This window comes from Neoarius graeffei, chromosome 8, assembly GCF_027579695.1.
Source record: "Neoarius graeffei isolate fNeoGra1 chromosome 8, fNeoGra1.pri, whole genome shotgun sequence".
Classification (NCBI taxonomy): domain Eukaryota; kingdom Metazoa; phylum Chordata; class Actinopteri; order Siluriformes; family Ariidae; genus Neoarius; species Neoarius graeffei.
The window spans coordinates 24,164,898-24,309,076 of NC_083576.1; the positions used below are offsets into that span (position 1 = coordinate 24,164,898).

At 41.6% G+C, this 144,179-nt stretch overlaps 4 protein-coding genes across 8 annotated transcripts; 2 read left to right on the forward strand and 2 right to left on the reverse strand.

Annotated features, from left to right (window-relative positions):
* Positions 1 to 3,546: 3,546 nt before the first annotated feature.
* znf185 (zinc finger protein 185 with LIM domain) lies at positions 3,547 to 49,583 on the forward strand. Of its 3 annotated transcripts, XM_060927481.1 has the most exons (31): positions 3,547 to 3,707; positions 5,438 to 5,488; positions 5,795 to 5,915; positions 6,027 to 6,131; positions 6,260 to 6,286; positions 6,381 to 6,437; positions 8,680 to 8,727; positions 8,863 to 8,943; positions 9,135 to 9,215; positions 9,489 to 9,548; positions 9,659 to 9,706; positions 12,220 to 12,318; positions 12,439 to 12,492; positions 13,312 to 13,419; positions 16,597 to 16,689; positions 23,825 to 23,893; positions 25,816 to 25,872; positions 27,117 to 27,200; positions 27,333 to 27,407; positions 28,834 to 28,890; positions 31,745 to 31,828; positions 31,938 to 31,997; positions 32,431 to 32,481; positions 32,583 to 32,618; positions 32,867 to 32,911; positions 33,180 to 33,248; positions 40,677 to 40,742; positions 40,834 to 40,896; positions 42,908 to 42,964; positions 43,255 to 43,360; positions 49,115 to 49,583. In XM_060927481.1, the coding sequence occupies exons 2-31, from the start codon at positions 5,479 to 5,481 to the stop codon at positions 49,211 to 49,213; spliced, it is 2,070 nt and encodes a 689-aa protein (XP_060783464.1). In that variant the 5' UTR covers positions 3,547 to 3,707; positions 5,438 to 5,478; the 3' UTR covers positions 49,214 to 49,583. The 3 variants fall into 3 exon arrangements, with proteins under 3 accessions (XP_060783464.1, XP_060783465.1, XP_060783466.1); XM_060927482.1 differs by lacking the exon at positions 6,381 to 6,437 and having other exon boundaries at positions 3,548 to 3,707; XM_060927483.1 differs by lacking the exons at positions 6,260 to 6,286; positions 6,381 to 6,437 and having other exon boundaries at positions 3,548 to 3,707.
* Positions 49,584 to 49,633: 50 nt separating this feature from the next.
* On the reverse strand, positions 49,634 to 67,366 carry fut11 (fucosyltransferase 11 (alpha (1,3) fucosyltransferase)). 2 transcript variants are annotated; one of them, XM_060927485.1, is made up of 4 exons: positions 67,247 to 67,366; positions 63,314 to 63,988; positions 58,270 to 58,892; positions 49,634 to 50,433 (listed from the first exon to the last, which is right to left on the reverse strand). In XM_060927485.1, the coding sequence occupies exons 2-4, from the start codon at positions 63,986 to 63,988 to the stop codon at positions 50,289 to 50,291; spliced, it is 1,443 nt and encodes a 480-aa protein (XP_060783468.1). In that variant the 5' UTR covers positions 67,247 to 67,366; the 3' UTR covers positions 49,634 to 50,288. The 2 variants fall into 2 exon arrangements, with proteins under 2 accessions (XP_060783468.1, XP_060783467.1); XM_060927484.1 differs by lacking the exon at positions 67,247 to 67,366 and adding an exon at positions 64,233 to 64,522.
* A 1,655-nt stretch (positions 67,367 to 69,021) lies between these two features.
* Positions 69,022 to 93,720, forward strand: rab9b (RAB9B, member RAS oncogene family). Of its 2 annotated transcripts, none has more exons than XM_060927487.1 (2): positions 69,022 to 69,282; positions 90,793 to 93,720. In XM_060927487.1, the coding sequence occupies exon 2, from the start codon at positions 90,822 to 90,824 to the stop codon at positions 91,437 to 91,439; it is 618 nt and encodes a 205-aa protein (XP_060783470.1). In that variant the 5' UTR covers positions 69,022 to 69,282; positions 90,793 to 90,821; the 3' UTR covers positions 91,440 to 93,720. The 2 variants fall into 2 exon arrangements, with proteins under 2 accessions (XP_060783470.1, XP_060783469.1); XM_060927486.1 differs by lacking the exon at positions 69,022 to 69,282 and adding an exon at positions 79,538 to 79,913.
* Positions 93,721 to 93,946: 226 nt separating this feature from the next.
* Positions 93,947 to 116,763, reverse strand: plp1a (proteolipid protein 1a). Its single transcript, XM_060926695.1, has 7 exons — positions 116,637 to 116,763; positions 104,206 to 104,392; positions 103,773 to 103,929; positions 103,358 to 103,526; positions 102,869 to 102,942; positions 102,650 to 102,715; positions 93,947 to 94,204 (listed from the first exon to the last, which is right to left on the reverse strand). The coding sequence occupies exons 1-7, from the start codon at positions 116,761 to 116,763 to the stop codon at positions 94,046 to 94,048; spliced, it is 939 nt and encodes a 312-aa protein (XP_060782678.1). The 3' UTR covers positions 93,947 to 94,045.
* Positions 116,764 to 144,179: the final 27,416 nt, after the last annotated feature.

Consider the following 144,179-nt stretch of genomic DNA (forward strand, 5'->3'; position numbering starts at 1 on the left):
GTACACCCTGGACAAGTCGCCAGGTCATCACAGGGCTGACACATAGACACAGACAACCATTCACACTCACATTCACACCTACGGTCAATTTAGAGTCATCAGTTAACCTAACCTGCATGTCTTTGGACTGTGGGGGAAACCGGAGCACCCGGAGGAAACCCACACGGACACGGGGAGAACATGCAAACTCCGCACAGAAAGGCCCTCGCCGGCCACGGGGCTCGAACCCGGACCTTCTTGCTGTGAGGCGACAGCGCTAACCACTACACCACCGTGCTGCCCACAACTCATTCATATTTTTATTAAAGGATTAAAAAGTGTAATTGCTGAAATGGTGATGCTTTCTATGAGGAGGCATTTTGAGAAGGAGTCTCCTGTGTCAGTGTTTGCCATGTCAGAAAGTTTAAAGTTACATTTTCACCTCATTTACAAAGTCTTCAGTTTCTTGGCATCATGGATAAGAACCTATGATCTTTGTTATTTTTTTACTTAATAGTTTCAAGAATGGAAAAAGAGAGCCTGATTGGGGAATAACTGTTTATAGTTGCTATAATGTATAAAGTGATAACAGGAGCTAAATTGTCTTGCAGATGTTCCACAGCATAGAATGCAAGTATTATATACAGATAAAAACTATAACGTGTTCTTCAATAAATAGAAATTTGTTATTGTTGGTAAATTACTGTGGCATAAGAACAATAAAACACTTTAGGACATGTTGTTGTTGATTATTTTCTTCTTACAGCATGTTTTATCATGTTTTATCCCTTCCTTAATATGGTAAAAAGCACATCATACCTTTTTCATACCTTTCCCAGTGATCCTATTCCTTTGACCAGTGCAGATGTGGAATCATGAAGTTGATGCTGTATATTTCCTTGAGGGAGCTTAATACACTCTACTTTTAATATGAGCAGTTGACATTTTGTTAGATATTTGTTCATAAAATATCTCATCTCATTATCTCTAGCCGCTTTATCCTGTTCTACAGGGTCGCAGGCAAGCTGGAGCCTATCCCAGCTGACTACGGGCGAAAGGCAGGGTACACCCTGGACAAGTCGCCAGGTCATCGCAGGGCTGACACATAGACACAGACAACCATTCACACTGACATTCACACCTACGGTCAATTTAGAGTCACCACTTAACCTAACCTGCATGTCTTTAGACTGTGGGGGAAACCGGAGCACCTGGAGGAAACCCATGGGGAGAACATGCAAACTCCACAGAGAAAGGCCCTCGCCGGCCACGGGGCTCGAACCCGGACCTTCTTGCTGTGAGGCGACAGCGCTAACCATTACACCACCGTGCCGCCTAAATAAAATATATAGTTGTCATATTTAAATAATATTGGCTGGCACTGAGTGGTGTATCAGATATATTCCATTCAGCTAGCGTGATATTGAATGAGTCATAGACGAGTTCAATATCATGCTAGCTGGATGGAATATATTTGATATACCACGAAAAAAAGCCAGCCAATATTATTGGCTCAGCCTTTGGCTGAAGCCTATAGAGGCACCTGTCTGTATATGTGTATGTTTAACCGAGTTTGAGCGTGTTTAAGAATGTAATTGGCATGCCAGCCTCAGGTAGCGATTCCACAGTTGCAGTGTTTCGCCACTGTGTACTGACTATATAAGTGCCATATTACACAACCTCAGTTCACGATGTAATCCTCTGTGGCCGAACTGTCTAGAGTGCTGTCCAGGAAAGGAACATATTTTACAATGTCTCTTTGAATCCTGGCATTGATGTATTTCTGAGTGGGCTATTTTTTTCTATTTATGTACCATAGCTTCTAACTCCCAATCAGACAAAGGCTGAGCTCAGACCTGCACAGATCTCTAGTTATTATTATACACGCACATTCCTTTTGGGCGTTCAACGCATCTTTTTCTTTCAAAATCTTCTGTATTTAACGAAGCAAACCTGGTGGCCATGTTTGTTTACAAATGGTCACAGTCGCTTGCTAGCGATGAAGTTTTACGTCTCATGTTGTCTTGACAACTATGCAATATCGTAACCCATATTCAATGCTCATTCTCCACTAGGTAGAGTGACGTAATACATGTAGGATAAGCAATATGCTAATGATATTGCATGCTATCAAACCAAATGAATGAAATGCGCTAGAAGGGAATAGAATACATGTTTTAATTCCATTGAAAAAGTGTCCTGTATGTATAATAATTCCTTTTATTTTTGCTGCTAACTGAAAAATCTTCTAAATATAGGAGTGGAAGTATTAAGATATGGGTCCGCTGTGTTTACACTACAGGCTGTGTATTAATTGCTTTTCATACCTCTTCTTATAGTTGACTGATTTACCTTGGGCCTCTGAGCAGGTTTTCTTTTTTTTTTTTTGGCAACTTGTCCAATTGCTGCTTCCTTGAAATACACTGAAAGATCTGAATCTTTCATGATAAATGAGGTTATAGAATGTTCAAGATGCTAGGGATGGGCAAATACTCTTCGTTTTCATGCCTGTATATGTGTGTCATAAGTGTTGCACAACACAGTACAGGTTCCTGGCCCACGCCCTCAGTCACAAAGTCATCAATCCTTTCACCTTGTTCACTGTCCTTGTTCATACCGTACATCACAATGTCCCTTTTGGCACTTGCACAGCTTTTCATGTTACACATTTCTGCCATTCCTCTTCTTGGAGTGGTTGTGGGGGGTGGGGGGTCATCAATGAGATACCTGACATTCTTGTAAATATTAATAGTTTATCAGCGGCCCAGGCTGTCTGACCTGTTTGAAGGTGGTAGGCCGAGCGAAACCCGCCTACTGTGTATCTGAGTGCCGACATCTTAATGAATTCCAGAAAGCTGCCTTTTGCCTTGAACTGGGAAAGAATTCAGTGCCATAAAGGTGTGTCTTCATTCTTGTAGTCACACCTCTTCTCTCAGTGTTGTGTTGCCACTGACAACTTAGTATGTTACACACTTGTACAACTTAGTGTGTAAATTTAACTGTTGTCACTTTTCTTTTGCGAGCCACTCAGCAGATCTTTCTGTCATAAATATGACAACTTGCATTCTAACTAGGGTTGCTGATTTACAGTTCTGCCAACAGTCTATCTATCAAACTATCTCCATATTGTGAGCATTAATTAGCATGTTGCTCTATTCCCATGTGGATGTGTCCTAATTAAGACGATGCACACTATGTGCAATGAGCTTAACAGAGCTCACTGGATTCCCACAGGAGCCAAAACTCTTCCTGAACCTGAATACTATTCTTGCAAAATATATATCTGTTATCTTGTTCTGAGTGGAATCTGTGTTATCTCTGTTGACTACCAACATGTGTATCACAATCACCTTTTTGATTTGATCTGAGCAGTGACAAATGTGTTTCACATGAAAAAAATAATCTAAAGTCGGTAAATAAACATTGCTCCTTTTCTTGTGTTCTACAGAACACACACGCATGCCCACACACACAAATATATATGCATACACATCCACACCCAGATTTTGGCGGCCAGGCTACTCAAACTGGCTGGGCTTGTCAGTTGTGCCAACGCCCGGATCTACTCTCTCCAGGAGACAGCTGTCAAACCTCCCTCAGTGTGTATGTGTACGTGTGCGGACTGACACGGAGCAGACAGTCTTGCTGTTAACTGCTTTGTCTCATTTATCAAGAGCTCCAAGTACATATTACTGGGCCAACTTTGGATGTGTGTTTTCTAAGATAAGGTAGGTTTGTGTTGATTATATGAGCGAGAATGAGATTTTTCAGCTAAAAAACTATGTAAATATTACTTAAATTTCAGAGTTCAATATAAAAGACCAGCTGAGCTGTCTAATACTTTCACCTTCCTCACTGGGACATATTTAAACATTATGAGGAATTTGTCATTTGGCTGAGTGCTTCTGTGTGGCTTTATTAACCATTACCCTTTTATTTATCGTTTTCCTGTCACTCCATCTTGTTTGATTAATGCCAACGTGATTAATACACTTTCTCATCTGTTGCCAGGGTTTTTATATCACAATGCTTGAACTTTCACCTCTGTTTACTGTAGAGATCTTTTTTTTTGTACAGGGCTATGGATAACTTGGTCTGTTGATGCTTGTAAAAGTCAGTGTAACTCCAGTGATTTGTGATAGTAGTTTAAGTTTTGGTTCACCAGGGTAACATTAGTGCAGACTTTAATGAACACAGAGCTCGTTAACAAGCCTTTAATGAGCATGTGGTGAAGGAACTAAAACCACTCAACTATGCAGTTCTGTAGGTCTAGGGAATATGAAGATATACAGTACTAGGCTAAAGTTTGGACACACATTTTAATTCAAAGGTTTTTGTTTATTTTTATTAATTAAAATACACTTCATGGCTTAAAGTAATGATGGATGTCGTTTCTCTTTACTTAGTTGAGCAGTTCTTGACATAATATGGATTACTACAGTTGTAGAATAGGGCTGTTTACTGTATTATTATGATTTACTATTTACCATTTGATCTCAAATGCATTAAAAAGGGCAATAAATTGCACTAATTAACTTTTGACGAGGCACAGCTGTTAATTGAAAAGCATTCTAGGTGACTACTTCATGAAGCTGGTTAAGATACTGCCAATAGTGTGCAAAGCGTCATCAAGGTAAACGCTGGCTACTTTGAAGAATCTAAAATCCGTCCATCCATTATCCATAGCCGCTTATCCTGTGCAGGGTCGCGGGCAAGCTGGAGCCTATCCCAGCTGACTATGGGTGAGAGGTGGTTTACACCCTGGACAAGTTGCCAGGTCATCACAGGGCTGGCACATAGAGACAAACAACCATTCACATTCACACCTATGGTCAGTTTAGAGCCACCAATGAACTATGAAAGATATATATGTATATATATTTTTACCACTTTTTTGTCTACCACATAATTCCTTACATGCTCCATTTGTTATTTCATAGTTTTGATATCTTCAGTATAATTCTACAATGTAGAAAATAGTCAAAATACAGAAAAACCTGTGAATGAGTACGGGTGTACAAACTTTTGACTGGTACTGTATGTTCTGTTAATGTAAAAACAGAAAGGAAAAAACCTAACAAGCTGATTTGTCATATTTAACTATAAAATAATGTAGAACGTGTGTGAATTTATGATAATTAAAATACATTTGGACCAAAATATAATTACCCCTCATAAACAGAATGCCACTTTTGAGAATTAATTAAAATATACTGTATATGAGAGAGCTTGTTGTGGGAAAGTGGAAGGACAGGCTCAATGGCATGGCTAAACAATGACTCAGGAATTCGGAACAGGTGTTAAAGAATGTATCAACATCCAGTAAACAACAAATGACAATTTCAAATCATGATCTTGATCATTTTTGATAGGATGAAATAACTGTTATTCATTGGCCTATCTTTGTTTATTAGCACATGTTAAACTGTGTTGTCCTCATCTTTTTTTTTCCACCCAGGCTTAACTAAAGACAAAATTTGGAAATAACAAGCTGAAACTATGACTACCGGTGAGCTACACCAATTTTTGATCTCTCACACAGTTTAATATGCATGTCCTTTGTAGAGGAGCTTTTTTTTGCCAAACCCAGAATAATAGCAACTAATGGGATCTTAATTAATGCTGATGTTTCTCCTTTATTCAAAATTGTACTGTATGAAACCAGAGTGTATTGACAATCAAAACCTGTTTTGTAACACATCACACAATAGTAATATCTCTAGTACATACATAACACACATAATTCACATTCTTCTTTTCACATCTCTTCTACTGGCAAGTGATAACTGGCTTGTACAATTGTTTGTGTGTGTAGAGGGAGACAGGCAATCTGTTTTGCGCACGACAAAGGTTCGTACTGCACTGAAAGGAGACAGCAGTTGGATTCAACGGTATAATCAGTCTGGACCAGAGGCGGAGGAGGAGCAAAAGCCATGGTGAGTTTGTGTGTGTGAGACAGAGAGAGAGAGAGAACAGATCAGACTTCATCAAAAATGTATTTAATTCATCAATACATCATGCATCACTTCTCAAACTATTAAATGAAGGATTGCAGAGGTACGTGCAAGTCGTCTCAACAGCGATGTCAGTGACCCCGTAGCTGATAACACACCTACTGAACAACAACCTCAAACTTCATCGAACACAGACAGGTGAGAGCCCATGCTTCAGATTTGCTACATACAGATTTAAGAGCTCTTGAGAATGTCCAGCCTGAGACTTAAGTTTTTGAAGTGACTTCAAAGTGACATTGATTGTCATGACTTTATCTTTTTAACAGTTCTAAAACATCTGGATACATAATCAGGTAAACCAGAACTTATAGTAGTTTCTTATGTCATACTAATGTATCTTTGGCAAAGGGCTTTGGGTTTGGGTTATGAACCATATTTATTTTGCAGGGGTGTTTTCACAAAGACGGACACCAAACCTGCCTCATCATCCACTAATGGCTACATGTACGCAAACTCCTTTTTAAGATTATCACTACCTCGACACTCTAATTTAGTTTAATACAAAAATTTGTGATAGATGTTTCGTTTATGAATTCTGCATTATTGAATCAGTAAAAACATTAAATTTCCAAACATTACTTCAATGTTCCAGAAAAAAAAAGTTTGTATGTGAGCAAGGAAAGACGCATATTACATTCCCTGAAATTGAGTCATACATGAGCTGATAGCTGACGAGGTGCGTAGCACTGAGTTGGCTATAAACCATGTACAATGAGATTGAATGGAATAACTGTTTTATTATATCCACATTAACTGGATTTTGAGAAACGGAGCATTTTTATTTTTTGCAAATTCGATAAAAACTTTATACAAAACGTCTGACAAAATAATTTCCACTTACTTAGACTTACTTACTTAGGGGCTCCTGTGTTTTAAGACGCATGAGGCGGCCAAGGTTGTCCAGCTGTTTTTGTCTGCGGCTAGCCGCAACACATCTCTCCATCCCTTGCCAAGTGACCGGAGGTCCCTCTCAACTGTCTGACACCAGTTCTTCTTTGGACGCCCCATCTGCTACTGCCCATGGGGGTTCCATTGGAGAACTTGGCTGGCAAGTCTTTCTGGCGGAAGTCTGACAACATGTCCCAGCCAGCTTAATTAGAGTGTCCTTACATTCCAGTATCCAATACATGAAACTGTTTTTGCAGACAGGACTCTGGTCTTCAGGGCACCAGCTTCCTTGATGAGGCTTTCACTGGTGTCTGTCCTGCTGTCTCCGGCTGGAGACGACTTTCGTCCAGACTGCTTTGAAGTTGACAACCTTTGAGCTGTTTTAGTAGCATGTTTTTTTTTTTTCCAGGAACAGGTTGCTAACCCGAAGCCCAACCACCTATTTATTATACAGACAGTATGTGGGGGATGTCTCTTTCCTAACTGCCAGCAGGTGGGCTTGCCACATTGTACCACGCTGGTGTGCTAGATGGAACTGATAATTGGTACTTCCCTGATGTCATAAGCCCCCCGAGGGTTACAGGTCTCCCATGCACCAGACCTGGGCAGACACCAGGTGGGAACAAGCTGTCACACCTTGACAAGGTTAGACAGTTCCTTGTCCTGGTGGGGTGAGGCCCCCAGGACCGTGACTGATTTCCACTTAGAATGTAAACAAACCAGTGAAATGACAGTAGCAATTTGTGGAAAATGCTATAATAATAATTCTTGAAAAATAAAAAAGATACGTTTTTATCATCAAATATTTTTATTCCATATTTTGTTGCTTTTTTGGGGGTTTTGTTTTCAAGTAGAGTTTTTATTTTGTCCTCGATTGGTTCAGCAACACGCTCTGCCATTTTGTTTTTCTCTACTCATGGTATATGAGCTGATAGCTTAGTAGTAGAGTAGCCAATCAGAGTGTGCAATTGCTCATATCCAGTGAATGTGGATAGAAGAATATACATTATACTTTCCAAACAAAAAATATAATGAAGACTGTCCTTGCAAAACCAGAAGCAATTTAAGATCTGCAGAGAAACTGAACTGTGGCAGATTCTCCAAGATACTCCAGCCAATTACCTTATAAAATGTACAAAGTGTATTTGAGATTGCGGATACATTTTTACGAAGGAACATGCTGTCCAGGAAATGACTTTGTTTAGTTGATTACAATTTTTTGCTCTTTAGTATATATAAAGTTATGTAGAAATGTTTAATTTCATTATTTCTGAAGGCATCTTTGCTTTTCAGCCCTTCTTTTCATGTGCCTAAGGCTTTTGCACAGGACAGTACTGTACATTCATCATAAAAACAGAACTGATCTAAAGAAACTCTCTATCTGGCACAGTGACGTGGCCATTCTGATGGCATCAGCCATCAAAGTCTCTAGGGAAGAATTACACTAGTGTTTTCCCGTTTCCTTCTACTGGATTATTATAGAGGTTTTCTCCTCTCAATCATTTACACACACACTCACACCTATGGGCAATTTAGAGTAGCCAGTTAACCTAACTGTATGTCTTCGGACTGTGGGAGAAACCGGAGGAAACCCACACACACGGGGAGAACATACAAACTCCATACAGAAAGGCCCCCATCAGCCACTGGGCTCGAACCCAGAACCTTCTTGCTGTGAGGTGACAGTGATAACCACTACACCACCGTGCTGCCAAAGAAAGTATAACGTTTATAAAATGGTAATTTATGATAAGTTGCGCTAACAAGGATTTTCCCCCCTGTTTTTACTCTGTTTCAGTGGAACATCTGGCTTCACCAAAAAGACCTCTGAAGGATACAAGAAAATGTAAGTGCTCGAAATTCATTAATTCATGCAAATAAAGGATTGAGGATTTGTGATGCAAGCCATATGGCTTCAAGCATATTGAAAAGCAGCATTTGGGCTTGTTTTAGTAAATTGCTCTTCTCATGTTGTTCTCAGAGCTCCTCACACGGTTCGCTCGAGCACTGAGAGAACAAAGCCATCCGAGCCATCACTCAGCACAGAAGAAATGGAGAAGAGGTGAGAGGAGCTTCAAACTGCACGTGCAGCTTTGTTTAAATAGATGTCATTGTTCACAGTGGTCCTGTTAATAAAAGGAGGCATGAACCTTACTGCCTGATATCATGTTTTTCCTTTCTCTGTGTGTGCGCGTGTGCGCGCGTGCGTGTGTGTGTGTGTGTGTGTGTGTGTGTGTGTGTGTGTGTGTACAGGACAGAGGCAGCCAGCAAAACACTGAACACCTCAGCAAGAAAGCAGAGATCATATGTGCTGTCAGCTGCAAAGAAATATGAGTATGTTTTGCTCCAGTTCTTTGAAAAGTAGTATGATGTTCCTCAAGCACCATTTTTGCCAAAAATCTTTCATCTAGGCATGGCATTTATTTTCACAGTACATTGCCTTTTAGACATGTAATTCACTGCCTTTTCTTTACAATAGTGGATCATAAATACAGGATTATAGATTTATCAAAAATATTCTCCTGATTTTTTTCACACTCCTTATCAATTTATATAATTTATTATTGTCAAAAAATCTATCTGTAAGGATTTTTTGTTGCTTTTAAGGTCAACTTCAGGAAATACAGACAGCTCTGCCTCACCAGCCACAGCTTTTGTTGCTAAAAGGTACAAAGTACATTTTGTGGCTTGGTCACATGTCTGAAAATCAGGGTTTGCTTTGTCACTGATGGCTTTGTTTTCCCTCCCTCCCTCTCTCTCTCTCTCTGTGTGTGTAGGGTAGTTATTACTGAGGAGGAAGACGGTGACTCTGCTCCTAAACAGAGGTAGACCTACCCTTGCAAAAAAGAAGTTTATTCAAGTGTGCTTCTAGTATACTTCTTTTAAACTAAAAATAAGAGAGTACGCTTTCAGTTTACTTTTTATTTACTTATCAGAGATATACTTAATAAAGTTATATATAAGTATACTTGGCTTATACTGAAAAGTATATAGAAAAGTCTAAGTATATTTAGCTTATACTTAAACTTTTGATCAAGATATACTTAACAAAAGTGTAATAAAGTATTAAAATATTTGTGCCTTATATTTAAGTGTGGCGGCACGGTGGTGTAGTGGTTAGCGCTGTCGCCTCACAGCAAGAAGGTCCTGGGTTCGAGCCCCGGGGCCGGCGAGGGCCCTCTGTGTGGAGTTTGCATGTTCTCCCCGTGTCCGCGTGGGTTTCCTCCGGGTGCTCCGGTTTCCCCCACAGTCCAAAGACATGCAGGTTAGGTTAACTGGTGACTCTAAATTGACTGTAGGTGTGAATGTGAGTGTGAATGGTTGTCTGTGTCTATGTGTCAGCCCTGTGATGACCTGGCGACTTGTCCAGGGTGTACCCCGCCTTTCGCCCGTAGTCAGCTGGGATAGGCTCCAGCTTGCCTGCGACCCTGTAGAAGGATAAAGCGGCTAGAGATAATGAGATGAGATGAGATGAGATAAGTATACTTGGCTTATACTGAAAAGTATATAGAAAAGTCTAAGTATATTTAGCTTATACTTAAACTTTTGATCAAGATATACTTAACAAAAGTGTAATAAAGTATTAAAATATTTGTGCCTTATATTTAAGTGTGGGCGGCACGGTGGTGTAGTGGTTAGCGCTGTCGCCTCACAGCAAGAAGGTCCTGGGTTCGAGCCCCAGGGCCGGCGAGGGCCTTTCTGTGTGGAGTTTGCATGTTCTCCCCGTGTCCGCGTGGGTTTTCTCCGGGTGCTCCGGTTTCCCCCACAGTCCAAAGACATGCAGGTTAGGTTAACTGGTGACTCTAAATTGACCGTAGGTGTGAATGGTTGTCTGTGTCTATGTGTCAGCCCTGTGATGACCTGGCGACTTGTCCAGGGTGTACCCCGCCTTTCGCCCGTAGTCAGCTGGGATAGGCTCCAGCTTGCCTGCGACCCTGTAGAAGGATAAAGCGGCTAGAGATAATGAGATGAGATGAGATATTTAAGTGTGGCGGCACGGTGGTGTAGTGGTTAGCGCTGTCGCCTCACAGCAAGAAGGTCCGGGTTCAAGCCCCGTGGCTGGCCTTTCTGTGCGGAGTTTGCATGTTTTCCCCGTGTCTGCGTTGGTTTCCTCCGGGTGCTCCGGTTTCCCCCACAGTCCAAAGACATGCAGGTTAGGTTAACTGGTGACTCTAAATTGACCGTAGGTGTGAATGTGAGTGTGAATGGTTGTCTGTGTCTATGTGTCAGCCCTGTGATGACCTGGCGACTTGTCCAGGGTGTACCCCGCCTTTCGCCCGTAGTCAGCTGGGATAGGCTCCAGCTTGCCTGCGACCCTGTAGAACAGGATAAAGCGGCTACAGATAATGAGATGAGATGTTTAAGTGTACTTGCCCTGTAGTTGTGCTTCAGCATTGTTGACTCTTAGGTATGTCTGTGGTTCCATTTGTTTTGTTTGTTTGTTTTTTATTTCTCCTGAGTGGGATAATTAAAATTTTTTTAAATTTATTTATTTTTCTTTAGAGCTTGGATGTCAATTTCGGTTGTCATTGCCATGTTTTTATACTTTGGCATTTAATACAATGTTGCTTTAAATTTTGATTTTTAAAGAAAATGAATATGTTCTTAATCCTGAGTATCTGTTATTATTTTGTGAATTCTTACCTTTATAACTTCATTGTAACTTAAGGTACAAAACACTTAAGTTGTCCACTGGTAGTGTGCATGAGGTAAGGGTTAGGGCTAGAAAACTAATAGTATACCTAGAAGGGTAATTGCCGTATACTTCAAAACTAAAAAGTGGACTAGATGTATATAACCAGTGACTAATAGTATATTTCAAATACGCTATAAAGTATACTTTTATAAACTAAAATGTGGACTAGAAGTGTGTAACAAGTAAACCAATAGTATATTTCCAGTGTACTATGAAGTATGCTTTTGTAAACTAAAGAGTGGACTACAAGTATAGAACTAGTAAACTATTAGTATATAGTTTACTTGTGGTATACTTGCAGGACAAAATAAAAAAAACAACAACTAGTTGTATACTCAAAGTTTACTGCTCTTAGACTTAAAGTATACTTTTTATAAACTAAAAGTGGGCCAATTTAGTCCCAAGAAGTATTAGATTAGTTTACTTACAAGTATATTCTAAGTACATTGATATCAGTATACTTGGTACACAAAAGTATACTTAAGGAAATATACTTTAACTTTACTTAAGTATACTTAATAAAATGAACTTGAAGTATACTTCTTTTTGATAAGTGTAATCATTTCAATCATTGCTCCTAAAATTAACCACACAGTTTATTTTTGGTAAACACCACTGAACCTTTGCCTTGTCGATCAACAGTGTGGAGATGAGTGTTGATGAGCCAATACCTCCAGAAGTCTCATCTGCAAAACCTGAATTGAAACCAAGAGTCAAACCAGAGCCCGCACCTAAACAAAGGTTTATTAAATGTATATTTAATATTACAATTGGAATAGACACTAATAATAATAAAATTTTATCTTGTGATATATTTCCATGATGGTCATACTTAATATTTTTTTAAATATGTTTTTATAGTGATACCCTCACTGCTCTCTCTGACACTTTGCTGACCACTCCAGAATCCACCAGGTACAAAAATGACATCTGGACTTCTCATCTAAGCTTCTGTTCCATTACAGTATTAATGCACCAGTGCTGATTTCTGTTCATGACACTGAAGTGAATGTAAGACCATTTGGCTCATATGCAGGTCCAGAATTTTTCACTTTTGATCATTTGAAAGGGAAATTTAATCAAATCCTAATAGGGGAGAGCGGGGAGACTTGTGATGGGAAGGCTGAAAAAGTGAATGCTGGCTAAAACAGAAAGGTGTCAGCATGAACTTTTTCAGCAGTTTGTGCTACAGTAACTCTTTTGTTGGATTGGACCATATGGGCTAGCCAAGTGCCCCATGCAAATCAATGATCCTGTTGCTGGTTCACTGGTTGTCCTTCCTTGGACCACTTTTAGTAGGTACTAACCACCGCATATCGGGAACACCCCATAAGATGTGCCATTTTGGAGATGCTCAGACCCAGTCATCTAGCTATCACAATTTGGCCGTTGTCAAAGTCGCTCAGATCCTTACACTTGCCCATTTTTCCTGCTTCCAACACATCAACTTCAAGAAATGACTGTTCTCTTGCTTAATATATTCCACCCCTTGACAGGTGCCATCATAACAACATAATCGATATAATTCACTTCACCTGTCATTGTTTTTAATTTTATGGCTGATCGGTGTAGATACAAAAACGAATCACTTGAATTCTACTGATAGAGACTGATAAAATGATCTGCCTCTGTCTCTTCCAATTTAGTTATATGTTACTTTAAATATATAAAATATGTTTGGATTCATGTATATTCTTTTAAGATATAACAATGTCTTTTATTTATTTGAAACAGTGTCAGTAATGATGAGACGATTACTCAGGCCACTTCTGTTGCTCCAGTTGCTGCTTTAAAGAAATCTGAAAAAACTGAGCCCGAGCCAGATTCCACTCCCACAGCAAGGTACATACATTATATTTCTTTTAGATTATAGATGAGTGACAAATAAAAGGAGAAATAATCCACAAGGTTTGCAATCATGGGATACAGATTCTACATGTCTCTGGAACTGTACTGGAGGAATCAATGAACAGTATTCTTCCTAAAGATATTCCCTCAGTTGATGCTTTGATGATGGTAGAGAACATTGTCTTGACTTTGTTCAATTTGGTTGAAGTCTAGGCTATAATATCTGATTTCCATCATTTTCATCATTCTCATCAGACCGTTCAACGAATCCTCATATCCTATAGATGTGTATGGGGTTATCCTGGTAGAGATCACGCCCATCAGGATAGAAAAGTTTCATTATAGGATGATCAGTCAGAATAACGCATTTTGCAGTGACTCTTCCCACTAAGAGGACAAGTGGTGCTTATACACCCCATAGGAAAACAGAGTTACTGTTTTTTTTTCATCTAATTGCTTACCCATTTTTATATAATATTAAATACATCAAAAGAAAGAAATTCGAAAGTCCTTCCCGCACCATATGGCGGTGCCGATCTCCTATTACATAGCTAGGGTTACAGTGGGAGGCAGGGGGTGGGGCAGGGGCTAGTCCTCTAGTAACCACGAGAGTTTGACTCTCCACTCGCATCTGTATTGCAACATGCCTTGCCAGACGGCAGTAGGTACCATTTTTATGATGGTCTTTGGTATGACCCAACCGTGAGTAGAACTCCCAATCTCCCAATCGAGAGGCGGACACGCTAACCACAAGGCCAACTTGCTGTTACGTATTAAATACATACAGTACATTAATTTTATTTTGTGGATTTGTAGCTGGGATGCAGGTACATGCATACACTGTATTTATAATATACAGTGGTGCTTGAAAGTTTGTGAACCCTTTAGAATTTTCTATATTTCTGCATAAATATGACCTAAAACATTATCAGATTTTCATACAAGTCCTAAAAGTAGATGAAGAGAACCCAGTTAAACAAATGAGACAAAAATATTCAACTTGGTCATTTATTTATTGAGGAAAATGATCCAATATTACATATCTGTGAGTGGCAAAAGTATGTGAACCTCTAGGATTATCAGTTAATTTGAAGGTGAAATTAGAGTCAGGTGTTTTCAATCAATGGGATGACAATCAGGTGTGAGTGGGCACCCTGTTTTATTTAAAGAACAGGGATCTATCAAAGTCTGATCTTCACAACACATGTTTGTGGAAGTGTATCATGGCATGAACAAAGGAGATTTCTGAGGACATCAGAAAAAGCGTTGTTGATGCTCATCAGGCTGGAAAAGGTTACAAAACCATCTCTAAAGAGTTTGGACTCCACCAATCCACAGTCAGACAGATTGTGTACAAATGGAGGAAATTCAAGACAAGACCATTGCTACCCTCCCTAGGAGTGGTCAACCAACAAAGATCACTCCAAGAGCAAGGCATGTAATAGTTGGCGAGGTCACAAAGGACCCCAGGGTAACTTCTAAGCAACTGAAGGCCTCTCTCACATTGGCTAATGTTAAAGTTCATGAGTCCACCATCAAGAGAACACTGAACAACAATGGTGTGCATGGCAGGGTTGCAAGGAGAAACCACTGCTCTCCAAAAAGAACATTGCTGCTCGTCTGCAGTTTGCTAAAGATCATGTGGACAAGCCAGAAGGCTATTGGAAAAAAGTTTTGGGGACGGATGAGACCAAAATAGAACTTTTTGGTTTAAATGAGAAGTGTTATGTTTGGAGAAAGGAAAACACTGCATTCCAGCATAAGAACCTTATCCCATCTGTGAAACATGGTGGTGGTAGTATCATGGTTTGGGCCTGTTTTGCTGCATCTGGGCCAGGACGGCTTGCCATCATTGATGGAACAATGAATTCTGAATTATACCAGTGAATTCAAAAGGAAAATGTCAGGACATCTGTCCATGAACTGAATCTCAAGAGAAGGTGGGTCATGCGGCAAGACAACAACCCTAAGCACACAAGTCGTTCTACCAAAGAATGGTCAAAGAAGAATAAAGTTAGTGTTTTGGAATGGCCAAGTCAATGTCCTGACCTTAATCCAATCAAAATGTTGTGGAAGGACCTGAAGCGAGCAGTTCATGTGAGGAAACCCACCAACATCCCAGAGTTGAAGCTGTTCTGTACGGAGGAATGGGCTAAAATTCCTCCAAGCCAGTGTGCAGGACTGATCAACAGTTACCGGAAACGTTTAGTTGCAGTTATTGCTGTACAAGGGGATCACACCAGATTCTGAAAGCAAAGGTTCACATACTTTTGTCACTCACAGATATGTAATATTGGATTATTTTCCTCAATAAATAAATGACCAAGTATAACATTTTTGTCTCATTTATTTAACTGGGTTCTCTTTATCTACTTTTAGGACTTGTGTGAAAATCTGATGATGTTTTAGGTCATATTTATGCAGAAATATAGAAAATTCTAAAGGCTTTGCAAATTTTCAAGCACCACTGTATTTAGCTGCAGGTACTATATATATAAACTTATTCATTTTTGACAACTGAACTTCCAGAAAATCTGATCACTTGTATCAATCAGTGATTGACAGTAAAGACCAAACGCAGATCAGTACACTGGTGATAATCCTAAAGACATGTTTAATCATTATCTTTATTACATATGATGACATCTTCATAAGTGGTGTAGTGGTTAGCGCTGTTGCCTCACAGCAAGAAGGTACTGGGTTCAAGCCCAGCGGCTGATGAGGGCCTTTCTGTGTAGAGTTTGCATGTTCTCCCTGTGTCTGCGTGAGTTTCCCCAACAGTCCAAAGACATGCAGGTTAGGCTCTAAATTGACTGTGAGTGTGAATGGTCGTTTTTCCTCTATGTGTTAGTCCTGCGATGACCTGGTGACTTGTCCAGCGTGTACCCCACCTCTTGCCCATAGTCAGCTGGGATAGGCTCCAGCTTGCCTGTGACCCTGTACAGGATAAGCGGCTACAGATAATGAATGGATGGATGGATGGACACTTTCATAGAGCAAATTGCATACTGTAAATTCAGAATGTGTATGTGTAACTCTCATGGTAATTGAACATGCCAGAAGATCCATTCAACAATCAGCGACATTAGTTGTGTAATCTCTGTCATGAATGCCATCCATGACTGCATACCTATGTGGATGTGTTCTGGAATGTTGTTGGTTTTTCTTTAGTACCACTGAACCAGTCGCTCCGGCCGTTCCAGCTGTAAAGGAAGTCCCATCCACAACTCCTGAACCCGAACCAGAGGCCACTTCTAACCTGAGGTTTGATACATTGAAATGATTAAAGATTACTACAGAGCAAGTGTAAATACATGTTAAGTAAATATAGTGTCAATTGGAATGTTTGTGTTCAGTTGCTCTACCCCTTTAACGTGGCTGATTTGACTTGGCAGCTAAGTAGAAAGTCCTCGTGAGTTAAATCCTGAACAAGTAAGCAAACATGAAATTCTGGATGAGAGTGAAAAGAGGAAGTAATGAAGACAACAAAGAAAGACAGTATAAATATGAAATAGAAGTAACATTTTGACACTCCTGGTGCTCCTTACACAAGGCTTTGCACTGTATTCCAAACAGCGAGGCTTTGTATTTTGAATGTAGGGTGTTCACGCCCCTTGTGCTTCACTGAGGCTTTCTACTTTGAATGTAGGATGCCCACATCCTTTGTGCAGCTCTTACACAAGGCTTCCCACGGTCAGTGAACCAGTCAGTGAAGCCTCTTCTTCAAATTTACAGAATGCTTTTTTTTTTCCCAGGAAGAATAACAGTGAGAAACAAGGATAAAGTAAACTAAGAACAAAGAGAGAAAAAGTATAGCAAATTAAAATGATGTAATAAAAGAAACCTGGACCGAATGCTCAGATTTTCAGAGCCAAATAAGCTAAAATGAGCTAAAGTTGGATCTTTCTCAATTAAAAAAAAAAAAACTCCAAAAACCCTATTATATCTGCTTTGTGCTACCTCACATCCTCCTGAGTCCTATTTAACCTTGTTTAACATTATAACACAGTGCTCTTGAATTCTCAAATCTGATTGATTAATTTTCCATAGCAGCAGCTCTGAAAATAGTTGACATAGATTTCTATGAATACATTATTGCTTCTATAGTAACAACATATTCAGGGATTTGTATGATGGATGTGTCACATAAACTGATGGAAAAAATGTAATTGTTCAGTGAGGATATGTTTATTTCTCTCTTTTTTTTCAAAGGAGTCTTCAGTGTTAGCACTTTGTAACAATCAGAGGCAAAGCTGTAACTTTAAGTTTTCTGACATGGAACAGTCTTTGCAGTTTTTAGAGACTTTTTAGATTTTTAAAAAACTTTTTAGAGCTTCTATAATGTAAACATTAACAGAAAATGGCCACAAACTTGTTTTGTGAACATTTTACAACATTGAATATAGCAATAATAGATAAATTAGAAGGGCACATGGTAGAGTGTATACTGTACCTCCGCCAAGCCACATATTATCACCATCAAAATCAAATCACTTGAACCTAGAATAATATTAAAGCTGTACTAAATACTAAAGCTACAAATTTCATCAAAATTCTTTTTTCATCACTACTTTTTGAGGTACGTTGAGAAAAGGCAAAAAAAAAAAAAAATCCTGTATCCACATCCAAGAACAAGAAGCCTTTATTTATCACAGACACTCAAGCACAGACTTAAGCACAGTGAAATGTTTCCTCTGCATTTAACCCATCTGAAGCAGTGAACACACACAAGTGAGTAATGAGCACACACACATACCTAGCTACAGCACCAGTGGCGGCTGGTAGTCTTTCAAACAGGGGAGGCTGGCCGGTTACGATATTTCCAGATTTTAAAAGAAAAAACATCAATTTTGCCCATACTCTTGCCACTGATCTGGCTGATTGTTGGCAGGGTCACAAACTGTGAAATAACAGGTTCTTTTGGCCCATTAGCCTACTGTCCAATATACATGATGGTGGTTTTGGGGGTCATATTTTAATATTTTATATTTTAAAATTGTGGCATGTGGCATGTTGTTTAAAAATTGATCATTATTGAAAGCAGCTCTTTGTCAAGAACCTCAGCAGTAACAGCAGAGTGTTCTGGAATAGGCACAAGCACTGACCTTGGGGAGCCAAACATAGAGCTGGGTGCCACACATTTCATTCAATGACACTTTCCCTATATTTTACTTATTTTGACTGAGAAATGTTTTATTGACAATTTTGATAACTCTTCACTTTTAATCCAGGTCTGTAGTGTGAAATGTTCTCGGCTGTGTTTTTGTTTAAAAATGTTTTCCAAATTGTAGCTGTATTTAATTCATATCCAGAAAAATATATATTCCAATATAATATACTCAGCATAAACATTTTAAATAGATTCTATATTTTTGGTCCATCCATGACATATTACTAAAGTAGCCTATTTACTGTTGTTGATGTGGGTCACTTGCTGTTAGCCAATTCACTTTCTCGTACCAGGAGAGCTGAAAGGAATGAGTATTATTCCCTACCTTTTTCACCAAGTCAATTTGAGGCATTGGTCTACCCTGCTCTTTAATTTTAATTTTTTCCTCGAAAGGAAGACTGGCAAATGGCTTCGCCAAAATTAAATCAGCAATGCTTGGCATCTGTGCGCAGCTTTCTTGCTAGCTGACTAGCCCCCTCAAGTTCAAGTTCAGTCACTCAAATAAACGAAATTTCTGGAACTAAGATAGCAAACTTGACAACACTATATTTACACTTTATTTACAATGAAAATATATACAAACTAAAAAAGCTGGTAGAAACCGTATGTAATGAATGAAATCGAAACGTAAGCCAATCTCTTACAATACACCACAGCACTTGTGAATCCGCATGGGACTGAACTGAGATTCACCGCTGCCTGTCTATATTTGAAACGAGCTGTCAATCAAAGAAAATATCCGTCCGCTTTCACCAATCACCAGTCTCCTCGCGGAAACTGCCATGTCCCTCCCACTGTGAGGCTCGGAGTCTGTGGGCGGGCATTTTCGCAGTATTTGTCCAACAATCGTCTTGCATTTTGAGATTGAAAAGCGCATAGCTCCCAAATGCCATTGAAGTCCACTGAGGCTGGGAGTCCGTGAGACTCCGTGGGCGGGCGTTTTCGCAGTATTTGTCCAATAATCGTCTTGCATTTTGAGATTGAAAAGCGCATAGCTGCCAAATGCCATTGAAGTCCACTGAGGCTGGTTTGCATCGCGCTGTCACGAGGGGGAAAAACTCATGCACACATTAGGCGAACTGGGGAAAGTTATAACGGAATGATTTCGCACTGTAGTTGGGTTGAGCACATATATTTCTATGATTCTGGATCTGAAATAGCAATGTTATAAGGTTGGCTATAACATAAGCCTAGCGCAATTCGACCTACACGATGTTCGTCATTTTTAGAGGAGGCTGAGCCTCCCTCATTGTCTTAGAGCAATCGCCCGTGTACAGCACCCAGGGACTTCCTCAAGGGCACTTCAGCCCAACCTTCAGGCTGCCCCATATTAACCTAACCGCATGTCTTTGGCCTGCGGAGGAAACCCGAGCACCCAGAGGAAACCCACGCAGACACGGGGAGAACATGCAAACTCCACACAGAAAGGCCCCCACTGGCCACTGGGCTCAAACGCATAACCTTCTTGCTGTGAGGCGACAGTGCTAACCACGACACCATCCTGCCGCTTACACCGTAGCTTCATTTGCATCAACATCCAATCAATTGTTCCGTTGCCCATGGCCCACCTTTCCTCAAAATTTCATCAAAAGCTGTTCAAAAAACTGCTTTTTGAGTTACGGTGAGAAAAGACAAAAAAAAAAAATGGAGGTGAAACGTTACCTCCTCCAACATAGTTAGTGGCGGTAATAAATATACAGTGTCTTGCAAAAGTATGTATTCATCCCCCTTGGTGTTTGTCCTGTTTTGACACATTACAAGCTGGAATTAAAATGGATTTTTGGGAGGTTAGCACCATCTGATTTACACAACATGCCTACAACTTTAAAGGTGAAAATTGTTGTTTTATTGTGACACAAACAATAATTAAGATGAAAAAAACCCCAGAAATCTGGAGTGTACATAGGTGTTCACCCTCCCCCAAATTCAACACTTTGTAGAGCCACCTTTTGCTCCAATTACAGCTGCAAGTCTCTTGGGGTATGTCTCTATTAACTTAGCACATCTAGCTACTGGGATTTTTGCCCATTCCTCAAGGTAGAACTGCTCCAACTCCTTCAAGTTAGATGGGTTGCGTTGGTGTACAGCGATCTTCAAGTTGTGTCACAGATTCTCAGTTGGATTGAGGCCTGGGCTTTGACTAGGCCATTCTAAGACATTTAAATGTTTCTCTTAAAACCACTCCAGTGTAGCTTTAGCAGTATGTTTAGGGTCATTGTCCCGCTGGAATGTAGACCTTCGTCCCAGTCTCAAACCTCTGGCTGACTCAAACAGGTTTTCCTCCAGAATTGTCTTGTATTCAGTGCCATCCATCTTTCCTTCAGTCCTGACAAGCTTTCCTGTCCCTGCAGATGAAAAATATCCCCACAGCATGATGCTGCCATCACCATGTTTCACTGTAGGAATGGTGTTTTCAGGGTGTTGGGTTTGCACCACACATGGCCTTTCCCATGATGGCCAAAAAGATTAATTTTAGTTTCATTTAACCAGAGAATCTTCTTCCATGTGTTTGGGGAGTCTGCCCAGTGGCGGCTGCTGGTTTTTAAAACAGGGGAAGCCCATTTTACGCATTCATCGTAAAACCTGTAGGCCGGATATCAAAGCATAGAAAGGTGTGCCCCATTAGCATAGTGAACTAGACAACCCTACCTAGTGGCAGAAAGTATTTTTGCTTGTACATTTCATGTTATAGTCTGGCTTGCCAGGCTAGTGCCTCATATCCTTAATCAAAAATATCAAACATCCAAAAATCACTGGCTATTCAATGAAGAGCCTTGAACATCATACCCTGATATGCAACACAGAGTCTTTAACACAACACCCAGCTGTGCAACACATCCTTGAACATCATCTGCAACACAGTCTGGAAATTCATAACCAGGTAGGCTATGCAACACACAGAACCTTGAATATCATACCCAGGTATAACCTATAACACAGAGCCCACCATTCTCTTAACATTACTGAACAATATACACACTTCAGATTCATGAACATGAACACTATTTATACACAAATTCTGCCCTCCGCTCCTTTTCCAGAAAATGGTCTGTGACCCTGTCATACCAGCTGGTTGTGCTTTCCAGAGACTTCACCAATTTCTGTTAGCAGCTAGCACTGCAGATCCCAATAAGGCTCAAGCTAGCCTACAACCAGATTGAACTACAAATGAAATAAACGAGTGAATTCACGAATGATCAAACTGATAGAATGGATGAAAGTTAATGGAGCACAACGAGTAATATTTACATTTATTTACAGAGTAATGTACAGAGACATCAATGAGAAGAAACGTTAAAAGAAATTCGGACAGCACTTTGGCACATGACTGCACTTTTTCGACATCCGCTAGGGACTGACTGATCATACTTCTGTGTTCCTCGCCGAAGTACCGCCCTCCTCATGTCTTTCAAACACTACCTCCAATAATCCTTTATCAGCCCGGCTTCTTGTCCCTCCCACTGTCTCGTTTAGTCCCAGAGAAGCCCGGCTTCCCTGGAAGTGATGATTTTGTTGATTTTAACCAATAACAACTAGCCGAAATTGGCTGTTCAGAGCCGTCTCGTAGACTGCAACGGATACCCGGCTGCCAGTCAGTGTTGCCAGATACTGCTGACGTTTTCCATCCCAAAATATGTTCAAAACCCGCCAAAATGCACTTAAAACCGCCCAATCTGGCAACACTGCTGCCAGTCCATAGAGCCCATTGAAATAAGAAAGGTTACAGCCTGGCAGCAAAGGTGATTCTCGTAGCGAACTGCAAGTTCGTCAGACATCACTCAAATAAGTTACAGGATAGTTATGAACATAAATACAATCTTGGGCATATATTATGTTATGCAAGTTATTGTTTTAATGAGAATTTAACGTCGTAGACGCCGCAGTTTGGGGAGAGAATTTTAGGGGAAGCTTGGCTTCCCTTGTTGTCTCTGAGAAATTGCCCCTGAGTCTGCCACATGCTGTTGGGCAAAATCCAAACGTGTTTTCTTAAGCAATGACTTTTTTTCTGGCCACTCTTCCATAAAGCCGCACTCTGTGGAGTGTCTGGCTTAAAGTGGTCCAATGGACAGATACTCCCATCTCCGCTGTGGATCTTTGCAGCTGCTTCAGTGTTATCTTTGGTATTTTTTGTTGCATCTCTGATTAATGCCCTCCTTGCCCGGTCTGTGAGTTTTGGTGGGCGGCCTTTTCTTGTCAGGTTTGTAGTGGTGACATATTCTTTCCATTTTGCTGTAATGGATTTAATGGTGCTCCCTGGGATATTCAAAGTTTGGGATATTTTTTATGACCCAACCCTGATCTATACTTCTCTACAACTTTGTCTCTGACCAGTTTGGAGTGCTCCTTGGTTTTTATGTTGCTTGCTTAGTAGTGTAGCAGAGTCAGGGTCCTTCCAGAACAGGTTGATTTATACAGACATCATGTGACAGATCATGCGACACTGTGAATGCACACAGGCGGATCTTAACCAAGTAATTATGTGATTTATTAAGTGAATTGGTTGGACCAGCTCTCATTTAGGGGTTTCATGTGAAAAGGGGTGAATACCTATGCACACTCCAGATTTCTGTTTTTTATCTTATTTACTGTTTGTGTCACAAAAAACAACAATTTGCACCTTTAAAGTTGTTGTGTAACTCGAATGGTGCTAATCTCCCAAAAATCCATTTTCATTCCAGCTTGTAATGCAACAAAACAGGACAAACACGAAGGGGGATGAATACTTTTACAAGACACTGTACAAATGTATTGCTTCAGGAATAAAACATGTTGTTGTTGCAAGGTGCATTATACTGTACAGTATATTCACCATGGACTACATTTATTAGTGCATGTGGTGTAGACCCATATCATTATTGTATTTTTATGCATCTATCTATCTATCTATCTATCTATCTATCTATCTATCTATCTATCTATCTATCTATCTATCTATCTATCTATCTATCTATCTATCTATCTATCAGGCATGAATTCTCACACTTATGTGTCCTTTCCTCCATGTACTTGTCAGGATTGCATACTTATTCATAACTCTTGTGACATTAAGAACAAAACGATCCTGTGTAGTGTTGTATTTGACAGCGTTAGTATGTGTTAGAGATTTCATTAAACAGATTAACACTAAGCTGCTAAGAGATTCACATTAATGAATTAATTAAAAGGTGTAGCTTGCTTTCTACTAATTTACTGACAATATCTTCTGTCTTCCTGCATCTCTTTACTCAGTATCAACTCAAAGCCAGTTGAGAAGACCAGCGTCTTGAATGATGATGCTCTTCTGGATCTGACTGAGAGGTCAGTGTGTTTTTCTCTATAAAAGCAAGTCAATATGTTATTTACCAGCTGGGAGGTCCGTATCATGAAATACAGTGACTGAGGTCTTGAAAGTACTGTTCAAGGCCCTCTGGCCGAGGTCGCGGTATTTCACCATATGGACCGACCTTACGCTGGTAAATAATATATTTATTTTTTTCTTTACCAAATTCTAACAGAAAACGAGAGCGCCCGAAAGGGAAAACCGAGCCGAGGCGAGCCACCATTTTGAATCCTCATTCACGGCTGTAATGCAAATTACTTCCTCCTCGGTATACAAGTGCACTTCCATGGCAGGAAAAAAAGCAACATTTTGCTGCCTATGTAGTCCCCTATTTATACAAAATTGAGTCATTCAGGATTCAGCCATGTTTTTGCTCGGCGTTAGCAAGTTACAGGTTTTTAGCTTTCTCCTGAAATGTTTTCTTTTATTTTGTCTTCCTCAGGGTAGTAAAACTCGCTTTCGCTGTGAACACTCGTTATCGCTATACATGCTGTAAAATTAATGATATTTTGAATCCTCATTCACGGCTGTAATACAAATGGCTTCCTCCTTGGTATACAAGTGCACTTCCATGGCAGGAAAAAAAGCAACATTTTACCGCCTATGTAGTCCCCTATTTATACAAAATTGAGTCATTCAGGATTCAGCCATGTTTTTCCTCAGCGTTAGCAACAGTTACAGGTTTTTAGCTTTCTCCTGAAATGTTTTATTTTATTTCTTCTTTCTCAAGGTAGTAAAACTCGCTTTCGCTGTGAACGCTGTCATTATCGCTATCCATGACGTAAAATTAATGCTATCATGCTGGCAAAAATTGATAAGATTTTTGATAAATTCTTATAAATAAATCTTATAAAAAAGATAAATGTTGACAAAAATTGCTACTATGTTTGTTGTTGTGAACGAGCGAGTCGCCAGAGGTCCATAACTGGGGTCCGTACTGTAGGATACGAACCCGCTCACCAGCCAATCAGAGCACAGGATTTGATGGAAACCGGACCGCGAAAAAAAAAAATGTTATTTACCAGATGGGAGGTCCGTATTGTGAAATACCGTGACCGAGGTCTTGAAAGTACTGACCGAGGCCACGGTATTTCACCATACGGACCGACCTTAAGCTGGTAAATAATTTTTTTATTTACCAAATTCTAACACAAAATGAGAGCACCTGAAAGGGAAAACCGAGCCGAGCTGCCATTTTGAATCCTCATTCACGGCTGTAATGCAAATGGCTTTCTCCTCGGTATACAAGTGCACTTCCATGGCAGGAAAAAAGCTACATTTTGCCGCCTATGTAGTCCCCTATTTATACAAAATTGAGTCATTCAGGATTCGGCCATGTTTTTGCTTGGCATTAGCAAGTTAGAGGTTTTTAGCTTTCTCCTGAAATGTTTTCTTTTATTTCTTCTTCCTCAGGGTAGTAAAACTCGCTTTCGCTGTGAAGACTGTCGTTATCGCCATCCATGATGTAAAATTAATGTTATTCTCCTGAGAAATGCTAAAATAAATGTTGACAAAAAATTGCTACTATGTTTGTTGTTGTGAACGAGCGAGTCGCCAGAGGTCCGTAACTGGGGTCCGTACCGGACCCGCTCGCCAGCCAATCAGAGCGCAAGATTTGATGGAAACTGGACTGCAAAAATAAAATAAAATAAACTGAATTAATCATCCAAACATTAATGGTGGTGCTGAATTTTTATAGACTGCTACAACATGCAACTTAAACATCTAGTATGGAGACTGTTCACAAAATAGCCACAAGAAGGCACTAGAGCTCCATTAATGCTCAGACTGGTGTAGGGTTGGCGCTCGAGTTCAAGCACATAGTGTTTCTTATGAACACTTTGTCTTGTGTTATCATGTGTCAGCTCATAAATTAACTTTCCAATTTTTTCACTTGAAGCACTCCACAGAATTTGCTGGATCCCGTCCCCATCCACACTGACCTGCTGGCAGGAGGGTAAGAGGCTTTGTGCTATTCACTACTTTCCCATTAACTCATACCTCTTGATTTTACTGCAATACAGCCATTAATGTATTTTATTTAAAAATCCTGAATATGTGTAACAGTCTGTAACCCTTCACATAGTGAAATTTGATTATTTTCTACCATATATGAGAGGTATATGGTAGAAAATATCCAAATAATTATGCATTATGAGTCTAGTTTACGTATAATTATGAAAACTAGACTCTTTCCTGTTTCTCTTTTGCATGTATGTCATCCACAATCAAAGGTCTACCATTTTAAAATGCTAGACATGTGACTCTTGAAAGTGAAAAGGAAGAAAAGTGGATTTTTCTTCGCCTTATATTTTGCTTTGGCACACCAAAAACTTGATCAAAGCCTGATATTCACTGCATGAGGAAATCACACTTATAGATTTATGACGCCCAACATGATTGTTACAGAAAGCATCAAGAAGATTTCCAGAATACACTATATGGCCAAAAATTTGTGGACACCTGGCCATAAACCCTAAATGTATTTGTTGAAAATTCCATTCCAGATTTAGTCCCTCTTTTTTTTCTTTTATAACTTCTACTCTTCTGGGAAGACTTTTCACTAGATTTTGGGGTGTGATTGTGGAGATTTGTGTTCATTCAGCCACAAGACCATTAGTTAGTCTTCCAGCTCATCCCAAAAGTGTTCTGTGAGGTTGAGGTCAGGGCTCTGTGCAGGCCACGTGAATTTGTCTCCAAACCATGTCTTCATGGAGCTTGATTTGTGCACAGGAGCACTGTCATTGTAGAACGGGTTTGGGGTTCTTAATTCCAGTGAAGGGAAATCTTAATACTTCACCATACAAAACTGTTCTATACAGGTACATGTATCCAACTTAGTAGCAATGGTTTGGGGAAGAACCACACATGGGTGTGTTGCTCAGGTGTCCACAGACTTTTGATCATATAGTGTATGTTATAAGCTAAAAAAATAGGCTGTCAGAATGGCAATTTTTTACTCTTTTTTTTTTTGGCTGTTTGCCAGAACCAAAGTGACATACAATAAGCTGTATAGCAGTTCAGAGTTCATGTTTGTGCTCCACTCCAGCTCCAAACATATCGGACACAAGTATTACTCATGATTGTGTAAAACTGTTTGAATTGGGATAGAGTAACAGTGTGGACCTTTGTGAGTGATTTAAGACACAATTATCTAAAATTATCTAAAATTCTGAGGTGAATCATTGGCTTTTTCTGCAGCTCCCTACCCAAGACAGAGAAGACTACAGGATCTCTGGATCTGCTTGCAGTTGATATTATCCCCATTGACACCAATACTGACAAGTAAGCAGGAATCTTTGTTGTTTTTGATGTATTTACCCAAGATGCTGGAGAAGTAACAGGAGAATAAAAGAGAAGTGTTTCAGTAATCTGCTCATCTCTATGATCTGCTCATCTCTATGATCTCCTCCTCAGACTAAGCACTGATAAAACAAACACCATAACTGAGATAACCCAAACTGTGGTGCAGACCGAGAAGGATGTAAAGAGGTACAGCCTATCTATCTATCTATCTATCTATCTATCTATCTATCTATCTATCTATCTATCTATCTATCTATCTCTCTCTCTCTCTCTCTCTCTCTCTCTCTCTCTCTCTCTCTCTCTCTTTCTTTCTTTCTTTCTAAATTCCGTCAAAGGCTTGCACAACATCTAACGTTTATCCAGAGTGATTTACAGAAGTGCTTTATATTCTCCATCAAAAACACATCCTCATGTTGGTACAAATGAGTCAGTGTGTAAGAAGACCATCAAGCTAAAACCCTGTTAGAGAGGAGTTCATACAATTAGTCAATGCAGGAAGAAATCAGTACCAGACAATTCTTTTTCATTAGTGCTTATTCAGGAGTTTAATGAAGAGGTATGTCTTCATTTGAAGACAATGACTCAGCTCTTCAGATAGCCAGGAGAGGCTCAACCCACCACTTGGGCACTAGTACAGTGAAGAGTCTTGATACATGTCTTACTTTTACCTTAAAGGATGACTGAAGGGAGCATGATACAGAGAAAGGTTATGTGTTGCAGAAACCTAAACTAAGGCCCTGTCCACACGGCAACGGATTCAGGTGAATCCGATAAAATTTTTTATCGTTTCGGCCTGGCGTCCACACGGCATCGGCGTTTTGGGTGCCCCAAAACGGTATTTTTTGAGAACGGTTTCCAGAGTGGAAAAATCTGGCAACGGCGCCGTTGCGAAGTCATCTGGATGAGTAGAATGGATTTGTTTACGATGACGTCACAACCACATGACTAGAACAAGCAGCACTCACTCATTCACGCCGGGTAGAAGAAGGGGTTTATGCGCATGCGTCCTACTTCTTCTATTGTTCTGGTGTCTCCGATGGGACCGTCTTACAGCGCACGTAGAGGTGTGGCATGTGTATTGCATCGTTTTCAGCAAGCGTTGCGTTGCCATATGTACCTGATATTTTACTGATCCGTTGCCCATGTGGACGCAATATTGTTTTTACCCACTAAAAAAAAAATCTCGTTGCCGTTGTCGTGTGGATGTAGCCTAAATCTATATGCAAAATCTTGTGTCCTAGTAAGTGAAAATAAGGGCAAATTTAGCAAATGTTTCTTTAATTTCAGATTGTTGTAAACCAACTATAAGATTATTCAGCTTGGTTTTAGAGGATTTAACTCATTTGTATGATTTATTATAGGAAATACCTTTGCTTCTTTCTGGAAATAAAATGATCTGCCAATAAAACATGACCATTTCAAACTTGAAGTAGGGTACTAGAAATCTATTTCATACTAATTCTCTGACACTGGTGAAGGGTTGCAGTACTATTTCTAGTCCAGACACACTTCTGTTTCTTATAACCACTTTGTCATGCATTACGGTATTATAATATTAACATGTTTTCATGTATATTCACATTCTCACTTCCTTTTTTCTTCCCACTGTAAGCACTCCACAGAGTTTGGAGGACCCCTTCCCCACCACCACTGACCTGCTGAAAGGAGGGTGAGAGACGATGTGCTATTCACTACTTCCTCAATAGATGACTTGCAACCACGTGATCAAAATGTGCTACATCATGAGCGTCCTCCATGATGGTGGATATACAAAGCAACTAGGATGGCAGCCGTTGAAAGCGTGTCTGTAAACAATGCTGAATTTTCTCAGCATTACCACGATTTGAACGGTCGAGTGAAGATTCGATACAAAGAGAAGATAGATATGTGTGGTTTTGACTCATATTATTTAAAACAGTCAGACTTTTCTGAAGATAGGACACTTCTATCGACCATCGAGTACCCAGATATCGTGTTCTATCTGATTAGGCTGCTGAAGAATCAAGTCCGACTTTGGATGAAACACAGCCCAATTTCTGAGTGGGTGCCCAGTCTGGATTGTTTCTATCGTATAATTTTGCTGGCACTCCTAGAAGCGAAATGGTAATACGTGTGTTAAAATTATAACAATGACTGAGTGAACCACAACAAGAGAACACTCATTTTATAGCAAAATTCTAGCAACACGAAATAAAATTCTTCCATGATATTAGCAAGAAAGCTTTTGAATCTCATCTGAGATAAAATGATTACTGCAAACACAAGCTGTTTTGGTTTTAGCCTCTGTTAGATCAGCCCTGCCGATGTTGTTCATCCGTGCTTGTGTCCTCTCCGTACGAAGCCTTAGAGGTTCCTCACTCTCTTTCCGAATCATGGATGAAATTCTAAAAAATCGGAACATGCCATGGTCACGTCGTATCATTAATGTCCTATCATACATCCTGATAGAGATACAGTGGATATAGAAAGTGTACACACTGTTAAAATCATAGGTTTTTCTGATGTAAAAAAATGAGACCATGATTAATTTCAAAACTTTTCCCACCTTTAATGTGACCTATAACCTGTACAATACAATTGAAAAACAAAAAGTTTTTAGGGGGGAAAACATAAAAAATAAAAAACATACAATAAGCTGGTTGCATAAGTGTGCACACCCTTAAACTAATACTTTGTTGAAGCACCTTTTGATTTAATTACAGCATTCAGTCTTTTTGGGTACACACTTGCCATCAATTAAGACGACTCTGATTGTTTTATCTGTAACCGCTTATCCCGTGTGGGGTCGCGGGGGGCAAGCTAGAGTCTATCCCAGCTGACCATGGGCGAGAGGCAGGGTACACCCTGGACAAGTTGCCAGCTCATCACAGGGCTGACATGACTCTGATTAACCCTGAATAAAGTTCAGACATTTACTCAGTTGCATCCTCCAGCAAAAACCATGGTTCGCAGAGAGCTTACAAAGCATCAGAAGGATCTCACTGTTGAAAGGTATCAGTCAGGAGAAGGGTACAAAAAAATTTCCACGGCATTAGATATACCATGGAGCACAGTGAAGACAGTCATCAAGAAGTGGAGAAAATATGGGACAACAGTGACATTACCGAGAACTGGACGTCCCTCCAAAATTGATGAAAAGACAAGATGAAAATTGGTCAGAGAGGCTGCCAAGAGGCCTACAGCAACACTGAAGGAGCTGCAGGAATTTCTGTCAAGTACTGGTTGTGTACTACATGTGACAACAATCTCCCGTATTCTCCATATGTCTGGACTATAAGGTACGGTCCAGGCCCGGCGAAATTTTGCAAAAAAAAAAAATACATCAACTCTCCCAAAAGCATGTGGGAAAATGTGTTATGGTCTGATGAAACCAAGGTTGAACTTTTTGGCCACAATTCCAAAAGGTATGTTTGGTGCAAAAACAACACTGCACATCACCAAAAGAACACCATACCCACAGTGAAGCATGGTGGTGGCAGCATCATGTTTTGGGGTTGTTTTTCTTCAGCTGGAACAGGGGCTTTAGTCAAGGTGGAGGGAATTATGAACAGTTCTAAATACCAGCCAATTTTGGCCCAAAACCTTCAGGTGCCTGCTAGAAAGCTGAAGATGAATTATCTTTCAGCATGACAGTGACCCCAAAAAAGTTTTGGAATGGCCCAGCCAGAGCCCAGACCTAAATCCAATTGAAAATCTGTGGGGTGACCTGAAGAGGGTTGTGCACAAGAGATGCCCTCACAATCTAACAGATTTGGAGCGCTTTTGCAAGGAAGAGTGGGCAAATATTGCCAAGTCTAGATGTGGCAGGCTGATAGACTCCTACCCAAAAAGATTGAATGCTGTAATTAAATCAAAAGGTGCTTCAACAAAGTATTAGTTTAAGGGTGTGCACACTTATGCAACCAGCTTATTGTATGTTTTTTATTTTTATGGTTTCCCCCCTAACAGATTTGTTTGTTTTCCAATTGAATTGTATAGGTAAGTCACATTAAAGGTGGGAAAAGTTTTGAAATTATTTATTGTGGTCTCAATTTTTTTTTTACACGAGAAAAACCTATTATTTTAACAGTGTGTACATTTTCTGTATCCACTGTATCTATCAGGATATATGATAGGACATTGAGTAGGCCCTGATTAGGTTTATGTCTATAAGAACATGTGTAAGCTTGATAACATCTACAGGAAACATGCACACTGATTCAGTAACTGGACGAGAAATGGCAGATTCATGAAGCATGGAGGAATTTATCATAACACTACAGTACTATAGTTATGCATTCTTATACCACATAAGCTTAGTGGACAATTTTTAGGTACACCTACAACAATTGGCTGTTTTGTCAGGAAATTTTTAGGGTATGTAATCATTGGCTGTAGCCCGTTGCTATCCAGTTCATTTACCAAACATGGTTTTCTCAGGTGTCCAAAGACTTTTGAACAGTACTGTATAACAGATGCACAGTGAATATATCTAATGTTTGTGTGGCATGATCATCTGAGCATATTACTGGCTATTTCCTCAGGTCTTTGCCTGAAACAGAGAAGACTACTGAATCTCTGGACCTACTGGCTGATGATATCATTCCCATTGACACCAACAAGGACAGGTGAGCATTATTGTTTTGTGTTTGATATATACTACAAGCTAAAAAAAAAAAGTGAGAGAGAATCAAAGTCTTGAATGTCATATTTGCATTTTTCTTATCTTCATTCTAGACTCAGCACAGACAAAACGCGGAGCAAAGTGGAGACAACGACAACTGTGATACAGACAAAGTCAGTCGTGAAGGAGTACAGCCCCATTTTCTCTTCATCATGATTTTTAATTATAGTTTTCAAATCTTGTTAACTGAACAAACATGAGCTCTCAATACAAAAGAACAAGTTATAATTCAGTGTCCGTCATGTTAATGTAATCCTTTAGCTAGTTTTCACCTGAAAGGATTTGCATTGTTTTAGGTATCGAGATTTTTTTTAAAAAACCAAAGTACTATCTAATAATGTAACATACTGAGCTAAGAACCATTTACACACAACAGAAAAGATCCAGTGGCATAGTGAGAGATGAGAGTGCATACTACAGGCAGCACAACCCACTCAGACTGAGTGGAGTCCCTATTAACAATCACATCAGAATTTAATTTGCATGTGCCAAAGCTTTTTCTCGCCTTTCAGCATGAAATCAGTGTGAAATTGATTTTTTTTTCAGCTCTGCTGATTCATTCGATCCGATTCCGAAAGTGAGAGAGTCCACAAAAAGGTAACGATTTAGGTTTAAAGGTGACAACACGGGCAATCATCTGTGTACACATCACACCTATTACAAATGCAACACCTTCTCTCTCTCTCTTTCCCTGGCAGCTCTGTAGAGTTGTTTGATCCTCTTCTGTCGGACAGGTACGTGTACAGACAGGATGCCTGAACATGCTGCTGAATGATGATTATGTCAAGACAGAATAATATGGATGAAAATAAAGGGCCAGATAAAGATTAAAATGTTTCAAAAAAACAACAACATGGCAGTTCAAGATAAAAATTTTAATCTGCTCATTATACCAACCAGAGCGTTAAAAATTAAAAAAAAGAAATAATTACAAGTAAATTACTACAATTGCAATATTTGAACTTTTAATGATCTCTTTCAGCAATAACGACGAACAGGACAAACTTACAGTCACATTTGAGCAGAAGTGAGTCAACCCTATTCCTTTCTCCCATTTCTTTCTTTTGCTTCAACACACTCCAATAGCCACTACTTTTATTATTAATGACCACACTTGGTTCTCTGACCTAGAACTGATTGTAGACTAGTGCAGTCTACAATAACAATAGCCAGTCTAGACTTTTCCAGTAGCCCTCTACTCTGCTGCTTCTTGGGCATCACCAATTTCCTTTCAGTATATACCAAAAAATGCATCTTTTTTTTGACAATGTTATTCATATGTCTTCTAAAACTAGGTCCTCTAAAACCAGCTCACCATGGGACAAATGGATGGTTCCCACTTTTGACACTGAAACAGAGGACAGGTAAACAGCACATCCTTACAGTCTTACTATTCACTGGTATTGTTGAAATAGTTATAACTGAAATTGCATTTACTAGTGTCGTGGAAGTCTGTACCTCAAAAAGAAGAAGCCTTTATTTGTTTCATGCACACTCAAGCACAGTGAAATTCATCCTCTGCATTTAACCCATCTGAAGCAGTGAACACACACATGCACGCACGCATACCCAGAGCAGTGGGTAGCCATACTACAGCACCCAGGGAGCAGTTGGGGGTTAGGTGCCTTGCTCAAGGGCACTTCAGCCCAGGGCCACCCCATGGTAACCTGACCGCATGTCTTTTTTTTTTTTTTTTAAGATTTTTTTGACTGCATGTCTTTGAACTGCGGGGAAACCAGAGCACCCTGAGAAAACCCACGCAAACGTGGGGAGAACATGCAAACTCCACACAGAAAGGCCCCCCTCAACCACTGGGCTCAAACCCAAAACCTTCTTGCTGTGAGGTGACAGTGCTAACCACTACACCACCATGCCACCCAAAAGTAGCCAAAAAATATTCATACGTGAAAGAAGTTGCCTTAAATGCTTTTATTGCACAGAAACAATGCAAGCGTGAGTGAATCCCGGGAGAACACTGAGGTCTAAGTTTTTAAGTCGGGCCCCTTTTTGGGAGACCCGCCCTAGGACCGCCCCAAAACAAAATGGGAGCTCCTATGAAATAATTGTAGAAGGACTTTCTTTGTTTGAAACACAGACTTCTGATTAGCTAAAATATATTTCCCGCTATTTTTCAAAAGAACAGTATTTACCATATGGCATTCTAAGGGTTTTACTACTTAATGACGAGTCTGTATTTGTCACGCAAAATGCCTTTACAATGATAATCAGTGGTGGGGAACACAAGATAATCATATATACATGAGGTCCTCTAAACTTTTAAACTCAAATTGTACTTAGGCTCAGCATAAGGAGCTTGATGTTAAAATACCTCCCAAGAATATCAATCATAAATTCATGCTAAATAATACAACAATTTCACCATGCTCTCAAAAAACAAACAAACAAACAAACAAACAAACAAACAAACAAACAAACAAACAAACAACAACAAAAAAACCCAAACAAAGAATTGTAGCAAGCTAAAACAGTTTGTGTGTGTGTCTGGGGGTGTGGGTGTATGTATGTGTGTGTGTCCCCAGTGTGTCACTGGAGGTATGAGACCCATAGAATATTGAAATGGGAGAGCAGTCTTTTTAACCTCGTCAACAGTAGATCAAAAAGATAACTGTGGCTACAGAGACAGAGATCTTCACACCTTTTGCTGCCTCCAGAGACAGAAAGTCTATGGGAATCCCAACACATTCTGAAAGGAGATACGCAGAACCTTTATTTTTAAATAAATTTCTGAGTGGATAGTACTGTATCTCCCTCCTTGACTCTTGTGTGCTGCATAAATGGGAATAAAAATATATATATTTTTGAGAGTTAAAATCGACTGCAAAGTTGGCATTCGAGCTGCCCCGCTGAGCCAGCTAGCCGAGTGTGTGACGTCACAGCAGGAACCGGTTGTAAGGCCAAGGCCTTTGACAGCTATAGACCAAAATCATATAAATAAAAATTTATGGTGAAAGTAAGAAATATCGTTACACTGTAAAAAATGATTTGTTGTTTTAACTTAAAGTTAGTGTCCGGGCTGCCTTAAAATTTTGAGCTCATTGAAATTAATATAGTAAGTTAACACAATGAGGTGAACAATTTAACTTACTATATGAATTTCAATGAACTCAAAATTTTAAGGCAGCCCGGACACTAACTTTAAGTTAAAACAACAAATCATTTTTTACTGTGTACTGACTTGCTCAACTAAGACTGATTTGACTTCAGTGATTGTGGGTTGACTCTCATTAAAACAAGATGGGTGTTATAACTTATGCAACATACATGTACATGCATGCATTTTCACTGATAAAACGTAAAAGGCTAATTAAATAATCAGATGAACTGAGACAATCACATTCTGAAGCAAATTAATCTTATACTGGTAACATAAACACACAAGTTACATGTATTAATCTAAATTCAGGTAAACAACGTGTTGTTTTTGTTGTTTTGTATCCAAATGAGAGTCGGAGCTTACCCGTCTGTGTTCTCGCTTCTTGAAGGCCGATCTTGTGGCCGATTGTTTTGAAACAATCTGACTTTCAGTTGTTCGTTCAGTTCTCCGTTCATTCACTTCTTCCACGTAAGGGCGAGATATTGCTGCTGAGGCAAGCATATCCAGCGGAGAAATCAGACAGCTGGTCCACTCATTCTCCATTTTCTCCATACTGAGTACTCCGCCATTACTACTAGGCTCAGGCAATTACTAAAACCTGGGACGGGACGTCACCGGTTTTAGCAACAACCGCGGGGAGGTCACGTCCCGTTCCGTCCTGGATTTTACCAACAACCCTCGGCTCACACTCCAAACTGGTGCAACTGAACTTACTTTCCTTTTTTTCAAATAAATAAATAAATAAATACTTGTAGTTTTATTTAATTGTTGATACTGCACCCTTTTTCAATGGCTTATAGCCAACGCTCCTCAACAGATCAGAGGTTTTGTACGAGTCTTCAGTAAAATGTGCAGAGCAGAGGAGAGACCACTTCGTAGGCGCCCAATGTGCCCGTGAACTTCTTGCAAAATGCGTCCAAATCTTTGCAGTTTGAACATTCTTGGGCCATGAATGCAACGTAAATCCACCTTCTGTCGTGTTGCTGCACCAGCCAGTAGCACATCTATGTGGCATGGCGATAAATTAGCTCTAAATGGAGCATTGGCGTTGCAGTCAGTTCTGTGTTTTAGTATAGTGGAAATAGCAATGAGACCGATAGCCTTCCTGCTGTGACGTTACGGACATCAAGGTCATTCACTCAGACCACTACCTATATGAATCACTTTAATCGTAAAAATTACTAGATTAGATTTATTGTTCACGCTTAAAACTATTCCTATGCCATTCTTGAGGTCTCAAGGCATTTATAAATGAAAGGGAGGCCATGGTTCTGTGTATCTCCTTGAAGCTTAAACCACAAGCTACTGACAAAATTCTCTCACACTAGCATTACATATTGCACAGGTCTTAAAGGAGCTGTTTAATGTATTTTGTTTTTACACTAAGCAGCTCTCTGCTGCTTGCAAGGTGAAATGTAATGACAGTGCAAACAATGGCACTGTCCTCCAACCAGCCAGATTGCAGGGACTTTTTTTTTTTCCTTTTTTACAGTTCTGTGACTGCCACAGATGACCGATTTGTTTTCTTATTATTGCCAGAGATTTTGATTTATTCATTGCAGTTGGATTGTAAAGAAAATGTCAACAAACATGACAAAAAATGGTTCTAAAATAAATTACCTATCCTGCCTTTAATAGCATTCAGTGTCAGGCTGAGTTTAGGTTTACTCAACCCTTGGTTAGATTTTGACAGTTGTGTTGTATTGTTTATGTGACCAGATCTTGGGCAGACTAACACTGGTGTGCATGCAAAGTTATTATTAAATATATACACGGCGGCACGGTGGTGTAGTGGTTAGCGCTGTCGCCTCACAGCAAGAAGGTCCGGGTTCGAGCCCCGTGGCCGGCGAGGGCCTTTCTGTGTGGAGTTTGCATGTTCTCCCCGTGTCTGCATGGGTTTTCTCCGGGTGCTCCGGTTTCCCCCACAGTCCAAAGACATGCAGGTTAGGTTAACTGGTGACTCTAAATTGACCGTAGGTGTGAATGTGAGTGTGAATGGTTGTCTGTGTCTATGTGTCAGCCCTGCGATGATCTGGCGACTTGTCCAGGGTGTACCCCGCCTTTCGCCCGTAGTCAGCTGGAATAGGCTCCAGCTTGCCTGCGACCCTGTAGAACAGGATAAAGCGGCTAGAGATGATGAGATGAAATATATACACTCACTGACCACTTTATTAGGAACACTTGCACACCTGGTCCTTCATGCAATTATCCAAACAGTCAATCATGTTGCAGCAGCACAATACAAATACAGGTCAAGAGTTTCAATTAATGTTTGTATTGAACAGGGACCATGTTTTTGCTGTTGGTGCCAGTATTTTAGAAACTGCTGATGTTCTGTTCACCTGGTCTTGTTTTATGTATTTATTTTTTCAAACCTCAACTGTCAGGTTTCTGTGAGCCTGTGCCCACTGTAGCCTCAGATTCTTGTTCTTAGCTGACAAGAGTCAAACCTGATCTGATTTTCTGCTGTTGTAGCTCATCCATTTCGAGGTTTGACATGTCGTGCATTCTCACATGCCTTCCTGCTCACCACAGATGTAAAGAGAGCTTATTTATTGGCAGCTCAAACCAGTATGGCTATCTGCCTCTGACCTTTCTCATCAAAAAGATCTTTCCGTTCACAGACCTGATGCTCGCTAGATTTTTTTTTTTTTTAAATACACCATTCTGTATAAACTCTTGTGACTGGGTGAGACTGTGGTGCATAAAAATCCCAGTAGTTCAGCAGTTTCTGAAATACTCAAGCCAGCACACGTAAACCAAGCATCAGCAACCAAATCACTGAGATCACATTTTTTCTACCCATTCTGATTATCTTCATGAGTTTATGCATTGCACTGCTACCACTTGATTAACTGATTGGATAATTGCATGAATTATGCAAGTGTACACTTAATAAAGTGGATAGCTAGTGAAAATGTTTTTATGTGATGCTATTCCATGAAAAAAACAATTTATCTGGGACTGCTTTATTTCTACTCTTATTATTTTTGATTGATTGAATTTAGGGCGGCACAGTGGTGTAGCGGTTAGCGCTGTCGCCTCACAGCAAGAAGGTCCGGGTTCGAGCCCCGTGGCCGGCGAGGGTCTTTCTGTGTGGAGTTTGCATCCCTGTGTCCGCGTGGGTTTCCTCCGGGTGCTCTGGTTTCCCCCACAGTCCAAAGACATGCAGGTTAGGTTAACTGGTGACTCTAAATTGACCGTAGGTGTGAATGTGAGTGTGAATGGTTGTCTGTGTCTGTGTGTCAGCCCTGTGATGACCTGGCGACTTGTCCAGGGTGTACCCTGCCTTTCGCCCGTAGTCAGTTGGGATAGGCTCCAGCTTGCCTGCGACCCTGTAGAACAGGATAAAGCAGCTAGAGATAATGAGATGATTGAATTTATTGAGGTAAAATAACATGCAAATCAGCTATACCGTACGTATATACACCACAACTGCAAAACACGAAACTAAACCAAGGATTACACAAAAAGTGTAAAATACACTTATTTCCATTGTGGTCCCACAGTAAAGTTTCAAGATGGCAGGAACAAGGTAAAAAACAGACTAAAATACTGACAAGGAAAATCGCTCATTAGCATATGACTAGGACATCAGCAGAAATATTACTAAGAATAATAGCATAAAAAGACAATTACGGATTATGTAAAAAGTGCTTTTTAACAGTCCTTTTAAAACACTGAAAGCTCTGTATTGACTGTATCTGAGGCGACAGACTATTCCACTGTTTCACAGCATTGAACAGGAAGTATTTTTGACCATGACTCTTGAACTTCGGGATCATTAAACTGTATTAGCTAAAACGAGTATCATAAGAATGTACATCAGCCACTCGAACAATATTGGATGTAAGATAAGGTGCAGAGAGACCATGTATAATTTTATAAATATGGTTCACACCAGGGCAGCATGGTGGTGTAGTGGTTAGCGCTGTCGCCTCACAGCAAGAAGGTCCGGGTTCGAGCCTCGTGGCCGACAAGGGCCTTTCTGTGTGGAGTTTGCATGTTCTCCCTATGTCCGCGTGGGTTTCCTCCGGGTGCTCCGGTTTCCCCCACAGTCCAAAGACATGCAGGTTAGGTTAACTGGTGACTCTAAATTGACTGTAGGTGTGAATGGTTGTCTGTGTCTATGTGTCAGCCCTGTGATGACCTGGCGACTTGTCCAGGGTGTACCCCGCCTTTTGCCCGTAGTCAGCTGGGATAGCCTCCAGCTTGCTTGCGACCCTGTAGAAAGAGGATAAAGCGGCTAGAGATGATGAGATGAGATGGTTCACACCAATGTGCCAGACTCTTTTCAACAGGGAGTCAACCCACTTTTTTGAAATCGGAAATATCCAAGCATGACCTAGGGGCCCAACACAAAATGGATCAGCTTATTTTGGCATACCTGAAGCTTGTCTTTAGTTCTTTTCTGTAAGGGATAATACCAAGAGGAACAGGCATAGTCAAAGTAATTTTGCACCAGAGCTGAAACCAGAGTATTTTAGAAATGTATTTTTACCTCTAACAAATTTGTTGGAGGAGGTTATGTTTTCACCTCTGTTTATTTGTTTGTTTGTGACTTTTCTCAATGTAACTCTAAAAGTGAAATTTGAGGAAAGGTGGGCTACAGGCCAAGGAACAATTGATTAGATTTTGTTGCAACTCTGAATATGTGGCTTGGCGGAGGTATGCACTCTACCAAGTGCCCTTCTGATTTATTTATATATTCATTAGGTTTTTTTTTTTGCATATTGTTTTAACTCTATACACCAGATATCAGCATGAGAACGTTTAAGTTGTTTTTTCCATGCCAACCAGCAAATTCCATCCATCCATTATCTGTAACCGCTTATCCTGTGCAGGGTCACAGGCAAGCTGGAGCCTATCCCAGCTGACTATGGGTGAGAGGCGGGGTACACCCTGGACAAGTGTCCAGATCATTGCAGGGCTGACACATAGAGACAAACAACCATTCACACTCAGATTCACACCTACGGTTAATTTAAAGCCACCAATTAGCCTAACTTGCATGTCTTTGGACTGTGGGGGAAACCGGAGCACCCGGAGGAACACGGGGCAGACACGGGGAGAACATGCAAACTCCACACAGAAAGGCCCCCATAGGCCACTGGGCTCGAACCCAGAACCTTCTTGCTGTGAGGTGACAATGCTAACCACTACACCACTGTGCTGCCACCAGCAAATTCCAGTATTCCTAAGTAACACAGTAATATAGTATCAATAGTAATTTTTATTTCTATTACTGGATAATGTGTTCTCCAGAATCCTTCTTCTTACATTAATACCACATTAATAGTCATTAATAATGAACTTTTGATCATTCTGATCATTTTCTTCAGATTATAATCCCAAAAAATGATTAATGATTAGATTTAGAATGTGTTAATAAACTGATTTTAGGGTAAATTCTTCACTTTCATGGTCAGATTCATATAGATGATCTAAACCTGCTGTGCTGAGACTTTACACAGCCAAGTATTTGCAAAATGGTTGAGAGTTTTCAGATTGACACATTAATCATCTTGCTATTTCCTTTTTAGAACAAAGGAAAAATAAAACTATAGAACAACCGAGCTAATATCATATTAAAAAATCAATGTAAAGCACAGAGCAATCCGTACATATTTAGATAATACATATGTAATATTATTATCTTGTATCTTATTTTGGACAGTAGTTACACCGTCTACACCAGAACAGAAGAAAACAGTATCCAGGAGCCGGACACTGAAGCTAAAAAGTAAGTAGTCGCATGACAGATTGCTAATTAAAGATAAATACGTAGGTCTGTATGGTCATTCTTCAATTCTTTTATTTTTCCTCCTTTTCAGGAATTTAGTCTATGTGAAATCGTATGTGAAATCATCTGACCTACCCAGATACAGCAGCAGCAGGTACGACAAGTGAGATCCTTGTATATTATATATGCAGCATATTTTCATTACAACTATCAATTTTAAACAATATTTTTTTAAATGGACACAATTCTTCTAATATGTTTGGAAATGCTCCTGATAGCAGGTGTGTGCTAATAAAAGATAGCTTGAATGTGCCAGGCTAATATTTGAAAAATATTAACATTCACAAACATCAGCTATGGCTTTCACTTTGGTTCACCTTCTTGTTCTAAAAGTTATGTGTAAATTTTAAACAATGATAAAACATTGTAATAACAAATTATTCTTTTGAAAATGATAGTTTTATATATATATGTGTGTGTGTGTGTGTGTGTGTGGGCGGGGGGGGGACGACACGACTTTTTAGTACTGTTTCCCTTTAATGAAAATTTCACACATCATATCCTAACTTATTATAACAAAACCCCGGAAACTGCTATTGTGTACTCACACAATGTTAAAGAAGCATAATAAGGCTTTCAGTTGCTGTTTAAAGTGTATGTAATGCCTTACTGTAATGTTTTAAAATAAATATATATCATTAGTAATGACCAAAATGAAATAACAAAGCAGGAGGAAAAATATTATTAATTATTTATTTTATTATCAAGCACAAAACTATCGATAAATCGCGGCGTCTGGATCCCAGAAAAAGGCAGCCTTGCCTCACGTCTCGCATGACGTCACACGTGGAACCCCAGTTATCTGGGTCATTTCCATTCATCTGACTCCATGCTTGTTTACTTGCTGAAATTGGATATTGTTGTTGGAATCTTACAAAAATAATGATGGGAAAGCGCTGAGTTGTGTTTGGATGTTCAAATCCATATGCAACTGGACATTCAGTTCACAAATTTCCGAGAAATGACACTAGTCTAAAGCGACAGTGGGTGAAGTTTGTGCAAACGAAGCGGGCAGATTTCGTGTCGCCTACTACTGATAAATCTGATTCATCAAGTGTTCACCACCACCAGAATGAACACATGGGAATTACTGGAGCAAAAAAAACCCATTTATTTAATAAATGATATTTGATCTGACATTTGGACAGTTCGTCGATTCCCCTATTATCACTCACACACACACACACACACACACACAGAGTGCACCAGACGCAGGATTATGAGCAACATTTACACGCTCATGATATTCCATCTTATGTTTGATGCACTTTAACAGGAAGAAAAATGTGCACGTGCAAACATCATTAACTATTAATTGAAACGTGTTAAATGCTCTCAGATTGCAATATTGCAAGACTTGATTTGTTTTCAGTGTTGTTCAGGAAGACATGATGAAAGATAACCACTGCGTTCTGCACATTCTATCTATCTATCTATCTATCTATCTATCTATCTATCTATCTATCTATCTATCTATCTATCTATCTATCTATCTATCTATCTATCCATCTATCTATCCACCCATCTCGCGCACGCTACAGGGGAAGACTGTCGTGAACTGGCAGTTTCTCATCTTGGGGGCTCAAAAAGATAACCATTTACTCCGGACTATCCTTTATAATCATCTGCCCCTTCATCCAACATCTAAAAATCCCAATCACTATCAGAATTCTCTCCAAAACGTGATTCCATATCGAGACTGGTCTAATCACTGCATGAATGAAATTGATACCTGGATTGTTACGTGTGCTGTCACTCACCCCTTTGGGATCTTCCGGTTCAGTCTCGGCAGATTCCATGAAAATCAGCTGATCTTATTGATTTTCCATCAATTTATGACCTTTTGGATCAGCTATGGTTCAAAAACACGTGGTCAGTCAACATAATGATTGTTGCTTTGTACAAGGAAAAAAGTGTGGTTTAGGGGCATTAGGCTGTAGAAATAAAGCAGGTCAATATATTGCTCTATTAATCATGGGAACACAGCAATTGTTGTGACAATTATGTTCATTACATTACTTGGTGCAATGGACTGAGTCATATAATGGTCTGGGAATAAAGCTATTATGTATGGAAAAGGCCAATCTCTGTGTTTTTACCCACAGTGACTATGATTATGTGACCTCGGATTCCAGCAGTTATGCATACAGCAGCCCCTCCAGGTAACTGTACATTAATGGAAATCACTCAAAGACTATGTTAGAATGGCAACAGAATTATTATGTTATTGTAAATAAAGTCTCTTGGGAGTAATTCATTGAGTAATTTATAAAACTGTTCTCAATACGCAATAAGATCATTACGCTAAGAATTTGTCAAACACTACTAAACGAAACAGCAGCAATACAGCTAATGTTGCAGCTAATGCCATATGAATTGCAATGATTGATTTTTATATTTACAATGATATTTTTTTCTTGTTTTGTTTTCCCCGTTTTTTCCATTGGCTCAGCACTGAAGGTATGACCACCTGCACATACTGTGGTGGTCTCGTTGGAAATGACTCCAAGATTACTATTGACCATCTGAACATCTCATGCCATCCTGAATGCTTCAAGGTACATTCTAGCGCGCACAACACACACACACACACACATACATTTTATATATATATATATATATATATATATATATATATATATATATATACACACACACACACACACACATGCATATATAAAATATATATATAAAATGTGTGTGTATGTATGTACAGTGCTCAACGTAAATGAGTCCACCCCCTTTGAAAAGTAACATTTTAAACAATATCTCAATGAACACAAACAATTTCCAAGATGTTGAAAAGGCAAAGTTTAATATAACATCTGTTTAACTTATAACGTGAAAGTAAGGTTAATAATATAACTTAGATGACACATTTTTCAGTTTTACTCAAATTAGGGTGGTGCAAAAATGAGTACACCCCACAACAAAAACTACTACATCTAGTACTTTGTATGGCCTCCATGATTTTTAATGACAGCTCCAAGTCTTCTAGGCATGGAATGAACAAGTTGGTGACATTTTGCAATATCAATCTTTTTCCATTCTTCAGCAATGACCTCTTTTAGTGACTGGATGCTGGATGGAGAGTGATGCTCAACTTGTCTCTTCAGAATTCCCCAAAGAAAATAATTTCTTTCCACCACAAAGGTGAAGGCTACAAGAAGATCAGCAAAGCTTTACTTATCATTCAGAATACTGTAGCAAAAGTGGTACAAAAATTTAAGAAAGATGGAACTGCAACCATCTCACAGAGACGTCCAGGTCGTCCACGGAAGTTAACACCTCGACAGGAGCGTCTTCTGATGAGAAGGGTTGAAGAAAATCGGCATGCAAGTTCACTGCAGTTATCTAAAGAAATAGAAAGCCAAACTGGGGTGACTATTTCCCGTGACACAATACGGCATACACTGCAGAGGAATGGTATGCATGGATGCTGTCCATGAAAGAAGCCTCTCCTAAAGCCCAGGCACAAAAAAGCCCACCTAGAGTTTGCCAGGGCCCATGCTGACAAAGATGAAGACTATGGGGACTCTATACTCTGGAGTGATGAGACCAAGATAAATGTTTTTGGAACTGATGGCTTGAAAACTGTATGGCGTCGCAAAGGTGAGGAATACAAAGAAAAATGCATGGTGCCTACAGTGAAACATGGTGGTGGCAGTGTCCTTATGTGGGGCTGCATGAGTGCTGCTGGTGTCGGGGAGCTGCATTTCATTGATGGCATCATGAATTCACAGATGTATTGCTCTATACTGAAAGAGAAGATGCTACCATCACTCCGTGCCCTTGGTCGTTGTGCACTTTTCCAACATGACTAAACACACATCTAAGGCCACTGTTGGATTTCTGAAGAAGAACAGGGTGAAAGTGATTCAGTGGCCAAGTATGTCTCCTGATCTGAACCCAATCGAACACCTATGGGGAATTCTGAAGAGATAAGTTGAGCATCACTCTCCATCCAGCATCCAGTCACTAAAAGAGGTCATTGTTGAAGAATGGAAAAAGATTGATGTTGCAAAGTGTCGCCAACTTGTTCATTCCATGCCTAGAAGACTTGGTGCTGTCATTAAAAATCATGGAGGCCATACAAAGTACTAGATGTAGTAGTTTTTGTTGTGGGGTGTACTCATTTTTGCACCACCCTAATTTGAGTAAAACTGAAAAATGTGTAATCTAAGTTTATATTATTAACCTTACTTTCACGTTATAAGTTAAACAGATGTTATATTAAACTTTGTCTTTTCAACATTTTGGAGATTGTGTTCATTGAGATATTGTTTAAAATGTTACTTTTCAAAGGGGGTGTACTCATTTACGCTGAGCACTGTATACAGACACAGTTGTGGTCAGAAGTTTACATACAGTGACATGAATGTCATGGCAATATTTGGGCTTTCAGTAATTTCTTTGACCTGTTCTTTTTCTGTGGCAGAATGTACACATATCTTTAATTAAAAAAAAAAACAAGAATTTGGTGCACAAGTTTTAATTTTCTTTGGCTTTTCTGAAATCAACACAGGGTCAAAATTATACGTACTAGTCTGGCTAACGCAACTTCAAAGCTCTGCGAGCATTGGTCTGGCAAAGATATTAAGCCCAACCGTTTCCCAAAGCGCGTGGTTGACCCGCCTCCCTGAAATGCCTCAGTTTGCTACTGGTCGAAGCCAGAAAAGGCTGTGACGAAGCTTAAACCAATCACATCACACTTTCCTCTGACGTATGTGACGCGATGGAAACTGCTTGAGTAACAGGAAGAAGATAAATACCTCCAGGGCTGCTCTTTGCTCCGTTTTCAATGAGAACTTCCCGTTGAATGCTTTCAATACAGCATCTACCGCTGTGTCAAAGGCTTGCCGCTGCTCCATGTTCGTAATGTTTCTAGTGAATAGTGAATGAAGCGCTTCCGGCATAGATTCTGTAAACAATCTATGGCTTCCGGTTGCAGTTCTACTACGTCACTGCCTTGAACACGTCTCTACCCAGGGCCGTTGGAGATGCTCAAAGTTGATTGGCTCCCGATTTTTCGGGAGCTTGGAAGAGCTGGAGATAGCTGCCTTGCCAGACTAAGTTCGCAACAGGCCCCCGTGTTGCGCCACACTTAGGATGGGCGGGTCCAGGCTAATATGTACAGGATAAAAAATATACATACAGCGCACTTAATATTTGGGTAAAATGTTTGTTCTCAAGAGTCACCTTGACCAAACATTTTTGTTTCCCGTGAACAAGCTCCTGGCATAATTCTGGTTGGATATTTCATGACTCTTCATGGTAGAATTGAGTTAAATTTGTTTTTGTTCTTGGCATGGATTTGACTTATAAGCATGGTCCATATGTTTTCAATAGGGTTGAAGTCAGGACTCATTTTAAGCTTAATGTTAGCCTGTTTTATCCTCCACAACCAGCTCTGATGCGTGTTTGGGTTCATTGTCTTGTTGTAAGTCCCAAGTCATGTTCAAGTTTCTGATGGTTTATGCTGAAGAATTCTGAGGTAGTCCTCCTTCTTCATTATTCCATCCACTTTGTACAATGAACCAGTTCCACTGGCAGCAAAACAGCCCCAGAACATGATGCTGCTACCACCACCACCAGCTGGTACAGTGTCTCTCTGTACATGGTCATTTTAGCCAAACAACTCAATCTTTGTCTCATCTGACCATACAGCTATCCTCCAGAAGGCTTTTTCTTTGTCCGTGTGGTCAGCTTCAAACTTCAGTTAGTTTAGCTTGAAGGTGTCAGTTTTGGAGCAGTTTTATTTCTTGGATAGCAGCCTCTTAGTCCATGGCGATTGGAACTGTAGACAGTGATCCATCAGCTTCCAGTTCATGGCAGGGCTGTGCCATGGTGGTTCCCAGGGTTGTTCCTGACCATCCAAACCAATTTCCTTTCAGCTGAGGGTGACAGTTTGGGTTTTCTTGAAGCAAAGTGGTTTGGCAAAGTGACTACACCTTACAATAACTTGGATACAATTGTTTGAAGTGATCTTGGAATTTGCAGTTGTTTAGAAATGGCTTCAAGAGACATTCCAGAGTTGTGTATATCTGTGATCCTCTTTCTCAGATCTGCACTGAGCTCCTTGGACTTTCCCATTTTACTGTGTGTTGGTCAATCCAATGAGTGCTGTAAACAAATCCTTTTTATGAAGGCACAGAGAAGCTACCAGCTGTATTCAATCATGATCACTAACAGGAAGTTAAGAGACCTCAGCCTTGGCAAGATAAGAAACATTTTGAAAGTTTCAGCACCTCTGAATTAATAATCTAATGCCGCTTTTCCACTACAAACGTGGCTGAGCCGTGCCGTGCTGAGTCGAGCTGAGTGGGGCTGTTGGAGTTGCATTTCGACTACAACCGCGCTGAACCGTGCTGACTGGAAGTGGGTGGACACATTGGGTGGAGTTAGCGAAAGTGGGTGGACGTCACGTGATGTCGTTAAGCAGTGCAAACAGTGACATCAGTGAGCTTTTAAGCGGTAGTCTCACGACCCAGATAGTAAACAATAAACATGGAGGACATGGAGTCGTTAGTGTTGCTGGTCTTGGTGCTGTGGCTTGTTGTCACCGACAACGCCAACAGATACTGGCAAGAGCGTATAGATGAGGTGAAGCGCATAAGGCTTCAGAAATTCTTGTAATTCGTAATTCTTCTTCTTCCGGGTTTGCGGTGTTTACAGATCCCAGCGTGCTCGCGGGGCGTGTGTGGGCATGTGAGGACACTCCTCCTCACCAATCAGTGCACAGGGGAGTGTCTGCTCACGCCCCCAGCCTCACTCAGCACGGTTTGGCTCGCTTCAGCCCCACTCCAAAACGGTGCGAGTTTTAGGGGCTAAGCAGGGCTGAAGCGAGCCGAGTCGTGCTGTTTTTTGGTAGTCGAAACGCGAGCCGTGTCGGGCTGAAGCGAGCTGAAAAAGGGTAGTGGAAAAGGGCCATAAGTGAGCGTATGTAAATTTTTGATGCTGTATGTATAATTTTGAGCCTGTGTTGATTTCAGAAAAGCCAAAGAAAATGAAAACTTGTGTGCCAAATTCTAGTGTTTTTTTAATTCAAGATGTATGCTGTACAGTCTTTCTGCCACAGAAAAAGGACAGTTCAAAGAAATTACTGAAAGCCCAAATATTGCCATGACAAGATATCCAAGATGACATTCATACCACTATGTAAACTTTTGACAATTTTTTTTTTTTGTGCGCGCGCGCGCGTGTGTAAAATGGACACGAGTGTTGTACTGGGAAATACACCACATGTATTTTTCATACAAGCTACATTCAGGATAGAGAGACCCAAAACCATGACATATTTTACAATGTCACTCGTGAGGAAATCAGTGAATTGTTTTAATAAATTTGGGTACTTTTTGTTTGTGAATGTATCTGTATAATAAAAAAAATTACACGTTGGCTTGAAGATATGAAGTTTATCTTCTCGTGTTGAAAAACTTGCATTTTTCACACAAAATACATTGTGGATCTGTGTGACATATTTCCTGATATTTCACTCTGATGATGTCACACCCAGTGTTTTCCCATTTACGCGACGTGTTGTTAAAATGGCAAACTGGTTCAAAATTAAAATTCTTTTGATTAATTAGCATATTTTTTGTGAATGTGTCCATATAATATTAAAAAAAACATTACATGGTGGTGCAAAGATATGAAGTTTATCTTCTTGCGTTCAAAAATATATCACTGTTTGCTTTGCTCACTCATATACATGTTCACCACTTGAAGACAAACTTCATATCTTTGCGCAACCATGTACTGTAATTCTCTCTCATATATATATATATATATATATATATATATGAGAGAGAGAAATATTCTTATACCACAATTTGCCAGTGATAACCATTATTTATTTATTAAACAACGTTGTCATACTTTTTAGCATTTATAGCAATACTTAAGGCTAGACAAGTTAGTTTCTATGATATATTGCGTTATAGCAGCTATAAACAGTCGTGTCCTGAAGACTCTCCCATGGTGGAAAATATACTGACCACTACCTTGCTCTGACACTAGAGCAAGGTAGTAAAGAGCAAGATATTAAACATCTACTTACAAAAAGCTTCATCAGATCAATACTTTTTCTCAATTTTTTAAAGCTATTTATTATTAGTCAGTAAGTCACTATATAAACCATAATGTGCACCTTTTGACCAATCAGGATAGATTAGACAACACTGTGGTATTTTTTTTTTTTTTTTTTAAAACCCTCATATGTACATTTTATATTTTGGCTGGTAACTATTAAATAAGCACAAGGCTTTGTTAATAAATTACAAGGACAATATGTTTATCTTTTTCTTCCACAGTGTGGTATCTGCAGTAAGCCAATGGGTGATTTCATCGACTGCATGTTTTTGCACCGTGGGACGGTTCACTGCGAGAGCTGTTATTCTAATGTTATTTAAGGTGGAGTTGTATGATGTGCTTTCTGCTTCGTTACTTGGCGAATGTTAGTAACCAATGTAAATCCTGAGACACTAGTTCTTCAGATTATCTCCTTGTCCTTTTTGACTCTCAGAACACAAGCGCTGTTTGAATTCATTAACATCCCTAAAACAGTTAAGATTCTTCTATGTCTGCTTATTGTGAAAAGTACCTTCAAAATCAGCATCGAGTGTGTTTGGTTGAGTGGGTTGTCACTTTTTCCTACAATTTACGAGCCTTACTTCATCTTTAAAATTGTAATATTACCAAAAAAGGTTTCCTTTGCTGTGTATTCTTCAGAGGATGAACATACTTCTTAAAGCTGTGAATAAATATCGGGTTTTAAAATGACTTGTATATGTTCACTTAAAGTTTTGTCACAAAACAACCACAAAAAAATATAAAAGTTTACTGAGCATCTTTTATTGTTGCTCTTTAGAAAGTGTAAAAAAAAAATAAAATAAATATTATATAGAATACTGATATCAGAATGTTTACATATGTGCACATTTAAAAGGCTAAAAATGCCTGGGAGACACAAAGCAACTTTCTGTTTGACAAGAACAGCAGCTGAATTTAAATGTCAAGTTCAGCATCCTGAACAATAAATTATTCATAAAGCATGTAAGGGTTTGTTCATAACAGCTACACTGGTAAACAGAGACAGAATGATCCTATTCATATGCAGATCATGTTCTAATATGTTTCCAAACTGATTGAAACAGCCCTCTGATAACACTGCAAAAAATATCAAAACAGAAACTAAGTCACCTACAGATGAAATGTACAAAATGTATTATGTTTACTGTTTACAAAATGACGTTTTGCTTCCTCTGGTTTTGGCCCTTAGCTAAATGACCCGTTAACAAGTCTAAAATGATTGCACTGCAAGTTGAGTTCAGTCCAATTGTTCTTTAGTGTGTGTGTGTTTTGTCTTTGGTATGAGTGTGTTTGGTAGAGTAAAAGTGGTCCTTCATTTAAAAAAAGAAAAAAGAAAAAAAAAATTCCCCATACACAAGCTCATGAGGAAATGTCCTTCCTTAGGGCGTGCACATGTCATTGGCCGCTCCTGGTCATAGCCATTCTGTGAATATGTTGCCATAGCAGTCCAGGGTCAGACTCGTTGTGATTTATCAGTGACACCAGTCCCTCCGCCTGGTCCAGACTCTGCCAGTAGTCCTGCGGCCACATCTGAAGCCAGCTGAACACCAACACACAATGGTCAGGATCACAGTATATACTTCTTTCCTTTTTTTTTAAAAAAAAAACAACGTTTTAGACCAATTCCAACAGTGCTCTTTATTAAGTGTGTTAATGCACATGTGCACAATCTCATCAGTCTGGACAGTTATCTGATTACTCAGGTAGTCATGTAAACATTTTTTAAAGATGGTTATGAATTTCAAGAAAACCTATGATTTAACTATTTAATATTAAATATCTAATCTAATACCGAATTATTTATCAGCACATGCATACTGCTAATCAGATTCCTATCATTTTTCTACATATGTATGTGTGGATATAGCAAAGGAGGAGGGAATTACAGTGGTGCTTGAAAGTTTGTGAACCCTTTAGAATTTTCTATATTTCTGCATAAATATGACCTAAACATCAGATTTCCACACAAAGTCCTAAAAGTAGATAAAGAGAACCCAGTTAAACAAAGAAGACAAAAATATTATACTTGGTCATTTATTTATTGAGGAAAGTGATGCAATATTACATATGTGAGTGGCAAAAGTATGTGAACCTCTAGGATTAGCAGTTAATTTGAAGGTGAAATTAGAGTCAGGTGTTTTCAATCAATGGGATGACAATCAGGTGCGAGTGGGCACCGTTTTATTTAAAGAACAGGGATCTATCAAAGTCTGATCTTCACAACACACGTTTGTGGAAGTGTATCATGGCACAAACAAAGGAGATTTCTGAGGACCTCAGAAAAAGCGTTGTTGATGTAGCCTGGCAAGCCAGACTAAATGTGAATATTTAGTCTGGTCTCGTTCGTAGACATTTCCGAAGGGTGTGGATAGGAACAACCCGTTGTCTTTCAAACTGTCTCTGTGCGTATAGGCCAACGCTCTGACCAATCAGCGCAACAGTGACTGTGACGTAGTCAGAGCAACAGAAAGCAGTGGGGGAGTAGCCTGGCAAGCCAGACTAAATGTGACAGCGAAACGTCCTTCATGAAAAGGAATGAGCGGCGAGCCTCTTCCTGCTCATGTTTCAACGAAAACTCCAAGTCTAATTCTTCTAAAACTGATTCCAAAGCGGAGTCAAACGAGCGCTGTTCAATAGCCGTAGCCATCTTTCCTGTTGTGCTTTCTCCAGCGTCGCGCAGCCTTGTTGTCACTCCTGCAAAAGCCTGCCCAAAGAATCCAAACAAAAACCTTGCGTTGTGATTGGCGGGCACGATTTGATGCCCGGGGTGTGTTGTTGATATGGCCCGAGGCTAGACCCACTCGTAGGCAAAAATATTTTTGGCCGCTAGGCGGGTGGGTCTAGTTTACTAGGCTATTGTTGATGCTCATCAGGCTGGAAAAGGTTACAAAACCATCTCTAAAGAGTTTGGATGCCACCAATCCACAGTCAGACAGATTGTGTACAAATGGAGGAAATTCAAGACCATTGTTACCCTCCCCAGGAGTGGTCAACCAACAAAGATCAGTCCAAGAGCAAGGCGTGTAATAGTCGGTGAGGTCACAAAGGACCCCAGGGTAACTTCTAAGCAACTGAAGGCCTCTCTCACATTGACTAATGTTCATGCTCATGAGTCCACCATCAGGAGAACACTGAACAACAATGGTGTGCATGGCAGGGTTGCAAGGAGAAAGCCACTGCTCTCCAAAAAGAACATTGCTTCTCATCTGCAGTTTGCTAAAGACCACATGGACAAGCCAGAAGGCTATTGGAAAAATGTTTTGTGGATGGAGGAGACCAAAAAATAGAACTTTTTGGTTTAAAATGAGAAGCATTATGTTTGGTGAAAGGAAAACACTGCATTCCAGCATAAGAACCTTATCCCATCTGTGAAACATGGTGGTGGTATCATGGTTTGGGCCTGTTTTGCTGCATCTGGGCCAGGATGGCTTGCCATCATTGATGGAACAATGAATTCTGAATTATACCAGCGAATTCTAAAGGAAAATTTCAGGATATCTGTCCATGAACTGAATCTCAAGAGAAGGTGCGTCATGCAGCAAGACAATGACCCTAAGCACACAAGTTGTTCTACCAAAGAATGGTTAAAGAAGAATAAAGTTAATGTTTTGGAATGGCCAAGTCAAAGTCCTGACCTTAATCCAATCGAAATGTTGTGGAAGGACCTGAAGCGAGCAGTTCATGTGAGGAAACCCACTAACATCCCAGAGTTAAAGCTGTTCTGTATGGAGGAACGGGCTAAAATTCCTCCAAGCCGGTGTGCAGTACTGATCAACAGTTACCGGAAACGTTTAGTTGCAGTTATTGCTGCACAAGGGGGTCACACCAGATACTGAAAGCAAAGGTTCACATACTTTTGCCACTCACAGATATGTAATATTGGATCATTTTCCTCAATAAATAAATGACCAAGTATAATATTTTTGTTTCATTTGTTTAACTGGATTCTCTTTATCTACTCTTAGGACTTGTGAAAATCTGATGTTGTTTTAGGTCATATTTATGCAGAAATATAGAAAATTCTAAAGGGTTCACAAACTTTCAGGCACCACTATATCTTGTCTCAATCTTGGGATCAAGCCAACAACAACTTAAAAGTACAGTCTAAAACCAGTCTGATGTAACTGTGGCAGAATGACCCCCCAAAAAAAATCAGGTTTTCTATCTAGAACATACAGTACTTTGATACCGCTCTATATAAATATTTCACCAAAATATTTTTGTTTTACTCTCAAAAACTTCCTAGCCCAATTCCAAAAGGTAGAATAGTTCCATAATATGTGTGGTGCAAAAAAAAAAAAAAGCACATGCCAAAAGAATACCATACTCAAGGTGAAGCATGGTGGTGGCATCATCATACTTTTTGGCTGCTGTTCTTTAACCAAAACTGGGACTTTTATCGAAGTGGATGGAAATCACAAATAGCTACAAATATCAGTCAATTTTAGTGCAAAACATTCAGCTGTTTTCTAGTAAGTTGAAGATGAAAAGGAATTTCCCTTTCAGCACAATAATGACCCAAAGCACACATCCAAATCAACTAAGGAATGGCGTAACCAAAAGATGATCAATGTTTTTGAAAGGCCTAGCCAGAGCCCAGACCTGAATCCACCTAAACATCTGTGTGGTGACCTGAAGCACCTGTTTGGGAAAATTTTGCCAAGACATGCCACAATGACAGACTCTTACTCAAAAAGACTGAGTGGTGTAATAAAATCCAAAAGGTGCTTCAACAAAATACTGTATTAGTTTAGGGGTGTGCACACTTAAGCAACTCCGTTATTACAAGTTGATTATTTTTCTCCCCTCCCCCCTCTTTATTTGTATACTTTGCTATTTCACATTAAAGATGAGAAAAGCTGACATGACATATCTTCATTTTATTTTATTTAGTTCACAAGAACCTGCCATTTTAAGAGAGGTGTATAGACTTTTTATTGACACTGTACATCACACATTGCAGTTTGCTGGCTAACTTGTTGCGAACAAAAGACAAACAGAGAGGCAGCCAGTGTACACACATTCTCGCCAACTGTGGAGCTTGAAAGCACGGATGTTGAAAATGACATTATTCGGAGCTCTGACTTCCCACTTCTGAGGCAAATCTAATGCAGCAGAACAATGCAGCTAAAAAAATGATCACTCTGCTCCAAGGTGTTTGAATCCAAATGTGCTTTCTATATGCAATAAACATCATGCATTGATCAAGATGTTGGTTATGTGCTAGAGTGAAACAAACCTAATAGGTCTAACAGATTCAGTTTGTAGATGGTCCAAATACCAGCTACAACTCACTTCTGTACTATTCACAAGAAGTCTGAGTGCAAGTCTGAAAACTATAGGAGTGCTGCAGTCTGTAGTGCGACAATCTGACCACGTGCTCTAACTCTACTAGAGATGAAAGTGGAGCAAAGAAAAAAAACCCTGAACTTTTGAAAGTCAAACTAAGGCTACATCCACATGACGAGATTTTTTTTTTTTTAAATATCGTGTCCACATGGGCAACGGATCAGTAAAATATCAGGTACATATGGCAACGCAACGCTTGCTGAAAACGATGCAATACACATGCCACACCTCTACGTGCGCTGTAAGACGGTCCCATCGGAGACACCAGAACAATAGAAGTAGGACGCATGCGCATAAACCCCTTCTTCTGTAGCATCAGCCACAAAGTTTTGATTATTAATCAGTAGCGTAAAATAGTATCTATTGTCTAAGACATTTATATTTCATATTAAAACGTCTATGTAAATTAATACATAGAAAGCCTGGCCAGGCGCTGAACGTTCTTCTGCCTTCACTTTAAGAGAAATTCAGGGCGAGCATGAGCCTAGGTTCTTCCCTGTCACTCATCCTGTCACTGTCACACGCACACACCTTCTCAGTCCCTATCCTATGGATATAGTCCCTTTAAATCACGTGCTCGTTTTTTGAATGGAGACGCGGAAAGAGGAATGAACGGGGATAGACGGAAGCCGGTGCGCCAATATTCTGATATCCTCCAGAATTCTTTAATGGTCCGGAATAAATTGAATGCTACACGTTGATGGATTACTTTGTTCTTCTACGCCCTTTTTGAGGAATGTATTGTCAGACTTAAACCAACATCTGAAGGTGTGAGATTGCTCCTTTTTTTTCCCCCATTTTTGCTGGCGGGATTGTTTTTGTTTTTGGAAAGCGCACGGGCGGTGTGCGGTTTTGGTTATACTGCTTCCGCAGTGTTTGGACTAAAGACTCTGCCCTAAGGGTTATTCTCTCACTCTCTCTCTCACACTTTGCACTAGAGCCCTGCATTCCCGCGGGCACAATGCGGGAGCGGTGATAAGCTGCAGTCCCGCTAACTAAAAACGTGTTTAAAATAAAATTTATAAATTATTAATTTATGTCTATCATATATAATTTGTGCTGGATATTTTATTTGGCATTAATAAAAACATTTTAAAGATGCCTAAATTTGCAGAGAGAGTCAGATTGCCATTGATCACCTTAACGGGCAATCCTTTGATCACTCTAATGACTTGCCGTTCACACCCAGCCTCCAGTGACCCACACTAACATGATGCCTCAATGACACCTTAGATGAGCTGGTCATCAGAATTCTGATTCTGATCCAGGAGAGGATAAATATCTCTCGTACGTTTCCGATTCCTTTCCTCTTCCGTGTTTGAGATCTCGGCACGGCATGTACTGGCCATTCCAGGTTCCAGCGCACCATCCGAGCATGCGTTCAGCATATGTGGTCGCATACTGGAGGAAAGGCGCAGTATGTTGAAGCCCTCAACAGTGAACAATTTGCTGTTTCTCCATAGCTGTTCAAAGAACCCGATAGCCTAAGCAATAGGCTTAGTTGTTTCGTTTACCTGCGTTTGATTTTCTCGTTTTTCTTATTCATATTCAAACAAGGTCAGCTATGTTATATTGAGTTTAACACTTGCACGGAGGCTCAAGCCCAAATAGTTTTAGAAATGTGCAACCATAGCCCTATAATGGCTACAGTAGCCTATACTGTCGATTTTTTGTTGTTGTAGGCTAAGACTGTGTTTTGTTATAACATTTATATATGCTATGCTTATAGGGTATGGCTGAACAATAAATATACCAAATTTCCACTTGGAATTACGTGCTCGCCTGTCTTTTTTTATTGTTTATTATTATTATTAGAGACACTGACGAAGGCAACAGCCGAAACGTTTGTCGTCTTCTTCTGCTAAAAACAACTGAAAAGAAATGTAACTAAAAGAATAAGTTCAAGAGTGCGATCCATCTCTCCTTTCACACTAATTATTCATAGGAGACGCACCACGGGAGAGCGCATACTTAAATGATTAGCCTACTTAAATAATTATTATTATTAGGTCTACATGTTGCCATTTCAACATTCCGAATTCAGAAACAAGGTAAATAATAACGAACGTGAGCTGTAGATATTTATGCTCAAATCCATTCAAAGTAGGGGGCGGGGCACCATCACGCTGTGTCAAGACAAGAACTTTCGTGAGAAATAACGCAAACGTCTGCATCATGCGGGATTTGCGGGCAGGAGCGGGACAAAATATGGCAGGCGGGAGCGGGACTGAAAATCATAATACTTTGCGGGAGCGGGACTGCACAATGCGGGCGCGGGCGGGACTGAAAAATCCGACCCGTGCAGACCTCTACTTTGCACCATTACACAATAAATATTCACAGTGAAAATATTTTGTAAGCGCGTTTCATGAACCAAGTTATAGGATTTGTTGACAACTCGCATGGAGTTCGTTACACTTCTACCCAAGCACTCACAGTCATGTGGTTGTGATGTCATCGTAAACAAATCCGTTCTACTCATCCAGACGACTTCGCAATGGCGCCGTTGCCAGATTTTTCCACTCTGGAACCCGTTCTCAAAAGATTTCGTTTTGGGGCACCCAAAACGCCGGTGCCGTGTGGACGCCAGGCCGAAACGATAAACAATTTTATCAGATTCACCTGAATCTGTTGCCGTGTGGACAGGGCCTAAGATATTTGGGGGGGGGGCAACGTCCCCCGAAAATATTTTAATAACACAACACGCAAAACCCTGCATTCTAGTGCATTTTAGTACTTATTTTCACTAAAACAAGTTATAACTTTTAAGCCTTTTTCTTTCATGTACATTAATGATTAACATGTCAAAAATATCAAATTTAATTCCCCGAGTTAGAGTAATTTTCAGGAGTGCATTTAGAAAACGCAGTGATTTTCCTGGCTACACAGTTCATTACTTTGGGGGGGGGAAAAAAAAAAAAAAAAAAAAACAGTTGAAGGTAAACTCAGCAAAATCCCAAAACAGTACTGTTAAAAAGTAAAGGTCTGTTAGAGTTTCTAAAGCTTCCAGGTTTCAATGTTGGGGACATTGAGCCTCGTTTAGCAATCTTTTAGTCGAGTTGTGCATTTGCATAAGCTAAAGTGAACTAAAAATTTCCAATTCATATTTATGCAAGTTGAAGCCAATTGTTTACATTAGTTCGTATTGTTTGTAAATTTAAACACCAATGAAAACCAAATTTCTCATGTAAATCAGGGGTGTAGGGTGTGTGTGTGCCACACACTGACTGGCAGCCTGAGTACATTATGTAACAAAAAATAATTACCATTGCTAGTTTTAGGCAGCTTAGAAACCAGCTCTTCCATTATTGCTGTTTCTTCCACGTTTTCTTGATGATGTGTTCTAGAAATGGCACTAAAACTTTGCTTTGAAACCACAAAATGCAACTTTGATGGGGGAAAAAAAAAAATTATATATGATAAATTGCTTACCTCTCCATGTCGAAAGGAGGAGGAAGGTTTTGCTTGTTTTGACATGGCGAATTATTAACACGAGAAAATACTCGTAATTCGCAACTAAAAAGACTGCAGCTACACTGGCAGCTTGAACATGCTTTCTAGTGCGATTCTGTTGCGCTTGCGCAGAACGGTGTTAGTCCTGTGCGCCTTAGCACGTGCACCTCAAGGCGCGCGCGCGCCTAACGAGCTCTGGCACGCGCGCCGTTAAAGAACACCTGTCTTTAATCAGTGAACCATGTTTGGGCTATTTAAGGACTACGCCCATGCAAGGACGATGTGAAGTATTATGCTGCGTCTAGGAACGCGAAAAATCTGAAAAATAAATTTCTCCATTCGGAAAACCGGAGATTTTCAAGAGTTTTGTCAAATATCTGGATTTCCGGGTATTTCGTAATTAGCGGAAAAAATCCGGAGGAATTTTCATGAAAATCTAAAAATCTGGAATTCCGGGAAAATCCGGAACACTTTCATGACTACTCTACCTTCCTAACAAGTTTGGGTATTTAAAAGAAAACAGCTTTTCCCTTAAGAATAAATGAAACGGAATGAAATAAAATAAAAACGTTACCTGTCGTTGGGGTCAATCTCCTCTATGGCTCCATACCCAGGGCTAGGAAGTGGACACCCCATGTGTGTGTTGCTGGCCATCTTTGGTTGGGGTGCTGGATATTTGTCAGGCTCTCGTTTGTGCCTCTTTGCTGCCATCAGTCGCTCATTCTCCCGGTCACACACAAAACATTCAAAGCCGTTCAGGTAATTGGGCTTACTCATGTCATTGATGCCCCACTCTCGGTTATGAAGGCCTTCCAGGAGGCGGAAATTGGTTATCTTACTAGGTGTCTTGTATTCCAAATAGTGCAAATACTTGGAGTCATCTTTATCCAAATCCATGATGAACTTGGCTAGCTCTTGAGGAGAGGCGAAATCATCTAACAAAATGGCAGAATGCTCATTCGGGAGCCAGTCAGCAACAGAGGATGAGCCTCTGTAGATGGGCACGCATCCCTGGTGCATGGGCCGCCACAGTTTCTCAGTCATATAATCGGGACACAGTCCATTCTCCAGGGCGAGGTGGAACTTGTAGCGGGCCACGAAGCTCATGAAGCGCTGGTCCTCACCTGTGGCTGTGCTAGTGTCTTCTAGATACTCAGGTAAGGGCTTGTTATTGAGACACTTTCCATAAGAGTCAACCTGTAAACACAGTTAAATGTTGATTCTTTTAGGAGAAAAAAAAAGTTAAAGCATATACACAGAACCATGGCCTCACTTTCGTTTATAAATGCCTTGAGACCTCAAGAATGGCACAGGAATAATTTTAAGTGTTAACAATAAATCTAATATAGTAATTTTTATGATTAAAGTGATTCATATAGGTCGCAATCTGAGTGAATGACCTTGATGTCCGTAACGTCACAGCAGGAAGTCTATCGGTCTCATCACCATTTCCGCTATACAAAAACACAGAGCTGACTGCAACTCCGATCCTCCATTTTGAGCTAATTTATCGCCATGCCACATAGATGTGTTTTTGGCTGGTGCAGGAACACGACAGAAGGTGGATTTACGTTGCATTCATGGCCCAAGAATGTTCAAACTGCAAAGATTTGGATGTGTTTTGCAATTTGTTCACGGGCACATTGGGCGCCTATGAAGTGGTCTTCTCCTCTGCTCTGCACATTTTACTGAAGACTCGTACGAGACCTCTGATCTGTTCAGGAGTGTTGGCTATAAGCCCGTATTGAAAGAGGGTGCAGTACCAACAATTAAAGAAAACTACAAGAAAAGGAAAATATTTATTTTATTTATTATTTTTTTTTAAAAAGGAAAGCAAGTTTAGTTGCACCAGTCCTCCCGGAGTGAGCCGAGGGTTGTTGCTGAAACCCGGGATGGAACGGGATGGGACATATCGCTTGGGCAGTGACCCTACTGCAGTTGTTGCTAAAACTGGTGACATCTCTTTCCATCCCGGGTTTTAGTAATTGCCTGAGCCCAGCAATAATAGCGGACTACACAGCATGAAAAGTGAATGATGCCCCTTTTCCACCAAGGCAGTTCCAGGGCTGGTTCGGGGCCAGTGCTTAGTTTGGAACCGGGTTTTCTGTTTCCACTGACAAGGAATTGGCTCTGGGGCCAGAAAAATCGGTTCCAGGCTAGCACCAACTCTCTGCTGGGCCAGAGGAAAGAACCGCTTACGTCAGCGGGGGGCGGAGTTGTTAAGACCAACAACAATATCAAGACCGCAAAAGATCGCCATTTTTAAGCGACGCGAAGCAGCAGCTGTACAAATGTGAAGTCATCCATTATTATTATTGTTGTTGCTGCTGCTTCTTCCATGTTGTTTTTGCTTCGATATTCGCGCCAAAGTTTATGCAAACGTAGCAACGTAATGACGTATACAACGACGTAACTGACGTATACAGCGACGTAATGACGTGTCTTCCCTTAGCACCGCGAGCTATGGAAAAGCAAACTGGTTCTCAGCTGGCTTGCAAGTTGAATGAGTTGTGAACCAGCACCAGCCCTGGCCCCGAACCAGCCCTGGAACTGATTTGGTGGAAAAGGGGTATGAGTGGAGCAGCCGTCTTATTTCTAAACTGGATATTGCTGCCATCTCTCCCTTACGTGGAAGAAGTGAATGAACGGAGAACTGAACGAACAACTGAAAGTCAGATTGTTTCAAAAACAATTGGCCTTCAAGAAGCGAGAACACAGACAGGTAAGCTCTGACTCTCATTTTGGATAAAACAAACAAACAAACAAACAAAAAAACTTGACATCACGTTGTTTACCTGCATTTAGATTAATACATGTAACTTGTATTGTGTATTTAAGTTACCGGTATAAGATTATTTAATTTGCTTCAGAATGTGATTGTCTCAGTTCATCTGATTATTTAATTAGCCTTTTACGTTTTATCAGTGAAAATGCATGCATGTACATGTATGTTGCATAAGTTTTAACACCTATCCTGTTTTAATGAGAGTCAACCCACAATCAATGAAGTCAAATCAGTCTTATGGCCCTTTTCCACTACCCTTTTTCAGCCCACTTCAGCTCACTTCAGCCCGACACGGCTCGCGTTTCGACTATCTCAGAACAGCACGACTCAGCTCGCTTCAGCCCTGCTCAGCCCCCAAAACTTGCACGGTTTTGGAGTAGGGCTGAAGCGAGCCAAACTGAGCTGAGTGAGGCTAGGGGCGTGAGGAGACACTCCCCGTGCACTGATTGGTGAGGAGGAGTGTCTTCACATGCCCACACGCCCCGCGAGCACACTGGGATCTGTAAACACCGTAAACCCGGAAGAAGAAGAATTACGAATTACGAGAATTATGAAGCCTTATGCGCCTCGCCTCATCTATACGCTCTTGCCAGTATCTGCTGGCGTTGTCGGTGACAACAAGCCACAGCACCAAGACCAGCAACACTAACGACTCCATGTCCTCCATGTTTATTGTTTACTATCCAGGTCGTGAGACTACCCACTTTCGCTAACTCCACCCAATGTGTCCACCCACTTCCAGCCAGCACGGTTCAGCGCGGTTGTAGTTGAAATGCAACTCCAACAGCCCCGCTCAGCACGACTCAGCCCGACTCAGCACGGCACGGCTCAGCCCTACTCAGCTGCGTTGGTAGTGGAAAAGCAGCATTAGTTGAGCAAGTCGGTAACGGTATTTCTTACTTTCACCATAAATTTTTATTTATATGATTTTGGTCTATAGCTGTCAAAGGCCTCGGCCTTAAAACCGGTTCCTGCTGTGACGTCACGCACTCAGGGCTGGCTGGCTCAGCGGGGCAGCTCGAATGCCAACTTTGCGGTTGATTTTAACTCTCAAAAATGTATATATTTTTATTCCCATTTACGCAGCATACAAGAGTCAAGCATGGAGATACTATCCACTCAGAAATGTATTTAAAAATAAAGGTTCTGCGTATCTCCTTTAAGAAGAGATAAAACGGTCACTTATGTTTGATGTGTAAAAAAAAAAAAAGTGTAGTATACAATGGGGTAAGAGCAGAGCTTCATGTGATCTTTGATTGCCTCTTTTTGTCAATTAACTAAATCAATTGCACTATTAATGAATTAGTGAAATAACTAAAAGTTAGTTAACTGGCTGTTGTTAAACAAGGGGTTTTATTGGCTCTAGTGCATTAATTCATGAAGTCCTATATGATTTAATTATATATTTAACAGTTATTCCAGAAAATCGAGTGAGTCGTACATGAGCTGACGAGGCGCGTAGCACCAAATCGTCTATAAGCCATGTATGATGAGTTTGAGTGGGATAACTGTTTCATTACATTCACTGGATTTTGAGAAACAGAGCATTTTTATTTTTAGCAAACTGGGCAGCACGGTGGTGTAGTGGTTAGCGTGGTTGCCTCACAGCAAGAAGGTTCTGGGTTCGAGCCCAGTGGCCTTTGGTTCTGTGTGGAGTTTGCATGTTCTCCCCATGTCTGTGTGGGTTTCCCCCACAGTTCAAAGACATGAGGTTAGGTTAACATGGAGCAGCCTTAGGCTGAGGTGCCCTTGAGCGAGGCACCTAACCCCCAGCTGCTCCCCACGCGCTGTAGCACAGCTGCCCACTGCTCTGGGCATGTGTGTGCTCACTGCTACAGATGGGTTAAATGCAGAGAGGAATTTCACAAGTGTATGTGTGATGAATAAAGAAGTTGTTCTAGTAGAGTAGCCAATCAGAGTGCTCAATTGCTCATATCCAGTGAATGTGGATATAAGAATAAGGGTTGCATGTAGTGCTGGCTTATGTATTCATTAATGCAAATCTTTGGTTTCATAGAAATTCATAATTTAAAAGATCCAAATAAAACAGTCAAAAAGATGAATGAATTAACATGACTAAAGGGTAGTTTTAATATGATTCAACAAGTTATAAAGTTGATGCAATACAAGTGTATAATTAAATAATATTGGCTGGCTTTTATTGTGGTATATCAGATATATTCCATTTAGCTAGCATGAGTCTGAATGAGTCGAAGATGAGTTCAATATCACGCTAACTGAATGGAATACATCTGATATACCACGAAAAAAGCCAGCCAATATTATTATACATACACATTCCTTTCGGGTGTTCAACACGTCTTTCTCTTTCAAAATTCTCTCAAAATCTTCTACATTTGACAAAGCAAACCTGGCAGACATTATTTGTTTACAAATTGTCACAGTCGCTCGCTAGTATGGAAGTTTTACGTCTCCGATGTGTGATGTCATGTCTTGACAACCATGCAATATTGTAAACCATATTCAATGCTCATTCTCCATTGGGTAGAATGATGTAATACATGTAGGATAAGCGATATGCTGACAATGTTGCATGCTATCAAACCAAGTGAATGAAATGCGCTAGAAGGTAATAGAATACGTTTTTATTCCATCAAATAAGTGTCCTGTATGTATAATAATAATAATAATAATATTATTATATAATTTTTCCAAAACTAGATGAATAATTGTGATTCATCATTATAATTTTCAGTATTATTGTCCAGTTCTAAAACCAATTCAACAGAGTTGAGTATGTGCAAATGCACCCATTGGAATAGAAGAAGGAATGAAAAGGGATACGCATCCGATTCAATCTCTAAATTACTACCTGAATGTACTTCATAAGCTCCTGGACATAGCGGTCGCGGTCTGAAGGCACATCGCAATGAGACTGCATGTACAACACTGGAGCCAGTCCAGCTTTTCTCCAGTGGTTCTTCTCCTCCAGAGAGACAGAGGGAGGCTGAAGCAGGTAGTTGATTGATGGCAGCCACTGCAGTGTGAGCGGATAGTCCGACTCCCTGCGGAAGGTTGCTGTGTAATTGAAGAGGCGGATTCCAGACCCATGTGACAGTATGTAGTTGTTCATTGGTGACTCCTCATGGAAGAGCGCCCAGGTCTGATGAGCAAGGCGGGGCAGTGGCGCCTCATATGCACGAAAATCTGTGCCATAAAAGATGATGGAGGCTGTGCGTCGGTGCAGCTGGACCTTGCGGTTTCGTGTCACCAGGCAGGAAGAGCGAGCACAGTCTACACGCTCTGTATCCCCTGGAAAGTGTGGGAACAGGCTGGCACTCCACCACAGCAGGATAGGCAGCTCCTTGTTGCTGCGGGTGTCTGTGTTGCCCGGGCCTCGGTAGGAGCTCACGCTAACAAACTCCATGTCCGTGAGAGCACTCTGGGGCTGGAAAGCACTCAGGTCTATTGGCTCTTGTCCTGCGCATGGCCGCACATACAGCTGCAAAAGCCACAAACAGAGCACAAGTTCGGCCTCAACAGCCATCTAAACAGGAAAGGAGGATACTGGATTAGTGCTGCGTCTCTGTCCATCTTATTTACTGGAGATGTTAATAAGAGCATGACTCTTTAGAGAGTAGAACAATGAAGATATAATACACTTTCACACTGCTATATACTGAAACACTTGTTTCAAAACCTGCAAAATGTATTGCTTCAGTTCATAACTGCTGGGTGTATGCTCTTGATAAATGAAGCAATGTGTGTTAAAGCATTTGCTGTATACGTACCTTTAGCAGACAAGAATTTATTCCTACCAGGATATGAAAGGACTTTGCTTTTGAACTTGCCATTGTTGCCAATATCTACAACTACTTATTATCTGAAGGAGTCTTCCCAGCACAGGTGAAACAAACCATTGCTGTTCCTGTTCCAAAGACCTGGCCTCTAAAAAAACATTCAAAATTATCTTTGACCAATTTCTCCGACTTCCCCCCAGCCAAAAGTTCTGGAAGACATCACACTTTACTCCATGTTGAAGTCTGTATTTCATAAACTTGACAGTAAGCAATTTTCTCTTGTTGGTAGATCAACTACAAAGGTATTAACCTTTTTTCCACATGTCCTCTTAGAGACATTAGATAGATGCTATGTTAAATTTTTGTTCTTTGACTTTACCAAGGGTTTTGACCTTGCGGATCATAGTATTTTACTTCGTGAGTTAGATAAGTTCAATATTAACCCCTTTCTTATTAGCTGGGTAGCCTCCTTTCTATACAACAGGTCCCAAATGGTTGAGATTGAGAATATACTTTCCCCTCCTCTAAGTTCTAATGGTGGAATACCACAGGGTACTAAGCTTGCCCCGCTTTTGTTCTGTATTCTTGTTAATGATCTATGCTCCAACACTCCCAATAGGATTATGTATGTTGATGTGTCAGTTTTTGAATTTATTCCCAGGTGTTCCTCCTCATATTTACAGTTTACAGTGAATGATGTGGAAAGATATGCTAGTGAAAGGGGTATGAAGTTAAATTAAAAATTTAAAGACATGCTTATTGACTTTTTACATTATAAACCTTGTGAACCAGGCCCTTCAATGATGGGCCCTGTACCTTTGGAACAAGTTCAGAGTTATACATTACTAGACGTACATATTTCTAATGATCTAATACGGAATGTTCATTGTAATTATATCATTAAAAAAGCCATCAAAAGATTATTCTTCATTAGACTGCTTAAGTTCTCCCTCCCTTGGATCTGGTTAAAGTCTATTGAGCAATCATTAGGTCCATTCTTTAATGTGTGTCCCCAGTCTGGGCTACCTTACCCAATTATCTTTCTGACTTGATTGAGTCAGTTGAAAAGAAAAGTTTATTTTATATATTCCCAGGTTCAAGTTATAAAGAAGCCTTACAGCTGTCTAAATTACCTACTCTCAGTGATCGATGTGAGGAATTATGTATTCAGTTTATGAAGAAGTGCAGTGGGGTCCCTCTCAAAGTGCCTTATTACCCCCTTTTGAATTCCATCAACCTTATAATTTTAGGTCAGGGGAATTTAGGGTAGTTGAAGTGGTGGCTAGAACTAAGTGCTTTAATGATTTTACTACCATCCACCACCAAAAACGCTTGTTGGTTAGGGCACAAGTTGATACTAAGACAAAGTAGATTAATATCACCTGACTTGAATTTCCCTATTTATTGCATTAACATTATTCATCATACGTACACTTGTGAAATTCCTCTCTGCATTTGAAGCAGTGAAAACACACATGCACACGCGTGAGCAACGAGCGCACGCCCCCCCAGAGCAGTGGGCAGCCATGCTACAGCACCCGGGGAGCAGCTGGGGGTTAGGTGCTTCGTTCAAGGGCATCTTAGCCTAAGGCTGCCCCATGTTAACCTAACCGCATGTCTTTGAACTGTGGGGGAAACTGGAGCACCCAGAGGAAACCCATGCAGACACAGGGAGAACATGCAAACTTCACACAGAAAGGTCCCCGTCAGCCACTGGGCTTGAACCCAGAACCTCCTTGCTGTGTGACAGTGCTAACTACTACACCACTGTGCTGCCCAATAATAATTCATTGTTATTGATTATAGATGTGTATTTTTGTATGTTGGATTGATTGCATCTTGCTGACATTCCTTGTAATTCAGCTGTTATTGCTAGAAGGAATAAATAAACTAATTGATGATACTTGATGGGGTGGCACAGTGGTTAGCACGGTCGCCTCACAGCAAGAAGGTTCTGGGTTCGAGCCCAGTGGCCGACAGGGGCCTTTCTGTGTGGAGTTTGCGTGGGTTTCCTCTGGGTGCTCCGGTTTCCCCCACAGTCCTAAGATTTGCAGGTTAGGTTAACTGGTGGCTCTAGATTGACAATAGGTGCAAATGTGAATTCTTGTTGGTCTCTATTTGTCAGCCCTACGATGATCTGGACACTTGGCCAGAGTGTGCCCATAGTCAGCTGGGATAGGCTCCAGCTTGCCCGCAACCCTGCACAGGATAAGCGGTTACGGATAATGGGTGGATGATAATTGATGAATCAGAAGATCATCTGATATAATTTTAATCCCAAAACTCAGAAACAAGGACTAGGCAAAATAATACTACTTTTCTTTTCAAATCTTTCCTCCACCTTTTACATGATAGAGCTAGGTGTCAAACCCCAACCCTCAAATCAGTTACCCACCTGTTAAGCAACATTCCAGTATTTCTATCAGTCACCATACACTCTGCTATTTTTAAAAAAAATATTTTTGAAAATCAAACAAACTCTGAAATGAGCTGTGTTTTTTTTTAATAAAATGACGTTCAATAATTTATTTTGTAGACGTACAAAATATATTTCAATTAAAATTATACAGCTAGACTACTATTATAATTAAATATAATGAACGTTCACAAGTTGTGTAACTGCAATACTACTGTTTTGGTGAAACAGTTTGTTAACTAACTTTTATATTGTGATACATTTTCTGTATTATATAAATCCACTTCAGTTATTCTGACAGTTGTGTGATATGATCATATGACCCACCCCTACAAGGAAACTTATGGTCTGGTCATCCAGCTGTAGTTAAAATAAGCCCTTAGGATAAAGATACCACTGACCACACAAACCTTTTTAAATCCCATTTCCATGATGTCAGTGTTAGGAACTGCAAGGAACAACAAAATGAACACTGCATGACTGTTCCATGAAATACACCTAGGAAAGAAGCAGAAGCTTCCCAACCCGTAAACTAACTAATCCCTGCATGTCAGGGAAACAAACACTGCCTCGTCATGTATCTTCTTACCTTTCTTTAACTAACTCGCATCAAGTTTCACCTCATTTGCTCCTCATATGTTGACAATCAAAAATAATACATTTTGGACACGAGCAAAATGGGGAAAAGATAGGACTCTCCAGGCTTCTCTTCTTCTTCAATGTTTTATGGCGATTTGCAAACCGACTTAAAGGTGCAGCGCCACCGACTGGACTGGAGTGTGGAACAGGCGCTCTTGGGAATTTTACATATAAACACACTTTTAGCTATTTCTGTTTCTTTTAGCAACTTGATAAAATGTCTGACTTTATGCTCTCCTTAATAAACCAGGTAATGTGAAATTATGTTTTACCGTTCTTAGTGATAGAAAAAGCTGATTTTTTTTTAGTTTGGAGTTTATTGCCATTTGCACAAATACACATTGGAATTCTTGAGTGTTTTCCACGAGTCAGCTTCATAGACATTATTATAAAAAAGGTCGATTACAAAAATACGAAACAACATACATTCTAAAAGTTTAAAAACAGTATAATACACAATTATAACAATAACAAATAAACAGTGAGGGAACTAGATAGAGCCATGTAAGGCTGTCATTGGTTATTTGAACCAAATTATGTGTGTATGTATATATGAGTGTTTAGTCTACGTCTAGTTCATATCTAGAGTGTTTATACTGTTTATATTGTCTGTTTAGTCTGTGTGTAGTTCTTATCTAGTGTTTACACTGTTTATATTGTCTGAGTGTTTAGTCTGTCTTGTTCTTATCTAGTGTTTATACTGTTTATTTATACTGTTTGAGTGTTTAGTCTGTGTCTAGTTCCTATCTAGAGTGTTTATACTGTTTATTTTTTTTCAATTATTCTATTTTTATTTATTGCATTGCCTGTTTGCACCGTGGGTCAGAGGACTGATATTTCATCTGTGCTGTATGTCGAGCATGTATAGCATATTTGACAATAAAGTTGACTTGACTTGAGTGAAACTGTATGCAAAAAAAAAAACTATCTGAAGCAGTATTGCACATATTGAGTATTACACAAATCGAGTGAGTATTGCACATTTTGGTTGAGGAGGTAGAAATAGAAGTTAGAAAATCCAGTTATATTTGCACATGGAGACATTATTTTTTTGGGGGGGGTGGCAGAAAAGAGTGATCAATGAGGTAATTAGCTGTCCAGAGTTTGAGTGGGTTATGGTAAGAGGTACTTCATTCCCTCCTTAATGTCCTGTACCACCAGCCTAACAGTAGAAGGAAAGAAGCTGTATACAAGCGGGCCCTGTGAGTGCTGATACTTCCAGGCCTGTGGTGTCTCAATGACTTTCTCTGCCGTTTTAATTACCCGCTGCAGCGATTTCCTCTCAGCCAGGGTGATACCACTGGTGAGAATGCTTTCAACAAGTCCTCTGTAGGCTTGGATGAGGGGCTGTTTAGTCATTTCTAAAGTCCGGCCTTCAGCAGTACAGATTTCTCTAATGTCCGTATTTCTTGTAGTGAAGTAGTACATGTTCTACAGTTTCTGGATTGCTACAGTGTTCACATTTTCCAGTATAATGTTTGCCCGTTATGTTTAAACGAAAGTTAAGCCCTGTATGTCCTATTCTTAAACAGGCGATCATGTTTTCTTCTCTCTGACTCCTGCCCCCGATCCTTCCAATATTAACCTGTCTTTGAATCTTAAGTCTCCTTGTTTCATTGCCATCCCAATACTCCTGCCAGGCTGACTTTGCATAGGTCTTTATATAAATGATATTGAAATCGTGTGAACGTGTGCGCTTTATCGCCATCTAGCGTTAAGGAGACACATCACAACGTAAAACAGAGACCTAAACAAGGGAAAATTAAAATAGAAAAAAAAAAGACAACATATACAAATGAATTGTAATTTAAGGCACTGTTATAGAAGCTCTTTGTTGTTGCTTTTTGTTCTATAAAGCTGTAATTTAGCACAATCCTATCAGCGCTGGTGGACTTTAGGACCAAGAGAAGACAGATGGTTGAGTGAAGGACACGCAGGCAGGAGCGCGACAAATCTCAGCAGCAGGGACGCGATATACATAATGAGGTAATTTCGAGAACGTTTCAGAAAAAAAAGTGAATAAACTCATAAGCTGACTCGTGTTTTTGTTGGGTTATGCAGGTTACCATTGTGGTTTAACATGTATAGGTTGAGTTCGTGTATAATTATGACTGCTTTATGTTGCACAACGTCCATAGTCCTTGCCGGTAATATAAACTGCAGTGGATGATGTGTTGTAGCTAGCTAAGATTAATGCTAACCAGCGGACTTTACGGTTTTATTAAACGAAAATGGTGTTAAAAAGAAAACACGTATAAAAACGATGATTTTAGTATGAGCTTTCTGAGAAAAGATCCTAGATAAAACGCTTAGAACAGTTTGAGCAAGTGCAAGCTAAAAACACTAGCTAAAAACACTGCTTGTCAGTGGTGTTTACGCATGCGCGAAGCTCATCTGTTTCCTGTTTCGTTCCCTTGTTCACTGACTCATTTACCCACGGCTCGGAGTTCTGTTTGCAGGTCTTAGTCTTAAAGTGAGGGAAATCAAACAAGCAATTACTGTCTTCGTTTCATGTAGCTTCTGACTGCTGTAGTGCAGTGTCAATAAAATCAGATTAATGTATTCAGTCTTCTCTTTCAGAGTTACTGACACAAAGTTTTTTTTTTTTTTTTTTTTAATCCCCAAACAGACCTGGATCAAATCCACCTATCCTTGACTTGCAAGTGACGTCAAAGCAAAATAGAAACCCGGATGTCGGCCATGTTGGTGGATATACAAATGCGGGGTCGAGAGACGTTCCATACGAAACAGTCACGTGTGCGGAACTCTGTTTTTTCACTGCTTTAAAGGAACAGTCCACCGTACTTCCATAATGAAATATGCTCTTATCTGAATTGAGACGAGCTGCTCCGTACCTCTCCGAGCTTTGCGCGACCTCCCAGTCAGTCAGACGCAGTCAGACGCGCTGTCACTCCTGTTAGCAATGTAGCTAGGCTCAGTATGACCGATGGTATTTTTTGGGGCTGTAGTTAGATGCAACCAAACTCTTCTGCGTTTTTCCTGTTTACATAGGTTTATATGACCAGTGATATGAAACAAGTTCAGTTACACAAATTGAAACGTAGCGATTTTCTATGCTATGGAAAGTCCGCACTATAATGACAGGCGTACTAACACCTTCTGCGCGCTTCGGCAGCGCATCAATGCGCTGCCGAAGCGCGCAGAAGGTGTTAGTACGCCTGGCATTATAGTGCGGACTTTCCATAGCATAGAAAATCGCTACGTTTCAATTTGTGTAACTGAACTTGTTTCATATCACTGGTCATATAAACCTATGTAAACAGGAAAAACGCAGAAGAGTTTGGTTGCATCTAACTACAGCCCCAAAAAATACCATCGGTCATACTGAGCCTAGCTACATTGCTAACAGGAGTGACAGCGCGTCTGACTGACTGGGAGGTCGCGCAAAGCTCGGAGAGGTACGGAGCAGCTCGTCTCAATTCAGATAAGAGCATATTTCATTATGGAAGTACGGTGGACTGTTCCTTTAAACTATGCCATATCTTTGTGCTCACAACAGTACTCGTGACCGTGGCACGTTCCGATTTTTTAGAATTCCGTCCGTGATTTGGAAAGAGAGCAAAGAAACGAAGGCTTAGTATGGAGAGGAGACGAGCACGGCTGAACAACATCGGCAGGGCTGATCTAATAGAGGCTAAAACCAAAATAGCTTGTGATTGCAGTAATTTTATCTCAGGTGAGATTCAAAAGCTTTCTGTATCATCATGGAAGAGTTTTATTTCGTGCTGCTAGAATTTTGCTATAAAATGAGCGTTGTTTGGTCGTGGATATAATTTTAACACGTGTATTACCATTTGGCTTCTAGGAGCTCCAGCAAAACTATAGAGGGCTACCGCGTGACGTCACCGTACCGCGAGATTTTGTTAGGGCGCCATATTGGAAGACCAAGTACATACAATATAAAACAAACTACGAGCGAGAGTGAAGTGACACAATGGCTGATAATTCTGGTTATGTGAGTACATTACCAGCTGCAGAAAGGGCACGGTATGTGGAGAAACTGGCTGTGATTGATGGGTTTGACCCATATGATAAGACTCGGGGCAAGGGAGAATGGAAACATAAGGAGGACCTGACACCAATTCTGCCATCTGTTTGCTACCCAGACATTGTAAACATTCAAATAATCAGTGCAGATTAAATGAAATTCTCCACTATCATGTTAAAAAATTATAGCACTTGACCACTATTGCAATCTGTATTCATGCTGTTATGGATTTTTTTTTAATTTCATAATTTATTTTTAATTTACTACTTATCTGTTTTTATTTATATATCTTTGAATTATTTGGACATGGGGGAAAAACTATATTTAAAATCCAAAGAGGGATGGAGGGAGGAAAATTACAACAAAAGAAAGAAATGAAATAACAAATGTGATAAAATTTAAGGATGTTTTTATTAAGTAAACATTTTAAAAAATGTTCTACAACACTAGCCTAGTGACTTACCAGTAACAAAATGGTCTGAACATATTCTGTACTGTTGTAGACTTGAAGTATTCAGATCTGCTCTGCATAAAGCAGCTAAATACTCTCTCTGTCTCCTGGCAGAAAGCTCCTTGGTTTGCTCCCCTTGTGTCTCAATCACAGCTGGTATTCTGAAGAAAGACTTCTTTTCACCTTTCCCATCAGCTTTGTTAGAACACCCTAACACAGCACAGAAGTTTACCATTGTAGGTTTTTGATGAACCAAGTGCCTCGTGGGTTCACATACCGCGCGCTGCCGTTATTTTCCCCCTAATCACGAGTTTGTTGGTCTTCCAATATGGCGCAGGGTTTGTTTACTTCCGGTTTCGGGTGACGTCAGTGCAAGGGGTCTATATGATAGAAACAATCCAGACCGCAATATCTGGGTCCTCGATGGTCGGTAGAAGCCTCTTATCTTCAGAAAAGTCTGACTCCACCACCCTCTTTTTTTTTTTTTTTTAAATAATATGGGTCAAAACCACACGTATCTATCGACTGTTTAAATCATGGCAATGCTGAGGAAATTCAGAATTGTTTACGTACACGCTTTCAGCGGCTGCCATATATCCACCATCATGGCGGACGCTCATGACGTAGCACATTTTGATCACGTGGTTGCAAGTCATACAAATCTATGTATGATTTTTACTGACAACTTTTGGGGAAAAATTATCCAAAAAAATTTTTTACTCCAAATACGCTTACTGTACATGCTTTGGGGCAGTCAACGATTTCCAAAAGTAAATAGTTTAAAATATGTGATCATATAGCACACATTTAGAACTAGCTACTACAGTTACTCAATCTTATGAGACAGATGTAAAAGAATATCCTCATTAATGCTACACTTATATAGTTTTATCCAACAACACAAAGCAATACAATAAAAAGTAATTTTGTTTACTTGTTCTTTCCATGTTTCCATGTGGAAACTGAGGTATCTGTGCCCAAATGCTGTTCACAGTGCTACTAGAAAATCTGTGAACGCTTTTTGTATTCCTGCATAAACTTGACCTGAATGTGATCAGATTTTCATCTAAATGCTAAAACTATATATAAAGAGAACCCAACTAAACAAATGATACAAAAACCATTCATATAGGTGTTTTTTTTTAAACATTTATTTATTGAGCAAAATTATCCAACATTAAATTTTAGGGAAAAAAAAGTATGTGAAACTTTGCTTTCAGTAACTGATATGACCACAACATTTCTATTGATTTAAGGTCTGGACTTTGACTGCACCATCTCATCTCATTATCTCTAGCCGCTTTATCCTGTTCTACAGGGTCGCAGGCAAGCTGGAGCCTATCCCAGCTGACTACGGGCGAAAGGCGGGGTACACCCTGGACAAGTCGCCAGGTCATTACAGGGCTGACACATAGATACAGACAACCATTCACACTCACATTCACACCTACGGTCAATTTAGAGTCACCAGTTAACCTAACCTGCATGTCTTTGGACTGTGGGGGAAACCGGAGCACCCGGAGGAAACCCACGCGGACACGGGGAGAACATGCAAACTCCGCACAGAAAGGCCCTCGCCGGCCACGGGGCTCGAACCCGGACCTTCTTGCTGTGAGGCGACGGTGCTAACCACTACACCACCGTGCTGTGCCGCCCCTGACTGCACCATTCCAAAAAAAAAGTTAAAATTCTTTTTTTTTCCTATTTGTTTTGTACTAGTGGATGTCAAACAATTAGAATATTATGAAAGTTTTTTTTGGTAATTTAATTCAAAAAGGTAAACTTTAATATATTCTGTATTTATTACATGTAAAGTGAAATATTTCAAGCCTTTTATGTTTTAATTTTGATTGACCTACAGCTCATGAAAAATCAGAACTCAAGTATCTCAAATTATTAGAATATTTCCTAAGATCAATCAAAAAAGGATTTACAATACAGAAATGTTCAAATTCTGAAAAGTATGTTCATTTATACACTCAATACGTGGTTGTGGCTCCTTTACCATGAATTACTGCATCAATGCGGTGTGGCATGGAGGTGATCAGCCTGTGGCACTGCTGAGGTGTTATTGAAGCCCAGGTTGCTTTGATAGTGGCCTTCAGCTCGTCTGTATTTTTGGGTTGGGTGTTTCTCATCTTCCTCTTAACAATACCCCATAGATTCTCCATGGGGTTCAGGTCAGGCAAGTTGGCTGGCCAGTCAAGCACAGTAATATCATGGTCAGCAAACTATTTGGTTGTAGTTTTGGCACTTTGAGCAGGCGCTAAGTCCTAAGGTGGAAAAGGAAATCGGCATCTCCATAGAGTTTGTCAGTAGGTTGAAGCATGAAGTGCTCTAAAATCTTCTGGTAGATGGCTGTGTTGACTTTGGACTTGATAAAACACAGTGGACCAACACCAGCAGATGACATGGCGCCCCAAATCATCACAGACTGTGGAAACTTCACACTGGATTTCAAACACCTTGGATTCTGTGCCTCTCCACTCTTCCTCCAGACTCTAGGACCTTGATTTCCAAATGAAATGCAAAATTTACTTTCATCCAAAAAAAGGCCTTTCGACCACTGAGCAACAGTCTGGTTCTTTCTCTTCTTAGCTCAGGTAAGATGCTTCTGACGTTGTCTCTGGTTCACAAGTGGCTTGATATTAGGAATTAGCGACAGTTGTAGCCCCTTTCCTGAAGACGTCTGTGCGTGGTGGCTCTTGATGCACTGACACCAGCCTCAGTCCCAAGTTCTTGAATTGGCTTTTCTTGACAGTCCTCTCAAGTCTGCGGTCATCCCTGTTGCTTGTGCACCTTTTCAGCAATGACTTTCTGTGGCTTACCCTCCTTGTGGAGGGTATCGATGATCGTCTTCTGGACAACTGTCAAGTCAGCAGTCTTCCCCATGATTGTGGCTGTGTGTACTGAACTTGACTGAGAGATGCACAGTATTTATACTGTTTTCCTCAAACTCAAAATGAAATACTCCTATTTTGAGATTTAATTTTTTTTTGCACTGTAGGCCATAATTATCAAAATTATAATAGAACAAGTGTTGCCAGGCAAAACAAACCTCGCCCGGTAGCACTTATGATGAATATGAAGGAAGATATTGCAAAAAAAGATTTTGACCTTGTGTGTGAACATACTTGGCCAATAAACATGGTTCTGATTTTCTGCTGCTCTCAGCCAATAAGAATACACTGCACTGCTTACTGCTCTCAGCTAATCAGAACACACCGTACTGGGCAATTTTTACACTCTTACATTCTTACAGCACGATGACACAGTGGGTACCGCCTCTATTGCCCCTTTTCCACCAAAGCAGTTCCAGGGCTGGTTTGGGGCCAGTGCTTAGTTTGGAACCGGGTTTTCTGTTTCCACTGACAAAGAACTGGCTCTGGGGCCAGAAAAAACAGTTCCAGGCTAGCACCAACTCTCTGCTGGGCCAAAGGAAAGAACCGCTTACGTCAGCGGGGGGGCGGAGTTGTTAAGACCAACAACAACAAGACCGCGAAAGATCGCCATTTTTAAGCGACGAGAAGCCGCAGCTGTACAAACGCGAAGTCATCCATTATTATTATTGTTGTTGTTGCTGCTGCTGCTGCTTCTTCCGTGTTGTTTTTGCTTCGATATTCGCACCAAGGTTAATGCAAACGTAGCGACGTAATGACGTATACAGCGACGTAATGACGTGGCTCCGCTTAGCACCGCGAGCTATGGAAAAGCAAACTGGTTCTCAGCTGGCTCGCAAGTTGAACGAGTTGTGAACCAGCACTGGCCCCGAACCAGCCCTGGAACTGATTTGGTGGAAAAGGGGTATATATGAAGCAGTAGCCACAAAAACCTTGACTGGATGACCCCCAAAATGTTGGAGGTTCTATTTGAGACCAATGCCCATCTATCCTGAAAGTTTCATGAAGATTGGTCCAGCTGTTTTCCCGTAATATCATTAACAAAAAAAAAAAAACAAACGAACAAACCCCACTGAAAACAATACCTTGTCCCCTGGTGGACTCTGTCCCAGGCAAGGTAAAAATGCTTTAAAACATTTCTTTACGTGTAATGAGTCTAGAATATTTAAATTTTTCACTTTCTTAAGTAACTGATGGAAAATATTGAACTTTTTCATGATATTCTAATTGTTTGAGATGCACTAGTAGACTTGTGTGCTTTAGGGTTATTGTCTTGCTGCATAACCCACTTAATGTTAAGTTGCAGTTCATGGACTGATACTAGTGCATCTCAAAAAATTAGAATATTGTGAAAAAGTTCAATATTTTCCATCAGTTATTTAAGAAAGTGAAAATGTTATATATTATAGATTCATTACACACAAACTAAAATGTTTCAAGCATTTTTCTATTTTAATTTTAATCAGTATGGCATACAGTACAAAAACATAAAAAAAAACATCTCAAAATATTAGAATATTTCATTTCGAGTTTGAGTAAAACAGTATGAACACAGTGTATCTCTAAGTCTAGTTCAGTACACACAACCACAGTCACGGGGAAGACTGCTGACTTGACTGTTCTCCAGAAGATGATCACTGATGCCCTCCACAAGGAGGGTAAGCCACAAAAGGTCATTGCTGAAAAGGGTGGCTGGAAAAGGTGCACAAGCAACAGGGATGGCCGCAGTCTTGAGAGGATTGTCAAGAAAAGTTGATTCAAGAACTTGGGATAGCTTCACAAGGAGTGGACTGAGGCTGGTGTCAGTGTATCAAGACCCATCACGAACAGACGTCTTCAAGAAAGGGGATACAAGTTTCGCATTCCTAATATCAAGCTACTCCTGAGCCAGAGACAATGTCAGAAGTGTCTTATCTGGGCTAAGGAGAGAAAGAAATGGACTGTTGCTCAGTGGTCCAAAGTCCTCTTTTCAGATGAAAGTACATTTTGCATTTAATTTGGAAATCATGGTTCTAGAGTCTGGAGGAAGAGTGGAGAGGCACAGAATCCAAGGTGTTTGAAGCCCAGTGTGAAGTTTCCACAGTCTGTGATGACTTGGGGTGCCATGTCATCTGCTCGTGTTGGTCCACTGTATTTTATCAAGTCCAAAGTCAACACAGCCATCTACCAGGAGATTTTAGAGCACTTCATGCTTCCACCTGCTGACGAGCTTTTTGGAGATGCTGATTTTCTTTTCCAGCAGGACTTAGCATCTACCCACAGTACCAAAACTACTACCAAATGGTTTGCTGACCATGATATTACTGTGTTTGATTGGCCAGCCAACTTGCCTGACCTGAACCCCATAGAGAATCTATGGGGTATTGTCATGAGGAAGATGAGAAACACTCGACCCAAAAATACAGATACGCTGAAGGCCACTATCAAAGCAACCTGGGCTTCAATAACACCTCAGCAGTGCCACAGACTGATCACCTCCATGCCACACCGCATTGATACAGTAATTCATGGTAAAGGAGCCCCAACCAAGTATTGAGTGTATAAATGAATATACTTTTCAGAAGTTGGACATTTCTGTATTGTAAATCCTTTTTTTGATTGATCTTAGGGAATATTCTAATAATTTGAGATACTGGATTTCTGATTTTCATGAGCTATAAGCCATAATCATCAAAATTAAAAAAGGCTTTAAATATTTCACTTTACATGTAATGAATATTGAATATATTAAAGTTTACCTTTTTGAATTAAATTATGAAAAAAAGGAACTTTTTTTCATGGTATTCTAATTTTTTGAGATGCACTAGTATATCCTGACATTCTCCTGTAGAATTTGTGCAATCCAGAATCCATTGGTCCATCAATAATGGCAAGCTGTCCTGGACCCAAGGCAGAAAAGCAGCCCCAAACCATGACCCTGCCACCCTCGTGTTTTATGGTTTAGAGGAGGATCTTATGTTGGAATGCAGTGTTTAGTTTTTGCTGACTATAATGCTTTTCATTTAAACCAAACAGTTCTATTTTGGATTCATCTGTCCACAGAACATTCTTCCAATAGGCTTCTGGCTTATCCATGTGGTTTTGTGCAAACTTCAGATGGGCAGCAGTGTTCTTTTTTTGGAGAGTAGTGGCTTCCTCCTTGCTATTTTGCCAGGCACACAGTTCTTGTTCAGTATTTTCCTGATGGTGGACTCATGAATATTGACATTACTCAATGCAAGAGTGGCCTGTAGTTATTTAGATGTTACCCTGGGGTTCTTTATGACTTCCTGTAACGTTATTCCCTGTGCCCTCGGACTAAATGTTGCTAGACGACCACTCCTTGGGACAGTAAAAGTGGTGCTGAATTTCCTCCATCACCTGCCTCAAGGCCTCTGCATGCTCTTGCGACAAGGCTTTCGCAGATAGCTTTTCGCAGACAGTTATAATTTATCGTTGAGCGGGGAGTAATAGGCGTGCGCGATGTTATTCACCGCCACAACGCAAGAGGGTGCGAAGTCACGAAATCGCTAGGAGTAGTTGGTGGGTGTGGTTAGTGGAGTGTTTATCCTCCGGTTACTTATAATGACTAGAACTGGAGTCGTATAGATGTACGTACTTCCTCACTTCCTCAATCAACCGCTCTTCGTGCTGCTCCATCTTCGCTCGTGTTTTTAAAAATGGCGGTCGTGAAAACAAACCAAACCGGGAAAGTAAGGAAGCGGAAGTGCGTGTGCAGCGGATGTAGAGTGGACCAATCAGAGCCCTCTTGTCTGCGACGCTGTCTGCGAGGCTTCTGCGGTGGTAACAATTTTTGGGAGGTGCGCGCAGAGCGTCTGCGAAGGTGGGGGGGGGGCTACGCAGACACCATCTGCGAGGACTGGGTTGTCAGCATAAATTGGCCTTCACAGTGGATTGGTGGAGGGTAAACTCTTCTGTAAATCATCTAAACTCTCATCTGATTGCCATCCCCTTGATTGAAACCCCTGATTTTAATTACCACTTTAAATTAACTTGTACTCCGACAGGTTCACATAATTTTTCTGACCGAGATGTTTTAAGATGGATCATTTTGCTCAATAAATAAATGTAAAAACTGTAATGCTTTGTTAAACTGGGTTTTCTTGATCTAGTTTTATGACTTAAAGGAAGATCTGATCACATTTGTGAAATGCACAATTAAAGGAGAACTGAAGTCATTTTTAAACTTGCTTTATTTCTTAATGTTATTCAATTAGGTTTTTGGTTTTAGTAACCTTATCTCGTGACTCGTATTGGCAGCTAATTGCAATTAAATATTATACTTATCTGCCTATTTGGTTTTTAGCCATGTTGAATTTAGTTCATTTGGTCCACGGCAGGCGTCACTTATCCACGCGATCTTCACAAGACTTGTGTAAGACTTCGAAACGTTAAGTGTCAGCACCGCCATTTTGAAAACTGTTTTCCAAATGAGATATTGCACAAAAACGAGTTTAAATGATGATTACAGCTTACTTTTTTCAAACTTTCCTGATTGCTATCAAAACAAACAAAGCTTCCGGCTTGATTACATCAGCGTTTGAAAGAGGGCGCACGCGTCTTTTGACAACGTTGGCAGATATTGGTAACTTTTGATTTCCGTTCTACGTTTTACTTTGTCCTGCGATGTCTCGCACAGGTCTCAACAAATCTTGTTTACGGCCGTTGCTTTGACTCGTATATTACATAGCATATTTCAAACACTCATAACTTGCTATAGCAGTGATTAAAATAGCTATCAAAAATGCATTCCTACATTTAATAAAATGAGAGAAATAGAATTTTGATGATGATAATTTGCCTTTAGTTCTCCTTTAAATAGGGTCCACAAACTTTCTAGTGGCACTGTATCCTTCAAAACAGTACCATCTCTGAAAGGAAAAATTGTCAATTTTGAGCTTACTTTACAAACTCATTTGAAGAATGAAATACATTTAGAATAAATGCATAATTGTATGGTTTCAATTCAACAAGTGCACTCAGACTTCCGTTATAAGTGAACTGATTTTCACTCCAGGTGTGGTGTGCAGAGGTGTTGATTTAAATGCTGAAACATTTCTTTTCCTCTCTTGCACCTTATACTCTGACATTCTGCTGTGAAATACAAACTCCTGTCATTAACCAATCTCTGCGTGTTCCTGAGGGAGGGAGTTTCCTTGTCCAAAGTCTGTATCATCCATGCAGAAAAACACACAAGAACAAGGCTGTTTAATTCACGGAACTTTCTTCAGCATGCTGGGTATCAATTTACAAGCAGGTTAGAGTTTTGTGAGTAATGCAGAATACAGCTGTGAGATATATATGTTTAATTTGATAGTATTAACTTTTTTTTTAAAAAATTTATCATTAAAGGACAGTTGATTATTTTTGTACATGTCTGCTTGAAATTTTGGGGTCAGAGGGAAGAGATAGCAGTGGGTGACACGGTGGTTAGCATTGTTGCCTCACAGCAAGTAGGTTCCAGGTTTGAACCTCACTGCTGACTGGGGCCTTTCTGTGTGGAGTTTGGATGTTCTCCCTGTGTCTGTGTGGGTTTCCTCTGGGTGCTCCAAAGTTTAAGTAAAAATAGTTACTTTGTTAGCATACTTCGTGCCCGTCCCAAGCCTAGATAGATTGGGGAGGGTTGCATCAGGAAGGGCATCCGGTGTAAAACCTATGCCAAATCAAATATGCAGATGAATCATTGTGGCAACCCCTAGTGGGAGCAGCTGAAAGAAGAAAAAGAAGGTAAGAGTTAGCAGTAAGGCAGCTGCTCAAAAATAATTAACAACCAATTGATTTATCAGTTAATTTGCCATAATGGTCTCAATCATTAGGAGAGTCTTGGGCTACGTTTACACTAGACCGTATCTGTCTCGTTTTCTTCGCGGATGCACTGTCTGTTTACATTAAACCGCCTGGAAATGCCTGGAAACGGGAATCCGCCAGCGTCCACGTATTCAATCCAGATCGTGTCTGATCCGGTGCTGTGTAAACATTCAAAATACGCGGATCCGCTGTGCTGAGCTCTAGCTGGCGTCTCATTGGACAACGTCACTGTGACATCCACCTTCCTGATTCGCTGGCGTTGGTCATGTGACGCGATTGCTGAAAAACGGCGCGGACTTCCGCCTTGTATCACCTTTCATTAAAGAGTATAAAAGTATGAAAATACTGCAAATACTGATGCAAATACTGCCCATTGTGTAGTTATGATTGTCTTTAGGCTTGCCATCCTTCCACTTGCAAGTAGTAAGTGATATGCACTGAGATCACACACACACAGCGGCTCAGTCCCGAATCGTGGCTTGTGCACTTCACTCGCGCGCTGTGTGAGCTGCGCAGGGCCGGAGTGCGCACCCTCCAGAGGGCACTCGCTGATCAGGGCGGAGTGATTTGGAGCGCAGGATGCCTGCGGAGCCGAGCGTATCCGCGTATTGGCGTTGCTGTGTGCACGGCTAACGGTTTTAGTGTAAACGCGAATCGTTTTAAGAACATTAATCTGATGATCCGCTGATTCGACATAATGTAAACGTAGCCTTATTGAGGAGACCATCCATTATCTATACCAGTGTTTCTCAACCAATGGGCCATGGCCCATTAGTGGGCTGCAAAAAAATTTTTTCAGGTTGAAGTAAAATAATAATAATAATAATAATTTATTATTTTTAATGTTTTTTTTTTTTTTAAACTCATAGTACAGTACAATTGCTGGGTTGCATCCGACATCACATCTGTCTCATTAAGCTACGGTCAGGCTTGTAGTACTCAAGTCCAGGACTCGGACTTGAGTCTGACTCGTGCCCTAATTTTAAAGCAGATATGCAGAACCTTTATTTTTTAAATACATTTCTGAGTGGATAGTATCTTCATCCTTGACTCTTGTATGCTGCATAAATGGGAATAAAAAAAATATATATATATATTTTTGATAGTTAAAATCGACCGCAAAGTTGGCATTCGAGCTGCTCCGCTGAGCCAGCCAGCCCTGAGTGCGTGACGTCACAGCAGGAACCGGTTTTAAAGCTGAGGCCTTTGACAGCTATAGACCAAAATCATATAAATAAAAATTTATGGTGAAAGTAAGAAATACCGTTACCGACTTGCTCAACTAAGACTGATTTGACTTCATTGATTGTGGGTTGACTCTCATTAAAACAGGATAGGTGTTATAACTTATGCAACATGCATGTACATGCATGTATTTTCACTGATAAAACGTAAAAGGCTAATTAAATAATCAGATGAACTGAGACAATCACATTCTGAAGCAAATTAAATAATCTTATAACGGTAACTTAAATACACAATACAAGTTACATGTATTAATCTAAATGCAGGTAAACAATGTGTTTTATATCCAAATGAGAGTCGGAGCTTACCCGTCTGTGTTCTCGCTTCTTGAAGGCCAATCTTGTGACTGGTTGTTTTGAAACAATCTGACTTTCAGTTGTTTGTTCAGTTCTCCATTCATTCGCTTCTTCCATGTAAGGGTGAGATGGCAGCAATATCCAGTGGAGAAATCAGACAGCTGGTCCACTCATTCTATATTTTGTCCATACGGAGTACTCCGCCATTACTGCTGGGCTCAGGCAATTACTAAAACCCGGGACGGAACCAGTGGCGGCTCCAGAGATTTTTCCTTAAGGTGGCAAAGGAGGGGCATAGGTTCCAGGAGGGGGGCATAGGTTGTCGATGCAGCAGTTTATGCAAATCAGAGAAGTCATTTTTACTTGCGCTCAAGAAAGACTCTGTAGGTGCAATTGGTAATTAAGTGATCAATCTCATTAAATTGAATCAGTCTCACTGAATCATACCATTGAATCATTCTCATTGAATCAGTCTCATTAATTAATACCATTAATTTTGGTGCTTAATAATAAATTATCAAACAGCTAAATTATGGTATATTCCAAATTATTATGATCACTTACCATATTACATAACTCGTATGCACCTTTGAATTCTTTGAGATTGGGTACTTCAAAGATATTGGAACACAAATAAACACACAGTTTCAATAATAATTGAATTTATTATAACAAAGATTAAAAAATGAATGTCAGCAGATATATACAGATAAACAAGCATCAATGGTGTGTGTGTGTGAGAGAGAGTGATTGGAATCTTATCTGAGGTACGTGTTTGTGTGTGTGTGTGTGTTATCTGAGGTGTGTGTGTGTGTGGTCATGACCACGTGTTTCTAAGTACAGCAAGAGAGTTAGCTTTGGTTGCTAATTGAGATGGGTTGGCCACGTGTGGAGACACAGATTAGCCTTGTGTCGCTAGCTAAGACAAAGGAATGCTAGCTAAGGTGTGTTTGTGTGTGTGGCCTAAGCAAAAGTTAGCATGGATTGCTAGCTAAGGTGTGTTTGTGGTAAACAAAAGGTTAGCCTAGCTTGCTAATGACAAAAGAATTAGCCGTGTGGCTAGCTAAGGAGGGTGTGTCACCACGTGGGGTTTGAGAACAAAGGATTTAGCTCTGGTTGCTAGCTAAGATGTGTTGGCCACGTGTGGAGACACAGATTAGCCTTGTGTTGCTAGCTAAGACAAAGGGGTGCTAGCTAAGGTGTGTTTGTGAGGCCTGTGGAGGAGGGCCGCCACGTGTTCCCTTGAGACAATACAATTAGCTCTGGATGCTAATGGGACAAAAGAATTAGGCTAATTTCACTAGCTTATAACAGTACTGAATCCATTGAAATCTTGATGAGGTCAAAATGTGTCATAAGGAAATTGAGGATGTTAGTAAGGAATAAAGAGAAGCATGCACAGCCTATCTATTAAACAATTGAGAGATTAAAACCAAAATAGAACAATCATCAATTCAACACGCTGCGTGTTTACAGTGTACACATTTAAACCGTTCCTGAGTTTAAATTCACACTACTTCAATAAAGCCAATTCCTGACTAGTTTTATGCCCAAATGCCAGTCTTGCTTCAGTCTCTCGCCCTTTTGTAGAAAGCAGAGAATTCTTGGAGAGGCTGAGACTTTCAGAGTTTCACCGTTGTGAAGGCCTCCGTGAGGCGCAGAGAATTTCTTGGTCCGACGCGTGGTCGCTCGTGATGAAAAGAGAGTCTCTGATCAGACAATGTGCACAGAGAATTAATTAGAAGGATCCAGTCGCTTCTAATTTTAAATTAACTGCTTGGGCTGCAGTCGTACGTACTTATAATGAATAAAACCGGTTGTAACTCAAGCTGAGTTTAAAAATCGCGCGATCTTAGAGTCTACCGTGGCCAAAGGTAAACAAAGAAATCACGTTAAATCATGGCTCTTGCAAGAAAGAGAAGACGTCTTATCTTGGGTGCTCGGCGGAGCGAGTGATCCTCCTTGTGTCCAGGCAGCTGGTCCAGACGGAAAGGGAAAGTATGGCGGATTTCTGCCTCCCTTATGGAGTTGTGGAGGAAGTGACGTAGATGATCCCGCCCCGGCGTGACGCAGGTCAACGCGGAAGCTGGTGATGGGAGTTGTAGTCTTTAAAGGGACTGTTGTAGTTCTTAAGGCCTCTGCATGCTCTTGCGACAAGGCTTTCGCAGATAGCTTTTCGCAGACAGTTGTAATTTATCGTTGAGCGGGGAGTAATAGGCGTGCGCGATGTTATTCACCGCCACAACGCAAGGGGGTGCGAAGTCGCTAGGAGTAGTTGGTGGGTGTGGTTAGTGGAGTGTTTATCCTCCGGTTACTTATAATGACTAGAACTTTTTTTTTTATAATGACTAGAACTGGAGTCGTATAGATGTACGTACTTCCTCAATCAACCGCTCTTCATGCTGCTCCATCTTCGCTCGTGTTTTTAAAAATGCCGGTCGTGAAAACAAACCAAACCGGGAAAGTAGGGAAGCGGAAGTGTGTGTGCAGCGGATGTAGAGTGGACCAACCAGAGCCCTCTTGTCTGCGACGCTGTCTGCGAGGCTTCTGCGGTGGTCACAATTTTTGGGAGGTGCGCGCAGAGCATCTGCGAAGGTGGGGTGGCTACGCAGACACTGTCTGCGACGCTATCTGCGAGGACTGGGTTGTCAGCATAAATTGGCCTTTAGATGGACTGCGTACCTACAACTCTCAATCAAGTCATCTTGTCAAATATGTATTGAGCTATTGTACTATCAAGGAAAACGGATTCAACCATCTAAACCATCTTTTCTGAAAGTATATTCCCAAGCAATGAATGGAACTATTCTGCCCTAGCGATGTATCAAAAAATAGACAGATAGCGAACAGTTTAGATTGTGGATCTTTACTGAAGACTTCAAACTTATACAGATGTGTTCATCCTCGATTTCCGTAAAACTAAAACAAATTAAGTACATCACTAAACTGAATAGCACACAGGCGAAAACGCGAGCTAGGCTGACCTGCTAGTAATGCTAACAGAACGTCTCTCTCTGGGTGAAACCATTTCAAAATTCCGGGGGTGGGGTGTGAAACAACACAAATAACGGTAGGTAGAGATGAGATGAGGGCTTAGTATCTCTGTAGATAGATAACTGAATTTCAAAAATGTGTTTTAATAAATAATTATTTTTAAAATAGGGGGGCAACTGGGGTGGCAAGACATTATTTTTACAGTGGCAACTGCCACCTTTTGCCACCCCTTAAAACTGTGCCTGGACGGAACGGGACGTCACCGGTTTTAGCAACAACCGCGGGGAGGTCACTGCCCGAGCGATATGTCCCGTCCTGTTCCGTCCCGGGTTTTAGCAACAACTCTCGGGTCACTGCGGGAGGACTGGTGCAACTGAACTTTCCTTTTAAAAAAATAAAATAAAATAACTACAAGAAAAGGAAAGTATTTTTCTTTAATTGTTGGTACTGCACCCTTTTTCAATACGGGCTTATAGCCAACACTCCTGAACAGATTAGAGGTTTCATACGAGTCTTAAATAAAATGTGCAGAGCAGAGGAGAGACCACTTCATAGGCACTCGATGTGCCTGTAAACTTCTCGCAAAATGCGTCCAAATCTTTGCAGTTTGAACATTCTTGGATGAATGCAATGTAAATCCACCTTCTGTCGTGTTGCTGGCGGGTGCAGCAACACACCTACATGGCATGGTGATAAATTAGCTCAAAATGGAGGATCAGAGTTGCAGTCAGCTCTGTGTTTTTAGTATAGCGGAAATGGCGATGAGACTGATAGACTTCCTGCTGTAAAGTTACGGACGTCAAGGTCATTTCACTCAGACCACTACCTATAGAAATCACTTTAATCGTAAAATTACGATATTAGATTTATTGTTAACACTTAAAACTATTCCTGTGCTATTCTTGAGGTCTCAAGGCATTTATAAACGAAAGTGAGGCCATGGTTCTGTGTATATGCTTTAAGGACTCGTGAATTGACTTGGACTTGAGCGCTGATGACTCGGATTCGTGCATTAATTGCATTTGGACTCGTAAATTGGAGACGAGGACTCTGATTTTTTTTTCTTTATTTTTTGTAACATGCCATAATATTTTGCTGTAAGATATTTATATCTACACTAATTTTGTGCAAGAGTGTCACACCTGTGCGCCTTGGCATGTGTATCAGAGTCTCTGGTGCGTTTCAGACAGCATGCGCGCCGTAAACGACACTCACTTGCACAGGATTAAGGTGCAGTCAGCACGCCTATATAAAAACTGTGAAAACACACTTTGCAAAGTATTGCATTGTGTAGCTGACACATTACCGAGCCTTATTTCCTTGTTTGGTTTCCTGATTTTCCTGTTTCTCGATTCTGCCTCGTCTACGATAGCCTGTTTGTGCCTCGCTTAAACTATTGCCTGTTTTACGGTTTTACAATTTTGCCTGCCATTCTGGATTGTTGTTTTCACTTGTATTAATAAATACGCCTTCTACGCTTACATCCGTCTCCCAACCATCTCTGACAGAATACTTCGCACTCCCTGAAAATGAGAGTGCATGTTCATACGGCATGTTCAGGAGCAAACTAATGTTAATGGCGCTAAAACAGCCACCGTCAAATGGTGCAGTTGGAGTCTTGTTCTCGGACTCGACTTGGATCAATAGTGGACGTGACGCGAAAATTTTTACGCCTCCGCCACCTTAAGGTGCAGGAGGCATTATGTTTTCGGGTTGTCCGTGCGTCAGTCCCGAAACCTTGTGAACACGATATCTCAAAGGCTAATGGAAGGAATTTCACCAAACTTTCACCATTTGTGCACTTTGGGACAAAGATGAAATTATTAGATTTTGAGATCAAAAGGTCTAAGGTCAAGGTCACTGTGAGGTCAAATGTCTGTCCGAAAACCTTGTGAACACAATATCTCCAAGGCAAATGAAAGGAATTTCACCAAACTTTCACCATTTGTGCATTTGGGGACAAACATTAACTGATTTAGATTTTGAGGTTAAAAGGTCACAGGTCAAGATTACTGTGAGGTCAAATGTCCATCCCCAAATCACAACTTAATAAGGCACGTAGTCTACCAGGTGGAGGCATTCCCATTGACGCCGTTGGCGTCGAGTTCTATCTAGTTTTTAATGACTTAGACTTGAACACTGGGGATTCGAGACTGGACGGGGACTCGAGGTTTGGTGACTCACTACAACACTGGCTGTGGTCACACTCCAGCTCGTGATGCTTTGCGATGGGTTATCAATGAAAATGAGGCATTTTGATGGCAATATACACGTGAGCTAAAAGTTGTGGTCACACAGCACATGAACACTTTACTGTCACGCCTTTGCATGCTTGAGCCTGGCGCAGCTCGAGTGGCTGTGCGCGCTCACGGAGCGTGTTGTGCACGTACTTGGGACCTGGCCGTTATGGGAAACACCTGATACTGATTTGAGCACAGTCAGCAGATACGGACGCTGTTTTCACAGAGGCTTTGTGAAGCATTATTATTATCACTGTCACGTTTGTTTCTAGCCATGTTTATAACGCTGTTTAAATATTTATCAGTGTACAAGCCCAGAAATTCTTACTTACCTGGGCAAAAATGATACAGGACTTATCTTGTAGTGTGTTGATCCCCAGATCTTTAACCCAGCCACATATAAAAAGTTGTACTCCTCCATGCTCTTCAAGGTTTTAATCTGTTTGTTGGTGTAGAATGATGTCTGCAGCATCATGTAATTTGAGATGTTGGGGAACTCAACAGATGGATAATTTTCCAACTCGTAGGAAAAAAAAATCCTTCTTTAACGTGTAAGGATCTATCCCACTGAGTGGTTTCTATATCCACTTCTTTTGAGTGTACTTCTTGGTTTTAATAACTTGCTTGTTTTGTTGTACACAAACATGGCAATAAGTTCTTGTGTTAATTGGTCCACTTTGGGATCATTTAATCCCTTTTGACTGAGAATGCCCTGCATGCATGGTTTTATGTTGGCTTCTGGCACATCCATTCAGTTTTAAATACAATACATACAATTAAAAACAGTTTGTTTTTATTGCATTTATTTAATTTGTGGGCTCCAATCTGTATCATTTCCGTTAATACACTTTACAGTAGATTATTAGATTCTAACAGAATAGATAAACCAAAATAATTTGGGATTTTTTTTTTTTTAAATGGGCCTGACTCGTTACAAGTATGAATAGGTCTGCCTCAAAGTGGAAAAGGTTGAGAACCCCTGATCTATACAACTTTATCCTATTGAGGGTCGCAGGGGAGCTGGAGCCAATCCCAGCTGTCTTTGGGTGAGGGGCGGGGTACATCCTGGGTAGGTCGCCAGTCCTATCGCAGGGCTAACGCAGACAACCAGTCACATTCACAGCTATGCACCTATGGGCAATTTCCAGTAGCCATTTGACCTAATCCACATGTCTTTGGACTGTGGGAGGAAACCGGAGCACCTGCAGGAAACCATAACAGGTACGAAGAGAACGTGCAAACTTCACACAGAAAAGTTCCCGTCAGCTGCCAGGTTCAAACTCAGAACGTGCTTGCTGTGAGGCAGCAGTGCTAACCACTGAAAAGAACTGCATTTCAAGACAAATCAGATTCAAAATAAAGGCTTGTATCCACTCGCTGTCTCACTTGCTGAAACACTCAGGTGCCGAATGAATTTTTCTTGCCTTGTTTGTGTGGCTCAAATAATTTTCAATCCATGGAAACAACTCTAAAGCTTTGAGGTCAACTGTGTGTGGAAACAAATCTAAATTCTAATTTCAAATGACTACCGTGTAGTTACTGTTTAAAACCGGAAATGAGTCAACATTTGACAGTGTTCATTCATTGTACGTGTACTGACTGATTCTGAGTCCTGGTCTACATGTTTTCAGCACTGCATGTTCAGAGGTGAGAAAGAATAAAAACACATTTTATGACTGACTATCTTGTATCAACAGCAGTTCTAGCTTTGTTGGTAACATTTTGTACAGGTTAAACTTGGTCCCATGTTAGAAACAGAGTATCAGTCAGTATGTTTACATGCACATCCAAATCGAGCTACTGTCGGTAATCGAGCAAAGGTTCCCAGCAGGGGTGCCAGAGAAATCCAATCCTACATGCAACTGTGAAATCGAGCTATTGTGTAAGGTGCATTGTGCACTCGAGCCACAGGTGGCGCTACACGCCCCATCGTGTTGGTACACTTCCGGTTGTCGTCATGAAGAGCTATAGTGTTGCCAGATACTGCTGACGTTTTCCATCCCAAAACATGTTCAAATCCGCCAAAATGCATTTAAAATCTCCCAATCTGGCAACACTGGCAGTTCCGTGTTCAAGCTGTTAGGCTTGCTCTAACAGACTGTATGGCTACAAACTGTCCTGCGCAGACCACTGTTTTGTGCACAATTGTATATTTTTCTAAAGTCCATTTTTTGCTTACAAAAGATATTTTTTTTTGCTTACAATTTAACTTATGTCTTAATAAACACACAAAAAGTTCAATTGTTTTGTTTTTATTGACATTCTTCAGATGTTGGACACACACACACATATATATATATATATTACACACACACACACACACACACACACACACACACACACAAATACAATGACTTGTTTATGTACACAATTCACAGCTATGCAACAGTTGTACAGATATATTTGGTGATACAGTAAGTGAGCTAAATTTTAACAGTGCAAACAATGCCACAAAAAGAAAAGATTCATGCCGTTGTCATGATTCGTTGTCATGCCGACCGAGGCTGTTGTGTTTCCCGCTTGTGGTCTCATCACTCGTCACTTCCGGAAGGGGCAGTGCTGAAGTAAGTAGCTCGACTCCGTAGCTCGATAGGGTATACATGCACTAAGTAGCTCGGCAGAAATCGCATAATCTAGGTCGTGTAGCTCGATTGCGAGAAATCAAGTTCAGTTCAATTTCAGCCTAGCTAAGGTGTTTACATGCCATTTAGAGTTTCGATTTCAGTCGAGCAACGGCAGAAATTCGATTTTCTCTATGTGCATGTAAACGCACTAATTTGTCTGTTTGTTGCCGTCCTCATAGTTGAGGGTCAGCGATCCAGGAAGCTATCATCTAGCTTCCCTGAATTCTCTTGGGTGATTTTATAGCACACCAGAGGGACCCAAACCCTCATTTGGAGGTGGGTACACATTCATACCTATGGGCAATTTAGAGTAGCCAATCAGCCTAATCTACATGTCTTTGGACTGTAGGAGGAAACCCATGCAGACACGGGGAGAACATGCAAACTCCACACATAAAGGCCCCTGTCAGCCACTGGGCTTGAACCCAGAACCTTCTTGCTGTGAGGCAACAGTACACCACCATCAGCAACTAATATTCTGACATAATTGGCACAGTGCCAAAAATGAATTTGGCTTGGTGCCAACCAATTAGTGAGGCATCAGATTAAATTCCTGATAGCTGTTTTGCAAATCCATAGTAACAGTAGTGTCATTCTTGTCCAAAAATACACTTTTTAGACCTAGCTGAAACATCATGGACATTTGGAAGGCTTTTTGCCTGGAAAATGGACCATTTTGGGTTGCGTGCACATGATTTCATGTCGGATTTACAGTAACTTCCCTTGGTCCAATTTCACTTTGGTTTGTATTTCCTGCATACGGAGGCTTGGTAGTTTAATGCAGTAGGTATAACTCAAAATCCATAATCTGAGCATTTGGTATGAAAATCAAGTGTGGTCAATGACACCAGTTGCTAAAAGTGAGCTACCAGCTCTATTAATAATAACAACTCTTATTTAGTCTACATGTTTTTGTGTATCTTTTTTAGGTCACGTTGAACCTGCCATCTCTGGCATCATGAGTGGCAAAAGCCTCCTCCTAAAGGTTATCCTCCTTGGTGATGGTGGTGTGGGCAAGAGCTCACTGATGAATCGCTATGTGAGTGACCGTTTTGACTCGCACTCGTTCCACACCATCGGCGTGGAATTCCTGAACCGCGACCTGGAAGTGGATGGGCGTCCTGTCACGCTGCAGATTTGGGACACCGCAGGCCAAGAGCGCTTCAGGAGCTTACGCACACCATTCTACCGTGGCGCTGACTGTTGCTTACTGACCTTTGCTGTGGATGACGCACAGAGTTTCCACAACCTTGGTGCCTGGAAGCAGGAGTTTGTGCGCTACTCGGATGTGCGTGAGCCTGAGCGCTTCCCCTTCGTCGTGCTTGGAAACAAGGTGGACAAAGTTGAGGACGGTGAACGGCAGGTCCCCGAGGAGGAGGCACGTGCCTGGTGCCAGGAGAATGGTCATTGCCCATACTTCGAGACCAGCGCAAAAGACGACACCAACGTAAGCGCTGCCTTTGAGGCGGCTGTCCGTGAAGTGCTGGCCTGTGAAGATCACGTCGATCACAATTTGCTCGGAAGCACCATCGACCTGCATGGCAATCGCAAGGCACCACGCTCTTCCTGCTGCTGAGGATCTTGCTGAGATTAAAGGCTTCAAACGGTGTTAACCTTCTAGATGCTCCTCATCACTGCTGGCTCCTGCAAAGGCCAATGTAATGAAAAGGGCGTAGAATGAGTGCATCGAGTCTTGACTGAAAGATCTTCTAGGTTTATTTAGGTACGTTAGAGAAATACCCATACAGTGTCACTAGGACAGTAATTCTTTGGTCCGCTTCTCTGCCTACATTTGCAAAACAGCCAGTGGCATGATTGAAGAGGTGTTTATCCTCAATTTGAGGTTATGCTGAGCTGAGTTAAGTAAGATCTGTAACACTCGTAGAGTGGAATAGCATTCGTGTGGAAATCACCACATTGGAGCATCTAAGGATAAAAAGTCTGCTGTGTTGCATTAACCTTCTAGATGGTCCTAATCTCTGCCTACACTCACGAAAGGGCAACGGTACGATAAGGATGCAGCATAACTTTGTGCATCGTTTCTGGTTTGATCAGTGAGATATATTACACACACGCATTGCCAAAGGTGTGCTGTAGTCTCAAACTTTCCTGTAAAAGGCTCTTGTGCTGTGCCAGGATTTCTAACATCTCTGCTTTCTTTTTCTGGAGGTCACGCGGTTTCTACGTGATTCATGAAGCTCTCATTTCCCCCAAAGCACAGATGCCTTGCTGTGCAAATCCTTGTTCTCAAGCTTTGCTTGTCATAACTGTGGTTTATCAGATAGAATGCGTTTCTGCTTGCGTTGTTAACCACAGAGTTCCTACTTCTGTGTTTTGTAATGCAGGTTTATGCTATATTATGGTTTGTATGTGTATATACAAGGGGAAGACTTGATTGTTTGAATTACCCATCATGAGGCATTTTTAGTTTCTGTGCTTTTTTTTTTCCTTGGTACAAATGTTTTTAACGTCTGACAATGGAGCAGTCGTGTCTGAGCTGAAGGATGTACGAGTTCTCAGTCACTGAAAATAAGGACTGTCTTGCTCAGAAGTGTGCACTCACGTTCAGTCCTTCACGTCAGAGTCTAGGAAAGTGTTAAGGGTCACTCTCAACTCAGCACTAATTTGTTTTTGTAGGAGTTCTCTGGGTCAGCAGTTGTATAGCTCATTGTTTTGCTGCCCTTTACGTTAAAATTAGTTTTTGCTAATCTGAATGTGAAAAAATATAACCAAAGCACATTTGCCCTGGCATCTTGAGTTTAACTTTCATTGTATTACAAAAGGTACTAACGTGCACAGTTGTGTATCTTCAGATATATTTGGTACGTTCAGATTTTCATATTGTTGAGCATTTTATCCCCCCAGGCCCTATTAGATATTGACACTCTGCGTAAACCAGACCTGATTGATATCTACTATTGCTGCCTATATTTAAGCAACAGATGTAGCTCATCCTTCCACTCAAAGTTTATTCTCCTAAGTATTACATTAACTTGACGGATGGTCCTTGCCTTTGCTTGCTCTTGCATGTAAACTCCACAATGCTCTATGCGCCTCTCCTGCTAATGGTTTATGCAGTGGCCTATATGGGCTGCAAATCTCCATCCACTTATCGCAGATGTTTTAATAAGAATGGTTCACTGTGAAACATGAATTCTGCCGCTGCGCTTCCTCTCACATTTGCTACACAGAGCTCGACCAGTATTTATTCTCTGTATTGGAAAATGTTTAACTGCCAATAGCCATACCGTATTTTATGTTTAAGTACCTGCATAAGTTGTTTACTGTGACTTAGTTCTTGTTTTAAATGTTATTTGGATTTCATTTGTTAAGGTTTTTAATTCTAGGGAAGGGTTCTGTTCCTGTGTTTACTGGAAATGAGTTTTTGGTTGCATTTAATGATTTTTTTTTTTTTAAAAAGGGTGTAATTGATTTGTATCATTTGTTAACCAAGACCTAAGTTTCTGGTATGCTGCAATAATCCATGTTTACTTTGTGTGCTGATACATTTACACGTGGTCATGGAATACCATTTGCGTATTGCTTTGTAAATCTGCCACCAATCCACCTATTTATTACTGTAGTGACTTTACAAGTGTTAAATGCTGTATGGGTTGCACTTGATGTTCCCCAATACTGCACTGACATACTACAACAATACTCCAGCATCAAAGTATCTGCTCAATGCGCTTTCAACTGATTGAGTTGTGTAATGATGCCTGAGAATGGGTGCGTATCTCCTCAACCATCCAGCCCAGTCTCTGCAATAAAGGTGGTCATGACTGCTTTTGTTTACAAACCAAACTAATTTAGTTGGCAAATATCCAATACCAGTGTGAATAAACTTTACAACTGACTGACAGTGTGATTGATTGATTTATTTAACTAAACGTTCAAACCCATTTGGAGGACCATCAAGGTGTGCTTTTTTGCAGGGATTAAGTGTTCAGAGTAGCCATCGTGAGCCTTAACCACCAAAAAAAAAACAAAAAACAGCAGAACAATTCAAGATACCAAACTTTGAAATTAAAATCAGATCATTAAACATAACATCTAGTATAACATGTAATGCTTACCACTTACTATAACAGTAACCAGTTTAATTAGTAAACCTTTGGTTACAGGTTCAGACTAAACACGTTTAGTATATTAGCCACAGCAGGCTTGAGTGTTTCTGGGAAATCACGCATCACTAGGTTTGGGAGCGTAAGGAGAACTGATACTGCCACGGTGGCATTTCGATATCCTGCTGAACAGCATGCCGCTCTTCTTCGCCTTCGCTCTGTACTGCTTGTCGCTTAGCAGAATCTGCCACTTGGCCAGCTGCAGAGGCCAGTGAATCTGCTGAAGAGAAAAAGAAACTCCACATCCTCTACACAGACCTATTTCTCACAGAGAATGAAGAACCACAGCTGATCTATTTATTACCAAAATCTGCCCCCTTCCAAAAAAAAAAAACCTCGCCCTATGATTTAAAACACTAACAAAATATTGCTAGTAGCATACAACATTATGCATAAAATGTAAATAAAAATTAGTAAAAAAAAATCTAGCTAGCTGAAATAATGGAGTGTTACAATATTTTCTCCTGGTAGTTATGGGGTGAACACAAATGCAGCTGTTTCAGAAGGATATGCAGAAAATGTGCACTGGAGATGAACACAGCTGCCACTAGGGGGAAACCGAGCACCCACCATGAAAATCATCATCATTGATAAACAGTGGAACTGATTGCCAACGACTTTCAAATGGGGGGGGGAATCCTGATTCAAGACAATCTTTAGAAACAACATGGCACCAAAAATGTCAGACTACCTCTTTCTGTATACTGCAAGTTCATGCCCAGGCTGTCCCTGAAGGGTTTTTGAAGACAATTTGCCCATGGTTTCAGCTTTGTATTCATCTGAGCTGATAAGTCTGATGGATGCTCGTCTACCCCCCTACTTTCAAATCAATGTTAGTCTCAAAGCTGGGCACGCCTCCATTATTCTCTGGACTGTGTGTGTGTGTGTGTGTGTGTGTAGGGTGGGGGGGGAGTGCTGGTCACAGAAAGTCTGTCCATATTGTCATGTTGACACCATGGTGACCAGCAGTGAAAGTTAATCACCATAGTAACATGCTAGTCCAGTGTCCCCCCCCCAAAAAAAAAAAAAAAAAAAAAAAAAAACCACCACTAGTCAGGTTATCACTGGAAAACAATCAGTTATTTGTTAGTTAAAACAAAAATATATTAAAATCAAATGTAAAAAACTAAACTAGCTATTCATATTCAACTACAGAGTAACACTAGACAACATCCATGTTGGATGGGATTGGAGGAAATCTAACAGCCTAAGGAATGTAGGCACTTGTATAGAAAAAAATGCTATTTTTAAAATCACAAAATATCAATAGCAAAAGATATATTAAACCAATAGAGAGGCAAAAAAAAAATCAAGATTACACAAATCCTCAACCAAACACCATGTAACCCTGTGCTTCCTGTCCAACTGAGTCATTTGTCCATCAAGGCGAGAAAAGGCACCATTATGACAGCATATCTAAAAATTGTGGCACAATATCACAATGAAGTAGTGTTACAATCAATAGTCATCAAATAGTGTGTGGTCATGCCTCCAGAACAAAAACACTGACTAGCCTCCGTGGTTTGGATTTACATTGTTACCTGCTGGACAAACACTCAGTTGGCCTGCTAGAAAGCGTGTCAGTCAGACAGGAAGGAAGTCTTAAGGAGAAACAGAGACGTTGAACAGGTAGGTGAAATTTCTTCTGTCCTTCCAGACGGTGCACAGTAGACAGAAACAGCATGAATTGCAGGAAAGTACAGAGCTTCAACACCGTGCACCCAAGCCTTTCCTCCCCAGATAACGCAGAACAGCGAAATTATAGGTCGTGGAGACTGTATATGTGAGCTAGAAAGAGAGAGAGAGAGGACACACAACCAAACAGAAATGACCGTGAGGAGAGGGGGGAAAATAAAAGGCATCACTGCCCTTGTTTATATTCCAACAACAAGCAGACATTAGAACAGCACTATAGCAAATACTGAATACTGTAAATAAATAAAAAAATAAAAATAAGTTGTTACTAGCCAAACAGGCCATAACTTCACTATTTAAAAGGAGACATATTATACCCCTTTTCCACAAATTGACAGTTCCCTGAGGTCTTAAAGAAAATTCTGTGACATGCTTTGGTCAAAATATCACAAAGGATAAAAGCACCACAGCTCCCTTCTCACCCTGTCTAAACAGCCCGGTTCAAAACAGCTTATTTGAGTGCCTGTTCCTTTAAATGATAATGAGCTACTGCTCACCCCACCCCACTTTTCTGCAAGCCAATCAGGTAGCACTTTCCTCATGAATATTTGTTCGTAAAGACAGTTCTCAAGCCATGAGTGGATATACTCAGATGAGAGGGTAGCATAATTCTAATGATTTTCCCTTGTGACAGAGAAAGGGGAGCAAAATCTGAACTTGTTGAAGCACATCATTATTATTCTTTATTTATTTATTTTTAAAAAACAGGCAGCGCAAAAGGAACTGACCTGTCTTATTTCAGGAGGTTGTGGGTTGGTAGGCACTCCAGGGTGAGTTTTTCCATATGTCGTCCCCTTTAATACCACAGCGAATTCTCAAATTAAACTGGTTAGGAGGAGATGATTAATTTTCTAATGACAGTAGCCCTGGCTGTAATTCAACTCGCGTGTTAATCAGTACACTCATTTTAATGTGTTCTTGTTTTTATAATAAATTCACAGGGACTTGGATGGTGGATGTGCCACATAACCTAAGGCAGATTAAAAATATTATTTAAAGGGGAACTGAAGGCAAATTTATCAAAATTCTATTTCTCTCATTTTATACAATGTAGAAATACATTTCTGACAGCTATTTTGTCACTGCTATAGCAAGTTATGAGTGTTTGAAATATGCTATGTAATAGCATATCCATATGTCCATATGTCAAAGCAATGGCCATAAACGAGATTTGTTGAGACCTGTGCGAAACATCATAGGACGGAAGTAAAACGTACAGCGGAAATCAAAGTGACCAATATCTGCCAACGTTGTCAAAAGACGCACGCACCCTCCTTCGAATGCTGACGTAATCAATCCAGAAGTTTTCCGTGTTTGAAAATCACTCCCTACTCACTATATAGGGCACTATGTATATAGTGGGGACGCCATTTTGTAGTGCTGTCCAAAATCTTAGTGAGGATTATGTAGGAAATACGCCCAGTATAAATGTGTTTATTATTTTGAAAACCCACCAGCCGCCTGATCTGGCATATTTTAATTGTGCGACAGTAATGACGTAAATACCAGCGCAATGGACTAGTCATTATCCTATCATCTTTCCAACTCTTCTCTACTCCACGTTGGTTCGAAGTTGTATGGAATAATCACAGATGAAGCTGGCAAACCTCGAAATTAATCTAAATTGGAAAGATATGACGATCTGGCCGCTGTGTAAACAGTTTTCAAAATGGCGGCGCTGACCCTTCACATTTGAAGTCTCGCACAAGTCTCGTGAAGATCGCGCAGATAAGCGACACCTGCCGTGGACCATATGAACTACATTCAACATGGCCAAAAACCGAAAAGGCCGATAAGTATAATATGCCAATACGAGTCACGATATGGGCGGCACGGTGGTGTAGTGGTTAGCGCTGTCGCCTCACAGCAAGAAGGTCCTGGGTTCGAGCCCCGGGGCCGGCGAGGGCCTTTCTGTGTGGAGTTTGCATGTTCTCCCCATGTCCGCGTGGGTTTCCTCCGGGTGCTCCGGTTTCCCCCACAGTCCAAAGACATGCAAGTTAGGTTAACTGGTGACTCTAAATTGACCGTAGGTGTGAATGTGAATGGTTGTCTGTGTCTATGTGTCAGCCCTGTGATGACCTGGCGACTTGTCCAGGGTGTACCCCGCCTTTCGCCCGTAGTCAGCTGGGATAGGCTCCAGCTTGCCTGCAACCCTGTAGAAGGATAAAGCGGCTAGAGATAATGAGATGAGATGAGATGAGTCACGATATAAGGTTAATAAAACCAAAAACGTAATAACACGTTAATTAAGAAATAAAGCAAGTTTAAAATGACTTCAGTTCCACTTTAACAAAGAAAAATGTATAAATCACTGATAAGGTGAAGTTTTCTACAAGGAGACATTTATTTAATATTATAGGAGTAGGACTACAGGTCCTATCTACCATTGGACCTGTAGTAACTGCTATTATTAATTTGTCATTGGCTACAGGGTGTGTCCCTTCTTCCTTTAAGCATGCCACTATACAGCCTATTGTAAAAAAAAAAAAAAAAAATCCCAATTTGGACCCTGCTGAGCTCAAGAATTATAGGCCCATATCTAAATTACCATTTTTATCCAAAATCCTGGAAAAGGTTGTAGCCAACCAACTCACAGCCTTACTAGACAGACAGTCTTTATGATAAATTTCAATCTGGTTTTCGGAAACAACATTCAACTGAAACTGCCCTTTTAAGGGTCACTAATGACATTCAAATGGCTGCAGATGCAGGTGAATGCTCTGTACTTGTGCTCCTCGACCTTAGCTCTGCTTTTGACACTGTAGACCATCACATTCTGATTAAGAGGCTACGTGATTGGGTGGACATCTCAGGGATTGCATTAGACTGGTTTACCTCTTATCTTACTGGTAGGAGTTTTAATGTTTCCATAGGGGACTTTCTCTCCTCTTCCTCTCCTGTCTCTTGTGGTGTCCCGCAGGGGTCAGTTCTGGGCCCACTCCTTTTTACACTGTACATGTTACCGCTGGGTCATATTATAAATAGTTTTAATATCACTTATCATATGTACGCAGATGATTTACAACTTCATTTTAATTTTAAACCCAAGGAGGCATCAAGGCTCTCTAGGCTCCTAGGCTGCCTAGATGCCATCAAGGAGTGGATGGCAGGAAATTTTTTGCAGCTGAACACTGGTAAAATGGAGGTGTTAATATTTGATCCTGATAATGTTACACCTCAGATTATACAGAATATTGTGCCTTATTCACCTTTTGTTCAGTCCAGTCTGAGAAACCTAGGGGTGACTTTTGATAAGTCCTTGTCTTTTGAAACACAAACAGTTAATCAAATCATGTTTTTTTCATCTGCGTAACATTAGTAAACCGAGATCTATGGTGTCTTACACAGAATTAGAGATGCTTCTTCATGCTTTCATCTCTTCCCGGATTGATTATTCTAATGCTCTTTTCTGTTCCCTTAACAAATCTGTCCTCTCTCGCTTACAGTCCCTTCAAAATGCTGCTGCTAGGCTACTTACTAAATCAAGCAGATATTCCCACATCACTCCCATTCTCAGCTCCCTTCACTGGCTTCCTGTACAGTACAGGATTCAATTTAATATTCTCACCATCACCTATAGAACACTACATGACCAGACCCCTGCCTACTTAGCAGACTTAATTCACCCCCACATACTGGCACGCTCTCTCAGGTCTGACAATCAAAACCTTCTGTCTGTCCCACGCACTCATCTAAAAACCCGTGGTGACCGTGCGTTTGAGACAGTTGCCCCTAAATTGTGGAATGCCCTACCTATTCATCTCAGGTTTGCTGTCTCTGTAGACTGTTTTAAAAGGCAGCTAAAGACATTTCTTTAAACTAGCTTTTGGTTAACATTGTATACCTATTGCTACATTATCTGTGACTATGTCTCATTGTGTTATTATGTTACTGTGTTTTAGCCTTTTAATTATTCTGTTATTGTGAAGCACTTTGTGACACTTTTGTCTGGGAAAAGCGCTATATAAATAAATTTTACTTTGCTTTTTTACTTTACTTTAGAACTTTGTACATTTTCCACAGGAAACTCTTCAGGACAGAGAAGTTTGTGCTTTCTTGTTTCCCTGTAACATGACAAGCTGCATTTATTTTGTCTTATTAACCCCAAGAGAGAAAAGAGAGAGAAGAGAGAGAGAGAGAAAAAAAAGAGGGGTTTGGTAAGGGATTAATTGTTCATAGCTGCTAAAATGGAAGTGACAGCAGGAAGTAACTTGTTTCAAAAATGTTCCACAATAATAAATGCAACTATAAACAGATAAAGGAGGACAGGTCATTTATTATTAAGAATTTGAAACTAATCATTTAGCAACGTGCTGGTATTGCTGGGTTTCAGTCACGTGACTTTTCTTAGCGGTTTTACCGGAAGTGAAATCGCTGGTGGGCTAAACGGCTGCCGTACTGCAAACAACTAGCGATAACTTAGAGCATGCTCGTAATCTAAAAGCCACTGCTTGCTTTAGATATATTCAGAAGATTGGTATGTGCAAAGGGCGGCACAGTGGTGTAGTGGTTAGCGCTGTCGCCTCACAGCAAGAAGGTCTGGGTTAGAGCCCCGTGGCCGGCGAGGGCCTTTCTGTGTGGAGTTTGCATGTTCTCCCCGTGTCCGCGTGGGTTTCCTCCGGGTGCTCCGGTTTTCCCCACAGTCCAAAGACATGCAGGTTAGGTTAACTGGTGACTCTAAATTGACCGTAGGTATGAATGTGAATGGTTGTCTGTGTCTACTGGCCCTTTTCCACTACCCTTTTTCAGCTCACTTCAGCTCGCTTCAGCTCACTTCAGCCCGACACGGCTCGCGTTTCGACTACCAAAAACCAGCATGACTCAGCTCGTTTCAGCCCTGCTTAGCCCCTAAAACTCGCACCGTTTTGGAGTGGGGCTGAAGCGAGCCAAAGCGAGCCGAGTGAGGCTGGGGGCGTGAGCAGACACTCCCCTGTGCACTGATTGGTGAGGAGGAGTGTCCTCACATGCCCACACACGCCCCGCGAGCGCGCTGGGATCTGTAAACACCGCAAACCCGGAAAGAGAATAATTACGAATTACGAGAATTTCTGAAGCCTTATGCGCCTCGCCTCATCTATACGCTCTTGCCAGTATCTGTTGGCGTTGTCGGTGACAACAAGCCACAGCACCAAGACCAGCAACACTAACGACTCCATGTCGTCCATGTTTATTGTTTACTCTCCGGGTCGTGAGACTACCGCTTAAAACTCACTGATGTCACTGTTTGCGCTGCTTAACGACATCACCTGACGTCCACCCACTTTCGCTAACTCCACCCAATGTGTCCACCCACTTCCAGCCAGCACGGTTCAGCGCGGTTGTAGTCGAAATGCAACTCCAACAGCCCCGCTCAGCCCGACTCAGCACGGCACGGCTCAGCCCGACTCAGCCGCGTTTGTAGTGGAAAAGCGGCATATGTGTCAGCCCTGTGATGACCTGGCAACTTTTCCAGGGTGTACCCCGCCTTTCGCCCGTAGTCAGCTGGGATAGGCTCCAGCTTGCCTGCGACCCTGTAGAACAGGATAAAGCAGCTAGAGATAATGATATGAGATGGTATGTGCAATGGAATCGACCCTTACAGTCTGGGAAAGAAGGATTTGTCATACGATCTTGAAAACTACCCTTCAGTCGAGTTCCCCGACATCTCGAACTATCTGGTGTTGCAGACGTCCTTCTACACCGCAAAACAAATGAAAGTGTGGAAGAGTACAGAGGCTTACAACATTTTTTTATGTGGCTGGGTAAAGGACCTCGGTATCAAGTCGCTGCTGAATGAATCCTGTATTGTTTTTGCCCATGTAAGTATTTTTTAAGCTTTTCATTCACGTCTTTACAACGAAGTGCTGCAAGTTGAAGTGTAAACAAACAGTTTGCTTGATTCTCTTGTGTTCGCCCTTATCTCTCAGGTAAATCATTCACAAAAATCATCAAAAACCCCTTTAAAGACCTGGATCTTAGTTAAACAAGACGGAGAAGCGATCACAGCGCATCGTAACTGTATGGCTGGGTAAGAATTTTGTTGTGACCTTCATGCATATGGACTTTGTGAGGAGTAAACAAAAACAGATGGGGACTTTAGCACTTTGTGACCAAAAAAACCAAAAACTACCGTCAAATAACGACACATACTGTAGCAAGAAAAGTACTTGGAAAACACCAAGGACATAGCTGAGAGGGATATACAAACCTTTCATGAAGTGATCACTGCAAACTTGAGCATGTTTCGACTCGACTCCTTTTGATTTCAGTGAGAAGTTCAAAAGCCACCTTTCTCGATGCCTTTTTGTGAAATCCTGTGTTCATTCACCCTTTTTTATTAGTTCACGGGGAACCTTGAAGAAACCACCAGTTTCACGGTTTGATCGATTCAAACAACGCAAGCGTAAGGCATTTTTCATGCAAGTAATGCACCTTCTCTGTACAAACGCTTTGTCAACTGAGCTCTGGTAGACCACCAGCTAGGGTTCTGAATAACTAATGAGGCGGCTGTAACATCACCTGAAACCCAGCAATTGGAAAATTATCAACTAGGAGGGAGTAAAAGTAACTCTGCTTCATGTTGGGCTGCATCACACATCCAGTCACTGATTATATTCTTGTAAGAGCACACCCAGTCACATTTCTTCCTTACTTATCTGATGCCTGTTTATGCAAAAGCTAAACTTTTCACCCTGTTGTGGTTTACATGCTTATGCTGGCACTAATGAGAAACTTGCATGCGGAAAAGTCACATGCAGACACATCATACAGTCATGACATTCTCACACTGCTGAGAAATATGCCAAAACCCTGGAAGAAAAATACACAAAACTTGCTGTGCTCTTTTCAGATTGGGCAGACACAGCTGAGCTCATAACTCATGGAGGAATTGAATTCTTCTACACCCACAGCTGCATTACACTATTGCTAGGACACACGACTAATTGTTTGCAGCATTTTAGACCCCAGTTTTGGCACGGTTACTCACCAGAGCCAATAATGTAATCCCGGCTCCAGCGAAGGCAGCGATGTAGAGGTCGTAGGTCAAGAAAAACTGTGAAGCAGAAAAAAAAACGGGATTCACCAAGTCAGAGCTGTAAGCGCTAACGTTTGATGTCAGAACTATCTCTGGCAAGCCCTTGAGGCTGATCCGCTGAGGATTCACTATTAGAAATAGAATCACATTCTGCCTGCAGGCATCACTTACCTCTCTTGTTTTGCATACATTGGACAAGGTCATTCCACAAGCTTTTCCAGGCACTGCGTTCCATGGAAGTAAACCTGGAGACAAAAATCTCTTCTTATATAACAAGCTGCCAATAAAAAAAATAAAAATAAACACTGACACTGGATGTATCAAAGCCTCTGAAACTAAAGCTACAAGCAGATACATGGGCCATGTACAGTCCTTTTGCTGAACTCTAAAAGATGAATGATTTGTTTTTAAACAAACGAATTCTCAAATATTTGTCATCAGATTTAGAAGTTGACACAACAGAGTGCTTGTGCACTCTCTCTCTCCCTCTCTCTCTCACCCCTTCTAATAATCAGCTAATTTCACACATTATGGCAGCAACCAAAGGACAACCTTGGAATTTTAATCAGCATTACAATGGACCAAATCAAATCCCAGTGCTGTCAAGAGGCAAAACAAGTGTGATAAAGATATTAGAAGCATCAAGAGTGGGTTTATTACCAAACTGTCTGGCATCCATGCACAGCTGGTTAATGCTTGAGGGTGTCTCAGAAAGAAAGTCAATGGTGCGACAGGTTGCAGCCATGTTGAAGAAGAAGTAGACAGGAATTGCAGAGAAAGCAAAGACCAGCAGCCAGATGACAGCCAGGAAATACGTGATCACGATGAACTGTGAATAAACATCAGCACACAAGTGACTGAGTGCATGTGTTTGTACCTCTCTCTCTCTCTGCATTGGGACTGTTTCAGGTACTTCCTGTCAAGTTTTTGTATATTAGTAATAAAAAAAAAATATATTTCAAGCCAAAAATGGTCCCTGAAAAGGACATAATTAAAATAAACTGTATATTGAGTTTGATTTCCTTTATATTTATTTAAAAAAAAAAAAAAGGACACAAAGACATCCAATCCTCACCGTCGTACTGAGACAGCGGCCACACACAGTGCTCCTGAACTCTCCAAACGTTTGCTTTGCCACGCTGGTCGTGTAAAAGCCTTCAGCCAGCAGCGCAATGCAGTAGAGAAAGAAAAAGCTGGCCAGGCCATAGATAATGTACTGGAAATACTCAATACTAGAGAGAGAGAGAGAGAGAGAGAGAGAGAGAGTTCATCCTATGTATTATTACAGATGAAGACAAAAGTATATGCATCAAGGGTCTCTAGCGTTCTAGTACTGGACCAATTTTGGTCTTCCACAGCAGAATGAATATCATTACAGGTTACTCTCAGATACTCGTTATAAATGGGTCCATTTAGGTTTGAAGAGAACATTCCACATGCTCCCTGTACAAAATCCCAGACAAGCACTTTCCATTACATAAACCCACAGAGAAATACATGGCATTTACAGGTAGGCTAGAGTGATGTAGTCCTGCAGGTTGCGGGCGAAGTAGGTCTCGATGAGCCTCTCGGTCTCTGTGAGCGCCTGGTGCCCACAGCCACAGAACAGTGCAATGCCAGAGAAGCAGAGGAGAGTTGCCACGACAGACGTGTAGGGCACTCCTCCCAGACAGCGCATGCAGCACTCGTAACAACCTACAATGCACAAAACATGCACTATTAATCTCCCAATTACACCGTCTTTCTTTCTATATTACCATTACCAAGGCTTGCTTGCTTGCTTCCCTGAACGTTCATGGTCTCCCCATCTCTTTTCCAATGCTAGCAAACTACCTCAAGCTTCACTGCCATTTTTATGAACTACTTATTAGCTGAGTCTCTTTAAAAGGTATTTACCAGATTCACTGTACATTACACAAAAGAGAAGCAGTTTAGTTACAGAAGTGATGACCAGTAATGATTGTAGCTCTCAAATCTGAATAATTATAAAGGTGTTAAGTTTCTACAACAGTAGCTCTGACAATCACAAGTGGTTTATATTAAAGCACTTGTTTGAATACACTTTCATTCGTATATTAATGACTCATTCACAGGTACTTATGGCAGGCACACTACATACAGTGGTGCTTGAAAGTTTGTGAACCCTTTAGAATTTTCTATATTTCTGCAGAAAATCAGATTTTCACACAAAGTCCTAAAAGTAGATAAAGAGAACCCAGTTAAACAAAGGAGACAAAAATATTATACTTGGTCATTTACTTATTGAGGAAAATGATCCAATATTACATATCTGTGAGTGGCAAAAGTATGTGAGCCTCTAGGATTAGCAGTTAATTTGAAGGTGAAATTAGAGTCAGGTGTTTGTTATCCCATTGACTGAAATCAGGTGCGAGTGGGCACCCTTTTTTATTTAAAGAACAGGGATCTATCAAAGTCTGATCTTCACAACATGTTTGTGGAAGTGTATCATGGCACAAACAAAGGAGATTTCTGAGGACCTCAGAAAAAGCGTTGTTGATGCTCATCAGGCTGGAAAAGGTTACAAAACCATCTCTAGAGAGTTTGGACTCCACCAATTCACAGTTAGACAAATTGTGCAGGCGGCACGGTGGTGTAGTGGTTAGCGCTGTCGCCTCACAGCAAGAAGGTCCTGGGTTCGAGCCCCGGGGCCGGTGAGGGCCTTTCTGTGCGGAGTTTGCATGTTCTCCCCGTGTCCGCGTGGGTTTCCTCCGGGTGCTCCGGTTTCCCCCACAGTCCAAAGACATGCAGGTTAGGTTAACTGGTGACTCTAAATTGACCGTAGATGTGAGTGTGAATGGTTGTCTGTGTTTATGTGTCAGCCCTGTGATGACCTGGCGACTTGTCCAGGGTGTACCCCGCCTTTCGCCCGTAGTCAGCTGGGATAGGCTCCAGCTTGCCTGCGACCCTGTAGAAGGATAAAGCGGCTAGAGATAATGAGATGAGATGAGACAAATTGTGCACAAATGGAGGAAATTCAAGACCATTGTTACCCTCCCCTAGCCTAGTAAACTAGACCCACCCGCCTAGCGGCCAAAAATATTTTTGCCTAGCGAATGGGTCTAGCCTCGCACCATATAAACAAAAACACCCCGGGCATCAAATCGTGCCCGCCAATCACAACGCAAGGTTTTTGTTTGGATTCTTTGGGCAGGCTTTTGCAGGAGTGATGACAAAGCTGCGCGACGCTGTTGAAAGCACAACAGGAAAAATGGCTACGGCTAGTGAACAGCGCGCGTTTGACTCCGCTTTGGAATCAGTTTTAGAAGAATTAGACTTGGAGTTTTCATTGAAACATGAGCAGGAAGAGGCTCGCCGCTCATTCCTTTTCAAGGACGACGTTTCCGCTGTTTTGCCGACCGGCTATGGCAAAAGTCTGATCTACCAGCTAGCTCCGCTCATAGCCAAAAGGATGGGCTAGTTTGTGCAGTACGAAGAATTAATAAACAGCTTTGAAACATTACTTTTTGATTGTTTCTTATTTTCCCGTTATTTTAAATTTAAGGGAAATTATTTCACCAAACACCACTAAATAAAAACTCTCAAAAACAGTTTAAGCAAACCCTTGAAAAAAATGAGTGTATGTTAAGTATGTGGTACAGACTCCAAACTTGTGGTCATTATCTCCAAACTTCTTAATATCTAGAACCTGTTTATTAATTAATATGCATTTTGAAAAATTATTTATTTCAAGGCCTCCCCCACTGCTTTCTGTCGCTCTGACTACGTCACAGTCACTGTTGCGCTGATTGGTCAGAGCGTTGGCCTATACGCACAGAGACAGTTTGAAAGACAGCGGTTTGTTCCTCCTACACCCTTCAGAAATGTCTACGGATCGAGGCCAGACTAAATATTCACATTTAGTCTGGCTTGCCAGGCTAACCCTCCCCAGGCGTGGTCGACCAACAAAGATCACTCCAAGAGCAAGGCGCGTAATAGTCAGCGAGGTCACAAAGGACCCCAGGGTAACTTCTAAGCAACTGAAGGCCTCTCTCCCATTGGCTAATGTTAATGTTCATGAGTCCACCATCAGGAGAACACTGAACAGCAAATGGTGTGCATGGCAGGGTTGCAAGGACAAAGCCACTGCTCTCCAAAAAGAACATCGCTGCTCATCTGCAGTTTGCTAAAGATCACGTGGACAAGCCAGAAGGCTATTGGAAAAATGTTTTGTGGACGGATGAGACCAAAATAGAACTTTTTGGTTTAAATGAGAAGCGTTATGTCTGGAGAAAGGAAAACACTGCAATTCCAGAATAAGAACCTTATCCCATCTGTGAAACATGGTGGTGGTAGTATCATCATGGTTTGGGCCTGTTTTGCTGCATCTGGGCCATGACGGCTTGCCATCATTGATGGAACAGTGAATTCTGAATTATACCAGCGAATCCTAAAGGAAAATGTCAGGACATCGGTCCATGAACTGAATCTCAAGAGAAGGTGGGTCATGCAGTAAGACAACGACCCTAAGCACACAAGTCATTCTACCAAAGAATGGTTAAAGAAGAATAAAAATTAATGTTTTGGAATGGCCAAGTCAACGTCCTGACCTTAATCCAATCGAAATGTTGTGGAAGAACCTGAAGCGAGCAATTCATGTGAGGAAACCCACCAACATCCCAGAGTTGAAGCTGTTCTGTACAGAGGAATGGGCTAAAATTCCTCCAAGCCGGTGTGCAGGACTGATCAACAGTTACCGGAAGTGTTTAGCTGCAGTTATTGCTGCACAAGGGGGTCACGCCAGATACTGAAAGTAAAGGTTCACATACTTTTGCCACTCACAGATATGTAATATTGGATCATTTTCCTCAATAAATAAATGACCAAATATAATATTTTTGTCTCATTTGTTTAACTGGGTTCTCTTTATCTACTTTTAGGACTTGTGTGAAAATCTGATGTTTTAGGTCATATTTATGCAGAAATATAGAAAATTCTAAAGGGTTCACAAACTTTCAAGCACCACTGTAAATCTCAGCAAAATATTTGCTGTCATTTAATAAAGAAAACAAACTTTAAATATTTAAGGTCTTCATTAAAGGAGATGATGTTAATGAGACGAATTTCCATTGTCAGTATTTGGCAACAGTAACAGGAACTAACTTGTCTCGCAGACACTCAACAACATTAAAATGTAATATTAAATACACAGGTGATTATAGAAAAAGGGGGAAAATATCCACGCGCTGATTGGTCGAGAAATTCAGACTATTCTTCAATGATCACCTCGAGTGACTCGGCAAAGTGGCGGCCAATCGCTCCGTCAACGTAAGTGAGGAAGAATAAATAATGAAAGAAAATGCTGTTCCTAAAAACACTAAAGATACTATGACGTTTGGTCTAAAACTATTCAAAGGTAAGGTGGAATTGTGATTTATTTTATCCATTTCAAAACAAAGTATTTTATGTGAGTCGGTGTAGAAAAGTGACAAGTCTGCATGTGATATTTGCATGTCGCTTCTGAAGTTTGAAATAAATTATTTTTTATACTTTATTGGAAAAAAAAAAATCACCTGTGTATTTAGACTCAAATTATTGGCCTCAGGCTCAGTGAATATCGGTGAATAATAACCTCGACTACGTCTTGGTTATTATTCACTGATGTTCACCTCGCCTTCAGCAAATAATTGTTCAGTATAACATTCTGTTTAATAAAAATTGTGCTGTGGCACAAGAGGAATAAAACACTTTGGGACAATCTACAGGTTGCATCACATCACTCTCACTGATTACTTTCCTATAAGAGCACTACTGCCATGTTTTATTCCATGCCTAGCTCAAATCCAAAGAATAAGTACTAGAATTGTTAAGTTCAGGTTCAGATCCATCCTCTACAGTAGATATATATGAAAAGGTTAAAAAATTCCCTAGCTCAACATTCTAATACAGAGATTTGCTCAATACAAGTCATGTATTGTTACTTGTCCTCCAGTGATGCCACCAATCACAATGGTTTGAAAATAGTACAAATTAATACAGAGATTCTATTCATAATATTTTCAATGAGCAGATACGTGTCCTATAATCAGAACACTGAGGCATTCACTTGCACCAGCTGGGTCCATAAGACTTCTTATCTAAGAGGCTACAAGCAAGCAGGGATTTTATTCCCAGTGTAAAGCGTGCTGGACTGTGAATACTGGGGTGCACCACAGCCCACAGAGTGTGAGAAAAAAAGGAGGACTTAAGGCACCAAGGGAGAGTGGCTCCTTTTGTGGTTCCACTGACAATGCTCTTTGTCTCAGAGTAGTTCAGGGGCACAAGGGCAAGCAATGTTGACGCAAACAAAAGGCCACAGCCACCTCAGCCACAAACAGATCTACTTTTGAAAGCTGGCTTCGAAGGGAAGGGAAGAGAGGGAGGAGAGCAGAGGTGACAGACGGCTTGTGACTGTGGGTGCAGAAAGGGTGCTGGGGGAAGTGCTGGTCGATCCTTCCTCAGATGCAAGAACAAACAACAAAAAAAACTGCTTACGCTGATGATGCCCTGGGTGGAACAGGAGGTACATGGTAGGATTTAGGTCTAACTTCAGGACATCAACACACAAAAACAAGACATTTTTATGTGTACAGAGCTTATTTCCCCTTCCATTCATTCAGTTGTACAGCCCCAGCAACTTGTAGCTTGTTTCTACAGACAATAAACGTAAATTAAACAGTGGGCTATTGGTGGAAACGAGGAAATCAATGTTTGTGCAGTAGGGAGTACTTTCTGAAGATGTTAACTTTACAATTACAGAGAAGCCAAAACGACTGCGATAAAAGTGGAATAACTGAGACTGAAGCCTGCCAAGAGCTTGTATAGAAACAAAATACAAAACCCTATCTGAGGGGCAATTTATTCCAACATTCATGGCTTGAAACACTTTAACGGCTGTTTCAATTACAATTACACCAAACTGCTATAAAAATCTTCTCGGTTTCTCATTTAATGGGTTTCCTTCAGTTCACACAACAAATTTAGCTACAGACAGATAAAATAATAATAATAATAATAAACATTATATTAAAATAATACTCCTCTCAAAAACTCGAGCAGAATTAATAGGAGGGGAAAACCCCTAATTACTCACCCATTATTGAAGAAAGTAGTCTAAGTTTAGCTTAGTGTTGTGATGTGAGGATGATATGAAGAACAGGGCCGCAGCAGCTCAGCGCTTATTAAAGTCTCAGACAAAGCACTGAGGACGATGACGGCGACTGGGATTCGCTTTCAATGTCGCTTTTCAGTGACGTGCACTAGAATGGAAAGCTTCAAGACCAAACACAATGAATGAGGATGAGAAGGAGGAGGTCAGGGCTCTCTGTGCTCTGAGAAATTTACTTCAACCACAGAGGAGAAGACAAGCGACACGAATTTGCATAGTATTACCAGCTTTTCTTTCCCCCTCTTCTGGAAACAGTGTTTGTTAACAAAACGACAGTATTCTCGCTTAATAAAAGAATAACCTATATCACATAAGGCCTTCACCATTACAGGCTGAATAACCAGCTATGTCATCAGGGAAAATTAACTGGTCCTCAAAGTCGCCCCATGACGTCAAATACTAATTTGCATATTGATCGACTCGAGTTTGAGCAATATAATAGAACGACCTTTTTTTAAAAAATTATTATTATTATAGCCTTTTTTGAAATCAAATAAAAACAAAGCCTAAAAAGTAGCTAAATCTAGTGACAAAGTCACTATGTTGTGTCCGAAATCAATCACTCACTCATTCACTACTCCCTACTCACTATATAGGGAATTCTATATAGAGGACGATAGAGTGTGGGCGGCACGGTGGTGTAGTGGTTAGTGCTGTCGCCTCACAGCAAGAAGGTCCAGGTTCGAGCCCCGTGGCCGGCCCTGGGCCTTTCTGTGCGGAGTTTGCATGTTCTCTGTGTGGGTTTCCTCCGGGTGCTCCGGTTTCTCCCACAGTCCAAAGACATGCAGGTTAGGTTAACTGGTGACTCTAAATTGACCGTAGGTGTGAATGGTTGTCTGTGTCTATGTGACAACCCTGTGATGATCTGGCGACTTGTCCAGGGTGTACCCCGCCTTTCACCCGTAGTCAGCTGGGATAGGCTCCAGCTTGCCTGCGACCCTGTAGAATAGGATAAAGCGGCTAGAGAAAATGAGATGAGATGAGACTTTGTGTCTGCTGCATCTTTCAGTTCTTTTAAATCAAGGCTGAATCTTCTTTGCCGCTGCCTTTTATTAAATCAAATTTGAGGCTTTTGATTAATTCCTCGTTCTGCATTGTAACTTTTATTCTTGTATTTTATCTGTCTTATTATTTTTTTCTATTCTCGTTCTCTTTAATTGTGCTTGAATGTCCATTTATAATGTGTTTCTTGCTTCGTCCATTCACCCTAACACACTTTTTTTCTTTCAGCGCGACTGCAATGCATGATGGTGTATATTGGTTAGTGTACAACCGATGGTTCGTACACTACTTTTCACGATGTGCTGTGGGATACGATGAGTCCACTATGTTAGGGTGTAATAATTTTCACATTAATTAAATTATTTTTACATTAATCTTTTATTCTGGGCGGCACGGTGGTGTAGTGGTTAGCGCTGACGCCTCACAGCAAGAAGGTCCGGGTTCAAGCCCCGTGGCCGGCGAGGGCCTTTCTGTGCGGAGTTTGCATGTTCTCCCCGTGTCCGCGTGGGTTTCCTCCGGGTGCTCCGGTTTCCCCCACAGTCCAAAGACATGCAGGTTAGGTTAACTGGTGACTCTAAATTGACCGTAGGTGTGAATGTGAGTGTGAATGGTTGTCTGTGTCTATGTGTCAGCCCTGTGATGACCTGGCGACTTGTCCAGGGTGTACCCCGCCTTTCGCCCGTAGTCAGCTGGGATAGGCTCCAGCTTGCCTGCGACCCTGTAGAACAGGATAAAGCGGCTAGAGATAATGAGATGAGATGAGATAATCTTTTATTCTTATCCCTTACTTACTAAAGGTTTTTTATTATTTTGTTGCCATGCTTTTCATCGTCTATGCATAGGTTTCCATTGTCTATGCTTTTAAATGTTTATTGTAAATATGTGATTTTACTGGAGGTCTGGTTTTTTGTTTTTTTCTCTGTAAAGCACATTGAAATTCCTTGATGTAAGAAATGCACTATACAAATAAAACTGCCTTGCCTTGCCTATACATTCAGACAGCACTACAAAATGGCGAACTCACTATATAGTCCACTATATAGTGAGTAGTGAGTGATTTCGGACACAGGGAAAGTTTGCTTTCATAAAGCAAAGCAAATCAAGTCCAATTAAAAATTAGATAACAATCAGATGATCTTCAGTTGATGATGACTACTCTCAGGCTTATTCGATGATGATCCATTTATATACTACTACTACTAATAATAATAATAATATGCAAAAATAATATGATGCACCTTATTGCAAAAAAAAAATCCAGCTTGGTCATATCAACTACCAGCTGCCAAAACAAATGCTGGTCAAGCTGGTGGACCATCTTTGCCAGCTGGTGCAATCAAAACCATTTCTGCATCACCACTACTAATGCTACATCATAGGCAATTTGTTTTAAAGAAAATAACACAACTGCAAGGCAATTGGAAATTTTTAAATACTGTATTTGATCAAGTTTGTCAAGTAATAAATAATTATGATTTACCATTTGGCAAAGATTTCACCAACTCAGCCTGTGTTTTGGTAGCTGGAAGCTTATGGAATTATACCTTTTTGTGGGCAATTATAAATTAAAAATTATACAGTATTAGTACAAAGTTTGGACACATCTACTCATTCAAAGGTGTTTCTGTATTTGGACTATTTTCTACATTGTAGAATAACACTGAAGATATCACAACTATGAATTAACATATGGAACATATATGGACTTATGTGGTAAACAAGAAAGTGTTAAAGAAAAACAAAAACATTCATATTTTAGATTCTTCAAAGTAGCCACCGTTTACCTTGATGATGCTTTGCACACTATTAGCAGTATCTTAACCAGCAGCTTCATGAGGTAGTCACCTGGAATACTTTTCAATTAACAGGTGTGCCTTGTCACAAGTTTATTAGTGCAATTTATTGCCTTCTTAATGCATTTGAGATCAAATAGTAAATAATAAAAATATAGTAAATAATTCTATTCAACAACTGTAGTAATCCACATTTACATATATATATATATATATATATATATATATATATATATATATATATATATATATGCACACACCATCCACCATAGGAACACCTGTACATTCATGCAGTTATCCAAACAGCCAACCATGTGGCAGCAGAGCAATGCATAAAATCATGCACATACAGGTCAATTGCTTCAGTTAATATTCACATCAAAAATCATTATAAAGAAAAACTATGATCTCTGTGACTTTAACAACGGCATGGTTGTTGGTGTCAGACAGGCTGGTTAGAATATTTCAGAAAGTGGTGATATTTTGGGAGTTTACACAGAATGGTGCAAAACATAACATCAAGAAAATCCCTTGAGGGTTTTTTTAGCCTGAAACGCCTTTTGATGTGAAAGATCAGAGGAAAATGGTCAGGCTGGTCTGAGCTGACAGAAAGTCTATAGTATCTCAAATAAGCACTCTTTACAACTGTGACGAAAAGAAAAGCATCTCAGCATACATGAAACATTGAACCTTGAAGTAGATGAACTGCAACAGCAGAAGACCACATCAGGCTCCACTCCTGTCAGACAAGAACAGGAATCTGAGGCTTTCATGGGCACAGACTCCGTCAGCTGTCACCCAAACTGGATAGTTGAAAACTGGAAAAAGACCAGGTGATTTTTTTTTCTTCTTCTGAAACTGTCCATGCATACTTCAAGCACAGTGAAATTCATCCTCTGCATTTAACCCATCTGAAGCAGTGAACACACAAACACACACACTCAGAGCAGTGGGCAGCCACACCAGAGCGTCCGGGGAGCAGTCAGGGGTCAGGTACCTTGCTCAAGGGCACCTCAGCCCAAGGCCACCCCACGTCAACCTAACTGCATGTCTTTGGATTGTGGGGGAAACCAGAGCACCCGGAGGAAACCCACCCACACAGACACGTGGAGAACATGCAAACTCCATACAGAAAGGCCCTCGCCGGCCACTGGGTTCAAACCCGGACCTTCTTGCTGTGAGGCAACCGTGCTAACCACTACACCACCGTGCCACCCGGTGAGTCTGTGCCCATGGTTAACCTATCGCTCACTCAGTGTTTTTTTTTTTTTTACAGCATTCTGTGGAAACTGTAGTTCAAGTTCTTGCAGGCCTGGTCAGCTCAATTTTCAACTCCCTGGTAGAAAACATGCTGGTTAGATTTTTGCACAGCCAGAGTCTGCACCAGCACTGCTCCATGATGACGCATGGTATGATATCACATTATTCAGGACCAGATGCTACAATTGCTCTCCACTGTCTGCCTGAGCTCTGAGGCTACATCCACACGACAACGGCAACGAGATTTAAAAAAAAAATATCGCGTCCACATGGGCAACGGATCAGTAAAATATCGGGTACATATGGCAACGTAACGCTTGCTGAAAACGATGCAATACACATGCCACACCTCTAGGTGCGCTGTAAGACGGTCCCACCAGAATAATAGAAGAAGTAAGGACGCATGCGCATAAACTATTATGCGCAAGACTTCATATTAGCCACAGTCAGAAAAATCTGTTCGTAAAATTACGTTATAATGACCAAATACAATGAAAAGTATTTTTCCAGTCTCACCTGTGAAAGGTAATCCCATGTGATCTCGTTTGGATGGCAAATCTGTTGGTACAGTTAAATGCAGCACATGAATGAGGCATCTTTATTCTCCGCTTTGCCCCATCCAATATGGCGGCGAGGATGACGTATAATTCTACGCGGAAGGCGGCGTCTTTAATGGTCTGGAATAAATTGAATGCTACACGTTGATGGATTAATTTGTTCTTCTACGCCCTTTTTGAGGAATGTATTCTAGGACTTAAACCAACATCTGAAGAGGTGAGATCGCTCCTTTTTTTTCCCCTATTTTTGCTGGCGGGATTGACTCTGCCCTAAGGGCTATTCTCTCTCTCTCTTTCTCTCTCTCTCTCTCACTTTGCACCATTACACAATAAATATTCACAGTGAAAATATTTTGTAAGCGCGTTTCATGAACCAAGTTATAGGATTTGTTGACAACTCGCATCGAGTTTGTTACACTTCTACCCGGCGTGAAGCATATGTGGTTGTGATGTCATCGTAAACAAATCCGTTCTACTCATCCAGACGACTTCGCAATGGCGCCGTTGACAGATCTTTCCACTCTGGAACCCGTTCTCAAAAGATTTTGTTTTGGGGCACCCAAAACGCCGGTGCCGTGTGGACGCCAGGCCGAAACGATAAACAATTTTATCAGATTCACCTGAATCCGTTGCCGTGTGGACAGGGCCTGAGTCAGATTGGTAACAACAGACCTTAGTCCTGATTGAGACTCTGCTCTAATTTCCTTTCACAGTCCAAAGACATGCTGATTAGGTCAACTGGCTACTCTAAATTGCCCATAGGTGTGAATGTGAGTGTGAATGGTTGTTTGTCTCTGTGTTGCCCTTGCAATAGTCTGGCAACCTCCCCAGTCTATCAAGTCAAGTCAACTTTATTGTCAAATATGCTATACATGCTCGACATACAGCACAGATGAAATTTCAGTCCTCTCTGACCCACGGTGCAAACAGGCAATGCAATAAATAAAAATAGAATAATTGAAGAAAAAAAAAACAGTATAAACAGTATAAACACTCTAATATCTCCTGGGCCTGTGTGACAGCTTATCCACCTTTTGCCCTTAGTCAGCTGGGATTGGCTCCATCTTCCCCCATGACCCTTATAGATAAGTGGTACAGATAATGGATAGATGAATATGCCTGGATAAAATATGCATGTCACAAGAAACCGACCCAACTTCGGACTGACTGGAAAGGTATTCAGAGATGACTGCCACATTCATGTCACTGGGAAGGGTGATTTTCTTCAGGGGTACAACCTGGAGAAGGTGTATGGTGACACCTCGGTAGCAGCAGTGAAGAGTTCCTGGAGCTGTACGCCTCTACAGTAAGTGCATGCCTCACACTTTATCCTGTATAACTCCACTCATCCACTACTGCAGTTTCTTTATGCAATCATCTTTTTGGGAATAATGTGATAGCAGACAAGGACGCCTCAAGGTAGCCTGCTGCATCTAATGTCTAGTGTATGGATAGAAGGAGGTCATGGTCTAATATCTCCTGGGCCTGTGTGACAGCTTATAACACTAGAGGCCACTGGTGTCTTTGCTTGTTTAGAATAAAAGCCTGCAGTCACACCAGCCCTTGGAAGATAAGATTTGACACCCCGGGTTAGACATTTGATTGAGCATTAGCTGTAGTTCTGTTTAGGCACATTTAATTCTTTCCTGTATTGCATTTACTGTTGCTGCCAGGCTGCACTCTAGTATTGTGTTATAGTCATCAGCATGCTCTGATGCCAGGTTATCAGCACTCTCCACCAGAGTGGGCTTGTTATTGAAGTTCAGCGGAAGTAGTGAAAACGGAATCAGAAATAACTGCCTATTCCCCCTATAGTGCACATAACCTTGACAGTCCTCTACCAAGTAGAGAGCCATTTTTTTTTAGATTAAACACACTAGTTAGCTTCAGACTTTTCATAGAGTTACATGCTACACTCACATCTCAACAACTACACTGTTGCATCCAGGCTCATGATTGAATTGTGTAATTGCCTAAATTCAAATTGTTTCAGCATGACAGAACTCTGTGCACAAAGAGAGATCCATAAAATACTTCTGAGTGAAAGAACTTGAATGGCCTGAACAGAGCTCTGCCCTCAACCCCACTGAACACTAAAGCCCGGTGCACACAGGCGATTTTCTATCGCAAGCGTATTCATCATCATCATCATAGCTTCCCACCTGGTGCATTTCCGGCCTTGGGGCACTTCTGAATGGACGGAGGTGGAAATCTGGCATCCATCAGTCGCAGGAGGGCTGCCTTTTCCACCTGTTGGGCGTCAACTCTGAGTAGCTTTTCAACATTCATCCATACTCTCCTAGACGTTCTTACATCAAAGAGTGCCTGTTTTTGCAGGGCATCATTGTCAGGTCAGCAGATATGGCCTATATACTTCAAAAGTTGGCAGTAGCAGAACTCGCGGATAGGTAGTGTGTTGGTGATCTCCCGCAGGCATTGGTTTGAGATTGTAAATCTCCAATCTATCTCTCCTTCAAGCTGGACATCACTCTGTTCTTTTCTGCTTGGGGCATTTTTACACTGGTATCCACCTTTCACCATTTTCCTTAAGAAACCATGCCACAAAGTCTCAATCTTATCCAGTTCCTTCTCCGTTAGAGGCCATGCTTGGATGCTATATAGCAGGCAAGACTGCACACATGTGGTCAGAAATGCCACTCTTGCAGATAACTGTCTTCTATGGTCTGTCAACATGTGTTTAAGCTCATTCTATTTCTGGAAGGCGGCTCCAATCCTGGCATACAGGAAACGAGAGGCATCTATTTCATCGTTTGTAATGGTGTAGCCAAGGTATTTGAAACTTCGCACATTCTTTATTTTATTGTTACCAACAGTTATCAGGCATTCCTGGTTCTTGACTTCACTGTCGACATTGCAGGCCATTGTCTCAGTTTTGCTGTATGACATCTGCAACCCAAACCGTGTGAACGTTTGGTCATAAATTTCAAGGATGTTCTTCAGTTTCTGGACAGAGTTAGCAAAAATGACCTCATCATCTGTGTACAGGAGTTCAATGACGTGAGTGACACCAGCTGGTGGGGCCTTCTTACAATATTCCTTCGGTGACACTTAATTAGGTATGTAGTACTCTACTCTAAGGCCTGCTTTTGGATGTTTCTTCAGTACTTCATTGCATGCAATTCATACCACAAAGTCCACGTATATGTTGAAAACGAGAGGCGACTCCAAGGCTCCTTGACGGCACCCTGCCAGCATCTTGAAGAATTGCGTGCTCCCTTTAAGACAGGCCTTCGTGCCGGTGTATAATGCACGTAATATGGAGACCAGGTGGGAGCACTTGAGTCAGACTTCTCAACACTTGAATAGAGCATCTCTTAGGAAGCCAGTCGGAAGCGTCTTTTAGGTCTACAAAGGCTACATGAATCGGGGTTTTGGACTTCCCTGCATTTTCAATCAACTGGCATAGAATATATATAGCATCTGATGTTGACCTATTCGCTCGGAAGCCAAATTGCGATGACAGCATGTATTCGTAAACTTCCCTGATCCTCTCAACGACAATCCCGGATAGCACTTTGGATACTGTCGCAACTATACTCAGCCCTCTATAATTCTCTACAAGCAACTTGAGTCCCCTCTTATGTAGACATGTTATGCTAGCTATCAGCCACTTGGATGGCACTTGTACTGCAATTAGTTTCCCCTTTCGGGTAGCTGCATGTGCGCGTTATCTGCGACCAGTGGGTGATTTGGGGAGGGGGATGCAAGTCACGTGGAAATCACATGACTACTTCATGGGTGGGGATGCAAGTCACATGGAAATCATGTGACTACTTTGGGGGTGGGTATTGGCTTAGCTGTTGGAGGTGATCGCTTCGTTATTGCAAAGACACATACACGCAGCGATATCTCTGCAGCAAGTCAGTGTGTAGATGTCAGAGCGGGTGGGTGGAGCACAGAAGGACGACAGGCCAGAACTGAGTTCCAAAAAACTATTTTTATTTGCACTTTTCAGTACTAACATACACTCTCCCAGCCACACACACACACACCCACGTCATCTGGTGCGGGAGAGAGCTCCCTTCCTCTGCCCTCTCTCTCCTTATATAGGGCGTGGTTGCTGGGAAGACACACAAACAGGTTAATTCACATCAGGTGTAGTGATTCTGCCACTTACCTTCCCTGACTCAGCCCTCTGGTCACAGACCAACGCTTGACCACACCCCCACTGCCACATACCCCCACTGCCCGACTCAGCCCGGGCAGCCGTCCGGCCTGCAGCCGACTCCCCCCCCCCTTGATGGGAGAGGAAGTCCACCACGACCATCTGTGCCGCTGGCCTGTGGACCACCTTGAAGTTAAAGGGTTGGAGTGCCAGATACCAATGGGTGATCCGCGCGTTGGCATCCTTCATGCGGTGGAGCCACTGGGGAGGCGCGTGGTCCGAACAGAGGGTGAAAGGGCATCCCAGCAGGTAGTAATGGAGGGTGAGGACCACCCACTTGATGGCCAGGCACTCCTTCTCTATGGTGCTGTAGCGCCCCTCACGCACTGACAGCTTTCGACTTATGTACAGCACTGGGCGATCCTCCCCATCCACCTCCTGGGACAAAACAGCCCCCAACCCTCTGGCCGACGCGTCCGTCTGCAATATAAAAGGGAGAGAAAAGTCAGGGGACTGTAACAGTGGCCCCCCACACAGTGCAGCTTTTACCTCAGAAAAAGCCTGCTGGCATTGCGCCGTCCACTGGACCGGATCTGGTGCCCCCTTTTTAGTGAGATCAGTCAGCGGGCTGGTGACATCCGAATAATTAGGTATAAACCTACGATAATAGCCAGCCAGCCCCAGGAACTGTCTCACCCCCTTTTTGGTCTTGGGCCTCGGGCAGGCCGCAATTGCTGCCGTCTTGTTAATTTGGGGACGCACCTGCCCATTGCCCAAGTGGAAGCCCAGATACCGTATTTCCACCCGCCCAATCGCACACTTCTTCGGATTGGCTGTGAGACCCGCCCGCCTCAGCGACCTAAGGACGGCCCTCAGGTGTTTTAGGTGCCGCGGCCAGTCATTACTATAAATAATGATGTCGTCAAGGTATGCGGCAGCATAGGTGGCGTGGGGGTGGAGGACCCTATCCATCAGCTGCTGAAATGTAGCGGGCGCCCCAGACAGCCCAAAAGGAAGTGTGACAAACTGGTGTAAACCGAATGGTGTGGAAAAAGCCATTTTTTCTTGGGATAATGGAGTCAAGGGGATCTGCCAATAACCCTTTGTCAAATCCAGTGTCGAGTAAAAGCAAGCCATGCCTAGTCGATCGAGCAACTCATCAATACGAGGCATTGGGTACGCGTCGAATTTAGATACCACGTTGACTTTTCTATAGTCTACACAGAACCGGACCGACCCGTTGGCCTTGGGTACCAAGACCACCGGGTTGCTCCAGTCGCTGTGGGACTCCTCGACAATGCCCATTTCAAGCATGGCCTCGAGTTCTTCCCGAACCACTTTTTTCTTGTGTTCGGGTAGCCTGTAAGGGCGGCTACGCACTACCACCCCTGGGGGCGTCTCAATGTGGTGCTCTATGAGGTCAGTGCGGCCGGGCAGGGGTGAGAACACATCTGAAAATTCGGTCTGCAACTGGGCAACCTCTGCGAGTTGTGTCAGGGAGAGGTGGTCTCCACAGGGGACCGGAGAGGTACGCGATACCAATGCTCCCTTTTGAACCTCCGGCCCCAGCTCCACCTTCTCCGGAACCACCAACACCAACGCCACGGGGACCTCCTCATTCCAGAGTTTGAGCAGATTGAGGTGGTAAATCTGTAGCGCCCCACCCCTGTCCATTCGCCTCACCTCGTAGTCGACATCCCCGACTTGCCGTGTGACCTCAAAGGGTCCTTGCCACTTGGCGATCAATTTGGAGCTCGATGTGGGCAACAGCACGAGTACTTTATCTCCTGGTGTGAACTCCCTAAGGCATGTACCCTTGTCGTACAGGCGGGTTTGCCGTTCTTGGGCCTGCCGCAAACTCTCCTGGGTTAGGTGTGTGAGTGTGTGGAGTTTTGCGTGCAGGTCAATAACGTATTGAATTTCATTTTTACTTGGTGAAGGTCCCTCCTCCCAATTTTCTCGCAGCACGTCTAAAATGCTGCGCGGCTTATGCCCATATAACAATTCGAATGGGGAGAACCCCGTGGAGGCTTGTGGGACCTCTCACACTGCAAACAACAAGGGTTCGAGCCATTTATCCCAATTACGTGCGTCTTCGCTTACGAATTTCTTAATTATATTTTTGAGGGTGCGATTGAATCATTCGACTAAACCGTCCGTTTGTGGGTGATAAACACTGGTGCGGATCGGCTTAATACCTAATAACCCATAAAGTTCGTTCAGTGTTCGTGACATAAATGAGGTGCCTTGATCAGTCAGAATCTCTTTTGGGATTCCAACTCGGGAGATAACGCGGAAGAGCGCTTCCGCAATACTGCGTGCTGAGATATTGCGAAGAGGCACTGCTTCCGGGTATCGCATTGCATAGTCCACTAGAACTAATATAAAGCGGTACCCTCGTGTTGACCAATCTAATGGCCCGACGAGATCCATCCCAATTCTTTCGAACGGGGTCTCGATTAATGGGAGAGGGCGCAAAGGTGCTTTTGGGATGGCTGCTGGATTTACTAACTGGCATTCACGGCACGCCATACACCACCTACGGACATCGCCGCGAATCCCTGGCCAATAGAACCGGGCCATTATTTGGGCTAGTGTTTTATCCTGCCCTAAGTGTCCAGCCATGGGATTAAAGTGAGCCGCCTGGAATACCAATTCCTGGCAGCTTTTTGGAATCAAGAGCTGCGTGATTTGTTCTTTAGTTTGAGTGTCCTGCGTCACTCGGTATAATCTATCCTTCATAATGGAAAAATAGGGGAAGGATGGGGTGGTGTTTGGCTAGAGCGTTTGACCATCGATTACTCTCACTTGGTCAAACGCATGCTGCAGAGTCTCATCTCGCGACTGCTCTAACGGGAAATCTGCGAGGGATTCCCCAAGAGAGGGAGGAGGAGCCGGCGGCTCCTCACTCTGACGCGGAGATGACGTAGACGGCTCTGTGACAGCTGCTCCCACCAATGCGACACCGGGACCTCCCCTTGCTGAAATACGGCAGGACCCACTCTTTACTAAATGACTCATTAACTCCCTGAATCCCGGCCAATCAGTCCCCAAAATTATCGAGTGGGTGAGGCAAGGATTAACCGCCGCCTTTACTCTAAATGTTTTCCCTCTGAAAAAAATGTGGACCGACACTAAAGGGTAGCTGTGAACATCCCCGTGCACACACAACACCTTCACCCCCCGTGCTCCCCCCAATGCCTTGTCTTGCACCAGGCTTTGGTGGATTGAGGTCTGATTACAGCCAGAGTCCACCAAAGCCTGATATGTATCCCCTTGGATACTCACTGGTATGCGATATGCTCCAGCCCGATCGAGGGCGGCTCCTGGTGCGTCAGGGATCCGGACCACCGTGCCCACCTCCTTTGCCGAGCATTGATGCTGGAGATGCCCCGGCTCCCTGCAGCACCAGCAAACCGGCCCAGGCTTTCTCTCTGCACTGGTACTCTGGGGCTCACTCACCTGAGGGCGGGAGAGACAGACACAGAAGTGGGAAATGGGAGGACACCGCGGGTGCAGCGGACCGGGTGTGAGGGAACCGGCCCCTGCCTCTGCGGTGGGGGAACGGGGCGAGGACGAGACACAGAAGGGGAGGGGGAGAGGGAGAGAGAGGAGAGAAGTGAAGAGGGGATCTGTGATCCTGCCGCGGGAACAGCTGCCAAATGATCCTCCGCCAACTCAATGGCCTGATCCAGTGACGCCGGGCGATGGCACTGGACCCACTCCGCCGTTCCTTTGGGAAGTTGCGCGATGAACTGCTCCAGTGCCACCAGGTCGATGACTCCCTCGGCATCGCAGTTGTCAGCCCTCAGCCACCGCCTGCAGGCGTCCTGGAGTTGCTGGCCAAACGCGAATGGGCAGCCGACCTCCTCTAGGCGCAGACCACGGAAGCGCTGACGATGTTGTTCGGGGGTGCGCCCCACACGCTGGAGGATGGCCCGGTGCAGGTTCACGTAGACCAGCCGGCTGTCAGCGGGGAGCTGTAGCGCGGCCAGCTGCGCCTCGCCCATTAGCAGGGGGAGGAGACGCGCCGCACGCTGTTCCACCGGCCACCCCGAGGCCTTCCTCACGCTATTTGAACAAGCAGCAGAGGCCTCGGGGTGGCCGGTGGAACAGCGTGCGGCGCGTCTCCTCCCCCTGCTAATGGGCGAGGCGCAGCTGGCCGCGCTACAGCTCCCCGCCGACAGCCGGCTGGTCTACGCGAACCTGCACCGGGCCGTCCTCCAGCGTGTGTGGGCCCATCTTCATTGGGGTGAGGTGGAGTGGGCTTGCAGCGGTGGAGATGGTGGACCCCGCCGACGCGAGGAGGTGCCGGAATGCCTGACGATCTTCCTGTTGTGCCAGCACCAGGACCTCGAATCGTTGTTCTTGCTCCTTTCGGAGGGCGAGCAGCGCCTGGTGCTGGCTCTGTTGGGCCGTGGTGAGGGCGTGGATCAGGTCTGCGAAGGGGGAGGACTCCATGGGGCTGTTCTCTTCTGTGCTCGGTCCTGGGTTTTGGCACCACTGTAGAAGTCAGAGCGGGTGGGTGGAGCACAGTAGGACGGCAGGCCAGAACTGAGTTCCAAAAAACTATTTTTATTTGCACTTTTCAGTACTAACATACACTCTCCCAGCCACACACATACACACACCCACAAGTCATCTGGTGCGGGAGAGAGCTCCCTTCCTCTGCCCTCTCTCTCCTTATATAGGGCGTGGTTGCTGGGAAGACACACAAACAGGTTAATTCACATCAGGTGTAGTGATTCTGCCACTTACCTTCCCTGACTCCCCCCTCCGGTCACAGACCGCCGCTTGACCACGCCCCCACTGCCACACAGTGGCTGGTGATTTTTTGTTGCAGACTATAAAGCATGTTTGATACCTGTGATCTGTTGCAAGCAACAAAAAATCACCATCGCAAACATCTGCACATGAAGCAATTTTTCGCTTGCGTCAAAAAGTTGCATGACTAAGTGACGAAAAATTGCCCATGTTTGCTGGGCTTAAGGGATGAACTGGAATGCTCACTAATACTCAAGTGGCTGAATGGAAAAACCTACACAGCCACGCTCCAAAAGCTAATGGAAAGCCTTAAAGAAATAATGTTGTTGTTGTTGTTGTTTTAAACTTTGTAGCTTTACTTTTTACTTTTTAGAACATAGCAAAAGGCCACACAGGGTCTTAAGTTAAAAAAAAGCATTCTCTCTTTCAATTTTTGCATTAATTTGGATACATTTTCCCAGCAAAAATAATAAATGTAAGACTAAAATGACAAACAAATGCTGAAAGACATCTTGTAGCAGTGATATTAAACCATCTAGGGGAGACTGGGGATGATTCTAACAAAGGGATAGTTGTAACAGCATCACCTTCACCAATAAGGGATAACATAAGATCAATTTCACGTATAACCACTCCCTCCCTGAACTTACATGTGAATTTGCATGGCTGTGTGAAGTGTACAAATTTTACAGCCAAAATACTAATTTTCAGGTAAGAAAATAATTTTTTGGACCAAGTCTATATTTTGATTAGTATTGATACTCAGTTCAGTTCAGGCAGGCATCTGTTGTAACCAACAGTGCCATTGAAATAATCACTCTGTGGAAGATGAGCGTCAGCGACATCTCTTGAGTTTTTCCAGGTTATCAGCATAAGCCTTCTTCCTTCCAGAAATTAGACTGGAGCACCATACGTTGCTATTCTGTGACAGCTGTGTCCAAGAGTCTGTTTAGATCTCTCTTGAGCACATCCTTAAATCTGAGTCTTGGGTGACCAACAGGTTGTGTGCCTTCATTTAGCACACTGTGAAGTACCACATGAGGCAGCTGATCTTTAGGCATTCTGTTGACATGGCCAGCCCAGCGCAGCCACGTAAATTTCAGCTTAGATGATAGTGGTTCAGACTTTGTGAGCCGAAACACCTTTTCAAGTGTTTTCACTTTTCAAATACTGATACTGTAGGAGTTTGAATTCAGTAACTTGTATTACATTAAAGAGTAGTTTCTTAGGTAAAATGTGAGGCATTTAATCTATGCTAATTTCAAACCACCATGCTGGTACAGTTAGCTAAACAATGACTGACAGGTGTGGGGATGGTTGTAACACCTCATAAGAAAGTGTTCCAACCATCCCCGTAATTACAACTCACATAGAAGGAGACTTTTGCATTGTGTGCATGGAGCCCTTTGGAAATTCTAAACCCAAAGAAAAGTGGGGGGCGGCACGGTGGTGTAGTGGTTAGCGCTGTCGCCTCACAGCAATCAGGTCCTGGGTTCGAGCCCCGGGGCCGGCGAGGGCCTTTCTGTGCGGAGTTTGCATGTTCTCCCCGTGTCCGCGTGGGTTTCCTCCGGGTGCTCCGGTTTCCCCCACAGTCCAAAGACATGCAGGTTAGGTTAACTGGTGACTCTAAATTGACCGTAGGTGTGAATGTGAGTGTGAATGGTTGTCTGTGTCTATGTGTCAGCCCTGTGATGACCTGGCGACTTGTCCAGGGTGTACCCCGCCTTTCGCCCATAGTCAGCTGGGATAGGCTCCAGCTTGCCTGCAACCCTGTAGAAGGATAAAGCGGCTAGAGATAATGAGATGAGATGAAGAAAAGTGGATCAGATATGTCAATTGCAAATTCTGGGCCCATGAAAACTGCACCCCTGGTAGACTTCCATACATCTGTCACCACTGCGACTCTGGTTTGATGGATAACACACACAGATACACACACTCAAGTTCATGTTTTATCATTTAAAACAAAAACACAGTGTGCACGTTTGTTAGTTTATTAATTGCCAAAAGTCTTCCTGGAATGTTACATTGATTATGATGAGCTGCATCTGACCCCTTGCTGAAGGTTTCAGTTCAGATTTGTTATGTGTTCCATTCATATATGTCAGTAGGTATTATCAGATGTTCTTTAAGAAAGCTTTTCTAATGTTCAGACACACACCAATGACACTGTTCTTCATTTCGCAATCAGTGATGAGTTCCTTTTGTTCTTAGTGAATCAAAGGAAGATGTTCAATTGTTATCACATGCACAATAAACTTATATAGATGCATATTTTGTGATATGGTCTCAATTTCCAATTTTACTGTTACAATTTACCCCAGGTTGTGTTACAACATACTCTGGTAGTGGGGTTGGTTGTAAGAATGACGGGTCGCAGGAATGGGGGTCTTTCATTAATAATATTATTATCAGTGTTGTTGTTATTAATAACTGCTCAGACTTGCAGAAGAAAGGATAACACCCGGCACTGACAATTCAACCAAATACAAAGTCTTTATTCAATTTCCGTGTATTGAATAAGTGTGTGTGTGTGTGTGTGTGTGAGAGAGAGAGCAAAGAGAGAGATTATGACTGGTGTTGTTTATTGTGTTTGTTGCCTTTTTGGAGTCCTTCATCATTTGTGTTGTTGGCTCCCACTTAAAACAGTTCGGCTCAAGTCCAGCCATTTTCAGGGTCATGATAGAGGCCGGCGGCACGGTGGTGTAGTGGTTAGCGCTGTCGCCTCACAGCAAGAAGGTCCGGGTTCGAGCCCCATGGCCGGCGAGGGCCTTTCTGTGCGGAGTTTGCATGTTCTCCCCGTGTCCGCGTGGGTTTCCTCCGGGTGCTCCGGTTTCCCCCACAGTCCAAAGACATGCAGATTAGGTTAACTGGTGACTCTAAATTGACCGTAGGTGTGAGTGTGAATGGTTGTCTGTGTCTATGTGTCAGCCCTGTGATGACCTGGCGACTTGTCCAGGGTGTACCCTGCCTTTCGCCCGTAGTCAGCTGGGATAGGCTCCAGCTTGCCTGCGACTCTGTAGAAGGATAAAGCGGCTAGAGATAATGAGATGAGATGATAGAGGCCAATGTCCCGTCCAGAGACAAGCTGTTTCGGGTTGAGGTTTTGTTCAGACTGACCATTGAAAATACCCTCTCGGCATCAGCATTTGAATGAGGAAGCACCAAAACCAAGGTTGTTATCTTTGATAACCTCCCAAACTGGTTCAAGCCAGTCACCTTTGAAAAAGAAACCAAGGGCCTCTATTACTTAAATGCTTTCCTTTTATCTTAATAATGAGCAAGTCATGTTGTGTGCAAAAAATTTCTTACTTTGTTCTTTTTTGAGGACATTCTTCCCCAAAACTCCTCAATGTCAAAGGATGTTGGGTCCTGTAATCTGTACTTTCCTCTTCCCTATATCTTCCCCTGGAGTCACGCAGTTTCTATATTATGAACAATAAAAACTTAATCTTTCACAAACGGGTCTTTCATAACTGCTGACAAATAAAAAAAAAAGTCTTCACTCTTACTGGTATTCACATGCTGCTTTAAACACAAGTTAGTGTCACTGTTATTATTACTGACCAGCATGGGCGCTGCCAGGGGGGGAAAGGTTAGAACAATTCTAGGGGCCCAGCACTGCCATGGGGCCCTTTAAGGGGCTGATAATATGCTTTTAATGATTTTAATAAGACTTTTGAAACAACAACAATGCAATATTCCATCTGGTAAAATGAGCTAATTGAACAAGGTTGTCTATTTCTTGAGTTCTTCAACATATTGTCATTTAACCCTCCCCCATTTGCAAAATAGTACGGTCCAGTTCTGGTAGAAGCGCGATGCGTTAAATCTGTGTGCTGATCAGTGCAACGCTACTTGCTGCTGTGTCGCGGTGCAGCAGCCAGCCAGCCAGCAGTGGAGTGCGTACAGTCTATGATCGTTAAATATGAAGAGTGGCTGTCAAAAATGTAAAGAAAGGCAGCTGACAGCTGAGAGGGACCGGAGAGGCAGGCAACTGGTCACTCAGTTTTTCCCAAAGAAAGGTAGCTATCGCTTACATGTGTGTTCAAAATATTAGCGAATGGTAAATGAACAGTAGGAACATGGTTGGATTAGCCTATCAAGAGAACACTTTTACAGTTTGTACAGTGACATTTTTTCCATTTTAATAACTGAACTGACTTGTGTGATAATAAACAAGATGAAATATTATGTTATGCTGGTGCTAATAACTAGTGCTAATAACCAGTTGCATAACTAATGGGGTGCCCTAAATATGCACAGATTCAGCCTCAGGGGGACCTCCGCCCTACCAAACCGCTGAACCCCCCTTTGGAGAAGGAGGTAAGCAGCAATACAACCCATAAATGCTTTAGGATTGAAGTTTTTAATGAGCGAGCGCCATATACAGTTTGCTAGATTAAAGTGTTGCTAATAAGGGACACCAGTCAAGTGTTTGACATGGTTACGTGTTCTATGATTTATTAGCAGTCACATCACACATTTCACTACCAATTGTCCTAGCACAAAAAGGCATGTGGCAAAATCTTGAATTTTCATTTGTGATTGTAAATGCACCAGAATTAGTCACTGACCAGTTTTCATCTAGTCCCTGGTAGGTTAATACACAAAATGTAATAACAAAGTCGCAAACTCAAGGTCCATGGGCTATCAAAAGTCAAATAATGACAATAGTGCAATTGTGACGAGGGTGGGCAAAGTTGGGGGGCCCAAAACACTAATCTTTCATGGGGCCCAAAATTTCTGGTGGTGCCCCTGCTGACCAGCGTCTGTTATTGCCTGTGAACAAGTGGAGCTGCTCGCCAGGGGATCATTTAAAAAGTTACAATACCTGGCTCACCTCTTGTAAAAGCTTACCATGTCCATGCTAATTATCTGGGCAACATTCTCTAACAGCAGGCAAGTTGTCATTTCTTGTGTCAAACAAGTTGTGAATTTGTTGTAACATTAAAACAGGATATGCCTTCCTCTGGTCTCTGTGCTGCTCGGAGCTCATCCTCACGGTGTCCACTGAACAAAACTTTCAGAAGATGGTTGTAGCAGAATCAAGTGAACAATTCCCGGGATAACAATGCTTTTTTCATTGGTTGTTGCGTTATCGACCCAGATACAATAGTGCTTCTGATTGACTATTGTGTAGCCCCGCCCCTTTCCTTTTTTTGATTGGCTGGTAAGTGGCAGGCTCGACTCATGGGAGACGCGCTTGTTTCCTGCCGTTTCCATAGCGATAGCGGCGCACCAGAGAAATTTATATTATAATTTTTTTCAGCTTGAGAAATACAATGTGTGGCGGGAGTGCGTGACAAAAGACCGAAAAGCGTGACTGTCATGCTCAATGCGTGAGACTTGAGAGCCCTGTAATCTGAGACATTCTAAGACTTCCTTTAATTCCAAATATTGTATTTGTTATGGAAATATTTGAGGGAGCATTTGGCATCTTGTCACTGTGCATGTAGCAACTGTAACTGAATATGCTTGGAACTACTAATTTTTATGACAAAAGTTGTTCTACTAGAATAAATATACTCAACAGGGACTTGACACATAAACAGCAGGTGGCTTACATTTGCAAAAGACTGTAAATGATGATCTGCAGTTCTTAATATGAATTATCACAAAAGATACTGCCATGGAATTTTATCCAAAAGAACACAATTCCTTTTGTGAGATAAAGATGAGTGGCAATTTAAAGGAAAAAAAATCAGTGACTTTTTTGCTTTGATGGTATTTTGCTGATATGATTTGATTCAATCTTGTCCCCTTAAAGCAAGAGTTCCCAAAACTAGGTTTCATGACCCCAGGTGGGATCACTTGATTTACAAATGTGGTTACAAGAGAAACTCACACTCTCATCTTTTTTTATCAGTTATTTTACAAGTTATTATTATGCAAAATAATAATAATAATAATAGGGCAGCACGGTGGTGTAGTGGTTAGCGCTGTCGCCTCACAGCAAGAAGGTCCGGGTTCAAGCCCCGTGGCCGGCGAGGGCCTTTCTGTGCGGAGTTTGCATGTTCTCCCCGTGTCTGCGTGGGTTTCCTCCGGGTGCTCCGGTTTCTCCCACAGCCCAAAGACATGCAGGTTAGGTTAACTGGTGACTCTAAATTGACCGTAGGTGTGAATATGGTTGTCTGTGTCTATGTGTCAGCCCTGTGATGACCTGGCGAATTGTCCAGAGTGTACCCCGCCTTTCACCCATAGTCATCTGGGATAGGCTCCAGCTTGCCTGCGACCCTGTAGAACAGGATAAAGAGGCTAGAGATAATGAGATGAGCTAAGGGCCTGGTGATGTACGTCTCTACGTGGTGGGCCTAGATAGGGAGGATTTGATCCCCCGAACTAAACATACACCAGCCAGTTAGGACCTAACCCCCCAAAGCTGGTTCTCCTACTGGGTTATGAGTAGCCAAGAAAAAAAATCACAATTCAAACTCCGCAGCCCAGTCAGTCTCCCTCCGGTAATGAAACCACTAATACTGAAGATGGGACCTGCGCCAGGGGGAGACGACAGCAAACCCATCCAAGAAGATCTTGGACAAAACACCTAAAATCCACATTACTTGAGTGTGCGGAGGCAACTGGCTGGCCTGAAAAGCCACAAATCAATGGAAAAGCTTTCAAGCAGCATTGGGATACAGCAATGCCAATGCATGCTGACCTGACGGAGCAAAATCTTCGCAACCAGCTCCACCGGCTGAAAATTCTTATGCAGCTTGATGAGCTAAATGTTGGTCCACGTCAGGTCCCTTTGACTGAACCCACTGTTCAAGTGGCAGCAGACCCGGAATTGCAGGCAGATGTCTGTGTTGTGATTACAAAACTTTCAGATGGAATTCCCCTTAATGGAGCCACTGTTACTGTCCCTGATTCAAATGATTGTTCTTTTGATTCAATACATGATTTAAACAATTAAATGAAATTATATCCCTTAAATTAGACATGGACAGCACCTTGCATGATATTAATTGCTGTGTGTATGCTGCTGCTCAAACACTTGAGGAGCTTCATACAGTTTCCAAACAAAAACAAAGTAAACAACAAAAACATTCAAAGAAAAATTGGTTTCAGCATAAAACTAATGATACCAGAAGATATATATCCTGGATTGAGCTTTGCTTGAAATTAAGGACATCAGGGAGGAAAATGTCAAAAAACGCCAAAAGACTATTTGGAGTCATTTGAAAATGAAATATAAAACAACTAAGGAAACCATATTGCTCCAAGTCTTAGAATCCCTGAAGGCAAAGCTGAAGGTTTGGACAGAAAGGAAGAAAAAATGGAAAAAAAATTCATAAAATAAAACAAACTGTTCAAAACTAATGAGAAGAAATTCTACAGGCAACTCACTTCATCAGCTGATAATGATGACAACAGACCTCCTATGGATTCCAGTGAAAGGTTCTGGAAACAGTTGTGGTCTATACCCGGCAACTGCAACCTGGAGGAATCATGGATTAAGGAATATAGTACTGCTATGCATGGAAAAATCTCTTTGCCATTGCTGAACTTTATTACGCCTGATTGCCTACAGAAAGTAATAAAAAAGTCAAAACCTAACACTGCACCAGGGCCTATTGGTATAAGACACCGATATTGGAAACTGTTCCCCTGTGTCCATCCCCATCTAATGAATTGTTTTAACATGATTTTGGACACAGGAGAAGTTCCTCCTTGGTTATGCAAAAGTCGCACAATACTCCTTCCCAATAAGGGTGACTTGAATGATCCTAAGAATTTCCGCCCCATCACATGTCTAAATACTATTTACAAACTGTTTACAGGGTGTCTGACAAACATAGTGTCATCTTACTGCACTGCAAATGGAATTATTTACAGTGAGCAGAAAGGGACGAGGAAGGGATGCTGGGGATGCAAAGATCAGTTGTTGGTCCAGAAAATTTTACTAGAAGAGGCAAAAATGTACCACGGGAACCTTTCTATGTGCTGGATAGACTACAGGAAAGCTTACGATTCGGTCCCCCATGAATGGATTCTGAAGTCACTACAATGTATTGGCCTTCCTGAGTGATTACTTGTTTTACTCAAGTCTTTAATGAGTTGCTGGTCAACTCAGCTTGAAGTATTCTCACAGGGCAAGGTGATGACTTCTGAATCCATTCCAATACAGCAGGACATTTTTCAAGGGGATTCATTTAGTCCCCTGCTTTTCTGCCTGTCTATTAATCCCCTGAGTTTTCTCTTGAACAAATGGGATGGGTACCATCCAGGACCCCCACAGCACAGATCCCCAACACCCCTTACTCATCTTCTTTACATGGATAATCTTGAAATCCTTGCCAGAGGAGAAAGCAACCTGAAAGATCAAATTCTCCTTGTTGAGTCCTTTTCAAATGATATTGGCATGTCTTTCGGACTAGACAAGTGCAACATATTACATATTAAACGTGGCAAGATTGTAGATGATGGGTCGGTTGACTTATCTGGGGGAGGAGTCATTGAACATCTTGTTGAAAGCCAGTCATACACGTACTTAGGACTAGAAGTGAGAGATAAGCTCCAGAATGCCCATATTAAGGACAAATTAAGGACAGAGTACAAAGTTCATCTCAAGAAAATCTGGAGCTCTGAGCTAAATGCTCGCAACAAAGTCAAAGCCACCAACGCTTATGCCGTGCCGTGCCGGTCCTTTTATATTCTTTTGGAATTGTTGACTGGACCCAGGAAGAAATTCGTGGCCTTGACACCCTCATCAGAAGAATCATGTCAGATAATAGGGCTCACCACCCACGTTCATCCCTCAATCATTTATACATGCCAATCAATTCGGGAGGACGTGGTTTGATTAATGTGGAAGCCCTTCACAATAAATCATTAATATGTACATTTGCACATACAGGGTATTTATTTGTCTGATGAGCTACTGGTGATGCATGTCAAGACACATGACCAAAGCAGGGCATTCCATAGTTATCTTAAGCATGCCAAGGTGGTTGGACAGGAACTCAATGTAAATGTTGATTTTGTTGATGGTGAGGTACTGCTGGATAATACAGTCAACCAAGTAAAGTCGCACATAAAATCTGCCCAGAGTCAACATTTTAAGGAGGTGCTTTCCGGGAAGCCACTGCATTGTGTTTATGTGCAGTGTGTTGAATGGAATAGTAATCCCTCTGACTCTGCTTGGATCAAGTTGGCTGGCCTGAAAAGTGAAACTGAAGGCTTTCTTTTTGCTGCTCAGGACAAGTCACTTCCCACCTGAAATCGCCAAACTGTGATTTTAAAGGAAATTGTAAATAGTAAATATAGATTGTGCAATGAATTTAGTGAAACTGTCCAGCATCTTGTCAGTGAATGTCCTGCTTTGGCTCAAACTTCCTACCTCAAGAGGCACAATGGCATGGCCCGTGTTTTCTATTACTGTCTCCGGCATGTCTGTGACTTTGACTCTGAGGTCCATCCAAGGTACGACCCGGAACATGTACAGGGCGTCATGTAAAATGAGTGCTTTAAACTATACTGGAATAGCCTACCTACAATATCCAGCCTACAACATTTATAAGCCAACAAACCTGATCTTGTCTTATTTGACAAAACCAATGAAATTATTTACATCATATAATTCTCTGTCCCTTTTGACATCAGTGTGATTGACAAGATTCAGGAGAAGCACTCAAAGTATGCGGACCGTGCATATGCAATGTCTCGCTTGTATCCCAGGTACAAAGTTGTCAGACTCCCTATTGTTCACGGTGCCCTAGGTTTGGTACCTCCTGATCTCTTGAGGCAGATTAGGAGTGTGCCCAGGTTTTCCACCAGGACTTCTCGCTCTGTGGACAATGCAGAAGGCTGCTGTGTTGGGGAGACTCTATATCCTTAGGAAAGTTTTTGGTGGGTTTGACTAGGCAGCGCTTCCTGGGAGCTAGTCCCATTCACTGTCTGGGCTGCATGTAGAGGGGACAAGGGTCCCTGAGCTGATGAGGCACCTTACGTGATTGTGCCAAGATCACCTGACCCCTCTCTGCTGCACTTTTTACTTTAATCTGTATAATAATAATAATAATAATAATAATAATAATGTTTGCCAGGGGCGGCATGGTGGTGTAGTGGTTAGCGCTGTCGCCTCACAGCAAGAAGGACCGAGTTCGAGTCCCATGGCCGGCGAGGGCCTTTCTGTGCGGAGTTTGCATGTTGTCCATGTGGGTTTCCTCCGGGTGCTCCGGTTTCCCCCACAGTCCAAAGACATGCAGGTTAGGTTAACTGGTGACTCTAAATTGACCGTAGGTGTGAATGTTAGTGTGAATGGTTGTCTGTGTCTATGTGTCAGCCCTGTGTTGACCTGGCGACTTGTCCAGGGTGTACCCCGCCTTTTGCCTGTAGTCAGCTGGGATAGGCTCCAGCTTGCCTGCGACCCTGTAGAACAGGATAAAGCGGCTAGAAATAATGAGATGAGATGAGATGTTTGCCAGGCAAAACAAACCTTGCCCAGTAGCACTTATGATGAATATGAAGGAAGATATTGTGAAAAAACGATTTTTACCTTTTTGGTGACCTTGACCTTGAGTTTGACCTTGTTTGTGAACATACTTGGCCAATAAACATGGTTCTGATTCTCTGCTGCTCTCAGCCAATCAGAACACACTGTACTGCTTACTGCTCTCAGCCAATCAGAACACACCGTACTTCATGATTGTTACACTCTTACATTCTTACAGTATGATTACGTAGTGGCTACTGCCTCTATATGAAGCATAAAAACCTTGACCTTAACCAGATGACCCCCAAAATGTTGGAGGTTCTATTTGAGACCAATGCCCATCTATCCTGAAAGTTTCATGAAGATTGGTCCAGCCGTTTTCCCGTAACATCATTAACAAACAAACAAACAAACAAACAAACAAACCCCACCGAAAACAATACCTTGCCCCCTGGTGGACCCCGTCCCGGGTGAGGTAATAATAATAATAATGGGTGGCATGGTGGTGCAGTGGTTAGCATTGTTGCCTCACAGTAAGAAGGTTCTGGGTTTGAGCCCAGTGGCTGATGGAGCCTTTCTGTGTGGAGTTTGCGTGTTCTCCCCGTGTCTGCGTGGGTTTCCTCCGGGTGCTCTGGTTTCCCCCACAGTCCAAAGACATGCAGGTTAGGCTAATTGGTGGTAATTGACCGTAGGTGTGAATATTAGTGCGAATGGTTGTTTGTTTCTGTGTGTCAGCCCTGCGATGATCTGGCGACTTGTGCATGGTGTACCCCGCCTCTCACCCATAGTCAGCTGGGATAGGCTCCAGCTGCCTGCGACTGTGCACAGGATAAGTGGTTATGGGTAATGGATGGATGAATGGATAATAATAACAATAACCCTCTTATGTAGCCTTCAAATCTACAGAAAGGTCTGTTTTTTTTGTCCCAGTCATCAGGATTTTCTAGATTTGTAAATATTTTTAAATGTAACCAAGTTTTAGATTTGAGCTCATGACAACAATCAAGAAGACAGTAGAAAATTTTGGAAGAACTTGCCAGTGTGTTGAATGTTGCTTTGCATGAAGGCACTAAACGATTTTACATTTTACTTACAAACCTGACATACAGAGATGTTTTGGCTCTGATGTGCCATCTAGTGAATGTCGCATTTAATCTTCCAGGTGTACGTAAGATATGCAGATGAGTGTGTTAATAATTCTGCTTGCATCACCACTGTTTCTGCACATGCACAGAAAATCATGCTTCAAGCACACATCCTGGTTTTTTTTTTTGAAAAGCTGTGTTAAGAAATGCCAGAAATTCACCTTAACAACTAGACTGGTAAGTCAGTGAAAGGAATAATTAATTTGTTTTTTTTAGTCACTTATAGGGTGACCATTTCCATAACACCAAAAAGGAGGACATTATTTGGACGGGGGATCTGGGGGCCCTCCCCCAGAAAATTTTGTATTTCTTAGATGCAATTTCCTGCATTCTAATCAATTTTAGGGTGAATAATGGCAAATCCCATCTGATTCATAGCCCTCAAATTTTTATGTAAACCACAGTGGCAAGATTGAGAATGGATTATTTTTATGCAAGTCACTCAAGTTTGGTGAAATCAACATCGCAATTTTGTAGGGTTAAAGATTATGATTGTGGGGAAAAAAGAGTAAGGTCAAAGCATTCATAGTATTTATTATGTCACGCCCAGCTTGGTCATGCTGAGAGTGCTTACTCCACCTTTTTGATATATTAATCTTGAACTTGTTCTCTCTCCCCCTCCCAACCTTTAGGAGGAGCTGTTTGGTATCTTGTCACTTTGGCCAAACAGGCGGAACAGTTCAAATACAGCCTATGGCTGTCAGGTTGGGGGGCGTGCTTTGCTGGCATTTTGGTTTGGTTGTTTGGCTGTGTGCTGTTCAGGCCTTCACTGGGAGAAGGCCTGTCCAGCGCATGTTTTCCTTTGTTCTTTCTCATTTTTCTTCTTTTTATTATTATTATTTAATTAAAATATTGCTAAAATTGGAACAACTGTGTGGACTCCCTTTTATGTTATGGTCACTTGAGCCTAGTGGTCGTAACATATGGGGGCTCGTTCCAAATGTTTAATAGTGGAGTTTGGATTAATCACTTGGTTTGTTTAAACGAAGTGAGGTAAGCTATTATGCCATGTGGTTTGCTGGGGGGTTCGCATTGGTTGTAAAGCGATTGGTTACGTTGTGATTGATTACATTGTGATTGTTAACTCTTTTCAAGTTTTTTGCGGAAGTTGTTTGATCAACCATTTGTTTTGTTTGATTAAGAGTAGAGTCGGTAAGTGTGTTTGGGCCTGCGTTACGGGAGGACATAGAGTGGAGTTGGCATTTTCCCCAGTTAGAACGCGTTTGCGTGGGGTTTAGGCTACTGTGTCACTGAAGTCTGGGCGAGGGCACCGCCTTGGAAAACCGGCTGAATTGACTTTGGTCGGGACAGTACGGATCCAATGGTAATGGTGAGTAAATGATCCTTGTTCTTAGACTTAGTGTGAAGACAGGTCAGTTTAGTAGGGGGATAAATGTTTAGGGGGAAACTCCGGTGTTGTCCTGTTTACGTGAGTTGCATTACACTTTGCCCAATTATTTTGGATTTGTGGAGTAGTTTGTTACTTTTGGATACGTGGATACTTTTGGATTACTTTGTTTAGCCAGTTGCATGGTTAGATTAGTGGCACATTTCAGCGTCTATTTGTAATTGTTTGGATTTACCAGGTGCCAGTGGCGATTTGTTAATTGGTGATTTGTTTATTGTTGACGGTAAAAATGAGTACCTTGGAAGCATTTTTTGAAGCTCCCTCTGAGGCCTTGTTGGTTACCCTCACTAAGGATCAGTTGTTTAGTGTGGTTGATTATTATAAACTTGATGTAGTATTGCCAAAGGCAGCATTGAAGGATGAACTGTTGAATCTTGTTCGAATGAGATTGATTGAGAAGAATGTGTTTGGTAAACCAGCTTCATATATGCCGATGGTAACATCGTTGTCATATGAACAGCAAATTGAGCTTTTGAAATTTCAACATGAGCTAAAACTGCAGCAGATGAAATTGGATGACGAGTTAGTGCAAAGGAGGCTCGATAAAGAAATGGCTTGTAGGAGATTGGAGGTTCAGGAAAAAGAAAAACAACGTTTATTGGAACTTGAGCGGCTTAAACAATTAGAACAGGACCGTGAATTTGAGCACACTCGATTGCAGTTAACTGCTGAGGGCAGACTCGGCAGCCCGTCTACTTCGCAACCTAGTTTGGCCAGCATGATCAAGTTCCTGCCTAAATTTAATGAGCGTGATCCTGATGTGTTTTTCTCCTTGTTTGAGAACATTGCTACGGAACAGCATTGGAGCGATGAGGAGAAAACATTATTGTTGTAGACCTCGTTAATTGGTCGTGGCCAACAGGCATTTGTGGCTCTACCCACCGCTGATAGAAAAGTTTATCAGCGCGTTAAAGCGGCGGTGTTGAAATGTTATGAGTTAATTCCAGAGGCCTATAGACAGCGTTTTCGTTCTTGGAAAAAGTTGGACAAACAAACATATGCTGAATGGGCAAGGGATTTAACTACTTTTTTTCAGCGCTGGCTTACAGCAGAAAATGTGGAGAGTTTTGATACGTTGTGCAATCTTATGATATTGGAACAGTTTAAAAACGGTTTGCCTGATCGTATAGCCACTTATATTAACGAACATAAGGTGAAAACGCCAGCAGAGGCTGCGGTTTTTGCTTTGGTCAAAACCACTGGAAATCAAATTGTCCAGTATTATTGGGGCGTGATAAGGTGAAAAGCGAGGAGGCAAAGTTGGCCTCTGTACCTCGTCTATTAAGCCTGCGTGTTTAAAGAGCAACTTTAAAAAGACTGCAGTGAATTTGTTGGATCGTACCCAGTGTACAGCGTCAACTGATAATGTAACTCTAAAAGGTGATACGTCTGAATTGGTGATTTCTAGTTTAGCGGATTATGCGCCGTTTGTTACGGATGGATTTGTGTCTTTGCTTGGAGACTCCCGTCGCGTTCCAGTGAAAATTTTGCGTGATACAGGCGCATCAGAAAGTTTCATTTCCCAATCTGTTTTGTCTTTCTCTTCTCAATCTGACACGGGAAATTTTGTATTGATTCGGGGAATTGGTCTACAGTCATTCCCAGTGCCTTTGCACAAAATTCAATTGTCCTCTGATTTTGTGAATGGTGAGGTAGCCATAGCTGTTCGTCCCTCGTTGCCCATTGAAGGAATTGATGTGATTATTGGGAATAATTTGGCCCGTGATTGTGTTAGGTTGCGTTAAAAACAGCTCACGGTGAAACAGCGGGTCATTTTGGGGTGAGAAAAACCTACAATCAGTTGTTACAATATTTTTATTGGCCACGGATAAAAAAAGATGTTGCACGGTTTGTTCGAGCTTGTCATGTTTGTCAGGTTGCTGGCAAACCAAGTGTCATTAAACCTGCACCTCTGAAATCTATTCCATCCGTTGGTAATCCGTTTGAATATTTGATTATTGACTGTGTAGGACCTTTGCCCAAGTCTAAGACTGGATGTATTTATCCGTTTACTACTATGTGTCAGGCTACTCGCTACCCTACTGTATATGCTTTGAGGACAATTACTACAAGGTCTGTTATAAAGTGCCTGTCTCAGTTTATTTCAACATTTGGCCTCCCTAAGATCATTCAGAGTGATCGAGGTTCAAATTTTACATCAAAGACATTTGCTGCTGCTTTAAAAGAGCTCCAGATACAACATAACTTTAGTAGTGCTTATCACGCACAGAGTCAAGGGGCCTTGGAACGTTTCCATGCCACCTTTAAGTCTCTGTTGCGTGCGTATTGTATAGAGATGGGACGGGAGTGGGAAGATGGTCTGCCATGGTTACTTTTGGCAGCTAGAGCGGTTGTGCAGGAAAGCACTGGGTTTAGTCCAAATGAACTAGTGTTTTGGTCATAAAGTTCGCACTCCTTTGTCAGTCTTGTCCAGTGAATTAGATTCATCTGAACCACCACAAACTTTGTCTGATTATGTGTATGGTTTCCGACGCAGGCTACTTCTGGCTTGTAAGATGGCAAACGAGAATTTAACTGAGGCTCAGTTAAAAATGAAGAAAAATTATGACCGTAAGACTGAAGCTCGTACTTTCAGCACGGGAAATCAGGTTTTGGCATTGTTGCCTGTTCCTGGTTCTCCTTTTGCTGCAAAGTTTTCGGGGCCTTATAGTGTTGTTCGTCAGGTGTCTGACACGAATTATGTGGTTGCTACGCCAGATCGTAGGCGTGCAACACAATTATGCCACGTGAATTTACTGAAGCCATACTATACATCAGTACATTCTGATGCTAAACCTGAGGTGTCTCTTGGTTTGTTGGCATCTACATTGCCTAATTCTCCTGTGGTGGGGGAAGAGATGAGGGGCCCTGATGATGCCATGTTACATGCTCATTTGAATAATTCCGAGATGTTGGCCAAGTTAGATGGACTTCTGAGTCAGATGGACTTGCAGCAGAGAGAACAGTTAAAAAGTTTAATTTTGGAGTTTTTATGTTTGTTTTCAGACATTCCAACCTGTACGTCATGGATTGAGCATGACATAGAAGTTGGTGATGCAGAGCCTGTCCGTCAGAGGTTTTACCGTGTTAGTTCTGAAAAGCGCAGGAGCTTGGATGATAGTGTCCAGTATCTTATTGATAATGGTCTTGCTGTACCATCATGTTCAAGTTGGTCTTCACCGTGTTTGTTAGTCAAAAAACCTGACCACACATACAGGTTTTGTACAGATTACCGCAAGGTGAACATGGTTACAAAACCAGACTCGTATCCATTGCCTCGCATAGAGGATTGTATTGATCAGGTTGGTGCAGCTCGGTTTGTTAGCAAATTTGATTTGCTTAAAGGTTACTATCAGGTACCTCTGACTTCTAGGGCACAGGAGATTTCTGCCTTTGTTACACCCAACGGATTATTTTCCTACACGCGTATGCCATTTGGTTTGCGCAACGCCCCCTCCACTTTCCAATGGCTCATGAATCGAGTCGTTGCGGGACTGGAGGGGTGCGCTGTTTATCTTGATGATGTGGTTTGTTATTCGGACACGTGGGAAGATCATCTTGCACGTGTTCGTTTATTGTTTGAAAGGTTTGCTGCTGCCAATCTTACTGTAAACTTAGCAAAGTGTGAGTTTGCTCAGGCTACAGTAGTCTATCTTGGCAGAGTAGTTGGTCAGGGTGAAGTGCGGCCTATAAGAGCTAAAGTCCTGGCCATTGATAATTTTCCACGTCCTGTGACTAAAAAGGAATTAATGCGGTTTTTTGGGTATGATTGGGTACTATAGAAACTTTTGCCGCAATTTTTCATCTGTTGTCGCCCCTCTGACGAATTTGTTAAAGAGTTCAGCTAAATTTCTTTGGACTCCTGAGTGTGAGAAAGCATTTGAAAATGCTAAGGCTCTTTTGACCACTGCACCTGTCCTGTCTGCTCCTAAGCTGGAGGAACCGTTCCAGCTGCAGGTAGACGCTAGTCAGGTAGGTGCAGGAGCTGTTCTCCTCCAAAAGGATGAGGATGGTATAGACCGACCAGTTTGTTTTTTCTCCCGGAAATTTAATTGTCACCAATTTAACTATTCTATTATTGAGAAGGAGGCCCTGGCCCTTATTTGGGCACTCCAACATTTTGATGTTTACGTTGGTGGTGGGGTGCACCCTGTGGTGGTCTTTTCCGACCACAACCCTTTGACTTTTCTTTCGTCTCTGCAGAACACTAACCAGCGTTTAATGCGTTGGGCTCTTTTTCTGCAGCCCTACAATTTATCTATTAGGCACATTAAGGGGTCTGAAAATATTATGGCCGATGCATTGTCTCGGGCTCCTGATGACTATTAGTGGGATGTTTTGTCTCTTCTCTGGCCTCTGATTCTGTGTCGTAACTTGTGTTTCCTCTCTTGCTATCCAGGCGCCGGGATTTGCTGGATGGAACGCAGTTTGGGGCAGGGAATTTGGGTGGAGGGAGGTGATTTGTTGTGGTGTAGGTGGGGTATCTATAAAAAAAAAAAAAAAAGGTATTGGGTGTACTGGGTTTTTTGGGGATTTTGGTTATGGATAATAGATTTGTTAGAGTGAACAGAGTCCCAGAGATGGGTCTCTGTCTTTTGGGGGGGAGTGATGTCACGCCCAGCTTGGTCATGCTGAGAGTGCTTACTCCACCTTTTTGATATATTAATCTTGAACTTGTTCTCTCTCCCCCTCCCAACCTTTAGGAGGAGCTGTTTGGTATCTTGTCACTTTGGCCAAACAGGCGGAACAGTTCAAATACAGCCTATGGCTGTCAGGTTGGGGGGCGTGCTTTGCTGGCATTTTGGTTTGGTTGTTTGGCTGTGTGCTGTTCAGGCCTTCACTGGGAGAAGGCCTGTCCAGCGCATGTTTTCCTTTGTTCTTTCTTATTTTTTCTTATTTTTGTTATTATTTAATTAAAATATTGCTAAAATTGGAACAACTGTGTGGACTCCCTTTTATGTTATGGTCACTTGAGCTTAGTGGTCGTAACAATTATAATTCATGTATTAGCTCTTAATTGGCTAGAACACAGTATTTATATTTATTAAAAACATTGTGGAGTTAACAAACCACTGAAATTAAACTTAAGGTGCTGAGTACCAAAAAGCACAACATTTGTAGATTCTCAAAGAACAAATAGGCAACATAACCAGCAACATTATAAAACGTTTTAAAGCATTCATAGTATTTATTATAATTCATGTATTAGTTCTTAATTGGCTAGAACACCATTTGTATTTATTAAAAACATTGTGGAGTAACAAACCACTGAAATTAAACTTAAGGTAGATATAGTAGATGTGCATTTGCACTGTCATCCATATCCTAACAAGTTAAGTTGTGAGCAGCTGGTCTACCGGACAGACTCGTGTTTCCAAGTCCCAGCCAGGGCCAGGGGCGCAGGGCACTAGGCACGCGCCAGGAAGATCATCAAAGGATAGAGTGCAACGCGTTCTAGAACGCAACGCCTTGCGGTGCGGAGTTCGCATTGCATGCCAAAAAACATCGAGCCATAGACTCTTTTTATTGTAGATTACTAGTGTGCAGCACAGATCTGCAGTTTCCCTACAAAACGTTATTCTAGAACTCTGCTCTTCCAGTCTGGCAAGTTGATATTATATAATTCCGCTCATCGTCTCTAAAAGGAGGACAAATGTGCGTCCGGCTTGATGCTGCGCCGGACGCCGGACAAGACATTGAAAAGCCGGACGGTCCGGCCTAAAGCCGGACGTCTGGCCACCCTAGTCACTTATGGGCCTTTTCCACTACCCTTTTTCAGCTCACTTCAGCTCACTTCAGCCTAACACGGCTTGTGTTTCGACTACCTCAGAGCAGCACGACTGAGCTCACTTCAGCCTTACTCAGCACCCAAAACTTGCACGGTTTTGGAGTGGGGCTGAAGTGAGCCAAACCGAGCCGAGTGGGGCTAGGGGCGTGAGGAGACACTCCCCTGTGCACTGATTGGTGAGGAGGAGTGTCCTCACATGCCCACACACGCCCCGCGAGCACGCTGGGAACCACCATCTGTAAACCCGGAAGAAGAAGAATTACAACAAATTATGCGCCTCGCCTCATCTATACGCTCTTGCCAGTATCTGCTGGCGTTGTCGGTGACAACAAGCCACAGCACCAAGACCAGCAACACTAACGACTCCATGTCCTCCATGTTTATTGTTTACTATCCGGGTCGTGAGACTACCGCTTAAAAGGTCACTGATGTCACTGTTTGCGCCGCCTAACGACATCACGTGACGTCCACCCACTTTCGCTAACTCCACCCAATGTGTCCACCCACTTTCAGCCAGCACGGTTCAGCGCGGTTGTAGTCGAAATGCAACCCCAACAGCCCCACTCAGCTCGACTCAGCCCAACTCAGCACCGCACAGCTCAGCCCAACTCAGCTGCGTTGGTAGTGGAAAAGCCCCATTATGTTACACATATGCTAATGTCATAATAAAACATTCAATTGTTACAGCAGTCTTAAATTATAAATCTGGAATTTTTAAAAATTCCAGAAGCCAAGGTTAGAGAAGTAGCTTTGGGACCAAAAGGTTGCTGGTTTGATTCCCTAGACCAGCAGCATTAGCTCAAGTGCCCTTGAGCAAGGCACCTAACCCCCAACTGCTCCTCAGGCTGCTCTGGGTATGTTGTACATCACTCTGGATAAGAGCGTCTGCTAAATGCCTGTAATGTAATGTAAAAAATGGTGGTAAAGGCTTGGAGTTGCAAAAAAAAAAAAAAGTTTTCAATCGGAGTTCAATTGGGAACTCCTATCTTATAGGAAGAGACCACTGCCAATCAATACTAAGTTATTCTGATCACCATTATCCTATGGGAGTGGTTGCTTCGAGGATGATGCCACCCATATCCATAGGGCGCAAAGGCTCAATGAATGGTATGATGATGATGAAAATGATGGCAATCATATCCTATGGCGCGTCACAGTCACAAAATCTCAAGCCAGTTCAACACCTGTGAGAGATTTTAGACTAAAATGTTAGCCCTCTCCACCATTATCATCAAAATGCCAACTAATGGAACAACATATTTTTGAAAAATGCCTCCAGCAAAGTTCCAGAGAATTTATGCCAAGGCACACTGAAGCTGTTCTGCTGGCTTGTGGTGGCCTGACAACTTTTAAGGCATTTGGTTTTCCCTTTAATTTGTCACTTGTCAGGGGCTGTATCATAAAAGTAGACACCGAGGCACTTTGCTTGAGGGCTCAGATTTTCACAGACATAGATTAAGAAAGGACCTTCAGTAGTATCCTCTACTGAAAGTGAAATTTAGTCTATTTAAATCGCCAGGAGTCAGTACATCCTTGTCTATAAAATCATATAACTTCTTCAGCCATTCTTAAAGTGGATGCATATCAGGAAAATAGTGCAATATAGAAAAAAAACAGACTCATAAACACAGAAGAGCATAAAAGGTTAAAAAAACAAAACAAATTGAAAATAACTCTATGAGTAGCACACAGAATATATGGCAAAAACCTTGCAGTGAGAGAGAAATCAAGAGGAGGAGAAAAAAAATCATGTTTGGAAAAGGACACACTGCAGCCTTCACCGCAAAGTACGTGTCAGAATATCAGCCTGAGGAACAATGAGACGCACACTAAATATGCACCATGCACAATATTTTCAGATAGTTACTTGTCAGTTTTTTATCATTTGCTTGTTTTCTCATCTCATTATCTCTAGCCACTTTATCCTTCTACAGGGTCGCAGGCAAGCTGGAGCCTATCCCAGCTGACTACGGGCAAAAGGCGGGGTACACCCTGGACAAGTCGCCAGGTCATCACAGGGCTGACACATAGACACA

What these genes read in the sequence shown, in the direction of transcription:
- plp1a (XM_060926695.1), bottom strand. Translation starts at nt 116,763, where the DNA reads ATGAATGTTGAAAAGCTACTCAGAGTTGACGCCCAACAGGTGGAAAAG. An exon ending in GCCGCTGTCTCAGTACGACG is followed by an intron (nt 103,527 to 103,772) that starts GTGAGGATTGGA and finishes GTTTATTCACAG; the next exon opens with TTCATCGTGATCACGTATTT. An exon ending in ATGTATGCAAAACAAGAGAG is followed by an intron (nt 102,716 to 102,868) that starts GTAAGTGATGCC and finishes TCTGCTTCACAG; the next exon opens with TTTTTCTTGACCTACGACCT.
- znf185 (XM_060927481.1), top strand. An exon ending in ACCGAGAAGGATGTAAAGAG is followed by an intron (nt 27,408 to 28,833) that starts GTACAGCCTATC and finishes TCCCACTGTAAG; the next exon opens with CACTCCACAGAGTTTGGAGG. An exon ending in ACAGTCACATTTGAGCAGAA is followed by an intron (nt 32,912 to 33,179) that starts GTGAGTCAACCC and finishes TTCTAAAACTAG; the next exon opens with GTCCTCTAAAACCAGCTCAC.
- fut11 (XM_060927484.1), bottom strand. Translation starts at nt 64,295, where the DNA reads ATGGCAAGTTCAAAAGCAAAGTCCTTTCATATCCTGGTAGGAATAAAT. An exon ending in TAAATTCTTGTCTGCTAAAG is followed by an intron (nt 63,989 to 64,232) that starts GTACGTATACAG and finishes TTTCCTGTTTAG; the next exon opens with ATGGCTGTTGAGGCCGAACT. An exon ending in AGCTTATGAAGTACATTCAG is followed by an intron (nt 58,893 to 63,313) that starts GTAGTAATTTAG and finishes CTGTGTTTACAG; the next exon opens with GTTGACTCTTATGGAAAGTG.
- rab9b (XM_060927486.1), top strand. Translation starts at nt 79,835, where the DNA reads ATGCAGAAAAACACACAAGAACAAGGCTGTTTAATTCACGGAACTTTC. An exon ending in GGGTATCAATTTACAAGCAG is followed by an intron (nt 79,914 to 90,792) that starts GTTAGAGTTTTG and finishes TATCTTTTTTAG; the next exon opens with GTCACGTTGAACCTGCCATC.